Source organism: Poecilia mexicana, unplaced genomic scaffold, assembly GCF_051168715.1.
Source record: "Poecilia mexicana isolate PSO_F unplaced genomic scaffold, ASM5116871v1 scaffold_16, whole genome shotgun sequence".
NCBI classification, from domain to species: Eukaryota; Metazoa; Chordata; class Actinopteri; order Cyprinodontiformes; family Poeciliidae; genus Poecilia; species Poecilia mexicana.
This window is the reverse complement of record NW_028263385.1, coordinates 10,825,860-10,948,632: the sequence shown is the minus strand read 5'-3', so window position 1 is coordinate 10,948,632 and position 122,773 is coordinate 10,825,860. Positions and strand designations below refer to the sequence as shown.

Genomic DNA, 122,773 nt, shown 5'->3' with positions numbered 1-122,773 from the left:
AGATTGTTTGTTAGGTGAAGATGAAATCACATTCAACTCAGACATTTTTGCTGCGTGGTAATTAAGTTATAACATCTGCTTCACATTGCAGCCCAGTTAAAAACACAAAGTCAGACTAAACTTCTCTTGTTTAAAGGTCAGGTAGGAGTAGCAAACCTATTTCTCTTACTGTTTGGATGTCTATAGATTGTACTATTTTTATTTGGAGAATTTGTCATTTTGTTTTTTTATTGGCTCTGGGGTGATAATTATTTCTCAGACCTATCAGGAGGTGCGAATAAGTTACACATTTCTATAGATTTTACATTTTAAATGTATACCCCACCAATTCAGTTATTTTTTTTAAGTTTTATTTTGAGTAGTTCTCTAGCGCCATCTCCTGTTAAATTTAGTTAGTTGCAATAACTAAATTAAGTGAAAATCACCTCAAACACACGTGTGTTTCTCAGTTTATATCGGATGTTGTGAATTAAAGTATCAGAAGCACACAAAGACATAACATCTTCGTCTATTTTTCTTTTGGTAACGAAACATATAGAGCTCTGGTTTAGTTTGTGTATTTTCAGGCAGAGACAAAATAATGAACTGCCTGAAAATACATGAACCTAATGTGCATCTGATATTCTTATCAGTGGTTAAAGAGGAATCAGTGCTGTGTTCAAGCATTCCATAAATAATGACATTTTAAAGAAAAGTGTCAGGATATGCATGGTTTCTATGACTACTCAACGTCAAAGTGTGACTTTGACTGGTCTACTGTCAACTTTAAGGACATTCTGACAAAAAGACAGCATAGTGCATAGAAGGAGTGATTTTAATCAGACATAAATCAACAAAAAGAAACATTTTCTTATTATGATAAATCTTGGGAAAATCTTTCTTTCAGACTTTTGATGTCTGAGTTTTTGGGTTTTCAAGTTGGAATCCATCTTTCCTTCAGTAATTCTGAGAACAATGAGAAAAATACAGCAGCAATTAACAAGTTGTTTTTCAAAATACAACGAGCATAGAGTGTCATTTAGAAATCAGGGCCTACGTTTGCAAAAAAACGGATTTTTTTTTAGCAATGTGGTAACAAACTTCCTGACATGTTGATGTTGCTCAAAAAGGAAATGAGGCAAAAAAGAGAAGGAGGCAGAGAAACCTTAGTGAAGAAAGTTTTGGGAAATTTTCAAAACAACAAAATATAGAAAACAATGATTCATGTTACTTTATGTCCTCATGCCTTTGGCAGACATCAGTCTGCAAGAAAATTTATGAATTAACTTGTTAAATGTGAATGAAAGTCTGGGTTAAAATCATACTGAATTAGGATGGTAAAGACCACTGCATTAGCACATAGAGTTAATTATACCTTTAACTAATCTGTTGTAAAAATCTATCTGAATTTAGCTGACTGGCAGAAAGAGCCACTCCTCATGATAAAATGTCTCAATGGTATAACTGAGTAAAAAAAGAAAAAAAAAAAAAACTCTTCCTGTATTGCTATATTTTGGCATCTCAAAACTGAACTTCCCACTGAAGCCATTTCTGCATTTTAATGCTGCACTGAAGGAACAGGAGAGTAACCACGACAGAATCAAACCATGTTTACTTTCTTCTGGATGACATTGCTTTTCTTTTTGTGGGGTTCCACCAAAAACACAGGTATCAGGAGCATTTTCATTCTTTTTTCTTTTTTTTTATTATGTAGTGCTTAAAGCAGTTTTTATGTGATAATGTTTTACTTTGATATTAAATCAATTTGTTTAGGTGATTAATGTAATCACGAAATGTTTGTTTATTCCTGTTAAGTTTTTAAAAACTTATAATCCTGACACTGTTCCACAGTTTGTTGCTGCACTAATACAAATTAGTTAGATGAAAATAGCCTCAGTTTACAAAGGTTTTGTAATAGATGCCACAGTTATAACAAAAACAAATGTATAACTATCTTTTCTTTCACATTAACAGTTGAATCAGCCCTTGGAAGACCGGTCTGTTCCGGTGGATACTGCATTACTCTCAGTGACGGAGAAATAACAGCTGAAGCTGGACTGTGTGTTGTGATACCATGTTTCTTCACTGTGGCTGATGGATTTACACCAAAAGCTATTGTCTGGTTTAAATGTGAACCATGGAGAAGGAGATGTGGTGATTCTGATGTAGTATTTCACACAAATCATGACAAGGTTCCATCAGAATTTCTAGGACGAGTTTTACTGTTGGATCCTGATGTGAGTCAGGGGAACTGCAGCATCATGATCAATGACCTCAGCACATCTGATTCTGGATCATATCAGCTCAGAGTTAGTGGTTTTTACCAAGGAACGGCAGATGGAGTTATGTTCCCTTCAAGAACAAGTCTCTCTGTTAAAGGTATGAAAGGCAATAATAATAACATCTTTTTTCTTTCAATTTAGTGATTTGTATAAATACACAACATGTTTCAAGTCTTTTTTTTATTACAGCATCTAAAAAAACTCACAAGAAACTGTCAGTGTTTGTCGACCTGCATCAGTACCTAAGCAAATCCACTCCTATTGCCCCATGAAAATATTTTTTAAAGCTAAGCTAAAATTAGCTTGTTCCATTTAGATGTAAAATAAGTAATAATGTCTCCACTTGATTTCATTTATCAACCATGTTTTCATCAGATCTAACCCAAAAGCCCTCTGTGATGATTCCTCCACTGACTGAGGGACAGCAGGCCACTCTGACCTGCACTGCTCCTGGTCTCTGCTCTGGGTCTCCTCCTAAAATCACCTGGATGTGGAGAGGAAAAGGAGAAATGGAGGTTAACATTACAGGAAACATGGCTGCTTCTTTTAAAACTGAGAATCTGACTGTTGTCACACAGAGACACAGCTCGATTCTGACCTTTAACTCTTCAGCTAAGCACCACAACACCAATGTAACCTGTAAGGTCAGCTTCACAAGTGGCCTAACCACAGAGGAGACTGTGACTCTGAAAGTAAACTGTGAGTATATTATTTGAATGGTTGTTGGTTTTCTGATTTGCCTCATCGGTTAAATGTAGGGAATCTATAGGCTACAGGATGTTTAAAATCACTGTGGATACAAATGTGAATTAAGGTGATAGTAAATACTGAGCCTGCAGTGACTAATGTTTACCAGACGTTTGTTCTTACAAACTGAGGAAACCAATATTTACCCAGTTTGTGAGAAAGAGTCCTTTGGAAACCCAACCTAACCCCTAATATTTTTTTTCTAAAATGCTCGAAAAGAATCATTGCCTATGTCAAACACTGCAAGTAATAGAATATCAGGAATATTTTTATAAATTACAAAGCATTTTTGTTTATTCACATAAGATTTTAAGCTTTAAATCTACAGCTTTCTAGTTTCTAGAAAAGACATCAGAGTGTTTCCCATTTGTTCACAACTGATTTATTTTGCTGAATCCTAACCACCTGTGAGCCAAATCTACCTCCACTAAAAGGTTGGAGTATGATCTTTTTTTTTTTTTAAATACACTGTTTAAAATGCAATGTTGGTCCCACAGATAAAAGTCAACCTCAGATCACTGGAAACACTATTGTGAAGGAGGGAGATGATCTGAATCTGACCTGCAACGTTGAAAGTTTTCCTCAATCAGTTGTTGTGTGGACTAAACATTCAGCAAGTGAGATTTACCTCCAAAATAACACAGGATCTGCAACACTTGTCATCTCGAATGTGACAGCTCCGGATTCTGGGCGATATGTCTGCACAGCGACTCACCTGAATGAAACGGTGTCTGCATATGCTGATGTAAAAATTACTTGTAAGTAAACCTCAGAAAGGAGCTCAGGGTAATTACACACTCATCTTACTCTCATAATTTATCTTTTTTTTTTTTTTTTTTTCAGGGTTTTCAAAGATACTGGAAGGTTCTGGATGCGTGCTTCAGTCAGCGCTCCTGACCTGTGTGTGTATCACTGAGGGGTTTCCTCTACCCACTATAACATGGCCGCTGCTGAAGGACCACACAGAGTACTCTGTCATCAAGACCGTGTCAAACCACACCATTAACGACACCGTCACCATACCCCTTAAAAATCGCCATTATGTCAGTGTTGAGTGTTACAGCATCCAAGGAAATGAAGAAGCAAAAGAAAACCTCACAGTCCAAGAAGACTTCACAGAAAAAGAAGGTACATTTTCACCGCTTCCTGTCACATCTGCTTTGACATTCTGTGCTGCCTCATTTCAGATGACGAAGTCAGTGCAGTGATCTATATCTACGATCTATAATAGCTTGGCTTGAAGCTGTTTTCTCTCTCTGTTTTCCCCTCGCAGTCATTCAGTCCAAAACTATTTTAGAAAAGATTTCCAGCCTGGAGGTCGTCGTTGCCTTTCTGATTGGGGCTCTACTTTCAGCTATCATTTGTTGTTTGGCTGTAAAATGCAGCAGGTACGTTGTTCCAGTTTTTAATTGACGTCTGTGAATATTTTCACACATAAGAGTAAAGATAAATTTGTTACTTTTCCAAAATAAAAGTAATCAACTGCCTCAAAAAAAAATAAATAAATAAAAAAAAAAAATCTACATTTCCTAGAGTTACTGAAATTAAACTAGAAAAAGATAGAAATATGGCACTATTTTAACGAGTGGCAGCAGCTTCTTCGTCACAATAAGACGCGCTTTTACTTAGATGCAGTTTCTCCTGTTCTTGCTGAGTGAATTGCTCAAACTGTCTCAGGTTTGAAAGGCTGCGTTTTTACACTACACTCTCTGATCCTTTATAAACTGTAGGATTACGATCAGGACAGTTTCTTTTCTCAGCCATTTGCTGCATATTTTGGGACATTGTCCTGTTGGAGAGCTTATATGCCCCTATGTGGGTGAATCTGTCAGAGAGACATTGCTTTTGCCTTCTCTGGTTTATATTCAGCCATAACAAACTATCCTATGCCATGTTTGTTACTTCCACTTTAAATACATTAAATAGCCGATGGAAAGCTAAAAATCACTTTTCTCAATCAATTTTCTTTTCTTTGTGGAATAAGCGACAATCTATTTTTAAGTTGTTTTTTTTTATTCTAGCTTATCACATACTAGAGGAATGCTGATATACATTAGACAGTTGCTTTTACTGAATCCCTTTTCAGGAGAAATAAAGCATTCTTTTAGTAAACTGTAAAGATACCAGCATATTGATCTTCATCTGTATCAGTTAATCTGTTGATGTAAAAAAAAATATATTTTTCCACAGGAAGACACTGAAGGAGTCTGATGAAACTCTGAAGATGATCTCTCAAGAGGATCCACTGGTACCTTATGTTTGTACTGCTACAAGCAAAACATCTAATGATCAGTTCAAAATAATCTGAAAACAAATTCAGGGTTTTCATGCGCAAATAATACTACCATTCATCAGAGCTTAATTTTTTTTCTTTTCTGAATAACAATTGCATTGCCCTCTTTAAAAATATAAATGTGTGAATATTTGACATCACTTCTACAACAAAAGTAAAATTATGGCTGAAAAAGAAAAAATAATCTCTAAACACTTTTGCAGCTCTTGTAGTATATGAGAATTATTTTGTTGGTGAAAAGATCAACGGAAACAAAGATTTGGCTGTGATTTAAGCAGCTGCATGTCAGCGTCTCAATAAGCTTTAAAGCTGTTGAGCAAAGATTCATCAATGAGAGCTATTCAACTTTTCAGACTGGTCATAAATGAATCACGGATAGTGGAACAAGCTGTATTATTAGGTGTCTGAAAAAAGAAAAAAAAAAAACATTGTGTGGATTCTCTGTGATGTGTTATTTTATATCTAGTTTCTCCCTGTACCTGACAGATTGTTCAAAATGACAAATCCCATGTGCAAGAGGAAGCCAAGAACTTACCGATGGCAGGAGAGAAGTCAGCTTCCGAAATGAGCAAAGATCCCAAAGACGTGCAGTATGCCAGCATTGATTTCTCCGTCATGAAGCAAAGGAGTGCAAAAGAGGCAGCAAAGGAACGAGCGAGCACTCTGACTGAGTACGCGGAGATTAAAACTGGACCAAAAGAGCAAAGTGAAGACGGCAGTAAAGAGGGAAGTGAGACGCTGGAGGGCGAAGAGGAGGATTTGATGACAAAGCATGATGAGGAGACGAAGCATTGTGTCTCAGAGGAGCAGGTTGAAGTGGAGGCAGTTTACTCCACCGTCAAAGATGTTTTGGATGAGATCTAAGAACTTGTCATTAGCTAGGTACATATGTTGCATACATGCACTTATCCTTCATCACACGCTCATCTTAAAGTTTATAGTAAAAGGAGGAGAGGCTTTAAGTAAGGTGATGTTTGCAGCAATGTCCTGGGTGTGTCATATGTTTTGCTGATTCCAATTTGGCAGCAAGGTTCAAAAAAACATGTATAGATTACTTTCACACTAGAATACACATTATATCATACTGGTACATGTTTGTAATACAGCTAAAAAGTAAAATGTATTCATACTGTAAATATATAGCTATCTATATAGGGTTTCTCAGACAATAATGATGTTTGAAAATGATATGATGTCAGTTGATTTGTTTATGTCTCATTTGTCTGTATTTTCTAAAAAAAAAAAACGTGTTCCAAATACGTCTGTATTTCTGAGTGTGTCAAAAATCAGACTGGGATAGAAAGTTAATGTATAACAGCTTACTTAAAAACATTGATCAGTGAACATAATAAAAGTTGTTTTAAGCATTTTGGAAAGACTTCTAAAGAGAGCCTTCACACGGAGTGTACTGTCAGAACAGGGAAACAACAAAGAATGCCCAGACACTTCATTTTGATTAAGCAGGAAGAAGAATGACCAAGAAACTAACCTTGCATTAAGGTTAGTTAATGCAAGGTTAACTCTTTGATGGTTCGCACCATCAAAGAGTTATAGTACTCTCTTATTCCACAAACAAAACCTTTCAATAGTGGATTGACATGTGTGCAACACATGACAAATCATGTATCTCCAATGTGCTTACAACACTGGACATAAGACTGATGAGTCTATGAATAATGTGGGGAAGTAGCCACAAGCCCTGGCTTGTGGCTACTTCCTTGTTTTCTTTCTTGTAATGTTGTAAATTTACCAAAATAAAGTTCATCTGAATGAATAAATGAATGAATCTGAATTAATCAACATAAATGTGAAAACATACGATTTATTTCCTGTTTTTATAGAACATAAAGTGTACGTATTCGTAGTATTTTAAACATTGAATCTTTAGAATCAGTTGACGTGCTATTTGTCGCCCTCTTCTGGTATATTTTAGGAACTGCAACATATGGTCACAAAGTCCAGCTTACTCCCGTTGTAAAATCTCTCAAAATAGATCATTGTTTCAGCCGTAAGGAACAATTAATATTAAATCCATTGGTTTCAATCAGAAACCCACACTGATGATTACTCAACTGATTTGCCACACTGACCTTTGAGTTCTGGGAGATTATTTAGATTAATATGGACATGGAGAGGGATGCCATTTTGTCAAACATTACAGGTAAATGTACTGCTTTAAAAATGGAAAATCTAACAGTTTCCACAGAAACTCAGCTCAACACTCAACTTTTAACTATCAGGTTAAAACAACGACACTAACATCACTTGTAAAGTCAGCCACAGAGGAGACTGATTCTGAATATAAACTCAGTTTCAAAAGCTATGCGGTTTATAAAAATCACCTTGTTTCTTCTTCTAGCTTCTAAAAATAATTAAACTTCTTAGTAATAGCTTCTTTTAGAAGGTTTTAGCCTCTAAAAAAGCTAAAAGGAAATAAAAGAGAAGCTACAATTACCAATGATACCAGAGTAAAGGTAGCTGGAGCTCTTCATCTAAACTTCAGTGTAGAAGGTTTCCCATAGTCAAAGTATGGGCTAAATATAAGAAAGAAAATAAGCTATAAAATTACATTCTACCACTTCTGCAGTTGTCTGTAGTTGTTTAGGTTGTAAAATGTGCACCATTATAAGCGAATTATAGCTATAGCTATAAATAACATGCATACTAACATGATGATTTCTACAGAAATCATCATGTTGCACTACAGTTGCACTACAGAAACAGAAACAAACTTGAACTTGTTTTTATGCGTCAACTGAGTTCAAAACAATCATTTCCTGTAAATACAAGGAAATGATCTCTTTTTACCAAGTAAAAAATAAGCTCCCTGTTTAACAGAAAATGCATTAATTACAAATGGTAAGAGACGAGTTTAACTGCAACAACACATGAAGGATCTATTAAAACAGAGGGCTGTGGGCTTTTTGTTCATGCGACAGAGTTTGTAGGAAACTGGCTCAACCCCAAATTATGCAGAAACTATTCTTGTCTGAAAGGTTGCTAAGAATGATAATAGTTTTCTGTCATACGTAATGTGATGTTTCTAATTCTTTTATAAATGGTGATTTGTTTTGTTTTGTTGTTTGTATATGCAAGGTTTGAGCGTTTATTGTGGCCAATATGGTGAATATGTTTAGGGCTGTGCTTCTCGAAAAAGGTATTAACGTTTTATTTAGTATTCACACAGAATTGACGTGTTGAAATGGTGCCTCTTCTGAGAACCAGGTGACAGACAGACTTATGTTACAAAGAATCGTTTTGCATTTAAACTTTAACAGAAAATCTAAAGGGTTTGAAAGAAAAACAAATGTCATAATTGTTATTCTAAATATTTAATTTCCCCAAGAATATAGAATAGATTCCTTATTTTTAAATTGTGTTGGTAAATTTGGATGGATATCCAGGGACAGTGAAATAAAATATTTGCAGTCCAAACAGTCCAAAAGTCAAACATCCACTGTCACTTGAAACTACTTGCTTATTAAAACCCCTGGAAATATTCAAATCCATTTTAAAGGGGGCTATTCAAAGGAAAAACATTTTGGATTCATGCATCAAGACAAGAGTGATTTCACATCCACATGTATGAAACATATTCTGGTTCTTCCATTTATGTGTGCACAATATTTTAGTAATCTATGCTAGGGTTTCTCAACCCTGGTCACCAGGTCCTGCTGTCCCGTGTGTTTAAGTGCTTCGTTCCTGCCACAAACCTTACTTTAATGAATACATGATTATTAACACACTTCTGCAGCACATAATGGGATGCCGACAAGGCAAAAGCAATCACTTGGATCTGGTTTACTGGAGCAGAGACAGATCTAAAACATGAAGTCCTCTGAGCCCTGAGGCCCAGCACTGATCTATGCAACTCTTTGTAAAGGCTGCCAAAAAATTAAAAAGAATCTGTGTTGTCACCTAGCCACAAAAGGAGACTTCAAATCATTTGAAAACCAACTGTTATGACAGTGGATGTCCTGAGTCTGACTGTTAGAGTTAAAAATGCCCCTCCATTTCTCAGCATGAGGAGCGAATATTACCCCAGTGGAAATGTTTCTCACTACATATGCTGGATAAGCCAACAAGGGGATTTCAAATATCAAAGCTTTGTATTCTCAAACATGTCTGCACAGCACCTCATGTTCTCTGTCATTAGCATGGTGACAAACAGCCACCACAACTCTAAAAGGCATAAGAACATCAGTGTTGCATGCTTTGATAATGAGGAACCAAAAGAAAACATCACAGGCATACAAGACTCTGACAAAGGAGGCCCATTTTCACAGCTAAACCACGACTTGTTACCTCTGCTTTGACATTTAACTCTCTTGCCTGACTTCTTAATATGACCATTGTGGGAAGAGGACCAAGTGTAGTCCATTTCAACATTTACAATGGCATGGTTTGAAGCTGCTATTTCAGTAACACTTTATTTGAAGGGGTGTGCATAAGACTGACATGACACTGTTATAAACATGACATAACACTTGTCACGAACATAAAGAAGTCTTTATGAATGTTTATGACAGTTGTCATGAAGTGTCATTGAAAGTCCATTAAAAATGCCAACTTTGCATTAAATTATCATAATTTACAAAATCATCCAAAGTTGGTACTTTTAATGGACTTTTAATGCAACTTTTAGAGCAACATTGCATTAAAAGTGTCATTATTTACCGAATGACACTTCATGACAACTGTCATAAACATTCATAAAGACTTTTTTATGTTCATAGCAGGTGTTATGTCATGTTTATGTCAGTCTTATGCACACCGCTTCAAATAAAGAGTTACCGCTATGTTGCCCTTTCGGAGCCCAAAGTTTGGTTCAAACGTTTCTTTTCTGATTAAGGTTCTACTGTCAGTAAGCATGTGTTGTTCCACTATAGGATGTAACGGGTAAAGATTTTGATTAATTCATATATTTCCAGGTTTTACCTATTGATATTTCTATAAACTAGCTGTTGAAATATAAAACTGCACAATGGGACAGTTGGTCGTGTTGTTGCCTTGCAGCAAGAAAGTCTTTCTGCAAGAGGTTTGCATTTTCTCCCTGTGCATGTGCGGGCTATTTGTGGTTACTCTAGCTTCCTCCCACAGTCCAGAAATATGACTGTTAGATCAAATGGTATAAGTGTGTGTGGTTCTTGGTCCTCTATGTCTCTGTGTAGTTCTGTGATGGACTGGCAACCTGTCCTATGTGTACGCCGCATCTCAGCCAATGGCTGCTGGACCAAGGCACAGGCCCCTCTGCAACCCTACACGGATAAGTGGACATAGACAGTCATACTGCTCAAAAACCCACAGAAAGCTACAGTTCTTTTTAAATATTTCATGCATCCCTTCTTTTAAAAAGCTTTTTTTTCACATTTGGTACATTTCTGATTCAGATAAGTTATTCATGCACTTCAATGCAAACTTTGTTCTCGTGTTATGGTTGCAACTGACCAATATTGCCCTTGTAAACAAAAGGAGGAACTCATCACTATCAGCAAATGATACTGCTGTTGTCATGACAAAAAATACTCTTTAACACTTTTTAAAAGAGCCATCTTTAGTGATATTATTGGAGAACAACTTATCTCTAGATATAATATACATAATACAAAAAAATTACTTTCAGATGAATCAGCAATATCAAAAAACAACAGATGAAATAGGTGCAACAAGTTCATTTTTAATTCTGCTAAGTCTTAATTGTTTCTAATCACCATTACTGAATGTGCTAAGCAGCTCAGGAGTCAGTGTCTCATATCGTGAAGAAAAATGAAGCAATTGACATAAAAACTGTTCAACATCCTTCTCCCATCAAATTTTGTTTCCAAGATTCTTAATTGTCTGAATTTAGTTGAGCTGCAGTGTAATCTTCCTGTTTGTTCCTGTTAATAGAAAAAAGTCTTCCACTACCATCATTACGACACTAACAGAAAAAGGAAATGGGAGTTTGGATTTGAACTGGGTTACATTCTTTAGGAAAGGTGACATTAAAACTAAAGAGTTACTGGTAGTGAAAATATGGACTTTCACAACATGCAGAAGTTGTGTTAGAAGTGACTTCCACATGGAAATTGTGATGATGTCCATCTTTATGAATTATTATTAGGTTGTATGAGGTGGATGTTTGATCATTTTATGTTATAGATGACAGTGATAGTAGCACTGGGAGGAAGTCACAACATGGTAACAGTTTAACCAAATATGTAAAAAATATTTGCAAAAAGTATTTTTGTGAAAGTTATATTCCGCAGCTTTAAATAGTTGTTTACATGTTGCCTCATATGGCAGGACATTTTTCGTGAGATGACATATTGCCATTTTAGGCAGTGTGCGGAGAATAATTAGGTTTGACCCTTGACAGAGAAAGCAGCTGCACTGAAATAACCTGATTCTATGCACAATATATAGTACAGTGTTCAATTAATAATGTGATAATAGGGGAAATATTTGTTGCCATCTTAAATTAAAAATAAGTTCTCTGTCTTCATCCAGTCAGTTTAAAATTATCACTTGAAATAATTCCTGTTGTGGCCAGCAGGAGGACGACAACAGTCGATGTTCACATCCAAACCCCATACAGATTGGCCTGCACACCTGGGATTCAAATCACCTCGCAACTGCCTTTGGCATTGTAGCAAAAGCAAGTTTGTTTTCAGGAGGAACTAAGAAGCAGTGATGTGTAGCGGGACTTCCTGTAATGTAAAGAACAAAGATGTAGAAAAGGAGGAGGAAGAGCATAAGAGTCAGTTCAGAGAGGAAGCAGAAAGCAGAGGTCAGTGAGGGGGAACTAGCTACAGATCCAGCAAGAAAAAGGTAAGATTTTTCATTTTCAACACAATCTCTCTGATTCTTATAATGACTCTGTTGTGATGTCCTAATGTTAGTTTTTAAATGAACCATATTTACTGGGCTAAATTCACAGTTATGTCTATGTATTTAATTATGCTGATGATGGTTTATAGCCTCAGATAAGAAGATTTTTGTCAAGTTATGTTTACAAACCCATTAAGTAAAAATACTTAAAGCAATATAAGACTAATGGAGCTTACCACATCCTGTTTTTAAATCTGGGCTGACAGGTATGAAGGGGTCTCTGAACCAGGTTCACTAAAATATTATTCTTGTGTCCTAATTTCTTTTTATTCAAGCTCAGTAATAGAATGTGTTCTTTCCAGGGACAACTGTCTTATACTGACAAGATGTTTGCTCTGATTTGGGTAACTCTGCTCTTTACTGCAACAGGTAAAAGAAACAATGTTTAAACATTTTTAATGAGTAATAGGTTTTTTTATTTAAATGGCTGTATAAAATACAATTATTAAACTGAAATGTAAAGTGAAGTAATGAGTGTCAGCATATTATACATAAAATAAATATTATGCATACTATGTATAATGGGTCTCCTCATTTATGAGTCTAAAAGTTTTTTGTTGCTGTTTTTCTGTTTCTTCTTTTCATTCCAGGTTCAGTGCAGAGCGATAACAAGACATGTGAGAGCAAACCATTCACTCTTACTCTAAAACCGACACACCAAACAGCAGCAGCTGGACAATGTGTTGTTTTTGAATGTTCATTTGAAAATAATGTCACCAGCTTTGCTTGGTGCAAAACTAACCAATCTGGAGAATGTAACATAGAAATATTTAACTCTAGTAAAAATAGCACAGCCGGCTCTGAAATTGGAGGTCGAGTGTCTTTGCTGGAGCCTGATCTAAAGAAGAAGAACTGCAGCATCATCATCAAAAACCTTACAACTTCAGACGCTGGAGTTTATAAAATCAGAGCTGGAGCTGCGGACAACTGCACACATGTTTCTAAAGCAAACATTACTGTTGAAGGTATACATGAAAACAGTTAAAATAAATTAATGAAGTAGCTCTCATTCCCATTCACAGGATATCATAATGTCTCAGCAACTATCTTTCATTTCTATTCTTCAAACAGTTCAGGAAATAAATATCACATCAGAGATCGTCCTTCTGGAGGACAAAAACATCACTTTGACCTGTTCAGTTCCTGCTTTCTGCTTTGGATCTAAACCTCAGTTCACCTGGATGTTTGGAGAAGAAGGGAAGAAGGAAATGCTGGCAATCACAGACAATAACACTGAATTCATGATTAATATGATGAATGCCACACAAAGCCACACCTCAAGCCTGACCTTTAAACCCTCAGCTAAACATTACAATAAGATCGTTACCTGCAAGGCCGACTTTCCTGGCAACACATCCGTAGAGAAAACTCTTAACATGAGCAGTGAGTATTAATGAAGCATTTTACTATTTCACTTTAATATTTACTTTAGAAAAATTGTTATACACACACACACACACACACCCCCCCCACACACACACATATATATATATATATATTCCAGTAATATATTACTGATATAAATTTGTTATAAAAGTATTACTGATTGCACTTTAAAAATTAGGTAACTTTATGTTATTAAAGGTAAAGTTTAAACAGTAATGATTTCTTGGTTAATGTCAAGTTGTCATAACAAAGACAATTTGAATAATGTCAACTTTGCATTAAAAGTGTCATAATTTACCGAATGATGCTTTATGACAACAGTCATAAATATTCATGAAGGCTTATTCATGTTCATGACAGGTGTTATGTCATGTTTATGAAAGTGTCATGACAGTCTTATTCACCCCCCTTCAAATAAAGTGTTACCAACTTTTTTCTCTGTGTTGACAGTTTCCCCCAGGATCAGCAGCAGCTCTCGTTGTTGGACTCAGTCAAATCTCCTGACCTGTGTTTGTATCAGTGAAGGGTTTCCTTCACCAAACATCGCTTGGCCGCTGTTGGACAGCATCTCTGAGTACAGCCTGTCAACCAATGTCTCAGCACTCTCAGTTACAAGTAACATAACTGTGCCTTTAAAGAAATTTAGCAACTTTACTGTTGAGTGTGTCAGCAGGAATAATATGGGTGAAACCAAAAAAAGCCTTTCCATCTCAAAAGCAAATCAGCCAGCAAATTCAAGTAAGTCTTTTCAAACAGATGCTGTACATTAAACTGGAAACTTGTATTGTGTATAACATTCGATTTATTTTACTCCAATTTTACAAATGATAGATACTTCTGACAAATCAATTAAGTAAATATTTACAACTACAATATAACCAAAATATTTCATTTAAGCTTGTATTATTTATAAAATTACATTTATTTTACTCTGATTTTTTCTTTCTCTCCTGCAGATCATCAAAATTTATTCAGTCGTTTGGTAGAACTTTTTAAAGGAAAGATGATTTCTGTCCTGATTGTTTTCGGAGTTGGATTTCTGATCGGATCACTGGTTACAACCTTGATTGCTTGCCTTGTGGCAAAATGCCACAGGTACTGTGTTTTTTTTTTTTTTCAATACATTTTACATAACTAGTCAAAGTTTTTCTGCCAATGAACTAATTCCATTATTTTCTTCTTTTGCATGTATCCTAAAAAAAATAACTCCTCCAAACATCAAGAGTTATTTTTATCATTTATTTGCAATTTTCAACTGCAGTCATTAAACTGATTTTGAGAAATGATTTATACTGCCTAATAAATTAATACTTTTCAGATTATAATGTGTGACAGTTCTGCAGATTATAATGTGACAGTTCTGCTTTTGTTTTTTTTTTTGTTTTGGTCTTGACCCACCTTTGATTGCTTTTTAGAAACAAAAAGAAGAACTCTGATTCTACTGACGAGCTGGAACTGGTAAACGCTGAAGCTGTTTTCAAGGTACTTTGACCTATTCATTTTTAAACATGGCAAAATGTTGGGTAGTTTACTTATAGGATTTATCAGAACATGCAGTAAAATAATGAAGATATTAGTTTTGACTGTATTGACAGTAATCCAATTTCATCAATTTAATATCTAATTTACAACAATGTTTATGTTTACATTAAAAATGAGTTACGAAGCTCTCTTGTAATAAAAAAATGATTTTGATTAAAATTGTTCTGACAGATTTCCATATACTACAATATAAAATTGAAACAGTCAGTGCATCTAGCAGTTTTTCACAAATCAGCCATGTTTTGTCACACCAGTGGATTCTCATCAAAGGTGATGAAGAAACTAAACTTTTAAAAAGTCATCTTACATTAGCATTGCCAGCGAGCTAAACCTTGATTTGGAACTTCAGTAGAGAATATTCTGGAAATATGTTTGACTTGTTGTGAATTACTTCATCTTCATTCATCTTCACATTATACATTGTCTTTGAACAGTTAATTTGCTGACTATTACCTGACATGTTTAATTCTTACATTTTACAATAGGATTGGGATAACGAGGTACCTCACGTAGAGAATAATGGTGTCCTTGACATAATGGCACAGGATGATGAGACCCTCGTTTTCCAGGATGATGGCATCCAGAACCAAGCGGCTGCAGAATGTGAAGAGGAGCTTCATGGGGACTTGGTAGACTTGGACATGTCACCAAAGGAAGCTGTGTACTCGGACATTGACTTCTCTGCACTGAAAGAGAAGGATCCTGCAGATGCCAAAAAGAAAGAGGGTACGACAGAGACTGAATATGCCGAGATCAAGAGAGGGGAAATGGAGGAGGTGCAAGAAAACGAAGGAATGGACTGTAAAATGTTGGAGGGAATTGATGAAACAGAGGTGATGATAGAGCATCAGGAGGAGGCAAAACAGAATGTGGTGGCTGAAGAAGTAATAGGAGAGGCTGACCCACTTTATCACATCAAAAATGAAGTCATGGATGAGAACTGAACACTGTACATATGTCTTTCCTCTTTATAGAAGACAGATTTGCATGGGAGAGGCATTTCTTGCATTTTTGAGAGCTTATATTTAGAACAAGTAAAGCAAGAAGGTGGGTGAATATGCAATGAGCTCTTGAAGAACAAAAAATAAGAAGCTATTAAATTCGAGCTTGTACAAAAGAAACGGTAGCATGAAGGCAAATCAGAAAAAAGCTTGAATCCTTTGACAGTTTGCATTTCAACACCTTCAGCAGCTAATTCGTCCTCTGACTAGTCGAAGGTGATCAAGCTGAATAATGGAAAGTTACATAACAATGTCTCAGGGTTTTATGGTTGACTGGCGTTTGCACAAAGCAGAAAAAAAAAAAAAAATCCAAGTCAAGCTTCTTTTTTACAAAACAAATATTTTTATGTAGCATTTTATTTTTTATTTTTTTAACAAAACAATGCATTTTGACAAGCTATTATGTGTGTTATATTTACTATGTATAGAGTATCAGCTGAAATAAAATGTGTCTTTCTTTTGGCAGTACCTTTGTTGTATATGCACGTTTGCTGTAACAAACTGAGACATTACACTTCATTGCTTTGAAATGTAGGATGCAATTTTCTTGACCAAAACCTACTTCCCTTTTTGGGCATGTGAGAGGTGTAAGAGTGGTCTAAAAAAATTTGCTACATTAGAGCCTTGAAACTTTGAGCCTGGAGTCTTGAAACTTTGACTCAAGAGGTTGGCTTTAACATTCCGACTTCTTATGTGAGACTCTCTTTTTTTGAATGTGTGTAAATTTACAAACTATAACCATTTTCAGCACCAATGATAGGAAAGTGTCACTCTTAGGTAGAATGTGTAATATAGAAAGAAATGGACAAACACAGTGGAGCCCTTTGGGGAAGTACATAAATATTCAACAGAGAGACTTCGGTGTGAACAGGAGCTGTAGGTGTTGCACCACATGAAACCTAAAAGGTGCTTCCTCAAGATGAAAACTCCAAGTAATGATTGCATTCATCAAGTAACAGTTATTTTTCTCGACACCCTTACTGCTGAAAAAAAAAAAAGTCATTTATAGCACTTAGTGTTATGCACATTTTTAAAATCTATGTTGAAGGAAATGACAGAGCGTACTACACTGTCGGTGCCTCAAGATGGCTAGTTTCCTCTTTGTTTATTTATACACCAATGTGTTTGTGTAAGTGCCCTAAACTTCCCTTTCCTACGAACTACAAAACAAGACTTTGCTATTCTTCTTGCAATAAGTGTTTGAAGTCAAATGCATAAAAGGTAAACTGCTAAAGTTAAGTTTGTTGCTGTATTTCTGTGTAGTTGGTGAGAAGGAAGCCGAGATTAGGCAACAAGGGTGCATACCAAAAGAGGGAAGAGGCAGGGGAAGTAAAGAAAGAGTCTCACATTAAAAATAACCAGAGAGAGAAATACAGAAGAAAATGGCATGCAGGTAAAAGGCAATATGTTTATAATGTCTTTCTAGATCAATTTAATTAAGTATTTGTTGACATTTTTAAAATGTTAGCCATCGTGTGCTGGGTAAAATAGAAATTATTTCACGGGGACAGAGTAATACCCATAGATGTGAAATTTACAGCTGTTACCGGGGAGTTTCTGGGTGCTTGAATGAATTCCTGTGGGACTGGTGCAGTCAAATTTCTGTGTGAATTACATGAACATCCTGTATGAACATCTGTGTTGACAGGTGTGGCTCTTCCTGATTCAGTTTGATCATCTTTGTATACGCAAGAAAAACTTGTCTTCACCCAGAGAGTGACAGGACTAAATCAAGATGTTTATCCTCACTTGGCTAATTTTACTCTTCATCAGTTCCAGCTCAGGTATAAAGCATATTTCAAAAGAACTCTCTGTTACTAAAAGTAAATGAGCCTAACTCCTTAAATCCACAATGCCTTGTTGAATACTTTTAGCCTCTCTTGCCCAGTTCCCTCTCATCATTACAACATAAAACTGCAGGGCAATTTTTAGTAAGATTTGCTAATTTTAACTAGAGCTATTAATGTGACGTGACCAAAAAAGTATGTGGGTGTTGCATTTCTACATTTCTGTTTCAAATATATATGCTGCACACGACTACATGACTACAGAAAACCCAACAACAAACGCTCTAAGGAACATCTGAGTGACAACACAAGAGATTAATAAAGAAGTTTAAAAGACATTGGATAGTCTATTTACTTCGTATTTGCATTATTCAGCAAAATGAATGACTACATTAGTTGTTGCTCTTTGTTTCCTTATTTACAGTATCCCCTTTCCAAAGTATAGCTTTCTATGTTTCAGCCTCTTCAGAAATGAGTGGAAACCTCACACTGATGATTCCACCGCTGAGAGAAGGACAACAAACCAATCTGACTTGCACCGCTAACCCCTGCTCTACCGGCGAAACTCCTGTCTTTGCATGGAAATGTACCAAGTCCATGGAGAACACTTCCTTTAACATAGATAATGTGACAGAATCTCAGAAACGAAACTCAACAGTGACACTTAAACCTTCAGTTACACATCATGGCTCCACAGTCACCTGCCAGGTCACCTGCCCGAATAACATAACAGCGAACGTGACAGAAGTTCTCAATGTAACCTGTGAGTAAAACACGCCTCTTTATTTTACTTTTCTTTTCACTGTTTCTGAAGCTCAGCTAAAACATGTTTTCTATGAGGATTTCTATCATTTGATTATTCTTGCAAGTAATCTTAGATTTTGAATCCATACGATAGAAATTAGCTGGAGAAATGACTTTCATTTGTTGCAAAGTGAAGTTCTGCACAAAAGCAAATAAACACATTTCAGAACCACCTGCTGATAAATTACCATCTACTTTTCTGATGGCCAAGTGATTTCACTTAATTCATGCAGTTACTGTGTCTGCCAGTAGGAGGAGACAAACTTTCTGCACTTTAGCTTCAGAAAACAACAGATTCCTCTTTTCACAGAATAGTTGATACATTAATGACAAAATATCTAAACAACTTGACTAAATTGATTATTATTATTATTGCTGTCATAAATAAGCATACAGAAGAAAAAGCATAAAATGTTACTTTTTTTTTCTTTTTTTGGGTAGCAAATTAATAATGACTTATTTGCAAGGAGCTTTTCTGCATTTTGTGTTTATATTATATTTTTATGTGTTATTTCTTTCACTGTTGTTTCTCCCTTGCTAGGGTTTTTTAAGCATTCTTTTTTTTTTTTTTTTTTTTTTTACAATTCTTTGCGTAACACTTTGATGGTCAACAATCCTCTGTTGTCGGAGCGCTTAAAAAGACACTTAGGCTACTGAACAGGCCTTTCCTGCAGTCTTCACCAGTCCCGAACAGAGAAAATGGGAAAAGTTAGGTGGTAGAAATGGGACTGTGACCCCATTATGTTGGGCGGCTTTAAGAAGTGACCGAATAACTCATGTAACTATTTATTGGTTGGTGCCATAAGAATAAAAACATTTGTGTGTGTGTATGTGTATGCGTGTGCATGTGTGTGTGTGTGTGTGTTGTGAGACGCAATTGGAAATTTACAAAGTGGGGGGGAAAGTTTTAGTGTTTTACCTCCATGACTACAGAAAACCCAACAACAAATGCTCTAAGGAACATCTGAGTGACAACACAAGAGATGCAACTACATTAATAAAGAAGTTTAAATGACATCGGATAGTCTATTTACTTCGTATTTGCATTATTCAGCAAAATAAATGACTACATTAGTTGTTGCTCTTTGTTTCCTTATTTACAGTATCCCCTTTCCAAAGTATAGCTTTCTATGTTTCAGCCTCTTCAGAAATGAGTGGAAACCTCACACTGATGATTCCACCGCTGACAGAAGGACAACAAACCAATCTGACTTGCACCGCTAACCCCTGCTCTACCGGCGAAACTCCTGTCGTTGCATGGAAATGTACCAAGTCCATGGAGAACACTTCCTTTAACATAGATAATGTGACAGAATCTCAAAAACCAAACTCAACAGTGACACTTAAACCTTCAGTTACACATCATGGCTCCACAGTCACCTCCACAGTCACCTGGCCAAATAACATAACAGCGAACGTGACAGAAGTTCTCAATGTAACCTGTGAGTAAAACACGCCTCTTTATTTTACTTTTCTTTTCACTGTTTCTGAAGCTCAGCTAAAACATGTTTTCTATGAGGATTTCTATCATTTGATTATTCTTGCAAGTAATCTTAGATTTTGAATCCATACGATTGAAATTAGCTGGAGAAATGACTTTCATTTGTTGCAAAGTGAAGTTCTGCACAAAAGCAAATAAACACACATCATTTCAGAACCACCTGCTGATAAATTACCATCTACTTTTCTGATGGCCAAGTGATTTCACTTAATTCATGCAGTTACTGTGTCTGCCAGTAGGAGGAGACAAACTTTCTGCACTTTAGCTTCAGAAAACAACAGATTCCTCTTTTCACAGAATAGTTGATACATTAATGACAAAACATCTGAGCAACTTGACTAAATGGATTATTATTATTATTGCTGTCATAAATAAGCATACAGAAGAAAAAGCATAAAATGTTACTTTTTTTCCTTTTTTGGGTAGCAAATTAAAAATGACTTATTTGCAAGGAGCTTTTCTGCATTTTATATTTTTATGTTTAGCTTTGTTTTAAATCATGTTTTTATTTTCTAGTAATGGCTTTTAAATTGATTATTTTTTTCATCTACTTTCCCCCCAGTATTTTAGATTTATTGTACATGCCTGAATAAACTGAATTATTTTTAGTGTTTTCCAGCTTCATTTATTTGTGTAAAATCTTGATTTATTTGTTGAAATTTATATAGTTCTAAATTTATTTATTTTTTTCATACTTTATGATTTCAATGTTATTTTAAGTTTGTCTCCAATGATTTCCTGTCTTTTATATGTTTTATTCTAATTCAATCCTCTATTTAGTTGACTATTTTTCCTGAAAAGCTCTTTTTCTTGCATTTGACTTCTTAAAAAGTCAATAAGATCTAATTCCAGACTGAATTTTGTAAAAGTTCTTCTCTTATTTCAATCTGTTCAATAATCCTCTTGATATCATCTTGTCTCAGATGTGAATAAATTAGAAATCAGCGGAGACAAAACCATTAATGAGGGTGACGCCCTGAATCTGACCTGCCGCTTTGATGGTTTTCCTCAAACTCTCCTCATCTGGACCAAACTTGGCTCCAACACAAGCATGACCAATGGCACTGGAGCAGCCACCCTCTTCATGAGCAAAGTAACAGAAAAGGATTCTGGTCAGTACATGTGCACAGCACAGAACCAGAACAGGAATCTGACAGTGGACGTAGCAGTGAGATGTGAGTTTACACATTATTAAATATTTTCTTCTGGGCAGTATTTTTGTTATGCAAACCATCTGAACAAAACCTTGAAGCAATACATTAACATTACTATGATAAGTACTCAGCAAAACCTTTCAATATTTCTGTGATATTACATGAATTCATAAGCATCATGACTTATGAACAACTCATGATTATTACCGTATTGCTAGCACTTTCTACTTTTGTGCTGAGACAGGTTTTGGGGTATCATTATTTCAGTAATGCTAATGTCAGTCATTAGAGACTTCAGACATAACTTGCACTTGAAAATATTAGGTGTCCATCTCAGCATTGTGTGTGTTTTTTTTAAAAGGGATTCAATATACGTTGTTTAGTTATTTTGAACTTCACTAAATTTTGTTTTAAAGATGAGAAAAAACTTAAAATCACTGAAGAAACAATGTTAAAAGCAATGACGTCAGTAACACATTACAAAGTAACTTCTCACATCTTAAATTTCTGCCACATGTCCTTTCTGCAAAAACTACGTAAAACACAAAGGATGTGTGAGACAGCCGCTCACCCTTCATTTCAGATAAACCACTCAATAATAAGGGAACCAGTTTTATAAAGGACTAAAAACAATCAAATCTATTTTAAAAGAAGACATGAAAAACAAGATTTTGAAAACCTGTATTAGAATAAAAGGGAAATCTTACATCTTCCAAACATACAAAAAAAAAAACATTTACCTAATATATGGGGAAAACTTAGCGTACGGTTTAATGTAATTTATCACACTTAATTTGCTTTTGATAAGTTTAACATATTGAAATTAGACGTGTAAAATCATCTTATGCTGCATAATTGTTTATATTTTTGTTTTTTTTTTAACCATGATTCTGTCTCCCTGCAGTGCGACCTCAGATCCTAGATCAGTCTGACTGTAAGTCTCAGCAGGACGTCCTGACCTGTGTGTGCATCAGTCAAGGCTTCCCTTCACCCACAATTACATGGGAACCATTGCAGAATCCCATCAACTACTCCATCAGCACTGTTGTACTGAACCACACAGTCACAAGCACCATCTCCATAAACATGAAAGGCGTCTCCAATATTTCTGCTGTTTGCATCAGCAGCAATACAAACGGGAAAACAAGCAGGAATCTTTCTATAACTGAGGTGGAAGGTGAAGGTTAGTGGAAATCTTTAAATATGCAAATCTTTACATCTGTGCACGTGGATGTTTTTGTTGTAGTAATTTATTCCTTGTTGCAGGGAACATCACAAACTATCTATGGACTTTCACACAGATGGGTATAATAATTCCCTTTCTGATTGGGGTGTTAGTTTCAGCATTCATTTCCTGCTTGTTGTGGCTGTGCTGCAGGTAAACTTTTAATTTTCTCCTTAGAGATTTTTGCTTATGTATCCAAATATAAGAATGTGTCACTGACCGAGATCACCTACTTATTTTTTTTTAAGTGTTCTACTAGAAAGATTTGTAGATAACAATTTTAATGCTCATTGCTGATGATAGAAGTCTTCTAGAAAATTAATTGAACAGGATAGAACTAAATTAAAAGAAGAAAACGAAATATTTCTTAATAATAGATGTGATTTTAAGTTCCATGCCAATTGTATTGTAATAATTATTGCTGTTTATTTATTTTTCTTTGCAGCAAAAAGCACAAGTCTCATGGAAGTACGTCTGAGACTCTAGAGATGGTAATGACTCAAGAGGTAATTCACATTATTAGGCAACTCCGTCACTGTGAGTTTAGTGACATCTGGTGGTTATGATCAGAAAGTATTAAAGGCCTTGAGTTATATCAGCTCATTTAATATCGCGTGAAATGTCGCATCTTCAGCTTAACTTCTTTTTATGCTTTACATAGACAAACGGTGGTCACACAGTGGATTATGAGCCAATTCCGGCCAGAGGGACAGCTGGAGGATCCAATGGCTCAGAAGCTGGAACATCAGATATAGAATATTCTGATATTCATTTGTTGATCAAACAAGACGCTGCAAGCCCTTCAGGGAACAAACCAAAGGAAGAAGTCTCAGATTATGCTAAGATTAAGCCAAAAAGAGAAAGAAAGATGGAAGAGGGAGAAGGGCGTGAAGAAGAGGAGGAGATGAAACTCGCCTCTGTGCCAGAGGATGAGGAGAGCGAGACTGTGGCAGTGTATTCTAATGTGACAAACCTGAAGGATCAAATGTAAGAATCATTAACTTTAGTAGACTGAAGATGAAAACATCACTGTAGTTGACTGTATTTATGCGTCAGCTGTCTTGAACATGAAACAAAAATTCTAGAGAGAAAAAAAATAGAAATATCATATTCACAATCCAAACTGATGGATGTTTAAGTTAACAAGAAACCACTGTGCTGAAAGATGGGAAAGTGGCTTCTGGTAAAGCAAGCAGGTGTCAGATGTGTTTTGCATGTGGAGTTCCTCTTAAGGAACAAAGTGAAACTGGGCTAAGTTAGTTAAAAGGTTTTTGAACAGCAGTGCATGTCCCCATAACATTGTTCCTCTTTATTGTATGACTCAAAAAAGCTTCTTCTATTTTCTCAGTTTGTTTGACTTAGCTAAACAAAAGGATTGCTTATAATTGCTCAGGTTTAAACATTGCAGCAGAAATTAAAGTTCTGTTGAATAACCCAGCAGAAATATTTTGTACAAAGAAAATACTTTTTAAGTGCTTTATGCTTTACCTTATTCTACCAGCTATATTACACTGACGGTACACTGCTGCATAGATTGGGAGTCAACACGTTCTCGCAGTTCCTATGTGCAGAGTAGTGTAGCTAGAACTCATTACAATTGAGTGACTGTGTGATACCATGAAACCAATACTTATCCTAACTGTATAAGGGCCTTGTTGCTGTGAAAAAAACTTGGCTATTAGACATGCTGGTAATTTTGTAAATAAATACCATGTTTCCTTAAATTTGTGCTTACCAGTGAGAATTTGTAGTGCACAAGTATCTGCAACCTGCTGAGAGAATGCCTTTGTTTGCACAATAAATCACATTTCATCAGTCAGTTCATGCATAAAGAGTGCTTTGCATAAAGGTTATTGTACATGGTAATGTAAAATTTGCAAGCTTCATTTATTTTATTAGGACTGTTTAATAATAGACAAGCAAGAAGTATTAAACTTATTTGTGACGTGGAAAGAAATTACACAAATAAAATGTCTGAAAACTTTGCTGGCGTCTTCTAATTCTTTCACCTCTACAATAAATTCGGGACAAACAATTCTCCCAAAATCCACGTAATTTGCAAACACAAATATTACTTGTGTGATTTAATCTCAATATAATTTGAGCTGTTCTGTGGCCTCAGAGGCTCATCAGAGAGCTTCAGTGAGCAAACAGCGTTATGAAGACCAACTAAGACACCAGATAGGCCAGAAATAAAGCTGTGGAGAAACATAAAGCTGGATTAGAAAGTAAAATATCCCAAACTTTGAGTTCCTCAAGAAGAACTGCTCATCCATCAGCTAACAACAGAACCAGTACTCCACAACTGCAAGCCTACCTATGCAAAGTCGCTTACATAAATTGACATGGGAGGGAGAGTATGTATCAGTGAAGCAGCAGAGAGGCCCAGGATCAGATCTTCCCAGGTGAAGAAGCAGACGGCATCTTGGAACAAGACGTGTCAGAACCGGAAGACATGATGAAAAACCCCTAAAGATGCCTCAGAGGTAATAGAGTATATAGTAAAGAATATATTTATGTTGAAAAACAAAGCTATCAATTGGTCTTAATTTCCATATCAAGTTGCAGGCAATAAAACACCAATAAAAAAATTTAATTCCGGATAATTCCAGGGCCCAAAAGTCTGGTCACCTCCAATGCATAACATTTTTCCAACATCTCCTTCAAAGTGGAGGGTAGAAATGTGTCTTAGTTAATGTGTCTTAGTTTTTTAGGTGGAGATGTTGCTTCAGGTAAGTATTATCTGCATACACAGTATGCATGCATTGGATTTACCTGATATAGGATATAGGATTAAGGCTGAGCCAGCAGGATTAGAACGTTCCACTAGCTGGACGAACACTTTAAATAGATCAGTCAGGTGCTGCAGTCTTGCAGAAGGAATCAGCACCGATATCTAATTAAATCCAGGGACCTGTTGCTGCTTTCAATAGTCAGGTAAGTGTGTGAAATTTTTAAGGCATAAAATTAGGTACTTTCATTTTCAATGTGCTATTGTGCAGGCTGTTTGTCACATAGGCTTTATGAGGCTCAAACCATTTCTATGAATGAATTGCAACACGTTGAAGGTCAAGAGAGTTAAGACTTTGCAAACTTTGCAAAATCTTTAAAATCAACTTCATGATTTCATTGTATTCAGAGGGTTTATGCTACAGGATATTGTGGAACCGCTTGCTTATCTCTCAATCCCTTCTGGCCAGGAACTGATTTGCATAAGGTTCAAGCAGGGGAAACTGTACCCTGCAGTAGAGGCTTGCCCCAAAAAACTGTTGTCCTTAAAGTCCTAATTATAAAAAGTAATGAGTTGTTTACCCAGAAGCGCCTTATTGACTTGAAGTTGAACATTAATTCACCAAAAATATATAACTGTAAATTGCAAAAGGTCGTGACCCTGCATCAAACACAGTCTGCAAGCAGACGTCCAATTCGCAATAAATGAAACGTCGGCTGAAGGTGACAGACCGTCACAGTTTAATACATTCACTCATTGTTTCTCAACAATGACTTGCGTGTATTTTTTAAGAGAATCAGCATATTTCACTTGTTAGCTTTAAATTACAATAAACACAAGAACAGTTCAATATGCAATAAACAAAATGTCGGCTGAAGGTGACAGATGGTCCAATGATCAAACACCTCTGGGTAACGTTCTATATCTGAGCGTTGGAGATATGTTTTATTTGCCTCAAGAATCATCATCTGAGCTATGCAGTGCGGAAAGATACCTTTACTTCTCATCAAGAGTGGTTTAGGAATGTAAAACGGTACACAGAACTATCAACTGCAGATTTTATTATCTTAAACATCTATGTGAGACTTTCTGATCAAAGTAATGTCAGTTACCTTAATGTAATGCCCATCCTCATTTTCTCACAGGAATGGCGGATGTCTTCAAAGGCCTAAACCTGATTGAAACTCTCAAAGAGTCAATGGAGAGCAACAAGTTATCTGATGTGAAGGAGGCCGTGGAAGATCTTCTCATCAGTAGGATAAACCTTGCGGTTGTGGGGGACCGTGGAGAAGAAAAAGTTTCCCTCATGAACTCCCTTCGTGGCCTTGGGCCTGAAGATGAGGGTTCAGCACCTTCTCAATCTCTTGTTGAACCAGAGGAAGTAGATGGCTACCCACATCCAAAACACCCTGACTTCCGACTCTGGGACCTACCGCCTGTCCCAGCCACATCCCCATTTGAACCAGAGGGATACATGAACAGATATAAGTTCCTTCGTTATAATGCTGTTTTTATGACATTCACGCAAATAATACAACCCAACAGTGTGGATGTCTTTTTGGAGGCTCTTTCTCTGCAAAAACAAACGGTGTACTTTCTTCTCTTAGCTTCTGTGAAAGACACAGATAAGAGCCTGGAAGAAAAGAGGAAAGCCAGTCTGGAAGTACTGAAATCACAGGGTGTGAAACAACCTAAAGTTTACCTGGTTAAACCTTCCAATCTTGAGAAATTTGACTTTCCTGACCTCCTGGCATGCATGGCCGCAGACCTTCCTGAGATCCGAGCTCACGCCCTTCTGCTGGCTTTACCGACACTCACATTAACAATGGTCACCCAGAAAAAGGAGGCATTTAAAGCACTTATATGGGCAGCTGCCTCCCTGTCCGGAGGGATGTCAGCCATTCCTGTTCCTCTTGTAGCATCCATGGTGGACTCGAGCATTGCTGTGCGGATTTTGACAAAAGCCCAGTTATCTCTGTGCGTGGATGATGAGTCGGTTGAGCGGCTGGCTCGACAGCGGCACCTGGAGCCAGCAAGACTTAAAGAGCTGAGAACTTGTGGGTTATCAGTGGAGGTCACCAAGGTGGAGGTTAAAAAAAGGCTTGCAGCAGCTGAGAAGGACTTGGCTACAGTTTCGTCGAAGTTGGTGGAAATGGCATTGCCTAGACATGCTCGTTCAGCCAGCCGCTCCTTCACTGCAATGTTGCAAGCTTTAAATGGTGCTATTGATGAAATGGCTGCTGATGCTGAGAAGATAGTGGCAGCTGCTTTGGGAGGGGGGAAATAAAAACAAAACCCTGTTTGTGTATGCCAATTCCTGTTTCTACGCAAAGTAACATCACTTTTATGTTTAAGGCTTTTATTTATGGATCAACAGATAGGTATTGAACACTTCGATGTTGTTCGTAGTGAGTATGCATGGCATTAAATTCACATCAGATGTTGTTACCCAGGTAATCCAAACATAAATAAATCCAAATAAATTACACCATAAATTATGTCAAACTGAAATAACACAAGGTATAAATATTGAACATGTGTTCTGAAATTTATTTAGTACTTAATAGAATAGCTTTTTTGTAATGACAGTATCAGAATATCTCCCACATGGGAAAACTAATTACATAATTGAATTTTTGAATCTTTAAGGTGTTCTTCCTTTACTTCTTTGATTCCAGTTGAATGATTCTAGCAGCTTTTATTTACTTTTATGACACCAATAGGGTTCCTCAAGCTCCATGTTTGTCTTGCTGAAAGATCTGCCCTTGTTTCATCTTCAGATTCGTATTGTTCTGTCACATCCGGCACACAGCATGATGTTCTCACTTCTAGACTTTAGTGTTGGTATGGTGCTTTAGGAGCCCTCTGCAGCGTGCCGTGTGCAGTGATATCCAGAATTCAGTTTAATCATATTTATACTCTCAACTGATTAAATTTTCCTAGCATTTCTTTGCTGCCCTGGTCTAATAGCAAACATTAAAAAGCTTCAGCATTTTTTTTTTCTTTGTTCAGCAGTGAAGTCAATATTGAGTGTTCAGAGAGGCATTTACATTTATGTATAATTAAAAGCTTTTATGAAAAACCTTCATTAATTCAAGTTTCTGAACTTCTGGCACGTGGACAACTCTTCTTATTCATATATTTATTTATTTGCTTGTTTGTTTTCATCTTCCGTAACACGGTTGTTTCATTCAAATTGAAATTGCGTGGTCCTGATGTGGTTCACAGAAAAAAATTGACATTTAAAAATATATCTGTATCCAGTGTATCAGTATGTATAAGCCACATAAACATTATTTTCATTGTCTGCAGCTAAACCAAACCAAAATTAACTGGCATAAGGAAGCCAGACTGCTGTGTCAATACTGCTATATGTCAGCTGTTTAGCTTTCTGTGCCATTTTGCAGAGTTTTTCCATCATCCATTCAACACTTACTCCATGTGTCTCTTTGTAATTAGGCAGAACTTAAAAACCAATTGAATTAAGTTCATTTGGTTGAAATGAACTATTTGAACTTAATTGGTTCAAATAAGTTCAACTGGTTAAGATAGATGAAGCAATTAATTTGCCCAATGTTAACTTTGTTTTTGATTTCTGACACATGGTGTGACTTTGATCCCAACAACCATATTAAAATGTCATCATAAAGAAAAAAAAAACAAAACTTTGTGTTAATGTGTTTAATTTTTGCATTGCTGTATTGTGTTGGAATAATTTCAAAATAAGCATTTTGATTTCTGTGTGCAAGATCAATCCAAATTCTATTAAAGACTCACAAAATTAACACAAATATTGCTTTGTATATGTCACTGTAGATACTTTGATCAATGTTTCAGTATCAAACAAGTAGAGGAAGTGGGAGGAAATTTAACTGCATGCGCACCAGAGCAGGCAAGCTGAAAAAAAAAAGAAACACTTTTGTTCAAACGTGCTATGAAGTATCTGTGCTCTCCTGCTTGTGTGATTTTGTATGCAAATTCTTTAAGAAATCAGACGAACTGTGAAAACTTCCTTTTTTAAGAACATTTTTATTTCACGAAGAGCGTTCTGCATCTTGATAAAGTAGCCCATCTGAGGTAGGAAGAAACATTCATTTTCCTTTTGTCTAAACATTTTTTTACTTACTTCCCCTTTCAATCAAGTTTGAATAATCTCTTGTGCTTAGTTGCAAAGTCTGTATGTAGAAAAAGTTTGTTTTTGTTTTTTTTAAACATTTTGATGGAGGTTTTAAAATATTTTTAATTTGAATTTTACGTAGAGAAAGAAGTAAAATATTTCACAGAAGCTTTAAGAGCATTTTTAACTGTACTTCACATTTAGACATTTTGACAGATGCTGTGTTAAATTTTCTACTTCAATTCTAAAGTTTTTTCCTTTGCGTTTATATAAAACAAAGTATATGTAGAGAGACATATTCCCTTAATATTCATGTTGACGGATTATTATTCTGCTTTAAATGCATGTAAAAGAAGTACATTCAAGCAGCACAGTTATTTTACCAAAAAATCCACCTCTTTGTCATCTACAAAATAAAACTATTTAACTTCAATTGCATTTATATAGTTACAACCACTACACACATCAGAAGGTAATATTTTTCAACCTTTTTTAATCCATTTAAAATAAACACCTCAGAAGTTGTATCTTTCTAAATAAAATGTATTTCTTCATAATACTTTAGAATGTTTCTAACATCAAGATCACAACCCCCTTGGACCTAGGAAGGAAACATAATACAGAAGAAAGAAAGACACTGTGAAGGATGACAATGAATGCTCTTTTTGTAAAGTGGGTGATATTTGTGACCCTGATAAATTGTACGTACACTTTTTTTTTTACACATTGCTCTTATACACTGACCGTATAGCTTTGCTTGTGGATTAAAGTTCCTTACTTTCCTTTTCTTTTTTTTTTTTTTCGATCCACAGCAGACTTTCATTATTGCCAAAGTATAAAATTCAGTTTGATGAGAACTGCTCAAACTGCTACGGAGGGGTCATGTATTGAAATCAAATGTAAGTCACTCTATCCTGCTGACATAAATGGAGATGCTTACTGGTTCTGGATGAAGGATGCAAATTGGACAAAGGAAATGGGTTTTGTTGGGACCACCATTTTCAGCTCGAATGAAGCAGAATGTCCTGTCAGTCCAGAGTTTAAAAACAGAGTCAACTATCTCACCTCACCAAAAAGTGTGAAGAGGGATCCATCAAAAGTGTGCAACATATTGATCTGCGATCTGAAGAAAACAGACAGCGGGCAATATATGTTCAGATATGTTTCGGGAACCTTCAAATGGACAACTGAAAATTTTAATCTAACTGTCCAGGGTAAGTTTAATGACAAAAAACAGAAATATTTTCAGGATGTACAGAGAAAATTCTATTGTGGTAATGTGATCAAAGTAACCAAATTAGTGAAATTAATAAAAACCATTATTTTAACTATGAAAAAAAAAAAGAAATACTTTTAGAAAAAGATATAAAAAAGGTACCTTTCTTTGGCTTAACTCTTGTTCCCAAGCGAGTTTTTTTTTTTTTTTTTATGAAACCGGTTTAACATTTTAAAGTGGAAATTTGCTTTCCACTTTAAAATGTTAAATATTTTTGCTTAATCAGCATAAAAAGTTGATTTTGTGATTAATTTAACGTTAAAAGGGATGAGTTAGACATCATTCCTACAAAGATATAAAGAAATCAACAAAGCTGAAGCTTTAAATCTGCCAACAGGATTCTGTGAGTTTTGATAAAAAGCCACAGAGGACCAACATCAACTGATTTTAATGAATTCATGTGTTCATGTCATAAAAATCATGTCTTAAATACTATTTAGCTACAATTTATCTTCAACCGTTTATTAATAAATTGATGTGTTCATTTCCAGAAAACCCATGCCTTATCACTTTTAGCCAACCACCGACTGTGATGACGAATAATAACGTGACACTCACATGCTCTACATCCATTTCATGTAATTCTGACCCTCAAATTAACCCTCTGGAGAAGCAGTACTCACCAAAATGGTTAAGTTCTCACAACATCGTGGATAAAAATGAAACAACCAAAAGCACCAACCGTAGCTTTACTGCCAGCTGGACGGATGATGGGAGAAAGTTTTCATGCCAAACAACAGAAAACAAGGACAAGTATTTGACCCGGAGGGTAACCCTGACTGTAGAATGTAAGTCTCTGAAGTATATTCTTGTTGTGTCTTTTTTGTCGTTGTTGAATGATTGCTGATTTTAAAAAGATGTTAAACCATATGTATTTCAAGAAGTCCACATAGCTCCTTGTAAGCCACAACTCAATAAGCTGGAGAGACTTGATTTATTTATTTTTTTAATAAACAATTTATACCAAATAAATTATTGCATCATGTGGAGGTACTCTGCTGCTCAATCTAGCTTGAACAAGTTGTGTTTATCTACTTGATTTACTAAATGTATAGGTATTTGCTGACTTTTCTAATAGCTTTAAAGTTTTCAGTCATGTTTCTATTTACCATTTGTGTGAGCTAAAACCTTTGCTATGTGTGAACTGATTTGTCTTCTTGCCATGTCTTGGTTGAAACAGATTCTCCTAACAGCGTAGTTGCTAAGATAAGCGGCAAAGACGTAAAGGAAGGAGACAATGTGACTCTCACGTGCTCTGCTAATGGAAGACCCGATGTCACTTTCTCTTGGTTTAAAAATGGCAAACAGATCCAAGAAGGTCAACTTAATTTTACATCAATTAAAGAATCAGCTAGTGGATCTTACTTCTGCAAAGCTCAGAACAAACATGGGACTAATCAGTCTAACACATTACAAATTACTGTGCTCTGTGAGTATTTTTTGACTTATATAAATCATTTTTTCATGATTTTTTTTATGTATAGTAAATATAATTGTAGCTTGTATGTTAATTCTAGTAAACATTTTACAATTATATTTTTAAAGAAAATATGATATAAGAAAGTAAATATATATTTTTTTGCAATTTTGATATGTATTGGGGTTAGGTAAGGAGTGGCTATAAAAGAAATAAAACAAATTAATATCTATTTTCTCTGTAGATCCACCTTCAGTTCAGATCCAACTAGAACATCTAACCAGAAGACACAACACCGATGTAAAAGAAGGAGACGAGATTAAACTAATTTGTGGTGTGAATAGAAGCAATCCACAACCAGAACAGTTTGCTTGGTTTAAAGATGGACAATATGTTAGGGGAGGGAATGAATTTGTTTTCATCAGCATCAAACCAGAAGACAGCGGCGCTTACGAATGTACAGCCAAAAACAGTGTTGGTTTAGGAAGATCAAACTCTTTTCACCTTAACGTTCAATGTGAGTTTTACTCTTCCAATTGTACACTAACATGTTCTGTGAAACTCTATCTAAACATCTGACAATCTGCCTTTTTTTGTGTGTATTTTTTTTAAGACAAGCCACAAAGCACAGTTTCTACCAGTGCCACAGATAGAGTGAAAGTGAACAGCTTCCTTAGATTTACCTGTGACACCAAAGCAAACCCAGAGCCCTGGTTCTCGTGGTACCGTTATAAACAGTCCGACCCCACCAACTGGACACCACTGAATATTGAAAAGGATTTAACTTTACAGAGCGTTCAAAGAGCAGATGAAGGCTGTTACATATGCAATGCGAGCAACACAGTTGGTAGCGGGAAGTCCAGTCAGCCCAAGTGCTTTCAAGTACTTTGTAAGTAATTGTCTTGATTTATGAAATCAGATCATGTTCTTCTTAATACAGACCACACTACAGGATTATCTTTCTGTTGCTTTTTCTCCACAGTTCCCCCCACCAACATCTCACTGTTTATGGGTTCTAAAGTTAAAGAAGGCCAGTCTATAACAATGAGCTGCAATGCTGAAAGCTTCCCTTTGTCAACATTTGAGTTGCGAAAATCCTCAGAACGTTTTTTTTCTCAGCCTGCTAATGAACAAAACTCTTTCACCCACACATTTAATGTAACTTCAACCCACGCAGGGTTGTACACCTGCATTGCATCAAACAGCGAAGGAAGCGGCAGCAGCAACCAGAGGAAACTGGAGGTTGAATGTGAGTCATATTATGATAAACACTTTCCTGAATATCAACGCCTAATAGTTTACTTTAGAAGCATTTCCTGAATCTCAGGCGAAAGAAAGTTACTTTTTTTCCCCTAGTTTCTAACCAGTAGGGTATTCAAACTGTACACGTGTATGCAGTGTATGCATTTCAAGAACCTGGATTCTCAAACTTTATTACAAGTATCACTGGTTGTACTTGTAGTGATAATCAAGAGAAATGTGGAAATGAATCAGATACAAGGTAGATGGTCAAGTTGTCCAGGCCCACAGATGTTTGCTCCATACGGAACTACTTAAATGACAAATATTATGAAGTATATATTGAGAAATCGCTGTAGCAGATGACTGTCTTTTTCTTGCAGTTAGTGCTGGATTTAATTATGCAGCAAACATGTTGGATTATGAAGCAGAAACAACCAAATTAATCTAGTGGGATTTTGTTATCTGAAGACATTTTATCTAACTTTTTGACTTAAAATGTCAAAATCTTGTAAGAACTGAATGCACTATTAAACCGCTTCCTTCTGCCTAACAAAATTAAAATGGATAAGAACACTATTAGTATTCTTTTTGTTTTTGTCTTTTTGAAACACATGACAATACAAATTTCCAAGTTGTGTTGCAAAATGTTTCTAAGCGTAGTTGGGCAGGTTGGTTTCAATGAGGCTGTAGTTTTTAGAAGAGAGATTTCATATCTAAAGATCTAAGTATACTTGACCCTCTCATTTTTTCCCTTTTTCTGACCCACATTCAGATGCTCCCAAAGATGTGAGAATAGAACCTAATCCTGGAGAAAATGTGAAAGAAAATGAGTCACTCTCATTAACCTGCACTGCCAAGTCCAACCCACTGATAACTCAGTTCAAGTGGATAAGAAGGAACAATGACAAGGACATTACTGTAAGCACCGAGAAGACCTTCACTGTACATTCTTCCAAGCCTTCCGACAGTGGGCTTTACATCTGCGAAGTCCAAAATGTGATTGGAAGTGGGAAATCACAAGTGAAGATTAACATAAAGTGTGAGTATAAAACAAAACACGAGTGTATATTTTAAATGCAAACGGGAGATGAAACATAATGGCCCATTTATTAATTTTCTTAAGCTAAAAAACACCTGTGGTTTTCTTATTAAATCTTGCTGCTTAGATGCACCAAAATGGACAACAATCACTAAAGGAGAAGAGCAACAGCTCCCGGGCGGACGAAGTTCTGTGACACTTAGCTGCAGCAGTCACTCCTATCCTCCTGCTAACTATAACTGGTACAATAAGACAGATAACACACGCGTTTCTGGCCATCAGAACATCACGGTGTACTCCCATCAACCAGGGGAGTACTACTGCACTGCCAGAAATGAGATGGGCCAGATCAAGTCGGACTCAGTAAGCCTGTTTGATGGTAAGTAAAATTTGGAGGGTATAATCCTCTGTGCTCATTGCTCTTTGCTTTAAAACAGTACAAAACAACGGAAATCATTTTCATTCATCTGAAATCCGTTTGAAGCTAATGCTCTGACTCTTGCAACCACAGACACATTTATGAAGATTATGAAGGCTGTTGGCTGTCTTTTTTTAATCTTGCTCATCTTATGCCTAATTTTCTTGTACAGGTAAAAACGACTTCAAAGTACATTATTTTTTATTAAAACCTATACAAGTAGTAAGAATCTATGAATTTAAATTTGTTTTCAGGCACAGGATGAATAAAGCAAATCGACAAAGGACAACAAATAGATGGCCCTGCTGTAATTATTTGCTGATTATTCAGGTATTTTTATATTTCTGCTGAAATATTTTAAGCTATACAGAAACACTTGTACTTTATGTTTGTGTGCATGTATTAACAGAGGCTGTTCTGCTAGTGAACATCAAAATGATAAACACCCAGCAGATAGAAAGCATGTATTTAGTTTATATTGTTTTCAGGACTACAAGTGATATATTTGCCTTCATTGATGCCACAGGATCTGCATGTGCTTAGTGCTGCAGTTCATCAGACACAAAAAAATTATTACCGTATTTCATTTAAGCTAAAAGCTCTCCAAACCATTCTGGCCCATAAACTAACTCTTTATATTCACTGAAGAAAGCATTAGTTACAGGCATCTACTTGTGGTCAGATGTAGAAGTAGGGACAAAATCCCGCACTTCTAAAAAAGACACTTCTATTGTCTTTTCAGGGTTTCTGTAGCTTGTGCAAAAGACCCAAAAGGAGAAATGCAAGAAATGAGAATATCTTAACAGATACCTCTAGAAGCAGAGATGACTTATTGCCACAGCAACACTGCCATCCATTGCCACAGCAACACTGCCGTCCAAAGGCTCAGCATCAGCAGCCTCGTCCAGACGTCACGTAAGTGAGCAGCCTCATGCGTCGTCTCCACACAGAACAAGAGACATTGTGTTTTGCAGCACAACGCCGTTGTGTTTTTGTAAAGCACTTTGAAATGCCTTGCTGCTGAAAATATGCTATATAAATAAAATTACCTTACCTTACAGAGAGACACAGCTGTTTCTGCTCTTTGAGAAAATAATCTGTTTACGATCACACATAGAACAACATCAAGTGTCTTCAAGTAAAATAAACAGTCAACCAACATGTGTTTTTTGCCCGTTTTTCCTTATTCTTGTTTTGCAGGTCTACTTCCCATCATGTTAACGTTGTTTATTCTACAGTCAATGTGCCATATGGAAAACAAGTGAGTCAAGTTAACTTCTAGCAGAGAAGTAAAATATTTTCAATGAATAATTAGATAAAACTATTTTCAAATAAATCTAATTTTTAGCTCCAACAAATATGAATTAATAACTTATTTTTATGGCAAGATCACGCATTTCTAAAAACCACAACCTCTTCAAAGTGGGATGATCAGGAAAATGTAGATTTACACCACAAACATCAGTGCAGGGAAATGAACAGAATATTTCTATTGCTGACAAATCCAGTGTTGGAGTTTATTTGGCTCTTTAGGCCTACTTTCATTTTAAAACAAGTCTTAACCTGTGTGAAGGAACTTATATCCAAGTGTATGATGCCAGTAAAGCTGCTGCTTGTGTGCTGTAGCTGTGTCCTCACTGCGCGTCTGGTCAGTGATATTTGCAAAAACAGCAATTACCGTATTTTCCGCACTATAAGGCGCACCGGATTATAAGGCGCACCTTCAATGAATGGCCTATTTTAGGACTTTTTTCATACATTAGGCGCACCGCATTATAAGGCGCTTCATACTCTATTATTACACATCCACATTAATAAAGAAATGGTCCCCGAGTACTTTATATAGTAGGCTGGCCCAGTCGTTGTTTCACTCACGGTGTTGGTGTTGCGATATTATGCCCAACTGCTTTCTGGGTAACACAGACCAACCGACACGCTGCCGCTGCAGTCTCTGTCTCTCTTCCCCTGCCCCTCCCCCCCTTTAAATGTATTATCAAACTTTATTAACAAACCAGTGTTCTGACAACTATCCCAGCATGCACCGCGCACTACTTCTTCTACGGGGAAAAAGAAGTTGGCGGCTGCTTACTGTAGTTGGTCGTAAGCAGCCTACTGCATGTCTGTGTAAACATGACGTCTTTCATTTCGATCTGAGTTAATTAGCGTAGCATTTCTGCCGGATTTTCACAACATATCAGCCACGACAATGGACAGGGGAACCAACAAGTTCATGTCATCTTTTTTGGACGACATCAAGGTGTTTGAGCCACTGGATGCCTCCAACATTGTGCGCGTCACAGCTAAAAGCTACCGATAGATGAGGAAAACAGCAGATCCTCACACCCTCAGCATAAATATAGCTGTGGACAAGATCACTGATGCCTATTGTTCTTGCAAGGCTGGGTAAGTCGGCATTCATGGTTTTGATGGTCCACAATGTACATTAGCATATGTTTACTACTGTAGCTTGTGTTTGTGAGACGGTCACGCACGTGGTAGCTGCACTGTGACCTAAAATGGGCATTAGCCAATGAAACGCGGCCCCTGTGGTAAGGTCCGTTGCTGGACCTGTTGTGGCTCAATATCGGTCCATATATAAGGCGCACCGGATTATAAGGCGCACTGTCGGCTTTTGAGGAAATTGAAGGTTTTTAGGTGCGTCTTATAGTGCGGAAAATACGGTACTCAGTAATCTGCAGCACAGAATAATGACACCATACTGCTTTACTGTTTTACTGTATGAATGAACTCGTTCAGTTTCCACTACAGTCACCGCTGCCTTCTGTCTGCATCTGTTCAGGCTCCATCTGCACAAAGGCCTGGAGGAAGCCTGCAAACATGTGTAGAGGATGACTCTCTCAACTACGCTTCCCTACACTTTCCGAAAAAGAAGTGAGCAAAAGTGTTTTTTAGTTTTCATTTTTTATGAATACATATATAAATATACAAATTTGTAATGATGTGGGGATTTTTGCAGGAAAGAAGTAGAGTCTGTCTATTCACAAGTGTCTAAGCCAAACCCATGCAAACAGGTCAGCAACCTCTTAGCATGTGAAGATCATGAAACCCAACTACTGTCTGGTTATAAAATGGTTCTATCTTTGCTCTAACATGCACAGGAAAAACTGGAGGACTATGAGAACGTCAACATGGCACCACCAATTAAAATTCCATACAATTTCGACGATGACTCAGAGACCAGTGATGAAGAGGAGGTCAACTATACTAAGGTGGACATTATTCCAAAACCTTCCAGCAAGACAGACTCATCAGACTCATCAGACTCATCAGACTCCAGCACCTCTGAGGATGAGACTCAATACTCTGACATCAAACTGTGATTCAACGCACTCTTTAAGATCCCACGGGAAGCTGTAAACCATCATATTTTTAAAAAGATATGTAAATACGATTCAATTTGCGTGCAATAACACAGTGCTAGAAGAGATAAGGAAGTGAATAATGTTCCATTTATAATTAACATGTAAAGTGTCAGATAAAAGCCCCTCTACTAAGTTCTTCTGTTCCTGTTTTGTTGTCACACAGATTTAAGGTTACTGAAAAAAATAAAACATAAGTCAAATTATGATTTGACTTATTCTTTTATCAAAACCAAGCTTACCCTATGTGAAAACAGGAAACCACATTTTTCAACCGTGAATGAACTGTAAATGCACATGCCAAGGTCTTAAGATGTGATCTGTAGATTGAAAATATGTTTAATAGAATATTACTGACTATATGAATGTATTTAAAAGATGAAAAAAGTAGTCTCTACCAGAAGCAACTCAAGAAGCAGTTCCTGACATCAGTCTGCACAGAGTTACAAAGTCATATGTAAGGATTTGTGACTCCACCAAAGTTACTTAAGTACGGTGGCAAATACTTTTTCACAATATAAGAACAGGTTGAGCTTTAACAAAGATTTAATTCTGTATACAAGAAGCTAAAGAATGAGATTGCTATTTATGTTTTAAAGCTATGCTACATTTACAATGATGAGGTTTGTGTCTGATGTATGCAAACTGAAAACATATTGCATGTTTATGTTTTCACCCTGCAAATAGCATTTTATTTAGCCGCATGTGTAAATTTAATAAAAATCACAAAGTTATGAAAAATGTTTATCAGATCTCTCTTTGTTGCTTTTATTTCAGACAGGAGTTTTAATAAAAAGGCAAAATGATTAGTTATTAGTAAAAAATAAAGCATTAAGCAAACAGTTGCTTTACAAATATGACTTATTATTGTCAGTCATCGTTGTTACAGTTTTCTAACATCATTGCAAGGTTAAATATTCAGAATAGACTCATTCAGAATCATGTTGAACTAAAACTAAAGTCCAGAATCTCGTTCTCTGCTACAAATCTACTTAAAATTAAGCAGTGACCGTCTCACCGACCTCCTCTGTAAGATCATTATCCCCTTTTCCTTGACCCAAGGAAGTGTCTGAGAAATGTCCTTGCTGTTTTATATCTGCACCATCACTTTCTCTGCTCTGGATGCGGATCTCGGCATACTCAGCTGTCTTTGACTCCAGTCCTCTGATAGCACCGTCTCCAAGCTCACCTTCTGATCTGGCCTGCAGTTTAGCAAAATCCACATTGACATAGTTAAGGTGCTCTTCCGTGTCTCCATCCACCTCTTTCACTGCAGCCTGGTCTTCTGGGGAAGAATTGACCTATGAAAAGACCAGAGTAAAATAAATGGAAATGAAATCACTTGCATTTATTCAAGGAAGTCTGGGAGTATGAAGAGTCTCAATAAAATGTTCTGTTGCATCACAGAGTTAGTTTATGCATGGATGCCATGTAACCTAATGCATATTTGTAAGTCGTGATTCTGCAAAAACTTACCACATTGGTGACTAAACATTCTTCTGTTTTCTCCTTGTTGAGCGAAAAGCTGTCTTTTCTTCTCCTGCGACAAAATAAAATCCTGATTATGGGAGGTGTAAGAAGAAATGTATTTAAACTGACTCAGTATACATACAGCATGCCCAAAATGTATTTTTGTGTTATGAAGCTTGCACGATCTGGATGTACTCGACAAAAATGTATTGACATATGTGTCAATTTTAGACCTGTTGCCTCTTTTGCTCAAAAAGAAAAACAACTTTCACTGAAAACATTCTCAGACAGTTTCATGCGGCTACAAAGTTGGTCATATCTCAGGTCAATAATGCTAAAGCTGCTGTCACAGTTCTCTATCATTCATTTCTTGGAAATTAAATACTTTATTTCATAGGTGTAGAAAAGAAACTAGCAGGGTAATAAGAATAGCACAAAACAAATAAATGGGTAACAATGGGTAAAAAAAAAATCGCCATATTTGTGACAATCGTCTTTAAATGAACATGTCCCTCACTGTTATGATAGTTCTGTTAATTTGAATTCTTTAACGAGTGCTAGCTGAGTTATTTATATTTTGTACCTGCAAAAAAAGATCAGCAGTGGGATGCAAATCACCGTCATCCCTAGTGCTCCAGCTGCTGATCCGATTAGCAGAGACACAACGTCGACGCCTGAAAATCCAAAACACACCATGTTAGATGACAAATAAAACAGATAAATGACACATCAAAGAAATAAATGCAGCATCTTGAAGTATCCCACCCAGCTGAGTTTCACTGGAGGAAACATTATAAGCCAGACTGTCTGAGCCCAGTGAGTTCCTGCTGATGCACACTAAAGTGGGCGTGTCCTCATTTGGACGGTACAGAGTGACGACACTCCTCGTGGTCGCATGTCCCATGATTATCTCCCGTACGGGGATGCCAGCTGAGTGACTGACAGGTTCTCCAGCCAGTTCCCAAACCAGGGAAGGAAGCGGGTTACCCTGACTGTCGCAGGAGCATCTGAGCCGGGATAATATTCTAACGCAGCGGGAAGTCGGTAGGATCTCTGGAGAATCTGAAAACAAAGATGAGAAGATATGATTTGCTGGAGAAAATTCAGGAGAAAATGAGAAATATTTTTTATGGATATCAACCTTACATAGGACATCAACAGTGACAAGTTCTGAGTATTGAGAACCATGAATATTTTGTGCTTCACAGTAATATAGATCTTCTGAGAGTTTGGTCACATTGAAGGTGAAATCCCGCTCTGATCCGACAACCTCCTTTTCTCTTCCAGAAGCTCGAAACCAGGTCACGTTAGCTACTGCTGGACTGGCGACGCTGGAGCAGGTCAGAGTCACAGAGCCACCATCAGGAACCGGACCAGAGGGGTCGGCAGACACCGTGGTGTTTTTAGGGGAATCTGAAAGAAATCAGTTCATTTTATTTTGACGTTACTGTATTTGATTTCTTATGGGAAATGTAGATTCGATCTAGTTGGAAAATAAAATTTTGAGTTGGCTTTGGTGGTTGCAAATCACTTTCACTTCTTTCTAATTAAAAAAGTGCGTATAAGAATGACTTACAAATACACCAAATACTTTTCCAGGATTTTTCCCTGCAAATGAAGTGAAATAATTTGGTATTTTATGCGTTTCTTACATAAAATTAAACTATTGCACTCCATGCTTTGGTAAGACGAAGAAAGTAAAAGAAAAACATCCTAATGAGGGGACCGACCAAACAAAACGTTTCCACATAACTCTGTACACTTGCACATGTGCACAGCAGAGTCAGTCAGACACAGTGAGGGTTCTGAGGTTGTCACGCAACATGACAATGTGTCACTGTCCATGGTCCAGACTTTTATTGAGAACAAGTCTTGGCTCTGCTTCATGTTTGGGTTATCACAGCTGGACATACAGTAGAGCCATAATCCACACAATGTACGGCTCTGTTTTTTGTTAGGACTGTAACTCAACATTTTTTCTTAGTTGCATAAACTCACACTGAACATCCAGCTGAGTCTTTGTTGAAGCTTCTTCTCCCAGATCATTTTTTGCGAAGCAGCGATAGCCACCGCTATGGCTGGGATCGATATTGTCTAAAACCAAGACCGGTCCGGTCTCCTGATCCACTTCACCGTCTCTGAACCAGGTGTAATTAGTCACTGCAGGGTTTGAACGGCTTCTGCAAAGCAGAGACACAGAGCTGCCCTCTACGACTGGACCGGCTGGTTCAACAAGAACTTTTGTGTCCTTTGGAGAAACTGCAAATACAAACAAGTCTCAGTCAGTTTATGTTTTAGGCTCTGGAAACACTACATTATGTCTGCAATATGTTTTACTCTGACTTACACTGCACATCTATAGAAGCGATGGAAGAGTTCTGGCTTCCATATCCGTTATCGGCTTGACAGAAAAACTGCCGGTCAACTTCTGTAGCTGTGGTGGAAAGTTGGTTCGTAAATCCTACTGCTTCCACTTGCTCGCCATTAACTTTGTACCAGGTGTAGTTTTCCACCTCTGGATTTGCGTTGGTGCTGCAGGTCAAAATCACCAAGCTGCCCTCCAATACTGGACCAGAATCACTGACCGATGTGTTGTGTGGAGGGTCTGGAAGGAAGTGAGAAACAGGAAATACAAAACCTGGACCAGTGAGCCAATGCAGAAAAGGATTTGCAATCAGCACCATCTAGTACACTTACATGGTGATTATATGGTGTTTTTGATGATGGTAACTATTCCTCTTTCTACATCCCTATACCAACAAACTATTAAAAAGCTCCTTTTTGTTTTCAAAGCTGAAGCAAATGTGTCAAAAATCTCAAAATGTATTTTAAAGAATCTTTTTCATGAATTCCTTCACTGAGGTCTGACCACTATTAATATCTAAGATTTGAAACTAGAGAAGATCCAATAAATTTGTGATCCATTAATCACACAGAAACAGTTTTTTAATCAACTTCAGCGTCATCAGCCACCTATGGTAAGCAGCAATATTTCCTTATGGTACCGTGCACACACACACACACACACCTACACCTACATTAACTTGACATGCAAACAAGCAATGAAAAACTTCTTCAGGTTCCACTGACGGGAGACTTTGCGCCCCCTTGAGGAGAAAGCAATATCAACCTCATCAAAAAAAAGCACGACTGTCAGTATCTTCTATTTAGATAAAACTCCAAATTAGATAACAAAAGGCAATTTGAATTAAAACTTTCAGCATATTATTTTTATTAATGTTTTTCCAAACTGTAATTCTTTTCCAAAAAGCAGCAAAGATGAAAATATTTAGGTGCTGTCAAATGTGTCACTCTAATCTCCAAAGCTGCAGACAAAAAATTGCTCTAATTGATTGTAAAACCTGACCATTATGTAAAAGAATAACAAAATTGTTCCTTGATTGGGTTATTATTCCTACTTTTATAGACCCAATGTACTCTAGGCTATATTTAGAATTAAAGAAAAATAAAACTGTTCACAAATGGATAAATAAGCTGTGATTTGACAGGTTTTCCAAAGTTTCTTCTCTTTTTTTTTTTACTGGAAAATGAACTCAAGATTTGTAAGCAACTTTTCTCACTCTGTAATGTCACTTTTTATATATGACTTCAGACTTATAAGCTGATAAAATTGCAATCAAAACCAGAAATATACTCACAAAAAACATGTATAGTCAAACTTCTTTCATAGACGAGGTCACTGTACCCAGCTTGTCTGTTGTAGGCAGCGCTGCAGGAAACCTTCTGTCCATGGTGGAGGTAAGAAACATTAAAGTTCACGACAGAGTTTAAAGATTTTGCTTCCATATTCTCCTCGATGTCCCCTAAACTGGGTGTCCATGTCACAAGTGGAGGAAGAGTAGGACAGGGGACAACAGCTGAACAAGTCAAAGAAACTGCAGTGCCTTCTTCAACTTCCAGCCTAGAGGGAGTTATGGTCGGCTGGGGGAGCGTATCTGAAAAGTAAAACAATAAGGAAAAGCCGTGGGTCATAAACAAAAAATATATAAAGCTTTTCATGGTTAAGCCTTTACTAAACAGACCTTTAGTGGCGATACGAACACTTGTTCTAAAGTTAAACTTCAGTGAGTTTTCACACTGCAATCTGAAGTAATAGTTGTCATAATGGTTAGATGGCAGGTTGTTGAAGACGGTGGTGCAGTCTTTGTTACGCAGAATCCCAGTCAGGTTTCCCTGTAGGAGGTTTAAGCTCGCACTCGCTCCAGTCAGGCTGGAATCAAACACCTGCGTTTGGCTCCAGCTGCCTCTCTTCCATACGGCTTTACACGAGCGGTCCAGGTGTTGATCCCATTCAGAAGGCAAGCTGAAACTGCAGGGGATGATCACACAGGATCCACTCAGCCCCTCTACAGTCTGAGGCATGACGATTGACCACTGCTGGCAAAAGATGCCTGAGGAAAAACAACAAGTCCATCAACATACGTTCAACAACTGCAAGCAGATTTTTATTAAAAACATATAACATGAGAAATTCTTACCTCGAAATGAAAAATATGTGAACAAAAGTTTCACAATGAACATCATTGATTTTTTTTCATGCTATTGAACCTAGAATGAAGTGGTGGACAGAAAAGAATCAAATTAAACGATTAATCTTTATTTTTTCTTATTAATTTCCAAGTAACTGAAATAAAAGTAAGGATTAGTTATAAACATTTGAATACAGATGTTTATATTAAAACATTGCATTAATAATAATATCAATGTTACATTATTCTGTTTGTTTTAGTGTAATAATTGTCTTTCATAGGGATTCGTACCAAACTTTACAAAATAATCAAAATGACGACCTGAGTAAGCAATAAAGTTTGATTTGAGCAGAATTGTGTTTACTTTTCCAGAATCTGCCCACAGACATTACAAAAATGATTCCCTTATAATTTAATTTAAAAATAAATAAATAAATACAAAACAATTTCAGTAAAATACTATGTTAAATCCAAACTTATCTTTGGTGGTATTTAGCAAAGTTTTTCTATTAAAAAAAAGAAAACAGAAGAGAATAAAGCTATTTCACTGTCCTACTGAGTTAAAAAAAAAAAAAAAAAAGAAAAAAGCCTGGACTAGTTTATATGTAATCTAATATTGAAATACATTCAGAGATTTACCAGAATTGACTTTGCAGTTCTTCCAATTCAGCGAGTGAGTCTTGCCAGTCTCCTTGCGTGTCTGTCTGGACGAGACATGCAGCTGTGCTACTGGACACTGGCAACCAGAAAACAACAGGGTTTTGATACAGAGTCAACTGGCTGACACATTTCCTTCAAAGCTGACCCCCACCCCCCATATTATCATCAGTGAGAGAAAGTAGAATGAATGAACCTCACACAAAAAGAAACTATAGGACAGATAAACCTTAAGAATTACGCTAAAGCAGAGCAGTCAAAATCTAACATTGATACAATGGAAATTTAATCATTAAAACTTATATTTCAGCAAGACGCTAATGTACAGTCATGGTCAATAAATTAGGATTTGCCTTCCGATGGAGCTCATTTGTCAAATTAAAAGTCCTTTTTGAAAATAACCTTTAATCTGGCATTAAACATGCTTTTCATCATGCTAACATTTCTGCTTAAAAAGATGGAGTTTTTTTTATTGATGTATTGTTCTCATCTTAAATGGCATCTCATTAGCGGTAAGTGGAACCGAAACGACGGTTTTAAAACGGTCTGTGAAATTAATTTATAAAATCTGTTTCACTTAGTGAGTAGAAGTACTTAAATAAATGCACTGATTTATCATCTTCATTAGTATGACTATACTGCTGACCTGCAAAATACATTTATTTCAAAGAGAAAGTTTGTTAAATACCTTTAAATGTGCAAGCAGCAATCGTCAGACAAGATGGGTTCACAGGAAATACAAACAAAAGGAGGAAAGTTTCAAAAGCTTGCGTGATTGAGGTCAAAAAATTTAAATTTACGTCAGCAAAAAAAACAAAAAAAGGAAATTGCTTACAGGAAATTGATTTCTTAATAATGTGCGCAATGAAACTGAGGAAGTTCTCAATCAATCAGAAGTTTCAGAATTAGTCAAACAGATGTACCTTGATGTTGCTACTTTTACACTCAAACTTACCGCCAACAGAAATATATGGATTTAATTAGGAAACACTCACTTCTGTCTATTTATGGCCTTATTAATAATTCTCCATGTCACAGTGAAAACTTAAACATGAAAACAACAACTGCCTGTTGACAGAAGTGTCAGGTCCTATTTAGGTAGGAATACTGTAGTTTTGGTTAAACTATGTTTGGATTTACAAGCTTCTTCTAAATGTGACTCTCCAATGAAATTGGGTGTCTGCAGTGATGTGTGTGAACTAGAGTGCTTCCCAGTATGGAGGGAGAGTTGGAGAAAAAAAGAAAGAAAAACATGTAGGGCAGTCTGGAGTGATGGCCCAAAATGACTGTCAGAGTCAAGGGTTTATCAAACATGCATCAAAGAATCAAAGTGACACTCCAGGTATTTTTTGATGAGGGAACAACATTACATCACGATACAAAGCTAAAATAGTAAATTTTACATAATACCCCTCATTAATCTACTGGTATGTATTCACAGGACATTCAGATGGGTCAGATTTTGACACACAAAAAAAAAAAACTTAAGAGCACAGATTCTGCCTTGTTTCAATTCATCAGCCTGTAGAAAATGGAGTAGATTTTTACTTGGCACATTTTACAGAGTTGGTTAAATGTCACAGCCTTTAATCAATAATCAGCCTGCTTGAGTATTGATGCTGACCATGTCCATCCTTTAATGATCACAGGATGATCGTTCCCAGTAAGAGTATATTCTGCTGTGATCTTTAGCACACCTCATCATAAATGGGTAATGGACTGCTATCAGCAATGTTCCTGTGGAAGTGTTACAGGTGGATTCAAATAGAAAAGAAACATTGAAGAAAATGTATCTTCAATTATTTTTCATAGCACCTTGGAATTGATCTCACCATTACTTTTCCAAAGATGATTAAATAAAAACAGACAAACATAAGCATTTTTATAAAAACAAACATTTAATGTTGCCCTGATACCAGAGTACAGTTTTATTTACCTGCAAACCAAAGCCATATAAACCTCATTATAATAAATAATCTTTTAAACGTCCATAACATTCCTTTATCTGAAAACAAAGGCAAGGGGTGAATATGACAGAGAGATCACCTCCAGTGTAGTGGCATATTAGAACAAATTACATCCTGTAGATGCTGGTGGTTTTATTGCGCCCATTTCTGGTATCACCTGTAGTGTACATTACTCCTGTGATGCTGGACTGTAACCAGCAGGGGGAGCTCGAGATCCGTGAAAAAATCCTGCCTGTAACAGACAGCTGAGTCACCATGAGTGAGTCCTTTAAAGATCCATGTTCTGAGCTGCAGCTGATGAACTTATATCAGTAACAGTGTCCTCCACGTCTGACCCACAGCACCGCCATCTGGGTCTTCTGAATCCCCCAAAGGCACATTTGCAGCAAATATACTGCCCGGACAGGAAAGGAGAAAAGAACCACAGTAGAGTCCGTTCAGTAGCTTCACTTCATAGTCACGTATTTAAGTCAATAGCGGCTGTGCTCGTCTGTTGCAGTGACAATGACATCCATCCAGATACGCATGGACACGGCATTGGAAGCCACCAGAAAGAACAGGCGATCGTATGTCTTCACACAGAACGTAAGGCTGGGCCGAGGAGACTAAACAGAAGACAGAGAAATCAAGAGTCAGCTCACTGGCAAGGCTTCCCATGTTTTTACCACCATATTGAGGCTTTAAAACACACAAATATTTGTTAGACCAAAACTTTACAACTAACTGCAATCAAGCATCTGCAATGTCAAACTGAAGCAAGTAAATCCTGTTTGTCTGCTTCCCTAGAAGTATGACAAACATCGTTCCTCAGAAATCTGGAGTAATTAATGAAAGAGTGTTGATTAAAAAAAACAAAATAACAACTGGCTGTTTTGATGTAGAGCAGAATATGACTTAAAGTTTACACCTTCCTTAAAAGTAGCCCGAATGTCCAACAAAGCCATTTAATTTTTATGTTCAACATAAAAGTAGTTTTATGTTGGACTAGACTTTTGTAGTGTGGAGGTTTAGTTTATTCTGTTAAAATGCTTTTGTTTTGCAAGTAGGATTGTGTTTGGAAAAGTTTAAACCAGTAAAATCCTCTCATCTAAAATAAAGTTGTAAATATTTTTCTGAGCTACTTGGTTTGCTTCTGAGATAACATTTTTCTGAAAGATTACGCAATCATTTCAAGGTCATTTAGAGATGAATGACCCAAGAAAATATGTTTTCAAAATGAAAGAGGGGTTGCAGCCTCCATTTACAGACTCTAGAAATCAAACTTTACTGATTTGGTGCATCCAAATGAAAAAAAATCCCAAAAACTGCAACAGATTTGACAAAGCCAAACTCACAGAGGTAGCCGTTCGTAGATGGTCGTAGTAAACTTCTTCTATAGCCTGAAAGTACATGACTCCCTTTAGCTTCCTCTCATCGCAGTCTGTAGAAAAAAAATACAAAATATACATTTTAGGTCAACATAGTGTGACAATTTTAAGAATTTTATTTATAGTAACATTTTTATTTATTACACACTTATGTAATCTCAAAGTGCTACAAAATGACAATAGCTTATTTGTCACAGTCTTTTAAAAAAAACAATTTTCCTTACAATTATTATTCATTTGTGTTGGCTTTCCACATAGGAACTCAATTTAAAAACACTGGAATTTGTAGTTGTAATAAAACAAAATGTAAAAAAGATTTCTAGGGTAAAAACGTTTTGCATGACACTTCATCTGATCTTAAAATATGTGCAGTAAGAGACGGTTCCTCATGTATTTTTACAACAATAGCCTCCCTTCAGTGAGCTCAAATTGTGTGGCACACAAAAGCCTTTTATTCATGCAAACACACAAATGCAAAGTCAATGAGCAAACACAAACACACACACGCATGCACACACAACTTTCCAGTCCAACCTGTATAGTAGGCCAGTCGTTTGTGGTCTGTGTCAAACAGGAACCATCTCTTCTTCCAAGTCTTGACTCTCCCCCCTCGTTTCGTGAGGAAACCGGCACACCGTCGAGGTGTGAGCCGCAGGTCTGTGCAGCTGGCAACCCCGTGACCCAGTGACTCTACATGAGCCCGAAGGTCAAAGTTTGGCGTAAGGAAAAGGGGCAGGCTGCGCTTCTGGAAGGACAAATGGAGCTTAATTCATCCTCTAAATAGTACATTTCCATGGAAAACACCACTAACATCCGGTGGCATTTTTTGAGCTTGAGAAAGGGGGTCTCTGTGGTCACATGATGAAAAGTTTACTACATTTGTATCAAAAATATGATGCAAGATGTGGTCTTAGAAAATAAGAGGAAAAACTAATAATCTCTAGCCGAGCTACATGATGAAAAATGTTTTATAGACGTTACTAGACTATAATTCAGAACACCTGAGCCATTATTTTTATTGCACCCATCTTTACTGCTATATTACAGTACAACAATATTTATTCTGTTCTATGAATGAAATTTCATTATTTTAATGAGAATGACTCACTGTAACAACAAACAACATAACTGATTAAGGAACAGAGCAATTTTCAGTAAGATCATTTATCAAGAAACTGGGTCAACATTAAGCTCATAAAACTGACTTACACAGCTAATGGGCTTGGTTTGCTTATTATTGTGTGTAAAGACAGGATTTAGCCATAACAAGTAAAAGATGGAAGAAAAAATCCCTAGCATTTATTTAGTTCTGCAGCCACAATTTCTTAACTTTTCTAACCCTAGATTTAGGGTTTATGATTAATTTATACCTCTGAACCTGGCGATGAAAGGACTTGTATGGATTCATTTGCTCCTGGCCCTGGTCTTTGTTGTGTTTCTGGTTCTAGTGGTTCTTCTCTGGAGGAGTTTAGTTCTCTTTGGCTTCTTTCTTCCAACAACAATCGCTGCCTCTCTGCCTGTGTGCACACGGTCATAGAAAAAAAAGAAAAAAAAAAACTAACACATTAAAATGTACTATTTTTAAAGCAGCAAAAATAGAAACCCATTGGTTATGAAGGTTTGAGCCTTCCAGTCTTAGCAGCTGCCAGTGCTACGAACATGCGTTATAGGCATGCAAACATCTGCTCAGTGGTTTCTTGGACAATCATGTGCGAGCTTAGCTGGTGTCACTGATCAACAGGCCATGTCTAATAAAGTGTGACAGTGACAATTAGTGAGTGTTTCCCATGGCAGGTGACTCACTCGTTCTCTGAGAAGCCTCTCTCTTTCTGCCTTGGCTTCCCTCAGCTTCCTCTCAATCTCCACAAGATCCAAAAGCGACGGACTGCAGAGACAAGAAACATGAAGCATCAGAATTAGAGAAAAAAAAAATTAAGAAATAGTATTGGTTGTTCTTATTAAAACAGCAAAAACCCCAAAATTATAATTTAATGAAGTGTTATAAAGGGACATCCAGTCAGCATCAATCTAGAAAACAGTCAAATAGAAAACTGTGTTGTTAGATTTAACCAATCTCCTTATTCCTTTACTTTGCAGGGAACAGAAAGACAGTTAAGTAACTTTTTATAACCAATATGACTTGCATGGCAATTTCAGTAAACTGGGCTATCCTCCAGTTTATTTAAAATACATTAGTCATGTGTCTGTGTTATTGTCTTTGTAAGTAAGGCATTTTTTTGAAACACGTCAATTTACTACAGATTTTTTATTTATTTATTTTAATAAACAAACCATCAGTGATACCATCTACACCACATTCATATCAGGAACTTCTATATTTTTTTACACAAGTTAAAAAATACCATTATGTTGAACTTGCAAAAGTTGCTAAATATAAATACGCCTTTATTATTTGGAATAAAATTGGCCCAAGTTATGCATTTTCAGATTTGAATTAAAAAAGCAACCTCCTTATAAGCAGTGATGTATTATTCAGGAATGTGTTTATTTTTACTTTAGTGATGAGACATTAGGGCAGTAGTTATCCCTGTTGCTTGTGCATGCCTTTGGGCCACACTTTGTCCTTCCACACAACTTTTTATTATCATGCTTGTATAGAGGGCCATGTAAACAGGCAGGGTCAATGAAAGCAATGACCTTCTGTGACCTACCCTTATGGAGGGTGTCAGCAGTCTCACCCATGATGTTGTGGATATAACTTAACTTTCTTTGGTTTATGGAGTTATGCTATATTCAAGTTTTCCAAGAAAATGAATATTGGGTTTTAGCTTTAAGATATAATCACTGATATTAACAGATATACAAGTTATATGAGATTCACTTTTTGAGCTGAGTTATTAAACAAATTACATTTTTAATAAGAATATATGATTTACAGAAACTGACCAGACTGTATACACTGATGCCTCCTATGAACATCATAAGAGCTCTAAATTTCCTGCAGATATTCATGTCTCCATTGAAACTGTGAATTATCATCAATACATTCGAAAACAACTTGAGCAGGAAACTTTCATATACTTATTATACACAAGGTTGATGATTTAACCCCCTATTACCCCAAAAAATCCTTTTTGAACTGTTTTTAAATGTGGCAATATCTGACAACTAAATTTGCCCAATATATTATCAAAATATCAATCTGTCCAATATAACAGTCAGAGAATTCCTTGGACGCAATATCTGGTTGGATGTTATACTATTGGCATGCATCCAAAATATACAAGCCAATATTATTTTTAAGATGCTGGATGGACTTTCACTGATGTAAATGTTTATATATTTTTAGTTACCGAGATGCTAAATCTGACAAACAGGGTTGAAGAAATAGTCAAGAAAATGTGGATTAACCGGAATCAACACTCATCATAAAATTCAGCTATGCCATTACATTTATATGTTTTTCTAATAACGTGCAGCTATGAGATAGTCATTCTTACACCTCATAGCATGATTTACATCAAAGATTACATAAGTACAACTGTTGCACACTCTGATATTATAAGTAACATTTCTTTTGACATTTATAATAAGAATAATACATTATATATTCATCACTTTAATGTCAAAGAAGTGCTACATAGGTACCCATCCAAAAGTATCATAGATCCACATGCAGTGATGAAACTAACCTTGCAGCACGAGAGCTTGCTTCACTGTTGCACGGAGTGAGCAGCCCGCCACCGTTGCTGCTCCCCGGTCTATGCCCGTTGCTTAGTCTGTGGGAGGTTATGGGGGAAGTGAAAGCCTCTGTCGTCTGGCTGTCTGGAGGAGTCCTCACCAAACCTGACAGTGGAAAGAAACAGAGAACCATAACCACTATATTTTATATATATATATATATATATATATATATATATATATATATATATATATATATATATATATATATATATATATATATATATATATATATATATATATATATATATATATATATATATATATATATATCAGAGAAATCTTTTCTGGGGCAACACCAACTATGAACTTTAAATTACGCCAGTGAGGAGGAAAAAGGGCGGAAAACAGACCGTGGAAGATTTGACATGACTTAACAGATTAGACGACTCAAATATTTGGAGCACAAAAACAGATAACACTGTGGAGATTTTAAGCTTTCAGATGTTTCTATGTGACATGGGAGAATCATGCTCTCGCTCGTAGCAACAACCAAAAAACTCTAAAGACACACCTTTCATTTGACTAAAAGGGAGGGAACTGAGCAAACAGACAAAATGAGGATATGAGTATAAAGTGAGCATGTTGATTGACTGGATTGTCATGAACTACAAAAGCAGGAGAAATTAAAAACAATACAAGGAAAAAACAGGGTTGGCAACTCACCCTGCACCGAAATCGGCCTGTCGGAGGGTCTGTTGTTCCTATGTAAGCTTCGCCTTCTTGGCAAACTGACGGCTTCCTTGGACAGTTCCTAAAGAAGAGAATAATGTACAGTGCGAGGGTCATCACATAAAATCCCATAGAAAGATTATAAAATATGAACAAGTTCAAAACTGTAGATGCATTCCCATGATTTCCAGACGATCAACAATTTTCCCTTCTTTCACAACTTTTCAGTCGTTTCAGCAGTGAGGCTTATCATTCATAAGACAGATAAATTAACAAAGCCCTGACCAAATGCGCACCTGTGGAGACTTGTGAGGTGTCAAAGGAGAGAGTGACATCATGCAGGGAGCTGAGGTGGTGATGTTCGACCAATCAGTGAGCGGCTTCTTCTCTTTGGGAACCTGTTGGACCAGATTCAGTTTTGAAAGAACGGATATGAGACGGACACTTGTTACAAGAGACAAATGCTAAAAGTCTGCTTAAAACAACTGGAGACAAAGATTAAAGATGAAAAACAGATTGCCTTGAAAAGATAGACACATCACATCTGGCTGAGAATTAAACTACAGAAACACATCCAAGATGGATTGGTCATGATGAGATAAAAAAAAAAAAACATCACAGCCACAGTGTCTTCCCTGAAAACCCTCCCACCATGCTTGAGTCACAAACGCATGAGCAATTCAGTGACTGCATTAAGTTCACTGCTTAACCCTTGTTGGCCCCATTCAGTTCTTCAGACAAGCACATGGTGTCAGGAAATGTGTTGACAGTAAGCATTTATAAGAAATTGTACTTTCTCACAGTACGAGGAAATCTGCTACAATGCTTCCTATGTCCCATTCCTCAACATGGTGATCCAAACAGATTATCCCCTCATGCATTATTTACTATAAGCTGTTTAGCTTTTCACAGCCACAAATAATTTACAACTTAGACAAACATGTCAAATCAAGCACATCCTGCGCATGTTTGGTCATTCTTTCTGACAATGTCTCATTTTTAACTCCTCCCTTTTGCTATGCAATTCTACCCTCTCTCCCCTCTTTAGTCAACATTAAGAACTAAACGTTAAGTTTTAACGCCTATATATGACAGATTTGTGTTCATTCTTTTGGCTTACCCTTTGCTGCAAGGATGTGACACTTCTCTCAGCTTGGTTTCTCTCCCTTGTATGCATCCACACACGCTCTAATCTACACACATACAACCACAGCTACCACCCTCACGCTGCTTACTCCTCCCTCTGCTCTTACCCTCCCTTCGTTCCCTCCTCCCTTGCGCTCTCCCTCCAACTTAAGTTTCCCTAATTTGCACTTTTTCTCTCCGATTTGTTCTTTCCTTTTCCCGATCTTGTCTCCTACTCATAATAACTGATACTATCATGACTCTTTTTAGGTGAAAACTGATACCAAAATAATTTTACCCAAACACAGTTAAAAAATATTAAGTAAATTACAGATTTTGGGATTGTAAGTATTTATAAGAAAAAATAGACTGTAAATTGCAAGGCAGTATTTTATGAAAAATCAAAATGAAGTCTCAAAAACAAACGAGTCTGGCTCCTCACTGCCCACTGCTTATTCAAAACTAGGTCACAAATGCATCTCACTATGTAAAGTAGGTAATCCAGGTGCAAAATGCCATTCCCAGGTCAAAAGAATCATACAGTATATGAATCTCAGTAACTAATAGGTCTGATGTTAAAAGTACTGTAGATCCTACTTTATTCTTGTAGGTTACCCTGCATATGTGACCAAAACCAAAAATACACACAAGTTTCTTCAAAACTGCATCTTCCATTATAAAACAAACCTAATTCTGACAAGCAAAAGTTTATTTTAGGAAATGGTATCAAATAAAGAATAGTGATCATGCTCAAGTCTAAGAAAGAAGTTAAGGGGAAAAAAAGACTTTAAAAGGCCATTACATAGCAAAGCATTTAGGCCAAAGCACATTTCAAAACAAATACATTTGGGCATTGTTTTTTTGTATCTTGTGTCAAACACTGACATTTAATGAGCAACTAAAAACACCTAAGAATTGAGTTACACCAGGTCTTGCAAGTCTTTTGCTCAACTCAAAAAATTCATGTTAAATGGTACACCTGGGCAAAGTCCACTTTGGCTACATAAAATACATATTTCGAAACTGAAAGAAATGGATGAAAATAAAACTGAAAAGATTGTGAAAGAGCTCCAAACAGCAAAGAGAAGAATATGATGGTTGCACCCTCATTCTAAATCAGATTTTTACCACCAACAATTGTTTCATCGCTTGTACAAAACCAATTTCCAGCTCTTTCCAGCATAATAAAAAACACCCTTCCACAGACCACCAAAATAATTTTGCATTAGGTAATTATTTTTACATTAATAGTAGCATCGGCAGTCTGAATAGCAACAGATATCTACAATAAGATAAATCCACAATTTTAGAAAACCCTCGTACCGTTTGAGTTGCTTGAATTAGTTCTCTCTTCTTCTTCCTCAACGCATTCAGCTCTCTTTCCTTCTCTTTCTCCATCTCTTTCAGCTGTTTTTCCAACTGCTGGACTCGTTCCTGAAAATTCAGGGAATAATTTCCATCAGCTTGGACTGCCATATGGTTTCCTCTTCACATAAGACATGCGGTTTATTTAGCTGGCATGGTTTTCAATACATTCTTCAAAAGGTTGTGATCCAATATTAGGATATTGTACTAAATGCACAAAAAACATGAACAAATGTACTATCAAGATCCAAGTGGACTTTTCCAAACAGAGATACACTACAAAAACAAGAAAAGAAAATTATATATATATATATATATATACACATATATATATATATATATATATATTACAAATTATTTGGGAAACCACTGGAAATAAGCATGACAACACCAAGGAAAATGGATAATGGATGGAAGCTATTTAGGAATGCAAAGCCAGGAAGAAGCCAAAAAGAGTAATTTAAAGAAATACTGGATTATAATTTGCCAGTGTAAGGATGCTGCATGTGACACAGTACGAAGCAGACAGACAGCTGAGCAGCCTTGTGCAGCTGGCTGCAGTGCAGCTGAGTCAACTACAATTTGCGTCTCATACAATCCCAGTCTTCATCTCATCGTTTGCACCACCACCAGCATACCGAGGCTAATTGTGGAACAATTCAGCATTATGGGGACCAAATATGCTTTTTAAACGGACTTCACGAGGCAGAAGGAAAGCACATTTGTTGCCACAGAACAATGTTTGCATCCATCTCTTCAGTGACAGTTTTCAGTGCACAATGTTGTGCTATAGTTTACACCAGGTACAAAACTATAGTATTAACCATGTTATTACAGTTCAAATTATTCATTTTCAAACTCCGAGTTACATATGTCAGTTAAAAACTTTGGAAAAGCACTTTGCCAAATTAAAATCAAATTTACTTTGCTTTGTGTGACATATAATATTTCACACCAATAAACTGTTAAAAGGCAAGTAATTCTATGACTTGAGTAACAGTCATCATGTGTTTTTTTAGGAGCAAAAAGTGATTTTACTGGGAAAAGAAAGGGGGAGCTAGAGAGCAATACTAGAAATCTAGCTGGGAAAGTGTCTTTTAGGTCTAGTATCTATTTAATTAATGCTTTTATAACATAATGAATTAGTGGGAGACCTAATGGATGTTTCAGAGCAAAAACTAAATATCATGTCACTTTTTATCCAACACTTATAGGTTGAACATCTGTGTCTTTTGTATTTATAATCACAAAAGGCTGTGAGGAGTATATTTACCTTTCATGTGAAGCTTAAGATCCACAAACAGGTTGTTTGAAAAAAAGCAAAACACCAACCTGACTGCCAAAGGAACAGTTGGTGTATATTTTGAGGTAAAGCACAAATATTCTAAACGCATGATAAAATGCCAAAAACGTATTACACCAACTATACAATGAAAAGATGAGTCAAAAACTTAAATTTATCAACATGACAACTACAAAGTACAACTTTGTAGGCATGTAAATAAAAACCAAACTGTGCCAACTGTTTAAAAATGCAGAATATTTTATGTGACAAACTTTGATTGCAAGATTTATTAGTCAAGTAACAACCTGCCTCTTTGGATAGCTTAGATATTCTCATGTGAACAGTTTCACTGTCTCATAAAGCCCGACTGATTCTGTGCAAAACTGCACAGGAAAATGTTTTACTGCGACAGCCACCAGATTCAACTTAAATAAAAAACTTTAACTAGTTCTTTTTAAATTATTTTGTCCAGTTGAATCAAATTTAATCTGCTGTGGTCATCAATTGTTTGATGCACTGTGTATTTTACAGAGAGAACATATTTGGATACAGGAAATAAAAATAAAATGTTTTATGAAAATAAGTGATTGTTATTCCAGATTAAAGGATATCAGGGCTTTATATCAATGTTTTCAATACATTCAGCAAAAATCTGTAGTCTCGCTTCAAAGATTTCTACATGTTTTATCTTTTAATCCTTCTTAATGTCATCCCACCTCTGTCGTTTTCAGTCTGTCCTGCTCCGATTTGTTCTCTCATGGTGGCCTGTGATGTAATTAGACTCCCTGTATAGACTCATGTGACAGAATTAGGGTGATGCTTGGAGGTAAGGAGTTCAAGCTTGTAACACCATTGAGGTTAGGGGGTTGATGAGGTTCAAGGGATAACTCATAGTGAAACCATTAACTGGGATCCATAGAAACAATTACAAATATCTATACTCTCATCCTATCAAGTCATTTAATCTTGGGCTTCATTTATTGTGGGCAATGAGCAAATGAGAACTTGCTTAGCTGCAGAGTACAAATTTTATCAGAGCACTGCACTGAAGAGCAAAGCCAGCAAAGCTGTGATTATTGAAGGAGGAGCGCAAGTTTTTTAACTTTGAAGTCAAGTCTCTGATCTGCCTTCTGCTTATTTTTAATGTCAAGCTAATTCATTTCAGCTGCAGAAAAATATTTCAAAAACAAGAGGGAAAAAAGAAAAGTTAGCAAAATTGGAAAGGGTCTTTTTTAGTGTCAAGTTTAACATCCCACTAATCATGACAATTTGAGAAAAAAGTACTGGATTTCAGACATGTATTGCCATTATTTTGTCTATTTTCCTTATGCCCACATCCAACATCACAACTCAGCACTAAGTGGGAGTTTAAGTAAGGATAAACACAGACATGGAGCACATGACTCTCTGATAAGCTGCCATTTCTGTGCAACACCCTGGAGAACCTTTGTGAAATTCACTGACAAAGTCATCCATGAGGAACACTGATTACCTGAGCTGTGTTGACCACATGCTGCTGGCGGGAGATTTCCTTCTCCATCTCCCCCTCCGTTCCTTCCTCCTTCGGTTTCTCTTCTCCGTCTTCATCCTCTTCGCCTATGCCGCTTTCTTGTTCCAAAACACGAAACTCCCAGTCCTCAAAAGCCCGGATGGCCGCCTCCATCCCCTCCTTCTCCTTCAAGAAGGGTAACAAAAAAGTCCTGTCAGTTCAGTTTTTTGTTTAATTGAATTATGTCTTGAATTAATTGGATGCAGACTAGTTCTGGGAAGAATACTGGGTAATATGAGGAAAACAATAAGGAAGACACCGACATATGTAGGAAAATGTGTTATTACAATTTATAAACCAAATATGGTCAGTTTTCAAAAAAGGTTATAATTATTTGTATATCCATACTCAGTTGAACTTATACAAATGTCACATTACAACCAGACACTAAGGCAATGTTTCCCAACCCTGGTCCTCGAGGCACACTGCCCTGCATGTTTTAGAAATTTCCCTGCTTTAATGCACCTCATTCAGCTGATTGCAGTTCAGCAAAGACCTGCTAATTTAAATCACGTGTGCTGAAGCAAGGAAACACCTAAAACATGCAGGGCAGTGTGCCTTGAGGACCAGGGTTGGGAAACACTGGGTAACACTTTATTTGAAGGGGTGTGCATAAGACTGACATGACACTGTCATAAACATGACATAACATCTGTCATGAACATAAAGAAATCTTTATGACTGTTTATGACAGTTGTCAGGAAATGTCATTCGGTAAATAATGACACTTAATGCAACGTTGCTCTAAAAGTTGCATTGAAAGTCCATTAAAAGTGCCAACTTTGCATTAAATTATCATAATTTACATAATCATGCAACGCTGGCACTTTTAATGGACTTTTAGAGCAACTTTGCACTAAAAGTGTCATTATTTACCAAATGACACTTCATGACAGCTGTCATAAACATTCATAAAGACTTATTTATGTTCATGACAGATGTTATGTCATGTTTATGACAGTGTCATGTCAGTCTTATGCACACCCCTTCAAATAAAGTGTTACCAACCACTGCACTAAGGCATTGTACTGCAAGATTAGGTTACAATATCCAAACACAAAGTATGACACCATTCAAAACCAATCAAGAATTGATGTCTACTTAAACTGACAGGTCAGGGAACAGCAGTATTATGGACAACCCTGCACATCACCCCAAGTCAGTAGTCTCAAACTGCACTCGTCTAGTGTCCTTCAATTCTTTGTTTGTTTTTTTCTTCTTCAGTGCCAATTCAATGACTTTGCAGAACTTCATTATTGAAATTAAATAAAATGAAAGAATTAGATTCTTGCTTTAACATTTGGATGTATGCAAAATTGCAAAGCTGTCTAAAAATCACCACATCTGTTTATTTGCTGCTGGGTACGGCATCTTTATTCATGTATGCTAATTCTTTGTTACAGCAGGTTATGCCAAACTGGCTTGTAAGTATTATTTTCCAACATTCAACATGTTTCAACAGAAGAAAACAAGCCCCACCAAACTTGTCGTTAAACACTGTTTTTTTTCAATAATCTCTTTACTCTGCTCTGACACATTTGCTAAAAGAAATACACATCCTGTGCTCCGCATGAGTGAGTTAAACTCTTAAAGCATGCAAACAGGTTAAACTGGTATTGAACAATCAAGCGTTGTTAAAAAAAACATTATCAGTATTGATGAAAACACACCCTTTAACTTGAGACATTCTTTAGGAGTCAAGACAGCCAACAACCAGTTGCAGATTTGTGTATTATTTGGAAGGTTGCCATGACAGTGAAAATATTAAATACACTGTCAGGCTCCTTGTTAATAAATTATTTGTAGGAATATAGTGATATTCAATTCCTTACACCACATTGATTTTTTTTAGTTAGATTTCAACATATGGGAACATGTCATCTAACCAACATTAAATACTTTTTCCATTGAAAAGTTCCTGTGAAACAAAAGAACATGAGCAGGTTTACTGAAAATAGTAAGAGATAATGACAACTGGATTAGCAGCATTCAGTTTTCACATTTTTTTTCTGCTCTGCATCTTCCACTATATGGATCAGGTTGCTGACCTAAGATTTTTAAGTGACGTACAGAAAACAAGCCCCTTATCAAAAATCTAAACATTTTAAAACTCTGTGGGAGATCAGGACAATACCACAAATGACTTACAACCAAAATAAACAATAAGTTTTGTGCTGGTACCTGAATCTTGTTCTCCTCCAAGATCTTATCTTCAGGCATGAAGTCATAGTGATAAACAATGAGAAATATTTCCACTGAAGGGAGGCCATTAATGCAGATTTAAAGATATCCCTGCTATGTTTGTGAGTCCCCCACTCTCAACCTGAGATTTTTGTGTCACATGAACAACTTTAAAACATTTTATTACTGCTGAACATGCTGAAGACATTAGATACAGCGCCATCTGCTCACCTGCTGCAGCTGCAGAGTTAGCTGCTCTCTTTGGCTTTCTGGCTGACTCGGGATCAGTTTCTCTCTTTCCTCACAACTCTTCTTCAGTTCCTCCAGCCTGTGTCTCTCCTTCTCCAACCTCTCTCGCTCCTTCATTTCCAGACACAACAACAACAAAAAACATACTAAACCAAGAGTACAGTAATCCCAGAATTGTATAAAATCTCACTAAGAAACAGATCCCAAAACAGCATTCGGACAATTTCACAACCCTGTTTGCAGACACTCCATCACGCTTTAATGCTCCGACAGGAGTGTAGCAGAGCATTAAAGTCTACCAATGATTATCACACAGCAGTTGACTTATCATTTACAAGATCTTGTTTTTATGTTGATGGTTCATTTCTGGTCCTACTTGATTCTCAAGAATCCCTTAAGATAACTTTAACTGGTTTTACTGTAATCCATACAAGAAAATACTTTCTCACATTAAAAAAAAGGTTAAAAAAAATAAATGCATTCAAAGAAAACTAATTCAGGTCCTGTTATTGGTGTGGGACTTACCTTAAGTCTGTCAGTGCGTTTGTGCTTCTCTCTTTCTCTGGCTTGTTGTTGCAGTGCCAGCAGCTTCTGTGAGTGTCTTTGCAGCTGCTCCTTCTCCGTCTGCAGCTCTCCTTGCAGCAAGGCGATCTCCAGCTGCAGCTGAAAGGACAAGGGAGCTGACCAGGCTGAATCATATCAACCAGACACTGAACCAGTGAGAGTCACACATTCTTTAAGAATGACTTTAGGCTGTCTGAGAGCTTTCAGCTTTTTTTTTTTTAGTTTTTTATTTTTTATTTTCTGAAATTTCCAAATGAAAGCAACTAATATTTTGGTGGTTAATCTTTAAACAAATATTATCGAGATTTAGCTCTCATTTCAGTTCACACTGTTAATACCCTTAAAAATACAGAGATTGTATTTAAAACAAGCTGGCGAATAAAATCTTTAGTTATCCATCCATTGTCTTTCACCTATTCAGGGTCAGGTTGCAGGGACAGCAGTTTAAGTAGAGAAACCCTGACTTCCCTCTCACCAGAAACTTAAGTGGCAGGGGAGAATCTTTAATTTAGTAAAATACAAACATATGAGGTATTATTTTAACTATATTTAGCTCCACGATGGTCGGGAAGCAAAGTTAGAAGTGATAGCATACATGGTGTTCCAGTTTTATTCCTCTTTCTTCTATGGTTCACCAGCAGACATTCCCACTCTTTGTTCAACTTACTCAAATGAACAGAAACTAGGTGCATGGTCAGAGCAAGAGGGTTCACATTTACAGTGAAGACATGAAAGCAAAGGGATTCCCAACTTCATTCTTTTTTAAGGAGAACTGAGTTGGTCTTTTTCTCTTAGAGAGGCATGAGTTTGTCAAACACCGGTTCACTCCAAAAGAAAACACCGTTCAACAATGCCAGAAGAAACAGACCTTAGTTCAAGTTTGTCATGTAAAAGAACACCATTATGAAGTTCAAAGTCCTTCACAAACTATGAACCCGTTAGTTTGAACAAGCTAATGCACAACACTGCTTCAAACTGTCTGTTTTGGGGATACTAAGGTAATTATTTATCACAATCTGTAATGATTACAGCAGATTCTCACCTCAATCTTCAGTTCTTCCTTTTGCTGGTTGATCTCCGTAATGCGGTTTTGAAGCATTGAAGGTGATGAAAAGAACCTGGATGAGCCCACCTCTGGCTTCTTAAGGCAGGACTGACAATTAAGGAGAAAAAGAAAATGTCCAATAAATCACACAAATCAAACCAGACTTAAGTTTAGACCTCATGATTCAACGTTTTTGACATGAATCTAAAATTGTTTCCATTCTAAGATTGAAAGACAGTGAAACAGACTTCAATTTGGCACAAAATAGATTGACTAACTGCTTTTCAACCATCATAAAAACCTCACTTACGTCTGTTACCTTCTCACTCTCTGTGCTGCTGCTTTCCGTGTCAGACTCAGCCCCTGAGGAGGCGGGACTCTGACCTGCAGCCACTCTGCTGATCCATGGCTGCTGCAGACTCTGCTGCCACTGGCTCCTGGAGTTTTCCATGTTATGTTGGGGCATATCTAAAGCCTGAAAACAAATAAGCAGTTAAAATTAGTTGAAGAAAATATTATCTTTAATAAATGCTATGACTTATCACACAGCAACGGTGAGAGCATATGAGTAAATCAGGTGACAGTAGGGGGTAATCGCACAACAATTGTGCGAATTGGGAGGTTAAAACACAGAAATCCCCGTGGGTTTCCAGAAAGAAGTCTGTGACGGGGAAAGCGTCACGCTTTGATGAGGAAGCAAAAGCAAAAGAGGGGAGCAATTTCAGGATGTGTGCAGTGGTTTGTGGTTGCATTTCAGGGCCTCAGTGTGGACAGAGGCCTTACATGCAGCAGTTTTATATTTCTGCAGAAAGCTTTGATGTTCAATAGCAAAGAGGAAATGTATGAAAAACCATACATCTGACAATTACTTTGAAGTACTGTTTTCATAGGGCTTTTGTTTTGTCACTCACATTCATGCCATTCATGTGGATTCATAAAAGCACATATAATTATAATATCATTATGTATTGTGTTTATTGACTGTTACATGAAAGTGATTCCCAACTTTTGGGAATTTGTCCTCCTAAAAGCCAACATTATGCTGCGGTCTTTCATTCCATGTTGCCCTTTGGCCTCAATTGGTGCTTTCTCCGTACACAAATACATGCAGGCAAGCAGACTCAAAATTTCAGTCTTTGCGACCTTCAAAACCAACATGTGGGAATTCTTGTGTTGAGAACTTTTTCCCACCGTTTTCCTCCTCGAGTGCTTCGCCCCCTCCCTCTGTTCTGAGATCAATGCCTTATTAGGCTGATGGCAGAGAAGGATGAATGAAAGCACAGAGATAAATATACAGCAAAGATTTAAATGGGGTTTCCTAGTGATGTATCTAGAAAATGATATCTAGAAAACAATGGTAATGGACAGAGATGGTAAAAAAAAAAAGCAGTAGTAGTGTTGTAGGACACTCCCAGTGTACTACAACAGTTTTATAGGCATAAAGACAAAGTGCTACCACACCAACTATTTACCACCAACTACAAAGATAAGTGTGACTTATATTTGACGTGAACATATTTCAAATCTGCTTATTCATTTCCCATTTGTCTGACAGAGTTATCACAAACTTTAAGAAAAATATGACTAATGCAGTATAACAGAAAAAAAAGCATCAATGCTGCTCTGTAACCTGGACAAATAATCAATAAATGATACAAAAACGAGATCTAACTCCTTGGAAACGATAAATAAAAGACACAAAATCTGTCTTTTTTATGTTGCTGAAGTTCAATGCATAGATAATAACAGTAGTCATCAGGTGCAGCGTCAGTTCTGCGAGTACAACACAGCCGTGAGATTATGTGCTTTATGTTAAAACACAGGTAGTTTTTTAACATAAAAAAATCTACCTGATATTCATTTTACTCGCGAATAAAATGAATATCAGGATTTATGCATCTGCATGGCATTTTGTCATACAGGTTTGTATTTCTGGATTTATTGCGATGCCTTCTCTTCAACACTGATTAAAATCTAATCAGAATTAATATTAAAGCAACCATATGTGCACTATAGAAAGCATTTTCAGTATCACATGATCATTTAAAAAGGCAGACACCGACCATTTCTACATGTTATATTATCTGTGAAAAGTAAGAGAGAGAGAGAGAGAGAGAGAGAGAGAGAGAGAGAGAGAGAGAGAGAGAGAGAGAGAGAGAGAGAGATGTTGAGTCACATTATTATACAAACATCGGTACAAGTGTTTGACCTCCAACTAAAGTCCAGTTAGATACCCTATCAACATCCCACATGAGAGGGAGTTATTCAGGGGTAAAGTCCAGAGTTTGATGCTAATATACTACTGTGTTCAAATGAAAACCAAAAGCAATAGAAATCTTGATAGGTTGCCCCAAAGATGCTCAAAAGAGTGAGAGTGGGGGAAGTAAATATACCAAAATCAGCAGACGCAGAGTTCAGCCTGAGAGCGAGATCAAAGAACAAAACAAAGTTTTGTGCCCAAAATTGGATTTGATTGCAGGGAGGGGAGCGCCTCTGGAGAATTAGATAGGAGAAAAACAGTGAACGGAGGTGCAGCTAGGCATTCAGTGAGCAAGTTTGTGTGCTTGTCAAGCAAACACTGCCTTGAGCGATCACAAGAAACAAAAAAAAAAAAAAGGAAAAAAGGAACAACAACAAATTCAGCCTTTAAAACGGATGCAATAAAATGTGAAACTATGTTAATTTTCAGACTAATCAACCAAGAAAAACTAAATCCTGGCAACAGAAACTCACCCACTCAGACCAGTGTGAGGAAATAAGTAATGTAGGTTCAACAGCAGTAGAAGTAGAGCAGGAAAGAATGTTGTCCATGTCATATTATCTCACTATGTCCTCACATCAGTCAGGCTTATCAGTCTCTCTCTCTCAACGCCAGGCTCCAATGGAGCTTTGCACACTCCCGATATTACAGACTGCAAGACTGCATTTTATTTCATCTAGAAAGGCCGAAGGAGTTTTAGTGGGAGAAATGTTGTCTGAAAGAAGTGGCTTAATCTGAATCATAAATTATGACAACATTTTTGTGGTTAAGAATAATAAAGAGAAGACGGGTGGCAGAGTTGCAAAATATCTCATCACAATTGTTACAGCAACACCAATGCTTTGAATATCACAATGGTTGCAGACACTGTAATAATGAAATAAAAAAAGACAGTAAAGCGAGTTATTCCTAACAGTTTGTCAACAAAATATTCAGAGATAGTGTTCCAGTTACTCTGAACTGCAGTGCTAATTGAAACACTTATCTTAAATATCTTAACTGCCGTCTAAGATGGTGAGTTTACTTGTATTGCAGGATACAATTGTTATTGCAGGTTGTTGAATGAATGCAAGCACAACATCCCAATGTTGAACTAATTTTAATTCACCTCAAACTAGGTGGTCAAAAGTATTTAATGAACCCCACTTTGAGCATTACTGCAGACAGGAATGTGGATGTGGACTTGGCTCCCCTTAATAGAGAGGTTAAAATGCCAGGTTGGGAGTCCTGATTTTGCTCCTTCGAAGTGAGTAGATAAATAAATGAATATTCTTCAGTTTTAGCTTTAGACTGATCATGATGTCAAAGATTGAGATGATGCAATTTGCACTTTACGTGGCACATGAATTCCATAAAGAAAAATGTTTATTTTCTCACTTTCTGACATTAGATAAGACAAAATATTTTGCCCCAAAGCAAGTTCACCTCTGGGACACAGAACCTTCATTCTCAGCTTAAAGGTTCAAGCTGTTTATAATTGCATTTCACTGTTTGAAGACATGACTGAAACAAAAATAGTGGAGGGGTAATTATCTCTCTGGCTGATTTTTTAATTTATTTTTCAGTCAAACAAGCAAACATTGTCTTTGGGGTGTTGCGTTGGTATTAATCATGAACCAGCAAAGCGAAATAATAGAACATTAAACAAAATGTCAATGTTCACCATGTTTTACTGTGTTTCAGTTTTCGCTGAAAAGCTCCAAGCATCTGGTAATTAACCTGTGACTAATCATATTTCAAAGCACGACTAATCCGTCCCTGAACATGAAACCATCATAATGTTGCCACACCTTAGCTGTTGAACAAAGGCAATAACAAAAACCCACCCATTATGGCTAACACAGCCCTATCCCTTTCTGGACCCCCTCATTGAACACTGACACAGCATTGTGTGTACAGAACCATAAAGTCAACACCGACAACAGCTATATTCCACTACCTACATTCAGGACAAAAGAGCGGGGATGATGGTATGCTGTGTGTGGGTGTGAATGCTGATTACAGCCCGTCACCAAGCATTCAGTGAGAGGGAAATATAGGCAAACATGTCACAAGTGGAACATGTGAACATTTATGGTCAGTAAAGAAGGAAGGCATAATAATCCATGAATTTACACACACAGTCATCCTGTTCCTTCAAATGAATAAAGTAAGGTGAGTCTGAATGACTCAGATAAACTAAGTTGTATAATGACTAAATGCACAAATAGTGGGAAGGAATCACAAATAGCTCAGTTGCAAAACAAAGCAAATGAATGTTCATCAAAAAAAAAAGTCAGAATGGTCAAACTTTTTAAATATTTTATTAGAGGAGATAAATGTGAGCTGACCCTGTCCCAAAAGGGAGTAATCTCTGGGTCACAATGAACTTCAAATGTAAACAGTACGAAACAAGTTTGTGTTCACTCGCCAGTTTGAAGGAATAAATTAATCTGTGGAGAAATATAAGGATTGTATCCACGTCATACATTAATTTGATGTAATCCACTCCTGCTATTTGACAACACCACGTGCTTAGGAAACTCCTGCTAGTTGTATGTCCACCTGGTCAACAACCTTTAGTCACACAGCACTTCTGCTCGTCTCTGGAAGAACTGTCTATTGATAGAAAACAGTTTACTTTAACTGCAATAGTTTCCTTTCAGAAGACTGTCATAATAAATTTCTCATTCTTTTAAAAAAGAATTAAACCTAGCTAAATTAACTTGCAAGATGTCACCCATTTGCCTTAAAGAAATGAGGAATCAAATCACAAATAACTTGGCTATCATTTTCATTCACTTTGTTGTAGAAACAGAAAAATCGTGGTTCAGTAAAGTGGATTTTGTTGAAAGCAGAAATAATCTGATGCACTAAACCTTATCACACAGTTCCACAAAACAACAAGGAGCAGCAATAACATGACAAAATGCTTCTGTAGTCACTCTGTGTGGCTGGTTTTTATCTGTAGAAGATATAAAAGGAAAACCTGCTATAAATTCATTTTGACATTGGTAGTTCTGGCTGCACATTAGTTTTGTGTTTAATGAAAACCAGATTACCAAACCTCTCTCCAATCAACATTTTCAATTAAATAAGTTAGTGTCCTTCTTTTACTTTCCAAAAAAAGTGCAACCCAGATCTAATTCAATTATAAAACGAGCTACCTACAACTACAAGCATGCTTTCAAAAACAAATTAAGTCATACTTCCGACGGTTAGTAATGAGTATAATTTCTGTGCAATAAAGGTAGTTTAATGTTTACAAAGGCCAATCCTGCTTCCTTACACCAGATGAAAATGAAACTGGGCATGGATATTAAGCTGACAGAACAAAAATGATGGACTTTCCCAAAGCAACATCTGAACCTTTTGCTCCTCCAGGCTTCAGTCCCAATAACCGTCAAGCTGTCGCCTCATTATTACAGCGGGTCTGAGTAAATGGTGACAATTCAGCAGAACTGAACTGCAAAACAGTTGCAAGTGACCCAAGTGATTTATTATTCGGTCTGTACCATTTAGGAACAGAACAGTGAATATTAGCTTTTGCTTAATTGGATGAATTAATCAACGCACAATTTTTAATCAAATAGCCACTGATTTAAAGCATTTAACTGTAACGCTGACTCTACACTTATGGTCCTCATCTTGGTGAAACGTTTATCTCCATCCCACCTCAACTGTTTTGCTTTCTGTTCTGTAACAAACCTTTGAAGCCTTCACATAACAGCTGGCTTTATGTTGAGATGAAATTACACACAGGTTGACTATTTAATAATTTGGTAACTGCTAAAGGCAACTGGTCGCAGTGTATCTTTATTTAATGCTATGACAGGTATGCAAAGGACAACACAATATTTTTTTGTTTTTAATCATAAAAAATATTGATAACCATCTATCATTAGCTTTATGTTGTTTATTAAATTCTAAAACATTCGAGATTGCATTTGTAACAGGATGAAATGTGAAAAGGGTCCAGTCTTCACAGGAGTAAAAACATCACATTGTGTCAAAATATTTCACAGCCTCACATAAAACATTTCATAATTAATGGCTGTAAAGATCAAAAGACTTCAAGAGTAAAATAACTAAGTTGAAATACTGGTTTAAAAGCTTGTGATGCAAGCACTGTTCAGAGACATGAAAACAAAAAAAGAGCCACTGCAACCATTTTACTAGTTTCAATCATCACCTGCGAATGTCAGCTTCGGGGAAACACAGACAAAAACCTGTTTTCAAACTCTGGCCAGTCCTTCTTCTGCATGTCTAACTTTTTTTTGTCAATAACTGCATTTCAGTTTGTCAAGATACAGGCTAAATAAAGAAAGAATGAAACCCAAAGCTTAAGTGATAGAAATATGAAATCACTGTTTGAAATGTCTTAATTCTGTGAGGAATTAATTTGTTTCTCCATTAAAAACCAAAGCTGTCAAATGCTACATAAGCACATGTATAAACCCATGTAAACACTTCACCTGCATAGAGATTTAGGTAGTGATCCTAATAATCTCATTACAGTAACACATTGAAGTCCAATTGCAGTTTTTAATAAAATCAAGTTTCAATTTAAAAGGTGTTTAAATTTCATTGTTGCACACAGCTTCATCTGACCAGAATGCCCTGCGGCCTCAGTACAGGTTTCACCGATGGCTGCAAACCTACACCGTCTGAGGTTAACATTATTGTTCTTACTTAAACCTATGATAACAGGGTCCCACAGCAGGTTTAGTTGCATTCTCTCAAGGATACTGAAAGCCAGTTGGGAAATGAGAAAAATCAGCTCAAAAGAAAAGAACACAAACAGAAAGAGTGCAAATAACTTCTGCGAGGTGCATCTGGCAGAAGTCCATCCAAATGACATTTTTCGTCACAAGAAAAAGCGTAAGAAAAGTTAAGCAAGAGTTAAACAACATCCAAAGCACTCATACAAGTACTAAAACCTTATAATAAAACATGAGGGATTTTCTTCTCGCTTCCCACCCTTTCATTGTGTGATAACTGTACTCACAGAGATTCCTCTGGTCTGAGTATGTCTGTGGGAGCTGTGATGCAACAAAGACCGATCCATTAATAACAGTCGAGAACTCACAGGGCTCAGACAAAGATTTGTCCAATAGCAATCAAAACGAGACTTCTGTGTTTGTGTGTGTGTGTGTGTGTGTGTGAGGGAGAAAAAAGGCTAAAGGCAGAAGTCCCCAGACAGCAAATCCTCACAATCCTACCTCAGCCTTGTCACCCACCCACTCTGTTTACCCACTGAGTGCTGATGGAGGGATAAAGAGCCAGAGATCTCAAGGTCTTTGTAAACACAGGAGGGGGGATGTGTTTGTACTTAGTGTATTGTCATGGGACAAGCTTTGACAAACACACATTTGGTTCAGAGAAAGTTTCTGTAAGTAGAGATAGAATATCTTGAAAACGAACTATACAGGTGTGCATTTGGTATGAACCTGATAAATCCTGTATTTCATAAACATTGCTCACCTTCAATAAAGTAGAGCAGTTTAGTATATGATAACATTACAAATCAGGAAGTTGTAATAATTCCTCTTTTGCTGTAAGTAGATAAAGTGCATCAAAGAGTTTCCTAATATTACTTATTCATTGTCAAAGGACGCTACCGCTCCTGTAGCGTGAGCACTTTGTTTTATGTTTTCATATCCACTCCTGAAGCCCAGTGCTGCGTGTGCGTCTGTTGACTAAAGCTGGAAAGTGAAAAGAAAATAGTAAATAAACCCATTTTACCTGGAAAACACGCTCCCATTTAAACGACTGAAGATGAGGTTTCTTCCGTCCATAGCAGAGCGTCAGAGACGAGAACCGTGTAGAGGAGCGACTTTTAGACCTGTTTCACTTCAAACGCAGGCTCAGGAAGACTCCCCCGTCTCTGCAGTTTGTTACGAAGCAGGACGCAACGTTTTAGCTGTTTTCTTGCCTCGGTTATGTCCGTGGTTTGAACCTCTCTCCTGAGAACTGACAAGTCGGTGTGAGCAGAGCGTCGGCGTCAACAGGTGAGGCTGAGCTGTGAAATCACGCGGGGGAAGGTGACGACAGAGGCGGACACAGCCTAGTTAAACGATCAGCCCAACGGTGGAAACACTGTTCTCGAACAGTTCTTTGTTATAATGTTTATCCACCGCAGATCTATAAAAAAATTGTTGATGTTTTTTTTTTTTTTTTTTTTTTTTTTTTTCTTTTTGAATTATGCACTGAAATGTGGCGTCTATTCTGGGAACTAGCGCGGTTTTGTCAGTGCTGACTCATCTGGGCTCCTTTCCAAAAGTCTGTTTAATATTTTCAACGACTAAAAACTTCCATGAGGTGTTTATACAGTCAGATTAAAGTCGAATCGACTGAGTTACTCCTCAATAAAGTAGGTTATTATTTAAAAACGTTTATTTAAATTCATATGGTAGATTGACATTTTGTTACTTCAACTGTAAGAAGTGTGTTTCTGGAAGAAAAGGAGACATCTTTAAAAATAAAAAAAAATAGCATGAGGGGTATACATTTTTTATAGTTTTATTTATTATGCTTGTCAAAAAATTATTGATACACTGGTCAATAGTGGGAAAATCAATAATTGCTCAACTGTGGTGGCCGACAGGTGCAAACCCGCTGCAAACACAAGAATGATGCAAACTGCAAAATGCACATATGCACAAAAAACAAATGCAAAAGAAAAACGCTACAAACGAAAAATGCTGAATTTACAAAAAAAATGAAAGCAAAAACCTGCAATAAACAAAACAAAAGCATAAGAAAATTGCTGCAACATCAGAAAATTGCTTCAATAACAGGAAAAAGGAGCAAAATATAAAATTTTGAGGCCCTCTTGAGAAACTTGAAGAGATGAGAATTGAGAAAGCATAGGTGCACTATAGAAATGTTAAAGATTAAAGAAACATAATTTGAAAATAAATACGGAAGAATTATTATATTTATTTTTGATTATTATAGCTAGCCTGGCTATTGCCTTCTTATGCAAATCCATTGGATTCTAATCTCACACAGCAGAGCTTGTGCTTTTTTTAGGCAGTGTTGGATCAGTGACACGTATAAAAGTTTCAGGACACTGGACTCTGACTCTTGTATTTAAATACCCCACATATATGCAATGCATAGATTTTGTAATGATAATGTTGGTTGCAAATAATTCACATTTTCCCTTTCTTTTCAATCATTTCGATTCCATTCCTTGTGGCCTGCGTCTACCTGTCCTTGCTGGGGTTCTGCTTTCTCCACTGGGAATTGGGTGCGACATTGTAGGTACATCACCACCAGTCCTTCACAGCATAAAACAGAGGGACACAGAACCAACAACCTTGAACACATGGTCAGAAAGGGAATTTAGAGTAACCAATTGATCCAATATCCATGTATATGGACTGTGAGAGGAAGCTAGAGAGAACCTATGCATGTAGAGAGAAATTATGCAAATTCCATGCAGAAAGAGCTCAGAACCGGAAGTCAAACCCAGGATCTTCTTGCTGTAAGGCACATGTGTCAAACTCAAGGCCCGCGGGCCACATGTGGCCCGCCATGTCATTTTATGTGGCCCCCCCAGCATTTTATAGGCTGATGATTGACTTAAAATTGGTTTTGAACACAAATTGATTACAAACTACATCTCCCACAATGCATTCCGATTGTTACCAGCCAACATTGCGGCTTCTTGCCACTAGAGAGCAGCAGAGTCACCTCAAGCCACTTATTGATTTTCCCAGCGAATAAAACTGAGACATGGACAAGCTAACATCAAAACGTCCAAGAAAAGAAAAATCGATTTGCAAGTAAGACTGTGAATGAAGATGTGTGTGAGTTGGTGTCAGGGCGGCAGGTCGCGCTAGACTTTTTTTTGTTATCCGTTATCTTGACCGACAACATAAAAAAAATCGGTCATCTACAATTTTTATCCGTGAAATTACAATCATATTAACATCGGCTATTTAGTCGCATTTTATGCGGTTTATTTAATATTCACCGTGAATCCAGATCCCATCACAAATTAAGAAGATAAATGCATCTACATTTTTCTCCGTAGTGACAAAAACCACTGACTGAGGCCCCAATAACTTTTAATAAATTAAATTAAGCGAATTTACTTGAATTAGCATCACTTCACCCGCTGGGGTCTGAACAACTTCCTCCTGGTCCCCATCTGCAGAAAAATCTGCACTAATTCATCAGTCAGTTGGATCTGTCTGATCCAAACAGATCAACTGAACTCTGAGTGTTTTACCCTGTGCGGTCCTGTGTGCACTTCTACCAGGATTATTTATTTATTTGCGTGGTTTTGCTTCTCCGAAACGGACAGATGTTACGTCTGCAGCTCCTCCAGAGCGCCGCTCTCCTGGGTAACGTGAACCCAGAAGTCTCCATTTGTTAAAACCGCTGGATGAGTTACTCCCAGCGGTTTCTAAGTCTTCGCATCGTCATTTATTTCCTCAAGATAAACTACCGGCTCCTCAAATTGATTAGCACAACCAGGGGCGCAACTACATAATATTCAGGTGGATGTGAAAACATAAATGAACCATTTTTAATTTTGAAGTGTTGATTTTATTTTTGAATCCTTATTTATTGCAAAGTGTTGATTTTATTTTTGAACCCTTATTTATTTTGAAGTGTTGCTTTTATTTTTGAACCCTTATTTATTGTAAAGTGTTGCTTTTATTTTTGAACCCTTATTTATTTTTGAAGTGTTGATTTTATTTTTGAACCCTTATTTATTGTAAAGTGTTGCTTTTATTTTTGAACCCTTATTTATTTTTGAACCCTTATTTATTTTGAAGTGTTGATTGTCTGAAAGACCTTACACATGAATTGCCCCAGATGGGGTTTGAACCGATGACCTCAGCATTACCAGCACGGTGCCCTCACCTGCTGAGCTAACTCACCTACCTTACAAACTGTTGAGTTTCCATGGATTTAAGAAGAACTTAAATGATCTTACCACAATGAAAATTTGATAAAAGTGCTTATATTCTAATGTTTTTCAAAACAACATACATAATATTTTATTTTTCAGAGATTTTGTATTTTGAAGTGTTGATATTATTTTTGAACCATTTTTAATTTTCAAGTGTTGATTGTATTTCAGAGATATTTTTTTATTTTAATGTGTTAATTTTATTTTTGTTTGTAAGTATTGCTTTTATTTTTTAGCCATTTAGCCAAGTCTCTGTAGAACCATTTGTCTCTGCTAATGACATCTTTAATACAATTTGTTGATCCCAGGCTTAGTTTATGGACTGTAATGTGAAATTAGGCACAAGTATAAGTCTGACAGTTTGTTCACCAAGTTACTGTGCTCTCTGAGAGGATCTGTAAGTATTTGACATCGTTCCATGCCCATCGTTGACATTAGTCTCTAACAAAATGTGGATCTTCTACCAGGAACACTGCAAAGCGCATGAGTTTCTGTAGTGTAGTGGTTATCATGTTTGCTTTACACGCAAAAGGTCTCTGGTTCAAAACCAGACAGAAACAGATTTTGCATGTTCTATTCATCACAGGTGTTTACTAAAGGTCAACAAGGGTTCTGTGGTGTCATGGTCTGTACTCTGAATCCAGGCATCTGAGTGCAAGCCTCAGTTGAAATTTTCATGCGTTGCATCTCACATCATCAACTTTGGAACCTCAAACTGAAACAAAGCAGAGAAGTTCAGTTCCTGTAGTGTAGTGGTTATCATGTTTGCTTCACACGCAAAAGGTTGCTGGTTCGAAACCAGACAGAAACAGTTTTTGTAGGTTATGCATCTTTTGGGGTGCAGTGAGACAATAAGAGCCTTCCTCTTTGGTGATGGTTCATTTGCCAATCGACTTCAATGTAGGCTTCTTTGAAATCGAAGCTACTTTACTTCAATTACCAATTGGCAGGTCTGTGGCGTAATGCACATGTGTCAAACTCAAGGCCCGCGGGTCACATGTGGCCCCACAGCATTTTATAGGCCGATGATTGACTTAAAATAGGTTTTGAGCACAAATTGACTACAAACTACATTTCAACCAAAGGTTTGTAATGTGCTTCCTAACCAGACGCTCCAAAGCGTCCGGTCCATAACTCTTCAACACGCTGTCAGCTCCCGGTCAGAAAGATGCATTTAGTTCAGAGACCATGAGATGATATTCAGAAAGGATTTTTTAAATTAATTGATTTCAGTTGCCTCTGAGACTAAATCTTTGCGTAAAGTCAACAATGTCTGCCCATGTGACTTGTTTTTATTATTTGTTTGCTCACCTTTAAACACTGATTTAAATATTGTAATTTTTAAACTGAGCAGTAATTTTACATCCATTGAAACTCAAATGTAATATTTAAAACTTTAATACATAAAATCAGTTATTTAACAATATGAGGTGGTGTTTAATTTATTTTTAACATTGTATTTTTATACATTTATGCTAGGGCTGCCCAAGTCTAGTTTTCCAGAGCTACTATCTTCAACTTTAGATGCATTCCTTCTCTAACACACCTGGACCATTGAGTCATTATAAGCCTCTTCAGACCTGAATGAGGGAAGTCAACCTTTTGTCTGGGGTGTTTTAGCAGGGATGCACTCCTGATTTGTACCGTCAATGTGGCCCGTTGAGGGGGGCTAATATGCTGAAGTGGCCCTCGGTGAAATTGAGTTTGACACCCCTGCTGTAAGGCAACACCAACCTTTCCACCATCCAGTCGATTGTTACAATAAGCAACGATATTTTAGTTCTATTTTTCTTAACTAATGCAAACCAATCTTTAATACAGAAATGTGTACCAATATGTTCAGAGGGAAAACAATCTGGACATTTGGAGCCTATGTTCCTGATATGGTGGCTCTTAAAACACTGATTCCATCTGCAGTTTCAATCTCCCCTAAACTCTTGAATGGGCTTCGCTTTACCACCCCCTCAAGGCTGCAGTCACTCCTGTCGCTTGTAGATATTTTTGTAACAAATTTGTTTCCTTCCAACTTCACTTTCAATTTTCTGGTAATAGTGTTAGACATCGTTTTACATGAACAGCCATTTTTTTAACAATAATCTTTTGTGGTGTTTCCTCTTTGTGGAGGGTGTTGTGAATGACTGCAACACAGCATAGAGTCAGTAATCTTCCTTTTGGTTGTGGACACTTTACCTGGCCTAACATTTCTATATAAAAGTTTTGTTGATAAGGATTCCTTTTGGTAAAGCCAAGCAAGTTACCTACAAGAAAGCTAACACAAGTCCCTGCAGCCTCAACCTGGGTCTCATGTACAATTTGGAGGATGAATATTGTACTTCTTCTCTTTTGACTTAAGTGATATAAAAGGATCTCAAATGATCTGTTTAACAATTCAAGTCTCTTTCACAACATTTTTAGGTATCTAAAACTATGTTTATTTGTGAAAGTTATTTGGGCTGACAAACTTTTTATAAGGACGCTTATGCTTTTCATGTCAAGCTGTGTATTCAGCTCATGAGGTTCAAATACCACAAAGTCTTACATATTTACCATGCGCTTGCCTTTGAGTGCCCTAGCAATGCTGAGAGGATGCTGCATTAAAAGTGAAACGGGACACCCTGAAAACTGAATTAACCACACAGATTCCATTCAGGACTATGCATAGACATTTCTTTAAGGCCCCACAGGCAAAATCAACTCCCTTTACTCTGAGGAGTTTTATCACCCTGACTGGCCTCTTTACAGCCTTTTCTCAATGAGCTGATAGTGCAATAGATTCTTGCCAATGACATGTGGATGGCGTGAGAAAAAAAAAAAGAAGTGCTGCAGGTTTACTGTGGCATAGAGCTGCAGCGGGACTAAAAAGAGTGCTGGCAGATGGGCGGCAGACTGGGTGAAAGGACAGCTGGCACACTGAATCTCAAAAATAAAATAAGATAGGACTGCTTTACATGTGGAATGAATTAAACTTCAGCCTGTGAAAAAACAATCTCACAGGCACCTCTTTGTTAAAAAAAAATGAAGGTTTCCATCAGCAAATTCAGAGACAAAAGGTTGCCTAATATTGTTGTTTGTCTCAAATGCAGACAGCTGGTGTGTGGTGCATGTGTGGGTTTAAGGTATCAACTTGCATGAGCGCAGGAAACACCCACCTATAGATAACCCTTTCTTCAGCCCACATTTTCCTGTGGCGTTAACTAATTAAAAGCCAAACATCAAGGAGATTTCACAATCAGGATTATCAAGATGAATTTTATGATTCAGTTCAATGTAGTTTATTCATAAAGTACATGGAAACAACAATCAGATAAACAAGTGCTAAAAAGTCTGCCAATTCCTTTGTAGTTAAAAAGGCACTGGGTCAGCTTATCACTGACAAGTGTAGTGGAACAATGTACATTTAACTGCAACATCTTTATATACAAAAGTAGACTGTAGCTTTCTGCCATAGACTTCAGAAAGAAAACCTGTATTGCTGTGGCATACTCTAAAATAAAAACAAGTTCCTTATAGATTGTGAATGCAAATAGTGTAGATTTATTTTCCTGCTATGCAAAAAACACGCTGGCTATTAACAGTCTGCATATTGCGGATGTGTGGTAGGCTGAGGGAGTACAGAACCTCTGCAAAGGCCTCGTGAAAGAAGCCAGTTGAAGTGGGAAAACATTATTGTTAAACCAAACCTTTAATGAATTTGGGGCGTCCTGATACCAGTTTTTTCCATACCGAGTACAAGTACTTGAGTTTAGGTACTTGCCGATTCCATGTGCCGATTCAGAGTACTATCGGTATCGGACACCACTGTCATGAATGGTTCGATTTTCTATCAGAGAAACATCCTGTATTGTTCTAAAACGCAGCACCACTGAACAATGTAGAGAACATTACAATTTACCTCAAAGCTGTACAGTAATAGTGTTCCACACACACAATTATACAGAATCGTTTTACATTTAAAAAGTGAATTTCATTATTTTTTTTCCTTAGGCAATTGAAAAAAAAAAAAACAATTTTAATAGCTGCACATCTAAAAACAACAGCTCCTCAAACAAATAAAATTGAGACTAAATGAAACACAGTTTAGTTTTGGTAAAACAACCGAGTATGGGTCACTGGACTCATAATGCTCCGTTCTGCTCGGCCCTTCCTAGTCTTGCAATCCACAAAGCAGGTTTGCAGGCACTGCAATATCTGCAAAGAAAGAAGAAAATGTGTTTTTAGAAGTCTATTATAGTTTATAATTATGACAATCTCAGAATAAAATCAACCATAATGTTATGACCACCCTAATTATTGACAAGCTTCCCCATTATGCCATGCTAATGGGGAAGCTGACATGCTATGCGGCATAGCATGTCAGCTTCTTGACTTATCGAGTTTGTCCCGGAAAAGAAGAAAAAAAAATTACAATTAGGTGTCTAATTAAATAACAATTCCCATGCTTAACAACTTCACATTACAATTCATTGTTATTAAAGTAACTTTAGGATTTTTCTCATTCTTATCAGGGCTATATTGTCTAGTTTCAGTTTCTGTTCAGAGCCTTTTTGTGTGTGTATGTGTGTGTGTTAATGTTTAAACAACCATTTAGCAAAGATGTGACAGTTCCCTTTAAATATTGCTAAACATATCCTAATTAAAGTCCAAAATTTAATTTGTTACCATTAGTCAATTTGTTGTTGATCTGTTTATAATCAGCAAGACAGCAAGCAGTTAGACCACAGTGTTTTCCCCAAAGAGTTAAGGTAACAGATGAACTGAGACAACTTCCTTTAAAACTTCACAATAAAAGTCTTAAGAGTCTATTCTATGCTCTGACTTAAAAGTAAAATTAATTTACGTAGGGGGCAATCTGTTTGTAAAGTTGAGGAAAAACAATAAGAATTAAGTTTTACTAAATGAGATATGATATTTCTGTCATTCCCAAAATGATTCTAGTCGCTTTCATTGTTAAAATAGGTTTACCTTCTTCACTGCGATGCATTCATAATGTTACGGCTGACTAGTGTCTAACATTTAGATTTAACGGTAGGTTTGTAGCGGTTTAAGTACCAATTTTCTTTGGCTTAGGGAGATTCAGGTTGTCCATGATTTTCACAAACTCCTCCAACTTCTTGGTTAGGCGGGGATTGTACTTGCGTTCCTCACCAACTGTAGTAACTGTCTGACCTAGTAAACAGAAAAACAGAAAGCTTAGTTACAAACTAATAACATTGTAGAAAAACATTTTAAAAAGGAATGCACAAGAATTATATAATGTAGCTCATTAAAAACATTCGAGCATTTCTTTGCTGCATGAAGCCTTGAACAGGACATGAATAAGAACATTGTAGTAACTTCTGAGTGTCGAAAACTACATTTTTCAGTTACTATGCTCTGGCCTAAAATAATTTTTCAAAGTCATTTGGTCACCGTCTGTGAGATAGGATGTAGTTTTAAGAAATTACGCATGTGGGTTTTTAACCAACCTTTGTAGTCATGTGCTGGGTAGAGGAGGCAGTCTTCAGGCAGCTGGAAGACGACCTCGTGGATTGACTTGTAAAGCCTTTCAGGAGAACCTAAGAAGAAGGACCAAGATTAAACTCTAAAGTCAAAAGCTTGTTAAAAATATTTAATCAATGACTTCAAACTGTTAAAAACAGATATTTATAGAAGACTTGAATTATTCAAATGCTATTTTATTTAATGCAATACTGCCCCCATGTGTCCCTTGTGTTTAATCACACGTCTAAGAACTATGGGAACTATGGGAAGAAGAGTACTGACTATTGTAAGAGACGAAATTCGAAATTACTCCAATACGGGAAATTTACGGGAAAATACTAATACAGGAGCACACTGGGACGGAAGGGTAAAATACAGTAGATTCCCAGCTAAAACGGAAAACTTGACAGGTCTGAGTAAAGACCCTGTACCTACCCTGCTGGAAGTCTGTTCTGCCACAGCCTCTGATGAGCAGAGCGTCACCAGTGAAAGCCATGCTCTTGTCCCCCAATACCAGGGTAATACACCCATCAGTGTGTCCTGGCGTTTCTCTCACTATCAGACACTGGTGATTAGAGAAAAAAAAAACATTAGCTGGACACATTTTTTCCTCAAATCTATTTTATCAAATTATTTCAATGATTTCTCACTATTTACTATGTATTAGGAAGAAAATTAGAACATACTAATAAAAAGATAGTAGTAATAATAAATGAGTTAATTAATTAAAAAATAATAGTTGTCCTTACATGTTTTCCAAAGGTGATGTTGTCCCCCTCTGACAGCTGGACATCTGCTGAGGCACCGCTGTGTTTAGAAATGGCGCTCTTCAGTCCCTCGATTTGTTTCTTCATCAACCCAGTGCCGGTTACGTGGTCCGCATGGCAGTGGGTGTTAACTACCATAAACACACACACACACACACACATTGGATTTTGTTTTTAGAAGTAATTTACTGCCAGTAAGTAAAGTTGGGAATACTTTAATATTTAATTGAAGGGGAAAAGGTCTGACAGCCGTATGGGCTGATGTTCAGCTTGATGACGCCCAATGGCAAACTGCCTGACAGGATGGCGTCTATTAGCAGACTGATAACCATATCTGTCTTTGTTAAGTAACATTGACCTTGATCTAATACTGACTAGATCATCTACTTTTATTATTCTCAAGGAGACTGGCAGGTTATGCAAGCACTGAAACATTATTAAGCTGATAATTAACTTAACGGAAAAAAAAAAGTTTTTTTCAAAAGCTATCTTTTGGTGAGTGTGGCAAGACAGATTACCCATATCAGTGAAAGCCATTGTTTGAAAAAGTTGTGATCTCCAAAACATAAATAGTTTACTTCACACCAATCCAACACTTCTACCCTGCTATTAAGTACTTCTAAGGAGATTTCAAGGTTTTTTTTTTTAAAAGCTGTATTGATTATAGAATAACTGTAGTGCTGCTTTTCCCTCACTTGCTGCTACAAGGCAGCAACTTGTCAGCTGCTTTTGCATGTAAGGAAATACTTTAAGCTGCAAAAATAACACAAACAATTATGGTGTAGAAACTGTAGCAACTTCACTCATCATTCTTATTAAGATAACATTTTAAAAATGATAATTGGCAAGCTACAAGCAGCTCGTCTGTAAAGCTACTTGCCATACTGTAATTATTAGAGAATAATTTAGAATTTCTGTCTACGCAACGACAGCAGACGTGAGATATTTCTTCCATAGTAGTATTTTATTCATGTGTTTTCCTTTGTTGGCAAGTGGTAATGTTATTTTTCATAGCAAGACAAACAGTAGCGTCTTGACCTATCTTTTTAATTCCTAGATAAGAAAGTGATCTGCTACAGCAATTTAGGGTTTGTCCAAGATCTAAAGTTTATTATTATTATTATTTATACGCTTAACAACTAGGCTGATGTATTTTAACAGGGTTTCAAAATGTTTAATAAGAGAACACAGATGAGCTACAGTTTTTGAGTTCATGCCATGACAGAAACTGCCTCTCTCAACCCATTTATGGTTGCAAAGATACCTGCAATTTTTAGATTGAGCCCCAACTCCTTCACAAACTTCACATCTCTGTCGACAGTCTCCTTCACAGGATCAATGATGACCGCCTCTTTGGTGTTTCTGTCTGCTAGCAGGTAAGTGTAGGTGGAACTCTCACTCTCAAAAAGCTAAACAGGAAAAACAAGAGGGAGATATCAACAGTTCACATCTTGCAGCATACATTCTTCTCTACATTATTAGATAGTAATGATTTTTAAATGAAGCCTAAACAAGTTACTATAGGGGAGTTTGGAGTTCAGGTTGAAGAAGTAAAGAGACCAGAATATATGCTTTTAGGTTAGGATTCCCTGTGTGACAATTTGTTTCTCTTTTCCTAAACTACTTGTGGTCAGTAGTTATTTATAATAAAGCTTTGGGAGGTATGGGGAAAAAAATCGGTATTCAAATATCAAATAATGCAATATTGTTTTTAATAGCTGCTATCGTCGTTAAAAGGAGAAGACTGTAACTGTAGAAAACACCCATCTATTGTGCGTCAGCTGCAATGTCATGGTGATGGAGCGATAACACTAATTAAGCTCAGAGCTTTTTAAAAGCCAAAACAGAATGTTAAATCAGAGAAATGCTAGTTAAAGGACATTTCACCTGAAAAAAAACATCAAAATTTTGTCTGACAATTACCTCACCGAGTCTAAACCAAACGCATATTTATCATGTACTCACCAGTAAGCTACGGCTAACTCTACAACTTCCTGTTTTGAAGTCAAATTCAGAGCTGCAGCACTGTCCACAAGTTTGACCATAAGAAAGTTTAAAAATACACATACTTGTCTGAAGATTGGTGCTTCGGGCTTCGCCATCTTGGAGCCGTACTACGTGATGTTTACTCGGAGCAGCTGGACTACAGAAAACACCCCCGCGGTGGATGAGCCCTCTCAGGAAAGTAAACCAATGACTGGAGCTGCGTGTGGCTGTTCCGCTTACATATAGCCTCTCAGCCACGCCCAGATTACCTGACAAGAACTAGTTTGAGATACGTGATCTCCAAGGGTGTGTCAGACCAAACACATGCTGCACAGCCATAAAAAAAAAGAAAAATCTGCTCTGTCATCATTACTCCACTTTTAATCTTTACATAATTGTATTTATTGCTATGGTTGTAAAGGTAGACTGTTGATTGAGTTTGTTAATAATTATATCTAATACTATTTGAGGTCTTAAGTTATGCAACAATACTATTACATTTAAAAATAACAGAAAGGCAGTGATATTGGATTTGATGGAACTATTGTTTTTGATAACATGTACAGCCTTGTTTCCACTGTGCACTTGCAGGCCTCAGAATGCCTCTAAATATTCTCCAAAAATAGTTTTTACAAAAAACCCATGAATCAGTAAACGCAGGTCTGCCTCATCTCCAACTGAGCTATAGCGGGTGAACAAAGTAGATAATTGTGCAAAGATAAGCAAGCTTTAGGCACATGTTTTGTCATCATGGGGCTGACTTGGGACCAGAACAATAAACAAAGAATTATTTAGACGCACTTTATAACTTTATAACTGCATTTTATCACTTTTGGGATAAAAAGCGAAAATCATGTTAGAGGCAATGTTTGGTTTGAAAAACAAACTTTATTTTGAGAGCACTTTCCAAAGGCAAAACAGATACAAAGGCTAAAAACAAAAGGACTTTATTGCAATGAGGCGACAATAAGGGAAAGTATGGTTGGAGTACTGAGATCTAAGAACACTAACAGTCAGTTACAGGTTCACTGCACAGAGTGGGTAGAATAATAAAGGAGTAACTTCAAACTTTTTCAACTTGACTACTAATAAATGACTTGATATAGAAATTCAGAGTGTTATGATTCCAAACATAAAATCAAGACTGATTTTGAAGCTGTTAAAGCAGACTAACAGTAAGCTTCCAGAATGATTACAACCTCAACCTTTTCTGAAAATGACTTCATTATAAAAACCGGTATTATTCCAAAACCAACCAATTTTAATGAGGACAACAAAATTTGCCAGTAAAAGTGGACCATTGTCCAGTGAAAATGTCCAATGAAAATTAATTATATTATATTAAAATTTCAGTAAAAATAATGTATGCAACTGCAATTATGTTAGCACATATAAGAAGTCAACAAATGTTGTTTGGAGATTTTGTACGGCACTGTGAATCCTTATAACTTATTTTTTCAATATGATGATCATTCCAGTTTTTCCTTGTCGAGTTCAAACTGTGAATTGTTTCTAGTAATTATGACAACTGAAATAGTTTAATTTGAAAACAGTTTTATTTTGATACTGGTCTCAGACACTATTGCAGGTTACAGTTATTGAGTCAAAGGACTGAAAGCAGCACAATCCAAAATTTTAAAAATCAAGAATCCAAACAGATTAATGGTATTGGCCTTCTTTTTTCGCATATAGGTTATCTATACAAGAGCCAAGGTCAACACAAGGTTCCCTAGCTTGTTCTGCAATGAAAACAACTTCTTCATAACCCCTGTGACTGGTAGCAGTGTGGGTGATTAAATATTATATATTATTAGCAAAACGCCATTGAATAGCCCATGCAAAAGAAGTCACCTGTACCAGTAAAGCAACATGACCATGAAATCAAACCTTGAAGGCATTTATTTCCCTTAATTAAACGTTTTGTTCATTCATTCCTTCAATCATGTTACAAGTCAAAATATTACAGCTGTACAGAGTAAAACACACACATTTAACTTAATCGCAATACAAAAACTATTAGTTCTTTTACAAACAAAAGCATTGTTACAATATTTTTTACTATCAAATTAGATTTTATTCCATTTTTATTTAAAGCACAGTTATAGTTACATCAGTAGCTGCACTCCAAACGACAACAGATTTTCAAATACATAACTTACAAAGAATAATGAAAGCACTTTATGGTAAGCTATTGGGGTCGGGTTTGTGAAATAAAGTTTTGTGTGAATCATTCTGTAGCTATGTCAATGGCTTTATGATTTTTTTTGTCTCGTTTTCTTCTTCAAGACATTCAGAGTCCATGGAGTCCACAAACGAGGTTAGCAGGCACTGAAATATCTGCAAAAGAAGGAAAAGAGAAATGATTAAGGATTTGTTGTGCCACAGTTTTCCCGTTGCATTGGCACGTTGGAACCCACAAATTAACACAAGTTATGGCGGAGCTGCGAAACAAAACTGGTTTGTTACCTATTTTATCCGGCTTTGGAAGATTCAAGCTGTTCATGATCTCCACAAACTCGTCCTTCGACTTTATGAGACGAGGGTTATACTTGCGTTCTTCACCAACCGTGGAAACAGTCTGACCTGATTCACAAAAACACATCCAGTCAGTATTACACGTAGGGCTTTAGTGGTACACTTTTAGCTTGCAACCCCACTGATCAACTACAGTACAACATAGTGGTACATTTCAGTAAAGTACACTACATCTCAAAAGTTAATTCAGTAATTAAATGCGAAAGTGTAAACCAAATTTTATGCACAGGAGATTCATTACATATACCAGAGGTTCCCAAACTGAGGGGCGCCGTCTGGATGGATGAAAAAAAAAAAAACAAACAAAAAAAAACAAAACAAAAAAAAAACATGAACGCTGTATGCGCTCGGTTTTTACCTTAGAATGGCCAACTCTCTGTTATCCCTATGTCAATTTGATACATTAGGGGCTTCCACACTTCCCATATCTGTGTCCTCTGTCACTTTTATCAGCAGTTGAAACAGTTTAGAATCCCTGTAAGAATTAAACATTAGGTACATGTGTTTATAACTAACCTAAATAGTCATGTGCTGGGTAGACGAGGCAGTCATCAGGCAGCGTGAAGATCTTGTCGTGGACTGAATCGTAAAGGCATTTTGCACAGCCTGTAGTAGAGATGTGACAGTTTCAGAAGATTTAGGATACTTCAGGAGTATCAACAATGAGAGCATTTCAAAATATTCCATGTTGAAGTTCACACAATAGCTTAAAAAAGATTACAATCATTCCACCAAGACAGATTCTGAATCCATACTTCAACGGTTCATTAAAAGGCTTTTTCTGCACAAGCCGATGAGGTAACTCATTCCTATCATTCAGGTGGTTTAGTGAATGAATGAATTTAAGAAATGCAGGGCGTTGTGCCCCGAGGAATTGAATTGGGAAACTCTACTTATGCAATGACAGATCCATTAAAAACATACGAGTCATGACATATGCCTACCCTGCTGGAAGTCTGTTCTGCCACAGCCTCGGATAAGCAGAGCATCCCCAGTAAAAGCCATGCTTTCATCTGCTGACACGAACGTTGTGCACCCATCCGTGTGTCCCGGTGTTTCTCTTACAGTCAGGTACTACAGAAGGAAACAACAGTCATCTCAAAGCGTGTCAAATCTTTTTATTTTATTTGGCAATTTCAACTGAAATGTTCCTAATTTTACAGCGCGTGAATTATAAGTAAAAAAAAAATAAAAAATTTAAATGTAAAGCTGACAAGCAAATTTTTAAAAAGTTTTATAGCTTCATTACGTGTTTTCCAAAGCGGATTTTGTCGCCCTCTGACAGCAGGATATCTGCAGAGACACCACTGAATTTAGAGATGGCACTCTTCAATCCTGCAATTCTTTTCTTCATCAGCCCGGAGCTGGTTATGTGGTCTGCATGGCAGTGGGTGTTCACTATCAGAAATAAAAGGGAATAAAATACAGGTTACCATATATAAATGTATGGGTGAAAGTCATTCTGCCCTTTGCATCCATTTCAGGTCATTTCGTACCAGACTTTTTCAGGTACGAAACAGAAGTTGTCTGTCACTGGGTGTTTAGAATCAACTATGCTTCAAGCCATACCCACCAAGAGGACGTTTCCTACCTGCTTTGATGACAGAGGATTGAAAATAACCTACCTACATTAATATTGTTAGTCTACCATGCCGAGATGTGGTTATGACAGAGGGCACAGGGGATCACCGCTCAGCTCTCTCATCAAGATAAGGCTGTGGTCGGCAAGCTACGAGTGGCATATCTGCTAAGCAGTGGGCTTAAGGATAATTGCCCAGCAAGTAGCTCAACTGATTACCCAGCTAATATCAAATTGTAATACCTCTATTACTCTTTAAAGAGGAGAAAAGTAAAAGTGTATAACATTCTGCAGAATAAGCACTTCAAAACTACTACTAAATTTATCAGGACTTGTGTCTATATTTTTGCCTTTCTATACATGAAGATCAATATAAGTAAATGTAGCGAACAGTAACATATTAGTTTAGCAGAAGAATGAATAAGTATTGCTTTTCTTGTAAATAATAGTGATCCCATTGTATGATCTGTTTAGACTTTTTGCAAATAGTTGTGAAAATAAAATGAAAAGTTGCTAGCCTTGCTCAAGGTTATCAAACCATAGCAATCTCATACAGACACGTGCCCATGTGACCACAACATATAACACCTGCCAGCACGAGTTCTGTGGGAGTTATTATGGTTTGATCAGGTGTAGTAATCTGTCATTTAAAAAAAAAAAAAAACTCCATATGGGGATCACTTATCAGGAAAATTTTACTAACTCCTAAAAGGGCTATTTGTTTACCAGAAAAAAAAATTATATAAATAAGTTGTAATGTTGATTTTCAGGAAATAATAAATTATTAATGAAGACTGACATTTGACGCTGAAACTTTTTTTTACGATTATTTACCTCCATAATTCATGAAAATGGTTAACTACATTGATAAATAAGTTTATTTGCTATGGCTTAAGTTTGCTGGTTCAAAAATAGTGTGACAGGGACTTGGAAATGGGCAACAGGTAAATGGGCATTTTGATCATATTTTGCATGGACTGTAGTGGATAACAATGTGATCACATGATTTTCATACAAATATTTTACATTGAAGTTTCTGCTCATTTACTGAACGTAAAAGATTTTTACATGCTGTACTGGACAACTGACCGTGCTTAAAATATTTGAAATTATTAATATGTTCTCTTGTTTCTATTTCAACTGAATCAAAATAATTGTTTTTATCAGTGGGATGCAGCTGGAAGTGTCTTAAATAAGCATATTTAAAAAATGTACAAGGCTTACACCGACATAGGCAGTTAAGATGACCAGGACACGGATTTCTAAAATAAGTCTAAACTCATGGAAAGTAACTGTATTTTGTAGCTCACTCACAAAAACACACAGATACCTGCTAGTATCAGCTTTAGCCCCAGTTCCTCTATCAGGCTTAAGTCTCTGTCAATTGTCTCCAGCACAGGATCAATGATAATGGCCTCTCTGGTGTTCGTGTCTGCCAGCAGGTAGGTATAGGTGCTGCTCTCCACCTCAAACAGCTAAACAGGAAAAACATGTGATAGGTGTTACTCTACAATAGATGCCAACAGACAATAAAGGTCACGTACTTCACGTCCTGCTCATCTTCCTCAGATAATGTTGGTGAGTGTGGTGAAGACAAAGGAGAAGGGAAAGCAGATTGTAAGGAGAATGCATCGTGTGAATGTGAACATTACCTTTTTTTTTTTTTTGCATGATCAGTGTTACTATTTTTGGTGCAAGCACCTCCTTATTTGGGACATGAATGGCGAAAAATATGTTGAATAAACTTGAAATGCACATAAAGTGTCATTGAGAAAAAGCAACAAAAAGTTGCCAATAAATTTAGATACCGAATATAAATTTAGATACCGAATTATGTAAATGTAAAGATAAAGTCTACTTAGCTGTAAAGCATAACATAAACTGCAAAGTCATCCTGACGAAGGCATACTGCATCTGTAAGCTACAGTCTAGTTTCGGTTTTAACAAACCACCAAAAATACTAGACTACTAAAGATTGAACTCTACACCATGCTAGATGCTAACCCTTCATACTTTCCGTTATCTTACATCAAGAATGAAGGTTAAATATTAAATTAAATTAAATATAACTCGTTCCCTTTAACATTGAATAATTAACCCAGGCAGAAGTTCATATAACGTGGACCTACTTGTCTGAAGAGCAGTCCATCCGTCTTCGCCATCCTGGAGCAGTAGAACCTGGCGTTCCGCTGCAGGTCTACGACAGAATTCTTGCCGGGAGAGAGGCGCCTGCTCTGGGTTGCCGCATAACTCGAGCCCTCGGTGTTGGCTCCGAGTCGAAGCGACAGAGCTACAGCCCGATGGATAGGTCTTATTCTGGTTAATACAGATCTCATTGTAGTTTTCTGTCTGAACTAGCAGTTAGGTTTGACTGGACAATTACCGACTGGTTGAGCGGCACCGAAGAACCAGAAGCAGGTAACCGTAAGAATGTGACGTTGTCCTTAAGACCGCGGCAGATACAAACCGATTTAAAAAATAAAATAAAAATAAAACCCCGAGCTCAGTCTCGTTTGGAAACGAAGCTATTACTCGCTGCTGTTTCCCTCGGTCTTGACAGGAGCTTTGTCTATCACTATTCCTATGCTTTGATCGGCCAACCCTCACAACCGGTGTCACGAAACTGGGTCACAAAATGTCAGCTGTCGCGCGCAAACTGTTTGCAGGCGCGTTCATGGGGCACGCAGACAGCACTATGGCCTACGTGACAAATGTAGCATACAGTTCCATAACGAAACCAAACCTTTGTTGTGATGACTGTGCACAATAATAATAAATACGCAAGCATGCACGCACACGAACATTTATTTCCAAAGTCGTTTGGGGAATCTTTATAGGGTAGCAATCACCTTACTGTATTTTAAAGTTTTAAAGAGGCAGTAACATGTATTTTCCAGGCATATAGTTCCATTTTATAGCGCAATCAAGTAACTGTGTTACCTTCAGCTGCTATAAAAGTGATATCAAATAAGACTTGAAAGAGTTTTGACTTAGTAATTTAAAAGTTTTTACTCTTTATGAAACTCCGCCTTCAGGAAGTTATCACGAGGAGAGAGGAAGGCATATAAAATACAAAAATAGATGATTGTAAGAAGGAACAATATAATGAAGAGGCAAGAGGAAATGTGGATAAATAGGTTGAGAATTAGGCATAGTTTAAAAAGTGATCTAAAAACGAAAACATCCATCAGGGTTTTTTCTCATTGTGGAGAAAAAGGAGTGGAACATATGTAGACAATACAGAGAAAGAAGGGATGGAAAGGACAAGGGAAATTTTGAAAACAATGTTTAATGTATAATTTATGCACTTATCAAGTATTTACAAGACACAGTTAGCTGGAAGAATTTAGTTAGTTAGTTAGTTAGTCAGTATATTTTTGCGTATATTGTTTAGGCTGCTGGAGGACAAACTGAACACTTTTTCTCATTGTTTTCTTCTTGTGCTATTATCAAATTTCCATTATTTGCTATTATTTCACCTGCTAACTTTATTTTTTTGTTTAGGTTTTCTTCTCTCTAGAAGCAAACACCTGGATGAGGAGTGCCAATTGAGATAATGATGCCAACAGCTAAATGTTTTCTCTATCCTGCGATTAACTTTTTGCTTTTCTTTCATATAGAAAGTTACATTAGCTGTTTCTGTTTTGTGTATCTGCTCTGTCTTCTGGAACCCCCAGTCGGACATGGCAGATGGCTACTGGTTCTGCTCGAGGTTTCTTGTAAAGAGGAGATTTTCCACTCTACTGTCACTTTATATATGCTCAGTATGAGGGATTGCTGCAAGGTTAACAACACAACACAAGCGATTTCTAAGAGTTTATGGAAACTCAAGGCATGTTTTAAATTATTTTAACTGAATCTTACATATCATTTACAGACCGTTATATTTTATTCTATTATTTATGCACTTTACGCTTGTTAATGAAATTGGTACAGGTGGACTTATCTTTGGTATTAAAATTTGACTATCTTGCTATCATTGGTTAACAAACTGTTATACATGTTGTTTTAAATGCTGAGTGTTGAAAATGTACAAATAAAAAAACAGATAATAAATAGATAAAGGCTGGACATGGGCTTAGCAAGAAGTAGGGCCCAAATTTCCGGGGCCTTGGTTCAGCTGTGGCCCACAATTTGGATTTATTATTATGCAAGTTTTAGCAAATTGATGTGGGAATAGAAAAAGGTCAGTGATGTCTGAAAGTATTTTTTCTTGTTCGTCTATTGTCCTAGTCTATACTATGACCATCAAATTGGTATTTTAATTAGACTAAGTTATTTAGAATAACTGTCTGAACACTGAATGGAGATAATATACCCTTTGGCATTTAATCCCTTATAAAGAAATTGATGTGGGGTCCGAATTTATGTAATTGCTTTTACTGTAATTACAATTAACATTTTATGTTCTACTGTTTTCCACAGCTAAAACATGCCAGACATTACCGAAGAGTACTTGATGACAGTTTTCTCTGGATTTTGTTGCCACTCTGATAAGTCTTCAATAAAGTATTATTATCTGTCAGCATTATTATCAGCCTAACAACCACTATGCTCAACGATAACACCAAAAACATGAGAGACAGGTCTATAATGTGTTAATCTTTATTGTCAGTTATCTCAGAGAAGAAATGATTGCTGGCACGGACTCCTGTGGAGCTGCTGTGGTGTCCTTCAACATTTCTGATTTAATCTGCAACAAAATGCAAACAGAGCAGATTCAACGTCACATTTTAATCTGAAGAAGAAAATAATTACCTACCCCAGCCGTTACAAACGGAATCATTTTACTTTTCTTTAATACTTCAAACCTAAGCATTAACTTTAATACATTTAAGACTGACAAGGACAACCTGGTTTTAGACAGTATGGTATTTACCTCTGTGAGTCCCTCAACCCACTGGAGCAGTTGAGTTACTCTGCTGTAGACGCCTGGTTTATTAGGCCGGGCACAGCCTTCTCCCCAACTCACCACCCCTGCCAGTCTCCAGTCCCCATTAGGTGTCTCACACACCAGTGGCCCCCCACTGTCTCCCTTAAAAAGAATAGCAAACAAAACAGGACAGAATTCATAGCTGTTAAAAACTCAAGCCTGACCTGGTGATTCATCAGAGTCCTTGTTAGGCTCTGAGAAGAAATGTCTGAAAATGCTTCTTGCCCAATGCCTATGTGATTTTGATGTATCTGCTGAAGGTTTCTTCCTGATGAGAGGGAGTATTTCCTTTCCACTGTCACCATGTGAATGTTCACTCTGAGGGATTGCTGCAAAGTTAATGATTCGGTGCAGCCAACTGTCTTGTTGCCCACGTTCTCATTCAGTAGGAGGGATTGCTGCAACGTTACTGACTCAATACACTTTGCTGTGTTTCCTTGGGCACCAAACAATCCTAAAAGTTGGCACAATAAATTGAATTTAACTGCACTTATAATTGGGATCCAATTCAATTTGAATCCCTTAATATGATAAAATTTTACTTATATATATCTGTATTTAAATCGGATCAGTTTGTTTTGTAAAGTGCATTGAGATGCATTTGTTGTGAATTGGTGCTACTTAAACACTGACAGAGAGTGAATTATGTCACTTGGGGTATACCTGGCAAGAGTCGACTCCCCCTGAAAGGCTGCCGGCACAAATCATCCGTGGAGTAATGAAGGCCCCATAGACGGCTAAGCTGGAGCAGACGGACTGAGCTATCACATTCACCTGAGCCTCCTGAAGCTTTTCTGACACAAACCCTGAAACATTAGTAATAACACAAACAAAGAACATTTAAGAAACAACTCCCATATGTGTTATTTAAAATTACTTGGAGATTATTTTAAACAGGGGGCTGCACAGTGGAGCAGTTGGTAGAGCTGTTGCCTTGCAGCAAGAAGGCTCTGGGTTCAATTCCCAGCCCCAGTCCTCTGCATGGAGCTTGCATGTTCTCCCTGTGCATGCGTGGGTTTTCTCTGGGTACTCCGGTTTTTTTCCACAGTCCAAAAACATGACTGTCAGGTTAATTGGCTTCTCCAAATTTCCCCTAGGTGTGTGAGTGTGTGTGTGCATGGTTGTTTGTCCTGTGTGTCTCTGTGTTGCCCTGCGACAGACTGGCAACCTATCCAGGGTGGATTATTTTAAGCAAAATTTAGCAAGCTGAACAGAAGTTTCCTCTCACTTTTTGGTGTACTTCATCACTAGTGGGTAATGAAATTTACCTGACAGAAGTTTGTTAGTTTTTTTACTTTTGAAACTCTGGTGAATTTGGTGTAGCCTAATGGATATCAGACTGTTTGGGAACATTTATTTGTTTTAATTCACCTCCTTCTTGAGAAAATCCCCAGCCTGTGATCCAGCAGGGTGCTCCAGGAGGAAAAGACTCCGTCAGTCTCGGTAAACACACTGGCCGCACCCCACCTATAAAAAAGAGGTACCAACTATCAAATTGCAGCATTTTATTATAGAAACAATCTAAGCAGTAAAATAATAAAGATCACTTAGGTGTAAAGATCACAAAACCTTTTTTTGTCACATTGAAACACTTATTGTCACTTTTTTAAAGCTTTTTCTATTTTCTTAATCAGCTTCTTGTTTTTTTTTATTATTAAATTTTTGTCAAGGTTTATACATTAAAATTTTATAACAAGTTTTAAATTCATACACTACATGTATGTTTTTAGGAGCTGATTATTTCAAACATAAACACTGCACCAACTACCAAACATGGTGGTGAAACTATCATGCTGAGGGCCCATTTTGCTGCCATTTCGCTGGTGCTTTGCCATAAATATAGAAGACTACCTCCAAAGTCTTCACTTCACAACTACACAGTCAGATACAATTGAGCTTAAAAATGTGTGCTTTATGTGTCTACCTGATCAAACAAACCCTACTGATAGATTACACTGAAAAGTGGGATATTAAAATAAAATAAATATAAAGCAAGAATTACCACAGGTCCTTATTGATGACTGTGGTTTTTCTGCACTGAGTGAAAATTATCAATAATAACTGAAGACACTAAGACACATTTTTTTGAGGGGTATATCTGTAAATTTGAGAATGTATGTGTAATTTTAACCTGGAATAGATAATGGAAAATCTGCAATTAATTTAGATTACTCTAAATTAATTAATTTAGATTATTCTAAATTAATTAATTTAATTTAAAATAATCTAATTACTTTAGATTATTCTAAATTAATTAATTTAGATTATTCTAAATTGATTAATTTAGATTATTCTAAATTAATTGCAGAATTAATTTTTGTTTCTAAAAATTACCTTAGAAACTCTGTTGTATTGTTAGTCCATTTAAAAAAGAATGACTCAAAACAATAATTAAAATCCCAATAATTAATATGATGTTCAGATGGAATGTGTGTAAACTTCTAACTGGAACAGCTGCTTCACAACAACAACCTCATGATCAATCCAACAAAGAAAAGGGTGTGTAAAAATATGCATGAGCTAATTTACCATTACTGTATTTTTAAAATGATTCATTGTTAACCATCAGCTGATAAATTAAAATCCTATACGGTTAGCTAAGCTCTAGTTCACATAACAAAATGTCATTAGACACATCAGCTGCACACTTAATATATTTTTAAAGACGTTCTCAAATCCGCCAGTAGGTGGAGCTATTTCTTTGTTACCAGTCATGTCCATGTCAGTGATGGTGCGCAGCAGCCCCACATCATAGTCATTGTTGTTCTTGTTAAACTGAGGGTGGTAGTGAATCAGCTGAGCTCTGTGGCGTTTCCCCATGGAGCTGTCTGCGATGCTCACTGTGCCCACTACCACCAACCAGTCTGCTGCTTGAAACATGTTGTTTCTGTAAAGAAGAGAAATAATCTGTTTGCAGGTTTACTTCAAGCTCAGGGAACAACATAGACTCCATTTATTTCTCAATAGGTCTGAAGTCCAAAACTAGGCTAAATATGTGTCTGGAATCAATATCCTGTTGGACTTTGTATGTCTGTTTCGTATTTTGTAAGGATTTTATTTGACAACAGTCTCTAAAGTGCAACCCTAAAATCATATTCAGCCATCTGCCTTCTGATTCGAGTTGTGTGTCATTTAAAGGCACTAAAACAAGCATAAGCACCAGTTTGACTTTACAGACATCAAGTTTTTAGAACTAAAACAAAAGTAATATGAATTTATATGTTTATTAATTCAATGTAAATACGTCAATTCCATTATTACAATCAAATTTCCCTTGGTGACTCATTTTTTGATTAACATCTTATTTTCACTTCAGCTCTACAGAGAATTCAGTGAGCAGCTTTTTGTCTGAAGTGGAGCCCAAAATATTTTCCGTAAGTGCTCTAAATCCCAATTAAACATTTAAGGGGTTGTGTCTGCTGGAGAGCCCCAGCAGACAAAACACCATCTGTCGTCTTCAAGCTCTTGGTTTCAAAATGTGTGAATGCTTTTGCTTCAGTTTTATATGTACATGACCAACAACCTTCCACTAGCAGAAGGTAAAAGTGACTCTCTGACTGAACGACACCTTTTGTCAGTTTTCTGCACATTCTCCCCATAAGTCTACCTCTTACTCAACAAAGCAGTGAGCTGCAGTGATGACCCAGTGGGGGGAGATGATGGCGCCTCCGCAGACGTGATCCCCCTTCCAGTGCATGCTGACTTGCCAACCCCACTTGCCCTCTGTCGCTAAGGTCCCGCCCACAATACGTTGGCCGCCATTGACCATAACCTGGCAGGCTGTATTTGGGATGACAAAAAATATATGTACATGGAGTAGCAATAAAAATGAATTTTAAAAATTGCCTGGTTATGAAATAGTTTATAACAAGAAAAAAAATAAAATAAAATAAAGATAGAGCAACGACTTGCATGACAGGGGATAGAAATATATTCAGACTAAGGCAGGTAAGCACAGTAGTGCTTTGCATGCATTTATAATCCACTGACTTTAACTTTCTTTACCCGCAGTGTTGTTTCCTGTCTGGTTGACTGGGTTCTTAGACAGAAAAGGTAGTTGACTTGAGACAGTGCAGCTCCCTCCTGTGTCACAAGGAAGAGGTTTTTCATTTGACTCAGATGGGAATGCCAGGAACTTGACTGATAAAAAAAAAAGAGACAAGAAATGCAGTGAGATGACAGCATTAGTTACTTCACGGTGACAGTGAGGACTTTATCTGTAGCCAGGATGGTTTGGAGAATGAACCAATGCTGAATTTTTTTGAAGTAGATTTTATTGTGTTTGAGTTTTCTCATGATAAAACAAAATTATTAATATTGCAGATAAGGTGTAACTAATAGCAGAAAGGATATGAATTAAATGTGCAACACATTTTTTTTATTTATTGGTTTTATGTAATATTCACCTTTTCTAAGAAATCTAATTTTTCATTAACTGTAAGCCACAATTATCTAAATTAACAAATAAAATGCTTGTAATAATTCGTTTTATGTTTTGTTAAACTTCACAACACATATAGCTAATAACTAAAATATAAGTTTCACTCTTAATATTTTTAAAACAGTTGAACTTTTTAGTGATATCTATGAACATGCAGGTAAGCAAAAATCACATATTTGGACATTTTATTTCAAAATCAGACCCCTGTGTAAATGTATATTCCAAACATTCCTTTCAGCTTCAGCTCTTGGCTGGTGACCGATCAACATGGAAAAATGCCATCTCATCCTCCCTGAACTGTTCTTTTGCAATTTGAGCTAAATGAGTCCTGACACTGTCAAGCCATCTCAAATGGTTGGAAATTAATTATTCAAAGTATGTGAAGGCAAGAGATAGCTAATCTGAAACCAGTTTGACTTGTTAAAACCAGATTTCTTTTGCCATGACAGTGTGATTAGTTCTATTTCTATTTCTTAGAGAAAAATAATACATGGTTATTGGCTATATAACATCTGTCGTATACCTTATGGGCTTAAGTATCAATCTTACAGATTATGTAAAAGTGGATACAGTTGATTTCATCACATACCTAAGAGAGAAGTAATGATGACCAGCTTAATACAAAGCGTGATTCCCAGTATTGCAAGCAGTTGACGAGATGAAAAGGCACGATGGTTTCCACCTACAACAAGCAACAAACAAGCAAACAAACAAACAAAAAAATATATATAATTCAGGGTGATAAAAAATCTATTTTTGAGAAAACATGACTAATATTCAAATCCAGAATCTGCAAGAACTAACTCTTCATGTCTATTCAGTATCCTGTTTGAGCTGCAGATTAGCCTTGCTGGTCCTTCTTTTGTATCAAACATTGCATGAAGTCCACTTGGACTGCAACTAATAAAATTAGGATAGAGTGTAAGAGATTTGTGATCCTATATATTTCAAGACTTTATATTTCATGAATATTTGAGAACTATTATTATGGAATATGTTTTCATGCAATAAGAAAACTGATTTTCTTATTGCATGACTCTTTCATCACTCTGCCTGGTAAGCAGTGCTGCCTATTAGAAAGAAGCATGCGAGGCCATCTGACATCCTGCTAACCTGTCAGAGAGTCTTAAATTAAGCATTCAGGTCTTCTACTTCACAGTTTTACTCCTCCGATGTCATGTTATTCATTTTTTCGACTGTTACCACTGTATTTATTTATTTTTTTAAAGAAATTTTGGAAATCTATTTAGTTATTCTGTGTAGTGATCTACTCCCATCGCAAGAGAGCCACAGGACTGTATAGCTTTCTTCATAATGTGAAAATATTTTTTTGTTCTAACTCCTGATTCAATCCCAAGAACCACATCAATTCATTTTTAAATGATTGTTAGAATCTCTGAATATACTCCAATCTAAGTCTGTGTTGTCTGAAAAAAAAGTTAGAAAATGATGATAGTAATACATTTCTATTATTGTATTTTTAAAACTGATGAAAACTGTACAATATAAACGTTGGCTCTGTCTGTAAATTCTTATTTAGTTCAACGAATCTTTATAGAGCTTGGTGTTGCACTCCATCAACTCTCACAGATGAATCACAGGCAATGCTTTTCCAACCATGGTAAGACAGACAATGAGGTACAATGTTCTGTCAGCAAAACAAGCCGTCATCTGAGATGAACAATTTACTTTGCTTTCTAGCTGCTGCTGGCTCTGAGACAGGTGAACAGAAGCTTTGTAAGGAGGAAGAATGAAAAGAGAAAACATTCAATGACCTCTGACTGGCTCGGTGAAATGTCACAAAACCCCTGGAAATCTAAAGTTTTTTGTTGTTTTTTTTTTTTTTTTTTTTGGTTTGCTGCAAAAGCAAAGTTTTTGGTTGGTTGTAGTGCTAGAGCAACATTTTTTGTGGGAAAAGCATTGCAATAAGACATAACTGCAAATGTACATGTTTGGCATATGTATGAGGTCAATAAGAGAGAGACAAGAATTGTTTTTTATTCCTTATTGATTGTACAAAACCAAAGAGAGCATAGTTAATACTTGGTGGCAAAATGTTTTTTGTGGCCATGCAAAGTGCCCTTTAAAGTCTTGAATATTTCTTTTGTAGATACTAATGTTTGGATATTTCTGGTGGGCAATGTTTCCATTAAAAATAGCTACTGGTAGGAGAACACATTTGAATGATCTGCATTTCTTCACAAATCTAACTGCTGGAATGAGATCTAGAATTAGCACATGTGCCCCAGGACAAACTTCTTCACTCTTATACGAAGCCTTGCAATTTAGTTTAATAAATGCTAAAAAAAAAAAAAAAAAAAAAAATGCAGAAGGCGCATGCTTTTTTTAAAAAAAAGCCATAATTTGCAACAAGCACACTGGAAAAAAATCTAAATTTGACTAGATGGATGTAAGTCATGTCGTAAATCACATGACACAGCAGGTCAGTTCCCTATTTAGGATTAAGCTTCCTGAGGCTCTCTGATGAAATAGTTTGCTCATCCCAAGGCGGAGCCGACACACACATACGCATTAAATACACGGCACATTTTTTAAGAACAAGCAAAACATGAGCTGCATACAATCAATCATAGGTAAAACAGCTTAATGTCAGTCCTATGCTTGAGTGACAGCTACCTGAGGCAGATGAGCGCCGGTAGAACATGAAATCTCTCTCAGGTTTCAGATGAAAGCCTGTCGACAGGTCAGGTTTTAACAACTGAGGTGATGAGTTCTAGAAGTTAATTCAAGTTTAATTTCCTAAAAAAAACAAAAACAAAAAAAAAACTGTCTCCGTAGTTTTGAGTTGACTAATATTTGTTTAACCATTAAATAGACAAAAAACATATAATAAAAAAAATCCTACATATACCTTATCCATGAGTGCACAGATTGCATTCTCTGCAAAAGGATTACGTATTTTTAGTATAGCTTCATTTTTTTTTCACTATTTTTAGCCTTCAGTGCGTGATAACAGAAAGGTCATTTGAAGTTCAACAGCAATAAAACACTTAAGACCTTTTCTCTCTCCCATGCTAACCCTCTTATTGACATGACTACTATATCTCTGAAAAACAAACTCATATTGTATCACAAACAGATTTCTGGACTGTTTTTGTTGAGTACCACGAGGCCCACAGTCCAGCGGTACTTTTACCGTAGACCTGACCCAACCAGGTTATGGTTAGTTTGTTTATTTATGTATGGCCTTAATATCTGAACTACTATTCAAAAGCTAGATCTAATCTAAACTGTTACAATACCTGTTTCTTCATTGTGGTCCTCTTTGGGCAAAATTAAACTTATGGATTTGTCCTCCAGGATGTGTCCATCTGATGGCTTTCTCTGCTGAACTTCTGCAGGATTAGTGCTATCAGAAATTGGTATGGTTGTGGTTTCTTGACCCCCAGCTTCTAAAAATTCAGAACTACAGGTTTTGGAAAGTTTCTTCTCCTCCGTTTCTTTAGCAAAAGATGGAAATTCAGAGTATGGGCTTCCAGCAGTTGTGGTCTCACAGCTGGGAATGAGTGTGAGGACGGTGGAAGGGACCAGAGATGATATACTCAAAATCTCATGCTTGTCTGGATTTTGAAAAGATTTCGATGTCCATTGCAGAGGTGGATGGCAAGAACTCATGTTGTCTGACTGGTTATGCAAATCCATAATTGTAAATAGTAGACTTGGTCTCAGGTGGTGGAGGACATTTACATCAATGAAGGATGTTTTATTACTGGTGGATTTGAACAAGACTTAAACTTTAAAGAGACCTGCAAGAGCAAAATGTTGAAAAAATTAGTGCAAAAGATGAAAAGTTGAGTTCTGTGTTATATAATCATAAGATGAGTCTTAAAAGTATCTTGACAGAGCTAATTGAACAAATCATTTCATTCTGTTTTCCAAAGTTTTACATGAAAACCCACTAGAAATCTACTTTTGGTGGAATTTTTTGAAGCAGTGCAAAAAGATCTTTTTACCTGAACTCAAACGCACACATCCGCTTCATTTGTATTCAAAGGATTATCCATCCATGTGTTTTCTGTACCTATTAAACCAACTAGTGTCACAGAGAGGAAAAGAAATTCACCACCCGTGGAGAATAAGTGACACGACTCCGAAGGATCCTGCTGACTGTGGTTCATCCCAAATCCAAAGATATCTTCTCCAATGCTGCAGATTCATCATCTTCAACTTGCACATGTTTCAGTTTGCCACCTGCGCCGCTGTCTTCCTTTCTGGATAACACTTAATCCACATTTTGTGTCATGCCCTTCTGCCCCTTCCGCCTTTCCATAATCTTTCTTCTCTGGCTGCTGCAGCCTCCCCTGCCGCAGCCGACTCAGTAACAGATATGCACCCGGGTTGTCGTTGGCACTCTATGAATTATGCATGGGCATTATTGTGAGCCTGGGTCAGAGTTGAACAACAGAGGGTAATGGACACCCCCAAACAATGAGTCACTCACAAGGGCAGGACGGACTCACGTAAACAGAATTGAATTTCACATAACTGAGAGATCAGTATCTAATAATCCAGCTCCCTTTATTCATTTGAATGGTCGTACAGGAACTGTAGGTCTTTTTGTACTCGGATTTCCAAAGGGTGCTTCTTTGATCTCCTCGTATGAGACTGTAAAGCTCTCAGATTGATCATTTTGTTGCAGAGTTACTCAGCATTTTCTAGGTCACACAAAACGGATTATCACAAAGGAGGAGACACGATGGCACTCCAAGCAGACAGTGGATTTGTATGTCTCTGTTACAGCATGACATGGCATCAGTGAGTTCTAAAAGACCTGATTTTTTGTATTTAGATTTCTTTTAGATTTCTGAAATCTAAAACCATTGGAAAAGGTTATACTAGAATGACTGTTTGGTTTTTTACTTTGTGTTCTGTAAGTTTATGAGTGTCATCAATTAAATTTCCATCACAGATTCTTCTTAACAACATGAAACATAACAGTACGTTTTTTTTGTTGAAAAAGAAAATGTATCGATTTTCAGGACCACTTATTTAAAATGTGAAATTACTAAGAGTTATGCTGCAAACAATTTATATTCTGAGAAATAGTCACAAAATGTAGATGGATTCTTAACACAATGACTGTCAATAAAGATATATATAAAAAAACAATTCAAATCTTTCAATGACATACTTTTTTCTGAATTTTGTTCTATAGGATCTTAGTCATGAAAGGTCTGTTTTAAGTAGAAAAGGATTCAATTCCCAGGTCATGGAAGGTGCGAAATGAATATTTCAGAAAGAAAATAATGCAGTGCTGACTGTTCTCTGTGAAGTGAATCATAAAAGTAGCTTTTCAACATGTAATCTACAAAACGTGCACAAACTTCCAGAGCGAAAGCATCAGGTTCCATCCTTCCAATCTCCTCATTGCACTGATGCTAAGAAAATAAACCTTTCACGTCTGACAGCTTCCCAACCTCTTGGCAACAGTCAGGGGGAGAAAATATTTGTTTGGCTATTTCACGTTATAAAGAAGCAGTATTTACAACTTAATAACATCAGCTGTTTTATCTTGTGCCTGGTGGCAGATCAGTAAGCTCACTGACAGTGGAGCGGAGCGCCTGTCACAACACTGCAAGTTACACACTCTTTGTTTCTCTTCTTTGTTTCTGTCATACGTGCTGGCGAGAGGGAATAGGAATCTTTTTATACTTGCAACTATAAAGACTGTTTCACAGTTTTTATTTTCACCTCTGCTGCCTTCATTTAAATAATGTTTGACAATCAAGAGACGTAATGAACTAAAAATCTGAAAAGTTGACTAAATGGCACAAGAGTATAAAATTATTTCATATTTCTTGAAGTTATTTGACACTTTAGGATTAGGTAAAGGAGGGGATTATAATATCAAAGGGAAATGAAATTATCTAGCAAACAAATGTGGATTTAAATGAACGCCTTTGAAGTCAATGAGTTTAGTCAAGACGACCACCAAAGACAAAATGAGTTCTATATTCATTCCCTCAATAGTTCAACTTGCAAATCTCACTTTACAGTTTATTCAGAATTGCTAATAAGCTGACTTATAAAGTTAGACATTATCTTCTAGGCGGCCTAAACAATAAAAACTTATTTTGCCCGTTTTTAATGGATGCACATTTGAATAAACCCATAAACTAGTATTTTTTAGTTGCTAAGATGTTCTGTGCATTGCAAAGAGACTTAATGATGTTTCATGTATGCACGCACACATAAATGATGAAGGGGGGGAGGAAAAAGCACAAGCAGAGGTCTTGTGGTGTCAAGCAAAATTTTACAATTATTCCAGCAAGACTTATGGAAACAACTTCACAATTTCAGAGCCGCGGTTTGATCAGCTCACAGTGATCAGTAAAAAACACACATACACAGATTTTGTGTGAACGATTCACATCAGCTGCCATCATCAGAATAGGTGGAGACATTCAAATCACTAAAAGTTAAAATGATTTTTTTAAAAAAGGACACCCACAATGGTGTAAAATTACATCACTTGATGCAGCTGGTAAGCTGATGAAAGCAGTGAGGATGTTTTCTCCTCCACAGTGACGTTGAAAGTGATGGTGGAGGTGCAGAAACCTCCCATGTACATATGGAAGGAAAAAGGAGCAAAGAATAACTTGGTTCATTTTAGCTGAGGGTTTTTTTCTCCTCCATAGCAAAGCTGAAAGAGATGAGACAAATGATTGATAATATTTATTTACACAATGTTCAACACAAAATCTATTGAAATTATAGATGGCACAATTTATGCAGTGAAGTAGGGTTGGGATTAAAAACAGTTACTGACAGCACATATTTATTAAATGAAAGTATAGGTTCATCAATACAAAATTAAACAAAACCAAATTTGGAGGATTTCATTTCCTTTTTCTTGTGCATTTCATTTGCTCCTGTCATGTGAGGAATGCCAGCACATGCAAACACAGTGAGAGAAGGTTTGTTGAGATCACAAGTGAATGTAGCAGAACCAGTCAAATACAAATCAAAGGTTTGAGCACTCAGGAAACAGTGCTGCTGCACTGAAAGCCACAAATGTGGAATCTGAGTCAGAATGATGAAGTATGATCACCTGTCTGAGCGTATTCCCCTTTACAGAAAATAGACACATTGCACAGTATTTGTCTCACTGTACATATCTCCACCTTTGTTATTTTTCTCATTGCTGTCTTCCACTTGTCACAAACTACTTTTGAAGGATATTTGGTGCCGTCGTTGGCTTCATAGACATCGTTTTCTCTCTGTGGCTTAGTCTCTCTCGTCTGAGGCCTTTCAATCCTTCCAAAAAAATCTTTATCTCTATGACTCCAAGTCACACAGATTACAGTCTCAGTTCCTCTCAGAATGAAACTGTCAAAGAATATTTTTTATCTTTGCAATCTCTTCCCAAGTCCCACAACGTGTTTTCTTATTTATTTACTTTGACAACTGATGCATTTTTAATCTTAGCTAGCAGTGCAGGATCTTGATGAAGGCTTTGCGAAATTCAATGTTGAAAGTTGTGTAGATGACAGGGTTTACAGCACTATTGAGATATCCAAGCCAGGTGACGGCACTGTACAGAGAAGGTGAGATGCAGCAGCTCCTGCAGTGGGCCTTTAGCACATGGGTCAGGAAGAAAGGCAGCCAGCAGATGATGAACACACCTTGGATACAGATAGACAACACTGATTACATGTGTGAATGTCATAATTACATGCATTGTGTCAATGTAGTTTCTTGGTAACAAATTAAATTCAGTCATTTTATGAGATTCTTTGGTTCAATTTATATGCAATTATGGAAAGTCTAAACAGGTCTAAATTCAGCTGTAATTATTAAAATTCTTCCCAACACAGTCCAGTCGTATAAACGAGGCACATTCCAGTTTAATCCAAGTCACAATCCATCAAACTCTATTTATTCTTTCATTTCAGCTGTTTCTCCAGAAACGGGAGATGTAAGGCCAGGTTTTACATCTCTCACTGGCTACTTTGGGGATTTAAATGTTTGGGATGAGAGGTGGAACATGTGGTCTGCTGCCGGCAGATCTTGACCATCTACAAGATTGCACCATATACACCATGGGATACGTTCCGCTATGTTGAATGTAAATTGTGTGCAATAAAAAGATACATTTCGCCTAATGCAGCTGTCAGCCCGCCTATGTGTGTTTAGCTTGCACAGCAATATGTGACAACTTGTACAGGAATCTGAGTAATGAAACAACATTCACATTTCTACATTTTATTATTCCAGTGTCACAAAACTACCGAAGCAACAGATAACCTCACCGGTTCTATTTTGAGAGATGCATCTATCCATAAAATATAGAACACGCAAGGTTGTAAGAAAGCAGAATGCAATTTAGTATAAAAGCAGTTTCTGCCTTAAGCTAAAATGTGGTACTTGCAGGTTAATGCTAAACGAAAAGCTTTGACAAGAAACAAACTATAAATGGAGCTAAAAAAAAATAGAATTGTTTAAAATATAAGCCTGTTCGGCCCAAATCAAAGGATAGATTTTATTTATACTTAATCTCCATAACAGTGAGGCAGTCTAAAGAGCCACTAATTCTATGTGAACATCTGATCAATTAGTCTGTTCTTCTTCCTCCTCACCCAGCACAATAGCCAGCATCTGTGTTGCCTTCCGCTCCTTCTGCTGTGAGAGCCTTCCTCTCACCCTTTCCTTGGTGGTGCCCCATTTCTCTCTGCCTCCGCTGCGCTCCCTCCACCCCTCTCGGCCCCTCATGCCATCCTCGAGGGTGGGGGGACGGGGCGTCAGAGCGGATCGCGCCACGGTTGAGGGAAGAGCTGGGGCCGGTCCTACCGCGATGGAGAGTGAGATCTTAGACTGCAGTGAATGATTGGAAGGCTGTGGAGCGTTGGGAGGCGGTGGATTCTGCTCCGTCTGTGGCAGGAACCGACCCGGCTCCACTTCGAGGGGATGAACCACAGACTCCTTCACGAGGGTCTGATGCATAGAGAGGGAAGAAGGAGGGAGGTGAGGAAGGCACGCTTTGGGGGACAAAAAAAAGATGCAGATTTGAGAAGAAACAAAAATGTTAAATTATTGGCAGCATGGTATGTGTTAATAATCAAATAACAGAGCAGGAATTCACAGCAGAGCCAGGAGACTCAATGAAGAGAGCCGAAAATATATAGAGAAAAAATATTCACATTGTTTAGATGGAAAGCTTGTTTAGGTTGCTCACCACTTTCTTTCGTTGAGGACCTGCAGTGGCAGGCCTAAGGATCAGGGTACACAGTTTCACATCTTCTGGTTGGGTGCACTTATTCTGAGACGGGAAGGAAACGGGAAATTCAATAAGTGAAAAGAGTGAAGATCTAAAAAAGACCCTCACACTCAATGCAAATAAAACAACAAAGTGCAACAGCTTTGCATGACACTTCAAGTGGCTTCTAAATTTAATTTTAATTTTCAATCAATAGCTACCCTAACCTCACAAGTAACCTCTTTTTTATTAAACTGAAACACAACCTTCGGAAAAAATAAACAAAAATAAAAACTTGAGAGGAATTTTCTAGACAGCAGTGGCTGTTCCACCGTTATTAAATCAATAACGACACATTGTTTTCTAATGGAACAATATTAAAATTTGACATTGTTTTTCTCCTTCCTGAAAACCGATGTTGCTGCTGCGTAGCAGGAACATGGTAAAGGGAAGTTGTCAGTATAATCAGTTTTAATTTAGTGCAGTCGACCATTTCTACCCCCTGTCACCTCAGCTGAAGACATAGAGCAGATTTATGACCCCTTTTTTTCAAACAAAAACTAAAATCAATACAATACAGAGAGAGTTTATTAAAACGCAATACACAGTGTGTGATGGCGTGAGAGTGTTATGCAACATGGAGACACAGCTTGTGCAATAATGTGTAAGTACGAGTATAGTGATTTTTAATTATTAAATTAATGAACCGGAGAACAAGTCTTATTATATATTCTATGTACACTTAATCTTAACAGTTACAAATAAAATATTGGTTTGATTTATACAAAATTTTCAACAACGACTGAATAGGCGCAAATGCATTTTTCTGCAGCCTGGCTTTACTGGCCATTAGTATGTTATGCTACATTTTTAAATGTGTAGAATAATTATTTTGGACAATTATTTACTTAAATCTACTGAAACAAATGAATTAGTCTTTACTTATTTAGCTTATTGAACATATCTTCTGCCACTAAGGCAGATTTGTAATAAAGTGTACGGGGTTTTAGGTTTCATGGATGTGTACTGTAAATGTCAGCCCGAACAAATTAAAACAATAAGGAAATAGTGAAGTTCCAGCAAAACTGAGACGCTTACCTTCCGCTGTCGACTCTCTGCCGCTCCAGGACCACCTGGTGTCAGCAGGCCGTGTTTGCGCGGTGGGGCAGTGCGTCTGCCACGTTTACGCAGCACCACGCAGATCTGGGCGTACACCAACAGTGTTACGATAAATGGCACATAGAAAGATGCGACGGAGGAGTAGACTACGAACGCCGGGTCTGCGAAGCTGCATGTGGTGCCTTCCCGGCTGGCTGATGCAGAAAAGACAACCAAGAAAACGCAAGTATTAGCTTTTCAAAATACGCAACTCAAGCAATCAAGGGGCCAGATATTGCATCAAAATTAGAATAAATTATTAGACGCACATACATGATTATTTTAATGTCATGCACCAAAATAAGCCCTGATTTCACACAGAATTCAAAAGCTTTCTGGTTGTTATTAAACGGCATCACAAACAGCTTTCAAAGCATGCAAAATGTACACTACACATTATGCTCAGAGAATAACTATTCTCTGAGTTCACATATGCAATGTTATAAAAACAGTTTTATAAAGTGCAAGCCAATTTAATCACCTTCAGACAACTAGACTGACAAATTTAGATGCTTAAAAATTCCCCCTCAAATGTAATGAAACCAAAAAAAAAAAAAATCATGTTTTTCTGGGTTCCTAACTTTGATATCATATTAATTTGCTGTTGGTTATTCTTTTCTAATTATCAGCAACAGCTATGAGATGATAATAATAATAATAATAATAATAATAATAATAATAATAATAATAATAATAATAATACATGACGATCAGATAAGATGACAATCTGCCTTTCATCATCTCTTTTAAATGCACTACAAACAGACAGATTCAGTCACCTGTGTGTTGTAGCTTTTATTGTGTTCCGACTGTTTTATCCATTTTGAATAAATGTGTTATTTACATCACTTGTTGTGAGAAAAAAAAAAAAAAAGACATGGCAGAAGTTAATATTTTCCTTACAGGTCGTTAACCCATTCAATCCCACCGTTTGAAGCCATCATTAGGTTCAATTTAATTATTCAACACCCTTTGCATTTTACTAATCTAAGTTTCGTCAAAAACATCTATAAAAACACTGCTTGTATTTAAAGTGTACCAGTGATGTAACTTAATCACTGTCAGCAGAAGCGAATGAGAAACATCTCAAGCTGTGTGCCGTAATGTACGAGCAACATGTAGCTGTGAGGAGAGAGATGCTTTTTCGCAGTTTGACTTGCATCATTCAGTCCTGCTGTGCTGGCTTGTTGGAAGTAAGCTCTCACATTACTCTGTGATTCTCGTTCAGCCTGAAGCCCTTTCTTTAAACTCAGTCTGAACACTTTCAAAGCTTTGGCCCACCCCCCGCCGCAGAAGCCTTTATCAGCACAGAGGTTGACTGATGAGCCCCACCACTCCAGCTGCCTAATCACTTTACAAAGTATCGTCTGTTACAAACTCAATGTGAACAAATTATTTTGCCAATGCAAGAGTTTAAGCATAAAGTAATTTGAGTGCTGGCTAATGTTCCCAGATGTGTGAAACAGCTGTACGGCAGTATTGCTGTCAGATGACAAAAAAGTGCGAACATTTTGACTGAAAATCTCTGTAGGTTTTAGCGCCCTCCTGCAAATAGATGAGAACATTTCTAGCATCATTTAATAAAACAAACTTCATTTTGTCACAACCTGGGCTGGAAGTGACACAATGTTCTCAAAGTTGTTTCTCTCATTGCTTTTTTGTCTCGCAGAATTGTCTGGAAACCAAACTCTGAATCCATACAAACAACGGAGCACAATATGTGGAGATATAACATTTTAGATATAATAAAGTATTTTGATCAGTCACTTTAGAATAAAAGAATAAAAATCATCCTGCACAATGACAACACAATCTTTGCTCAACAGCCTTATCTAAAAAAAAAAAAAAAAGACACAGCAGACAACTAACTACATCATCTTACTCTGAAATGAGATATGCTAAGGGTAAATTAATAAAAAACAACCATTGATTATGTCAGAATTTGTCAGATAAAGGAACATTGGTGCACAACACAACGCCTAAAAGATCATATTTTTTCACAACAAAGTTTCATTGTGGTACTTTTATGGCCTTAATAGGTGTGATTCTTTTGACCACCACATTACGGCTGATTGCAGTAATGTGAGACTAGTGTCTAAAATATACTTTCACCTGTATTGTTCAGTCCAAACAACAAAGGGCAGGAGATGGCAAAAGAGAGAAACCACACCACGGTGATCATCACAGCCACCCGCCTCCTGGAGCTGTATCTGGTGCTGTAGAGCAGCGGCATGGCTACTGCTGTGTATCTGCAACAACATACATGCACAAGTATTAAAAAAAACACCACAGGTGTCACATTAGCATGCCACTCACACCCACTAGGCATGCTTCTGAACAAACACGTCAAAACAGAACAAACAATCTCTGATAAATCCAGTGAGCTAGTTATCCCACAGCCATGTTCTCACATATTTTAAAGTAGAACAAACATGACAATCAAATCCCGGTTTGTTTCTCAAACAGACAAAAGCTGTCACTTCTTGTTTCGCAGCTACAAGGACACAAAACACATGGCTGTCAAAAGCAATTGAAGTTGCCTGCCGCTGTTGGTGACTTTAAGTGAGCAGTTCAAGTCTCAGCGGCACCCGGAAGGTCACAGACAAGAAGTAAGCAGAAGCTGTTAAAACGTGAGTAGATTCTGCACAGCATCCATTACATAAAAGTTTGTTCAGGCTTCAAAGCCTGCAATGTATAATCAGATGGTGAGCCTGGAGCAGTTCAGATTCTTACAAACAAGTCCTCATAAAAAGGATTCAGGCATTGCAAACAATGGCAAATCACAATGTAGAGCTTTATCTGCAGCTATGTATTTTTTTTTTATTGATCTACTTCTAAGGGTAAAGTTGTTTTATTACATTTTAAATGAATGCTGAGAAGTCTTTGCAGATGATGGCAGTTTGAAGTCAGGATCATATGGACCTCATCAGAGACAGGATTTTCTCTTTTGTTGTTCTTTGATTTCTGCAACTGCCTTCAGTCACTAGGCTGCTTCTAATCTCTTCTAATCTCCTCAGCAATAAAACTTCATACATTTGTACAAACCTGATAAGGGAGTTTAATTCATTATTTGGTTGTTTTGATTCATTTCTGTTGCATGATGGAAGACTACATTATTGACTTTTGAAACATTTAGCAAATAGTGGTCTCAAGACTTTTACAGCCTCTTTCAGGTTTTCTGCCAGAATTTCCCTGTAATGATCTCCATCCATCTTACCATCAATTCTGCAAATTATTTTTCTCCCTGCACAAGAAAAGCATCCTCAAGCTTTTTTATTTCACACATATGCTTCCCCTGGTGGACTGTGTGCTTAGAATGACATACAGGAAGTTGTTGTCTGCGCACAATATTCTGCATGACAAAAAGTCCCTTTTTGTTTTTATCTCTCCACAACAAAAGTTAAAGTTTGTAGTTGCATGAAAAAAAAGAGGTTATAAATACTTTAAAAATTATTTTATGAATAAGCAAAAAAATATGTTATTTTTTTTCATGCAAAGAAAAAAATAACATATTGATGGGTAAAATACAAAAAATACATAAGCTCAATCTTTTTTTTTTTTTTTATGTGAAGCACAGCCAGAAGTCAAATATCTAGGATTAACCTTAGTTGCTTCTTTAGCTGTTTTTGTCTTTTGCACCCTCAAGCCTGACTAAAGACTTTGTCCTAGGTTAATATACCAGACTGCGTGTGTAAACTAGAGCAACCTCAATATGCCGGTTTGAAAAATGAGGACACAGCTGTAGACGGTTTGCCCGCTGGGTGTCTGGTCACCTCCCTCAGGACGCAGGACGAGCGCATCAAGTGGAAGATCAAATTATTAAATGTGTTTTTATGGGCCTTAAAAAGCTGCCAAGATCACAGATGACTGAGGAGGACGTTGGGGACATAAAACCACAGTCTCCAACCTGCTGGACGCATAAATGATGACAGTACACAGGGCCTTTTGTCCTGCTGCTCAGTGGTAGTTGGATGATAAAATAAAAACAAATGATCAAGCAGATTTTCTCCCTTAGACAAATATCTGTCATCATTCCAGCTTTTTGACACGTCTAATTTTGCACAACTTCAAGACACTTTATTTAATTATTCAGCAAACAGGCCAGACAAGATAACCATGTATACCTTTTGGAATGGCTTCAAAAACAACATGTAAACTATATATTTAACAAAATAACAAATGTCTTTACTATGCTGCTGATAGCAATTTGACAGGAACAGTTTATTTTATGATTCATTTCTTATCAGTTTTGTTTCACGGCTTGAAGTTTCCCAGAGGAAAACAATTATTGCATTTTTTTAAATTTTATAAGAAAATTCATCAGTGAATTTTAAGATATAAGGATATTTTTTAAAAACTACATTTTGAATACAAAGCATGAGATATAATTCAATAAAAATATATTCTGATAAGGCACGTAAAATAAGATAAAAAGAAAAATGAGCGGATATTACAAATGTGCATAGTTGTTAAAATAGGCTATACAATAAAAAAGGGATTATGCTATTTTTCCTCATTTTTGCAGTGTTAGCTTGAGAGGATGTTATTTTGTTGAAAAAATGTTTTCTCTCCATTATTGTTCAGCTTTCTTGAGTTTGATTTCTCTGTTGGCTGTTCTTAAGTGCTAGTCTTCTCTGATCTTCCCTCTGACTGCCATTTCAACACATCTTCTGTTCCTGTAATCACACTCTCCAACAGACAGACTCCTTTGTTGTCTCTGTTATTTTCTCTGATGCTCATTGCAAGGTCAATAACTACCTGACCCTGTTTTCTACTCATTTCTCTTTTTATTCCTGGGTTTCCTGTTTCTAGGGTGCCTTTGATTTTGGTAGAAAACTTACGTATTCTTCACTTGCCTTCCTTGCGTCATGTTGGGTTCACCTTTGGGATAAAAAAAAAGAAGGAAAAAAAAAAGAGGAACCCCACCTGTCGATGCTGATGGCGCACAGGTTGAGGATGCTGGCGGTGCACATCATGACGTCCAGAGTGAGCAGGATGTCACAGTGGATTAGACTGAAGCGCCACTCCCCAACCACCTTCAGGAACACAAAAATAGATTAAAGTTATGGCTCAGTCGTTCCCTTTCATCTCACAAGGACAGTTTAATTACAAAACAAGCAAAACAATTGTTCTTGTAACTCCAGTATGATGCAAGTCAATTATGTCTGAATAAGCAGCAGAAGAATAAAATAAAACTTTAATTATCGTGTTTCTAATAGTTTCTTCTTTCTTTGTCTGACTGTAAGCCCAAAGAGATTCGCTTTAGCACTTTTCAAACATTGCATGGGCATTGCAACGGGATGAATGGTTAATTTACATATTTGATAAATGCCATTATGAATTAATTAGGCAAACTAATAACAGATGAGTATGTTATTTTAGAATGTCTAATGAAACTGCAGGATCTTGTTATATTTTGGGCCACAAAGACAGATTTAAGCAAGTCATCAATTTTCCAACATCATTTCTTTTGGCTTATCTTATCCATTGATTCACATGGAAACCCGAGGTTAATGAAAATATCTTGTGACCTGAAACGAATGATAATCAACTTATTGTTTTACTCGATTGTGACTTAATAAGTCAATTAAGTTTCTGCTGATTATGTACAGTGTCCTACAAAAGTATCACTGTCTCTTCACTACCTCAATAGACATGATCTAAATAGGTCAACTTCATGTTTTTTCCTCCTCTCACATTGAGGAGACAGTACTTTGCAATTGAAAACTTTAGCAGTGCCACAGAATATGTCACTGCTGTTTTAAAATATAAAAACTTTCATTTGTTTTACATTTCCTCCACCAACAAAAATAAAAAATAAAACTGAACTTAGTTTTGTCCAGTTTTGTTCCACTCTGGGTCAGAGATTTTTTTTTTTTTTCCATTTAGTTTGTTTGAAAAACAAAGTTGTGCATATTTATAAATTACCTCCAGGTAAACACCCCAAGGCATGACGAGGGTTGCCAGCAGCAGATCGGACACAGCCAGGGAGACAATGAGGTAGTTGGTGGTGGTCTGCAGGGCACGCTCCCGAGACACAGCCACACACACCAGCACATTGCCGAACACCACACAAAAGATTAGAAGGACTAACAGCACGGCGTAGAAGTTGTACGGTGGTGAGGAAGACGGTGAAGAGTCGGTGCAGTTGGAGGATGTCAGCAGGGAGGAAGAGGAGGAGGAGGTGGGATAGGATGCAGGGGAATAAGAGGCGTCAGGTGTGAAAAAGGCTGAGAAATTGTTCCTAAGGGAGGAGAGGGGAGCGGAGGGAGAGGCGGCCTCCTCGGACTCGTTGAGTAAAGTCATAACTTCGCTTTGGTGAACATGATGAAGAGGAAAGTGGCTAAAACAAAGAGAGGAGGAGAAAAGTAATTACCATGAGGCCTCACACGACTCGGAGTTCATTCAAGAGTCTTTCTTAGCAAATACAAACACTGAGCTCTTTTCGTAACAACAGAGATGAAAAGCAAAGGTTTCTGCAACACCAGCAATGGATTACTCTTTTGTCTCGCATCACAGAAAGACACAGAGAGCGCTGAATAGGACATCACTCAAAGAACAACAATATAAATGACATTTAATCTCTAAAGCCTGATAAGACATTGTAGAGATTCACTAGTTTATTCTGAAGTGATTAAAAGTGGGGCTAAAACAATAGATATTGTATTTCTGAGTAAAACTGGGCCACATATTTTTTTAAATTTCTTTAAAATATACTCCATTATAACGTTGTTAGCTACTTGCAATTTTTTCTCTGGCTCTGGTAACAAGACAATAATTATGATGGCCACTCTTTGTAAAATATACTGAAAATCTAGACATTTTTAACACCATATTGCAGCATCTCCTCAAGTCACAAGATGTAGCTGAGAGAAACTTTTTAGAGGGGATGGATGAAAGTTAAATCATAAAGCAAAAAGTCAGAAATTCAAACAATGAACCCAAACAGTCAAAAAGGAAGATGGGAAGAAAAAATAGGAAAATGGGAAAACAGTAGAGATGCAGTGTTCAAAAATTCTGAGGCAAATTTCAAATCTTGAATTTTGTAAAACCTTTGACCGGCCAATTTCAATTTCTCTTTAAGAACTATATATAACAATGAAACTTGTTTTTTATTATAGATAATAAAAAAAGATCTTCATTAAAAAGTCCTGCATGTAAAGGGACAAAGCTATCTATACAAATTATACACAACTAAATAGAATTAGATTTTGTTTCATTTATCTCTTAAATCACTCATTAATTATAGGTCATTAGATTAGAATGTGTGTGAGGGAGAACATTCATAGTTGCACAGCTCTGTAGTTAATCAGGATTTCCAAATTATTTCAAAACAAAGACAAATAGCATTAAGTATGCCTTCCCTAAATAGAGAGTACACCATAACAGTAACACTTATAAATGACTGAGAACAGTCCTAGACGTTCCATGGCAGACAGAATTGGCATTATCAAAGGAAAAAACAGTTAAACTTTGCTGAAATGTGTTCATCCTTATCTGATGAAGTCTCACTTCCTTAAAAGTAGCAGCCTGGGGGAATAGCCAACAAGCCTCTGCAGAAAAGCTTCCTTTCTAAAGGCTTCTTGCAGCTTTTGTGCTTCCTTTGACTTCGTTTTCAAACACTTCACTGATTCTGGAAATTGCTGAGAGTCTTTTTTTCCGTCAGTAAGAGCGTTCACACTTATAACTATTGTCTGCACATCCTACAGTGAGTTCACTAATTAGAAAATTGGATTTTTAATAAGCCTCCAGTAGCTAATCAGAGTCGGTGAAATCAGCAAAAGCACAAAATCATCAGATTTTGTTCACCAACCGTTTTATTAGCAGATTTCTAGAAAACAAAGATAAAAACTGAAATAAATAAATGTAACTGCAGACTAATAAAAATACTAAAACACACTTAGCATTGTAGGAAAATAAAATATCAAATCAACCAATATCCCAGATACCACAATGACTATGGTTCTTTTGTGCTAATTTATGTGAATTAAAGAAAAAAAAACAGTTGCATTGTGATGATGATGTGGAAAGAAAGAAGAAATGACATCTAAAAAAATAAAAGAATATGTATTCTTTCAAAACTATTGAATTTTACATCCTAGTTTTTCACCATGCTTTAAAAAAACAATAAGGAGAAACAATTGAATGAAATTAATTTATCCATTTATAGCATGCTTTTACAATTTCAAGCATTTTCAGGGAACCAAGTAGCCAATTAAAGCATTGCCTGACCAATAAACTTGAATAAAGCATTTTGTGAAAAACAAGGCAGCATATGTTGTTCCCAAACCTGAATAGTTTTTTTTTTTTTTTTTTACAGATTTATGGGCACTCAAACAGATGTCAGAGCTGCCCAAACCTTTAGCACTTATGTGGGTAGCATGGAAACAACTATAAAAACCATATGGCAATTTGTGTTATTAGTTTGCAAAATCTGGCTTGCAGGCTATGAACAAAAAACTTCAACATTTAGATGTTTAAAGGCATAAAAAAGTTCCCCTTAGGAAATCTCAAGCAGCAATTTTGCTTTTACTGTTTGTTTCTCACATTAGTTATTACAAAATGTCCATCCAATGTCACTTAGGATGGCAGGGATGTCTCATTTATCATCCGATGCCTGAAAGAAACCTGTAAAGTGGCATAGGATGGGAGTAATGCTCAGCTGTGCTCTTTTACGGCAGTCGCAGGGGAAACATTGAATTAATTCCATCCGAGTAGCGGAGTTGGGACTGAATGGTTCCTCCAGCCAAAGAAAAGTCAGACGGCAGGTGCTGTGGTGTGGAAACTGTTCTTCACACCTGTTTGTGGGCAAGCACGGGTCATTTATGAGCAACACCAAAAAGTGGCTCATCCACATGTCAGGAGCATCTATTTATTTATTTTTTTTAAAAAAGATGGATGAAACACAGAAAAGTGGATTATGCAGAATATTTTTTATTTATTTATTTTTTTTTTTTTCTTGAACTGGGGCAAATTAAGTAGCTCGGTAGAAAAACTTTTAAGGAGTCCATTCACGTTTTTCAAAATAACAACACTGACAAAGATGTAAGGATACTTCTATTACATTAGTTTTATATGACATCTGCTGTCTCATTCCCAGAAAAAAAAAGAAACTGCGAAGACAGAAGAACATAAAATATGAGTAAATTATATAGCAACCATTAATGTCAGTAGACATGCAGAAAAGAGCCATGACTGGGGGAATACATTACATTTTTTCCACTCTCCTCTTTCCACTGCTCTCATCTGACTCAACAACTTACAAAATCATGCAAAATGGCATATCAGTTATTTATTACCAACAGGAAATTGTAAATGACCTCTGACACTTTATCAAATCTGCTGTTGGCCTGAAGGTGATGAATAAGATTCAGATTGTCACAAAGCTATACTGCCTACCCCAAGCTTATTTGCAGTCAAAACCAAGACGAGAAGAGCTAATAGATCAACACACTGCCACACCGCGAACCTTGTCAAGGACACTTTTAGCTCATGTACCGATAGCTCAGTTATATAAACAAGAATCAACTGAGGAATCGCGGAGAACAGTGAACAATTAATGCTTTAATGGAAAAAGTAGAACAGACATGATATTTGGATGGAAATATGTATTTCAAATTTTAATGAAAAGTCCAACCATAAAATAGTCTTTCAGCTATTTGGGCAACACTTTAGGTTAACACAATGTTGTAAAGGTAAGTAATGGGTAAAAATAACTACATTAAGAGGTATCAAGTTATTAATCTGAAGCTAATTTGGCATGTTTCAATACTTATTTAGACAGTTTAAATGCATTGCTATCAAATATTAAGAGTATGTATGTAAACTTTTTGACTGATTAGAAATAACCCTCGTAGTTCTTATTGACCCAAAATATTTATTTTGATTTAATATCAGAGAGAGTGACAAAAAAAAAAAAAAAAGTTATGTCTTAGTTTATAAAGAAACATCTGGTTTTAACGTTAAGGGAAAACTACATGGCTTGTAAGCAAACATCCAGTTCCAGATGTGATGCCTGATGTGGGAAACCAGCAAGTAAAAATGAAATGTATTGGTGAGTGCTAAGCACTGCAGTAGCATAATGACTGCCTTCACACTCACGAAAGATGCTGCTAAGATCTACTAGTTTTCAAACAATCTTGGAAATCCTGCAGACCAATTCTGGACTCCTCATGTGATGGGAAGGATACATTAATGATTTATTATTGATAAATCATCTGTTAACTTCATTAACCATCTCGTTGTTTTCAGTCAGATTTACTGAAAACAAAATATATGAAATATATATAATATATAATAATCTATATAATATATAGAAAGCTGAATATATTACCAGCTTTATTTTCTAAGCTGTTTTTCAAGCAATGTTTGTGAATTAACTCTCACTTCAGTTTGCTTCAAAATTAATTCAAAACAACAAAGAACAAGCTTCCCTTCGGCATTAAACTGGAGCAAGAAAAAAAAAGCTACAAAATGTTGCAACCAAAGAGCAAAAAAAGAAAATTAAATATTCAAGCAGCACCAGCTCATCCTTTGCCCACAGCGGCTCAACTGGGCCCTTAAATATTTACTTTCAATTTACAGCTGAAGAAAAATCCTACATTTAGCTCATATCTTGTTACTTCAAATGCCATAAGAATGAAAAGAAAAGAAAATGTTTCCTCCAGCCAAAAATGAAATAAATCAAGAATTATTGAACTGCAACTTTGCCTTGGTAACAAAAAATGTAATTATCTCACATTTTCAAGAACCAGAGATGTTTTTCAAAGACTGGAGAAGTAGGGCTTTGTTGGACCACCAGCTGTGTTGAGATGTGTTTGTGACCAGAACGGACACAATAAGGTGACAGCAAAAATGAAAGTGGAACAGAAAGACTAAGATTAAAGTTTACAATTCTGCAGAGAAGGGAACAGTGACATTGCTAAAACAATGAAGGAAATGAGAAAAATGACAACTTGTATAAGATTCTTTGAACAGAACGGCTCGTTGCTGTGAATGTCATTTGGACAAGCATGCAGCATGCTGAGTATTTGGAGTGGGTATGCCATGACAAGAACACAAACCATTTGCTTTGATTTTATTTTACTTTTTTATTTTAATAAGTTGCTAGGTAATTGACCTCATGGATTGTGTTGAACTTTCAGTCAAAGATGGACAGGAGTTCATTAGTGTTGTAGTCAAGACCACCTAACCTGAGACCAAGACTGGTCTCGAGTTCTACAACACTAGCATTTATTATGAGAGACAAAAATCGTTGATGACAGAATTCAGTCGGATCGAAAAGTTCTACGCAACACAAAATAGGGGCACGTACAAAAATGACACACATGCTTCAAATGTGTGATGTTTCACAAAATGCACTAAAACGTTTGATTTTGGACCCTCATGAAAAGCATTTTCAGGTTTGCTAACATACAAGCCAAGCAACTTTGAAAGAATGTACATTATTCTCTGCTTGTCGCTGATGATCTCCGTTATGTTTTATGTTTCTTGTGTGTTGTGCAAACTAAATAGCATCAGAGGAAATTTAACTAACAGTGTATTCATCCAGCATACATCCTGAAATGTAAAAAGTTATTGGAGATTGCAAGCACAAAATGTCAATGGATTTAATGAGATTTGATTTTAAAGGTCAGATTTTATGTGTTTGCAGACAAGAGAGAAGTTGAGTCATAAATGAATACGATCTGATTCTTGACTTAGAAAAGGTACAACAGTACAGTGGAAATGGTTTTTTTAAACGATTGAAAAAGATAAGAAACCACAGATTTTGATGAGAATGTGAAAATAGGAGGGTAAAATTGAAAACAGGTAAAACTGAAACAACATATCTGAAGATGGCTTTTGCGTTATTTAGTTTGCACAACACACAAGAACATAACAGAGATATTTAAATTGAGATATCAAGGTGAAGTCCAGAAAACTGCCTTGAAGCACCTCGAGGCCTTCAAGGCCTTGCACTGGATGAAAATTCAATTTCATATGGCTAAAAAAAACTACCCAATATTCTGAAAATAATACACTAGCTTTTTTAAGAATGTGAAAAATGCAACCAAATTATAAACAGAAAATACACTACTTTCTTTCAGACTTGATTATAAAAGAAATAAACTGAGTTTGTGTACTATGTTGCATTTCTTAAACAGACAAAATCACATTAAAGGAGCAACCTCTCCTTCTCTCATCCTCATCTGCCCTTAAAACAGAACTATCCTCCGTACTCCAGCCTGTTTTCTCCTATCACTCAATCCTCCTGTGAAATATCCTCATGTTTCTCTTTGTCCACTGCTCTACTCCTCCCTGGTTACTCTTGACAGGTCTATTACATTTTAGTCTTGTTTGGTTTTGGTACTGATAAAGAAAACAAAAAACAAACAACAACAACAACAAAAAAACAATAGCAAATAGAGTGAAGTAAGTTTTCAGAGTACACAGTTCTTCAAATGAAAGCAATGAGCTGTCTTGCTATAAATCTTTGATTTCTTTCACTGAGAGGAAGGAATGAGGCTCAATGCCACTGGGAATGGTGTTCAGCAGCTGCATAATCAGCTCTGTCCATTTCAGGAAAAAAAAAAAAAAAGATTTGCTTCTTCAACTTCTTTTGGTGGTCTTTTGTTTTTAATGATCAGTCAGTAGATTTTGGCCACAAAGGTGAATACTAATATAATATTATTGCAAAGTGAATTCCAATTAGAATCAAATTGGAATAAAAACTCATTTCTTTTTTGTGGCCAACAATGACCAGTAAGTACTGTGGGCATTTTTTAACAGGTAGAAAGTAGAAAGAGCAAGGGTGGACATGGAGAAGGTTATATATAAAAAGAGGAAAGTGCTGGAAAAAGGTGAGCAAAAATTGACAACTTTTTCTTAAAAATGAGCTTGTGGTTAACAATGTCAAAGGAGGACATAAAGCAAGATGTACTTTGCTTGCAAACTACTATTCAAGGAACCCAATAAATTCTGTTTAATAGTTTTATGTCACAATGCCCCACAATTGCAGACCTAACGTGTAAGATTATAATTATCTGATTTTAATGATAATAGGTTTTTATCTAAACTGGGTCTGAAACATGAATCTCCAGGGCTAAAATCTGTGTGTAATTGACTGTATCTGCCTGCACGACTAGAACAAATTGACTGAGACAACATTCGGTGCCAATTCACACATTTGTTGTGAACTGATGCTACAGATATATACTCAACTGAACTAAATGTATTTCACTTATCGGTTTAGCTAGTGAAAAAAGCAGATTTTCAGGAAATCACAACATAACACCAATAAAATAGCATTTTTAATACATGGGTGTTTTACTATGATATGGCTGACACAATCTCGGGGAACATGTAACAGAGTTAACGGTGTGGTATTCACGCAGATGGATGTAAAGTGGTGTGCACAACCAGCAGCCATAACAACAGCCTTGCAAAGAAAAGCCAATTCTAGAGTTTCAGGGAGATTCACAAGATGTGGAATATAGCTGGGATCACCACACACAAACATATTCAAGACATGAGCTATGATTTTGAGACTCCTTGTGTTTAAGCCACTCCTTAACAGACGATATCTCAGCTGGCTTACGAAAAGAAACAAGATTCCTTTAATGATCCATGTTCTACAGTCCCTTTTTTTAAGTGAAAGTAGATGTTGCACTTTTCTTTTAAATTATGGTCACAGAGTGTGGAGAGAGTGTGGACATTTATAGGATTTAAGTTGCTTTATGTCCAATGTGAAGCTTCCACAGTCAGTGATGATTTGGGAAATCTTATCATCTACTCGCGTTGATGCACTGTTTTTTTTTTTTTTTTTGCTTTTTGTTATGAAGATGAAAGTCAAAGCAGCCATATTTAATGAATATTGTGAGGGTTTCATGTTGTGAATTAAATTAGTGAAATAAATTAACTCAAATGATATTCTAATATATTGCAATCCGTCTGTCAATTACGCAACAGAGAACAAAACTACATACTATTCTGAGATCATTCTCTGCTCAAATTATGAAAAGAAGGTCAACAAAAGGCAGAATGTGATGTGTGTTTTATTTCTACCTTCCATGTGAAACCGAGAGGATTTGAAATGGTAGCTGTTTCTTGGAAAATAATTCCTAGTGATAGAACAAGTGCTCAAAGCCTTGCAAGGTGAAATTCACTGGCCTGAAGTGATAAAAATGGAAGTGACTAAATTAAACAGCAGGTAATAAATATTTCCCCAAGTAAAATCTTGCAAAAATTACCAGAATTCCTCAGCTTAAACGGATTCCCAATCAACTGATGAGCATGCAGGAGAATCACTTCGACACAGAACCACAACATGAAAATTCCAGTCCTGAGGCAGAGCTCCACACCACACATCAGCATTTATTATTCAACGTGCAAGTTCACATCTCCTCCATCTCTTATTTAAAAAGAGACACTGCAGCTTTTGGTAGTCACTTGCAACTGAAGTGAGCCCAATGCGAGCAGACTGTTCTGAAACTCACATTCAGAAGTCAACAGCAGAGGATAAAGTGCTGAGGAGTGGTTTTTTAATTGAAGGCTGAAAACAACAAAGTCTGAGTGATACTTTCCTTTATCTTGTAAGTGAATCATATGATAATACAAGTTTGTCACAGAGATTGTACGCATGCCTACTGGGAATCAATACGACACGGTTAGTTAGAAAGTAGAACATGCTATCCACTCCACTGCCAAAAACCTTTGCCTCCACCTACAGTTTAGTTCATTACTTTACTTCGAAGACGATTGGAAAATGAAAGAGTTAAAGAATTAAAATAAATCTATCTACAACATTTCCGCACAAGAAACTCACCAGTCTAAGATTTATGCTAAGAACACAGTGATTGCATTAAAACATTACTGTAAACTAAACTATGCCAATTATTTCACAGGTTTGAACTGTAAATTCTTGCTAGTATCACAATGAAGCCAAGATCAGTAATAAAAATGGAAACTTCTGTGTGAGAATGTGTAATAAAGAAGCTTATGTCTTGGAGGGTATCAGATGCTTTTAGTTTGTGTGATAGGACGAGTACAAGAGCTTCTGCTGCAAATGATACATAACTTCACACTGCACTTGGTCTGTGATATAATGACCCCTTTATTTTTTAAGTATGGAGCCAGGATTAACAGGAGTTTATGAATAAATGAAAATAATCCAAACATTTACATGCTGCATCTTTAAAAAAAAAAAAGGGACACAAGTATTGGAGGTTGGGTTAGTTATTATTTTAAGATGTAATTTTAGCACTTTCATCCAAAATAGTGAAGTTATAATAAAACACATTCTTCAGTACTTAAAAGTAACATTGTCTGCATGAGATAAAGCAAAATGAATGCTTTTATTTTTATTTACAAATGTTTTCTTTCCACTAAATTAAACTTCTCCACAATATCTAAGAGGAAGGATTGCTGCACAGTCACTCCATGCAAAAAGCTGGGCTACCTTGAATTTGTAACTTTTTTAATAATGGGCATAAATCGCAGGAGTTTATTGTATACCCAGAATAAAACTGGAATGAATGTTATTACATTTCAATATGTCTAGATTACGTTGATTTGATTATTCATTTCTGCAGATTCATGCGAATTGTTGCTATTTAAAACCATGAAATTAAATTAAAAAGCATAGTAAACTTAGATGCTTACAACAACTTTTAAAAAGAATGTCTCTTATTCGCCTATATACTACGAACAGTAAATTCCTGCAAAAAGCATTCCCGAACATTTTATTATTATTATTATTATTATTATTATTATTATTATTATTATTATTATTATTATTATTATTTATTTATTTATTTATTTTCATGAATTACGCCTTACCTTCTGCTCTGGTTGAACTTCTGCTCCGGCCTCCCTCCTGGTTGAGCGGCAGAAATGAGCCAGACGCTGCCGATCGCCTCACCCTGACCCCGACCAGTTATATAAGGTGAAAATTAAATGTGAGCGTTACTGGTGATTGCTCCCATCCTTCAGCTGAGCCGCGGATGTGCTCTCCGCGGCGCTGAGTGTGAAAGAAGCTGGAAACAGCTGCTGGGCAGAGGAGAGGAGCCGGGGAGGAGGGGAGGAGGGGAAAGGGGCAATAGATGCTCATTTTCGCCTGTTGATATTCATTCTGGCGAGAAAGAGCAAGAGCCACATGGTTGGCTACAGAAACAGAAAGGGGCGTGACAAAACATAACTGTTTTTGAAAGCGTCACAATCTCATATTTTCTTAAGAAACACTTAACACCAGAGAGCAGATTGTAGGTCTGCACATACAGACCTACAATTTAATTCAGAAACACTTTATATATTCCAAAGAGACTTTATCTGAGCTTTTGAGATACTTATCTGTTGCTCCTGGTTGTAAAAAAAAAAAAAAAAAAAAAAAAACATACCTTGTTGCCACGGTTACATATCATACCAACTGCCTCAAAGTAGAAAAGCAAAAGCAAAAATCCTTCCAGCTCCATGGGAATAGATCTCTCATCCTATACTTGCACAGTGAAACATTAAATGTCATCAAGTCTGACAACTATATTTAACTGTATGGCTGTATAAACCTTTATTTAAGCACTTCCTCAAACATTACTGAAATGTAAGTAAAGAGGAGCCTACCTGGAGAAAAGCAGATGTTGATAAGCACATCAATGTTTTAACCAGAAAAAAAAAGTGACACGTTAATTAGTAGAAACATCTGATCAAACACAAGGTGTGACGAGCCGAGATTCCAGCTCAATAGATACTGTGTCAATTTTACAAAGTTGAGAACCTCTATGTATTTTTTATCTTTATTTTTGTTTTGTTACCACAGAGAAAGTGCCAGAGCTAATGGCACCTTAAGAGGGTTATAATAGAATGCTTCACAATTAAAGCCTAAAAGCTGTGATGTGGAGCTCTTCTTTTATTAAATATATTTCCAGCCTCCTGAGCGACTTAAGTGGAAAAATGACGAGTCAAATGCCACCTCTTTTAGAGTGTGCACACTGCAGAGGAGGGAAACTATTAGTTTGTATCCATCTCCCGAAGTTTGAAAACGAAAGACACAATTTTTTTCCTCTCAACAATACACAGTATCAAAACACTCGATCTTTCCCCAGTTTCATGTCCTAATTCATAACTAAAACATGCAGGTACACTACTTATTAACTCTGAGATTCACAGTATTTTACTCCTACAACTCAATAGTTCTGATAGAGGGAATCTGTCATATGGATTTGTTGGTGAAGTCATTAATGCAAAATTGTTTGCAAAGAAAATGATGAGCCAGTCAATAAAATGAAGGTCACATTTTCTTGACTAATCCGGTGTAGCAGCAACTTGTTATAATGAGGCGAGGGGCACACTGCAGGCATTCAGCAATTACTGAAAAAAATGAAGTCAACAGTGAAAACATGGACATTTATCTCTGTTTGTTTCTATAATCTTCAATTATAATAAGAAAATATTTAATTTCAATCAGTTAAAGAAAAAAAATTGAGTTATTCAAAACAGATGTCTGTGTTAAGATAGGAAAAAACACTCTATTGTATAAATGTCACATCATTAACAAAAAAAAGAATAAAAGTTGTTCTTTGAACATACATTATCAAAAATATAACACTGATCAATAATGTTTGTTTGATCCGCTATTGTTTCTAAACTTCAA

General features: G+C 36.7%; 10 protein-coding genes and 1 non-coding gene across 15 annotated transcripts; 5 read left to right on the top strand and 6 right to left on the bottom strand.

Moving 5' to 3' along the window:
* The first annotated feature begins 1,109 nt into the window (after positions 1 to 1,109).
* Positions 1,110 to 24,557, top strand: LOC106917682 (uncharacterized). Its single transcript, XM_088013988.1, has 16 exons — positions 1,110 to 1,647; positions 1,954 to 2,358; positions 2,637 to 2,960; positions 3,506 to 3,766; positions 3,852 to 4,136; positions 4,282 to 4,396; positions 5,199 to 5,256; positions 5,788 to 6,162; positions 17,364 to 17,493; positions 18,348 to 18,650; positions 19,831 to 20,133; positions 21,116 to 21,367; positions 22,251 to 22,529; positions 22,613 to 22,724; positions 23,017 to 23,077; positions 23,233 to 24,557. Exons 1-16 carry the CDS (start codon positions 1,587 to 1,589, stop codon positions 23,560 to 23,562), a joined length of 3,654 nt encoding a protein of 1,217 aa, XP_087870114.1. The 5' UTR covers positions 1,110 to 1,586; the 3' UTR covers positions 23,563 to 24,557.
* Positions 11,953 to 16,568, top strand: LOC106917683 (uncharacterized). The gene is made up of 8 exons (XM_014986842.2): positions 11,953 to 12,111; positions 12,474 to 12,540; positions 12,762 to 13,136; positions 13,243 to 13,554; positions 14,008 to 14,295; positions 14,514 to 14,652; positions 14,973 to 15,039; positions 15,585 to 16,568. The coding sequence occupies exons 2-8, from the start codon at positions 12,498 to 12,500 to the stop codon at positions 16,041 to 16,043; spliced, it is 1,683 nt and encodes a 560-aa protein (XP_014842328.2). The 5' UTR covers positions 11,953 to 12,111; positions 12,474 to 12,497; the 3' UTR covers positions 16,044 to 16,568.
* A 1,892-nt stretch (positions 24,558 to 26,449) lies between the features above and the next one.
* irgq2 (immunity-related GTPase family, q2) lies at positions 26,450 to 27,589 on the top strand. The gene has a single exon (XM_014986847.2). The coding sequence runs from the start codon at positions 26,450 to 26,452 to the stop codon at positions 27,587 to 27,589; it is 1,140 nt and encodes a 379-aa protein (XP_014842333.2).
* Positions 27,590 to 29,200: 1,611 nt separating this feature from the next.
* LOC106917685 (B-cell receptor CD22) lies at positions 29,201 to 38,936 on the top strand. 2 transcript variants are annotated; one of them, XM_014986845.2, is made up of 18 exons: positions 29,201 to 29,379; positions 29,867 to 29,891; positions 29,985 to 30,120; positions 30,232 to 30,633; positions 31,187 to 31,483; positions 31,876 to 32,124; positions 32,357 to 32,629; positions 32,726 to 33,001; positions 33,095 to 33,361; positions 34,127 to 34,393; positions 34,521 to 34,772; positions 34,905 to 34,983; positions 35,066 to 35,141; positions 35,554 to 35,726; positions 36,012 to 36,072; positions 37,612 to 37,703; positions 37,789 to 37,843; positions 37,931 to 38,936. In XM_014986845.2, the coding sequence occupies exons 3-18, from the start codon at positions 30,066 to 30,068 to the stop codon at positions 38,150 to 38,152; spliced, it is 3,096 nt and encodes a 1,031-aa protein (XP_014842331.2). In that variant the 5' UTR covers positions 29,201 to 29,379; positions 29,867 to 29,891; positions 29,985 to 30,065; the 3' UTR covers positions 38,153 to 38,936. The 2 variants fall into 2 exon arrangements, with proteins under 2 accessions (XP_014842331.2, XP_014842330.2); XM_014986844.2 differs by lacking the exon at positions 29,867 to 29,891.
* Positions 38,937 to 38,971: 35 nt separating this feature from the next.
* LOC106917664 (B-cell receptor CD22-like) lies at positions 38,972 to 44,111 on the bottom strand. 2 transcript variants are annotated; one of them, XM_014986811.2, is made up of 9 exons: positions 43,705 to 44,110; positions 43,321 to 43,617; positions 42,009 to 42,266; positions 41,660 to 41,920; positions 40,808 to 41,074; positions 40,427 to 40,723; positions 40,245 to 40,335; positions 39,668 to 39,731; positions 38,972 to 39,492 (listed from the first exon to the last, which is right to left on the bottom strand). In XM_014986811.2, the coding sequence occupies exons 1-9, from the start codon at positions 44,042 to 44,044 to the stop codon at positions 39,190 to 39,192; spliced, it is 2,178 nt and encodes a 725-aa protein (XP_014842297.2). In that variant the 5' UTR covers positions 44,045 to 44,110; the 3' UTR covers positions 38,972 to 39,189. The 2 variants fall into 2 exon arrangements, with proteins under 2 accessions (XP_014842297.2, XP_087869984.1); XM_088013858.1 differs by having other exon boundaries at positions 43,321 to 44,111.
* A 2,576-nt stretch (positions 44,112 to 46,687) lies between these two features.
* phldb3 (pleckstrin homology-like domain, family B, member 3) lies at positions 46,688 to 70,538 on the bottom strand. 3 transcript variants are annotated; one of them, XM_014986848.2, is made up of 15 exons: positions 69,864 to 70,538; positions 62,190 to 62,354; positions 61,877 to 61,987; positions 60,796 to 60,933; positions 60,253 to 60,381; positions 57,784 to 57,966; positions 54,965 to 55,075; positions 52,813 to 52,914; positions 52,511 to 52,598; positions 51,796 to 51,949; positions 49,946 to 50,027; positions 49,513 to 49,659; positions 48,677 to 48,887; positions 48,110 to 48,195; positions 46,688 to 47,380 (listed from the first exon to the last, which is right to left on the bottom strand). In XM_014986848.2, the coding sequence occupies exons 2-15, from the start codon at positions 62,343 to 62,345 to the stop codon at positions 47,246 to 47,248; spliced, it is 1,833 nt and encodes a 610-aa protein (XP_014842334.2). In that variant the 5' UTR covers positions 62,346 to 62,354; positions 69,864 to 70,538; the 3' UTR covers positions 46,688 to 47,245. The 3 variants fall into 3 exon arrangements, with proteins under 3 accessions (XP_014842334.2, XP_087869655.1, XP_087869656.1); XM_088013529.1 differs by lacking the exon at positions 69,864 to 70,538 and adding an exon at positions 69,127 to 69,201; XM_088013530.1 differs by lacking the exon at positions 69,864 to 70,538 and adding an exon at positions 69,127 to 69,201 and having other exon boundaries at positions 62,199 to 62,354.
* A 2,999-nt stretch (positions 70,539 to 73,537) lies between these two features.
* On the top strand, positions 73,538 to 73,610 carry trnav-uac (transfer RNA valine (anticodon UAC)). The gene has a single exon. It is a non-coding gene; the product is annotated as a tRNA-Val (tRNA).
* A 2,688-nt stretch (positions 73,611 to 76,298) lies between these two features.
* Positions 76,299 to 81,516, bottom strand: LOC106917690 (persulfide dioxygenase ETHE1, mitochondrial-like). The gene is made up of 7 exons (XM_014986852.2): positions 81,368 to 81,516; positions 80,563 to 80,707; positions 79,281 to 79,429; positions 78,967 to 79,096; positions 78,516 to 78,605; positions 78,100 to 78,216; positions 76,299 to 77,238 (listed from the first exon to the last, which is right to left on the bottom strand). Exons 1-7 carry the CDS (start codon positions 81,398 to 81,400, stop codon positions 77,195 to 77,197), a joined length of 708 nt encoding a protein of 235 aa, XP_014842338.2. The 5' UTR covers positions 81,401 to 81,516; the 3' UTR covers positions 76,299 to 77,194.
* A 1,305-nt stretch (positions 81,517 to 82,821) lies between these two features.
* Positions 82,822 to 88,052, bottom strand: LOC106917689 (persulfide dioxygenase ETHE1, mitochondrial-like). The gene is made up of 7 exons (XM_088013780.1): positions 87,528 to 88,052; positions 86,729 to 86,873; positions 85,069 to 85,217; positions 84,764 to 84,893; positions 84,336 to 84,425; positions 83,751 to 83,867; positions 82,822 to 83,621 (listed from the first exon to the last, which is right to left on the bottom strand). Exons 1-7 carry the CDS (start codon positions 87,732 to 87,734, stop codon positions 83,575 to 83,577), a joined length of 885 nt encoding a protein of 294 aa, XP_087869906.1. The 5' UTR covers positions 87,735 to 88,052; the 3' UTR covers positions 82,822 to 83,574.
* A 1,961-nt stretch (positions 88,053 to 90,013) lies between these two features.
* LOC106917693 (transmembrane protease serine 11C) lies at positions 90,014 to 98,435 on the bottom strand. Its single transcript, XM_014986853.2, has 9 exons — positions 98,036 to 98,435; positions 95,362 to 95,454; positions 94,337 to 94,471; positions 93,946 to 94,111; positions 93,040 to 93,218; positions 91,703 to 91,798; positions 90,995 to 91,137; positions 90,278 to 90,433; positions 90,014 to 90,091 (listed from the first exon to the last, which is right to left on the bottom strand). The coding sequence occupies exons 1-9, from the start codon at positions 98,433 to 98,435 to the stop codon at positions 90,014 to 90,016; spliced, it is 1,446 nt and encodes a 481-aa protein (XP_014842339.2).
* A 3,018-nt stretch (positions 98,436 to 101,453) lies between these two features.
* drd2l (dopamine receptor D2 like) lies at positions 101,454 to 111,621 on the bottom strand. Its single transcript, XM_088014041.1, has 7 exons — positions 111,076 to 111,621; positions 110,074 to 110,183; positions 107,260 to 107,396; positions 105,088 to 105,302; positions 103,955 to 104,052; positions 103,373 to 103,785; positions 101,454 to 102,418 (listed from the first exon to the last, which is right to left on the bottom strand). The coding sequence occupies exons 1-7, from the start codon at positions 111,451 to 111,453 to the stop codon at positions 102,222 to 102,224; spliced, it is 1,548 nt and encodes a 515-aa protein (XP_087870167.1). The 5' UTR covers positions 111,454 to 111,621; the 3' UTR covers positions 101,454 to 102,221.
* Positions 111,622 to 122,773: the final 11,152 nt, after the last annotated feature.

Coding starts and splice junctions, on each gene's coding strand:
- LOC106917683 (XM_014986842.2), top strand. CDS start 12,498: ATGTTTGCTCTGATTTGGGTAACTCTGCTCTTTACTGCAACAG. Junction 13,555..14,007: donor GAAAACTCTTAACATGAGCA/GTGAGTATTAAT, acceptor CTGTGTTGACAG/TTTCCCCCAGGATCAGCAGC. Junction 15,040..15,584: donor ACGCTGAAGCTGTTTTCAAG/GTACTTTGACCT, acceptor ATTTTACAATAG/GATTGGGATAACGAGGTACC.
- drd2l (XM_088014041.1), bottom strand. CDS start 111,453: ATGACTTTACTCAACGAGTCCGAGGAGGCCGCCTCTCCCTCCGCTCCC. Junction 107,397..110,073: donor TGCGCCATCAGCATCGACAG/GTGGGGTTCCTC, acceptor ATGTTGTTGCAG/ATACACAGCAGTAGCCATGC. Junction 104,053..105,087: donor CAGAGAGTCGACAGCGGAAG/GTAAGCGTCTCA, acceptor TTCCCGTCTCAG/AATAAGTGCACCCAACCAGA.
- irgq2 (XM_014986847.2), top strand. CDS start 26,450: ATGGCGGATGTCTTCAAAGGCCTAAACCTGATTGAAACTCTCAAAGAG.
- LOC106917682 (XM_088013988.1), top strand. CDS start 1,587: ATGTTTACTTTCTTCTGGATGACATTGCTTTTCTTTTTGTGGGGTTCC. Junction 5,257..5,787: donor TCTCTCAAGAGGATCCACTG/GTACCTTATGTT, acceptor TGTACCTGACAG/ATTGTTCAAAATGACAAATC. Junction 20,134..21,115: donor AGAAGTTCTCAATGTAACCT/GTGAGTAAAACA, acceptor ATCTTGTCTCAG/ATGTGAATAAATTAGAAATC.
- LOC106917690 (XM_014986852.2), bottom strand. CDS start 81,400: ATGGCGAAGCCCGAAGCACCAATCTTCAGACAA. Junction 80,708..81,367: donor AAGCACCAATCTTCAGACAA/GTATGTGTATTT, acceptor TTTCCTGTTTAG/CTTTTTGAGAGTGAGAGTTC. Junction 78,217..78,515: donor CCCAGCACATGACTACAAAG/GTTGGTTAAAAA, acceptor TCTGTTTACTAG/GTCAGACAGTTACTACAGTT.
- LOC106917689 (XM_088013780.1), bottom strand. CDS start 87,734: ATGAGATCTGTATTAACCAGAATAAGACCTATCCATCGGGCTGTAGCT. Junction 86,874..87,527: donor ATGGACTGCTCTTCAGACAA/GTAGGTCCACGT, acceptor TTTCCTGTTTAG/CTGTTTGAGGTGGAGAGCAG. Junction 83,868..84,335: donor CCCAGCACATGACTATTTAG/GTTAGTTATAAA, acceptor TTTGTGAATCAG/GTCAGACTGTTTCCACGGTT.
- LOC106917693 (XM_014986853.2), bottom strand. CDS start 98,435: ATGGATTTGCATAACCAGTCAGACAACATGAGTTCTTGCCATCCACCT. Junction 90,434..90,994: donor GGGGAGTCGACTCTTGCCAG/GTATACCCCAAG, acceptor ATTCTTTTTAAG/GGAGACAGTGGGGGGCCACT. Junction 90,092..90,277: donor GGGTTGAGGGACTCACAGAG/GTAAATACCATA, acceptor ATTTTGTTGCAG/ATTAAATCAGAAATGTTGAA.
- LOC106917664 (XM_088013858.1), bottom strand. CDS start 44,044: ATGCCTCAGACTGTAGAGGGGCTGAGTGGATCCTGTGTGATCATCCCC. Junction 41,921..42,008: donor CGCTTCTATAGATGTGCAGT/GTAAGTCAGAGT, acceptor TTGTATTTGCAG/TTTCTCCAAAGGACACAAAA. Junction 39,732..40,244: donor CTGCTGATCTTTTTTTGCAG/GTACAAAATATA, acceptor ATTTTGTCGCAG/GAGAAGAAAAGACAGCTTTT.
- LOC106917685 (XM_014986844.2), top strand. CDS start 30,066: ATGACAATGAATGCTCTTTTTGTAAAGTGGGTGATATTTGTGACCCTG. Junction 33,002..33,094: donor CAAGTGCTTTCAAGTACTTT/GTAAGTAATTGT, acceptor TTTTCTCCACAG/TTCCCCCCACCAACATCTCA. Junction 37,704..37,788: donor CTACACTTTCCGAAAAAGAA/GTGAGCAAAAGT, acceptor GGATTTTTGCAG/GAAAGAAGTAGAGTCTGTCT.
- phldb3 (XM_088013529.1), bottom strand. CDS start 69,186: ATGGATCGGTCTTTGTTGCATCACAGCTCCCACAGACATACTCAGACC. Junction 52,915..54,964: donor TAATTCAAGCAACTCAAACG/GTACGAGGGTTT, acceptor CTGGTCCAACAG/GTTCCCAAAGAGAAGAAGCC. Junction 48,888..49,512: donor TTTCATCGCCAGGTTCAGAG/GTATAAATTAAT, acceptor TTGTCCTTCCAG/AAGCGCAGCCTGCCCCTTTT.